This window comes from Schistocerca cancellata, chromosome 10, assembly GCF_023864275.1.
Source record: "Schistocerca cancellata isolate TAMUIC-IGC-003103 chromosome 10, iqSchCanc2.1, whole genome shotgun sequence".
NCBI classification, from domain to species: Eukaryota; Metazoa; Arthropoda; class Insecta; order Orthoptera; family Acrididae; genus Schistocerca; species Schistocerca cancellata.
Genome location: NC_064635.1, coordinates 32150331 through 32294509, shown reverse-complemented (window position 1 = coordinate 32294509; position 144179 = coordinate 32150331). Strand labels below are relative to the sequence as shown.

General features: G+C 44.9%; 1 protein-coding gene, 1 non-coding gene and 1 pseudogene across 2 annotated transcripts; all 3 read right to left on the bottom strand.

Moving 5' to 3' along the window:
- Positions 1-18481: 18481 nt before the first annotated feature.
- On the bottom strand, positions 18482-18556 carry Trnat-ugu (transfer RNA threonine (anticodon UGU)). The gene has a single exon. It is a non-coding gene; the product is annotated as a tRNA-Thr (tRNA).
- Positions 18557-28477: 9921 nt separating this feature from the next.
- Positions 28478-130760, bottom strand: LOC126106735 (luciferin sulfotransferase-like). Its single transcript, XM_049913111.1, has 6 exons — positions 130559-130760; positions 99125-99224; positions 93825-93966; positions 76870-76990; positions 52133-52227; positions 28478-28789 (listed from the first exon to the last, which is right to left on the bottom strand). The coding sequence occupies exons 1-6, from the start codon at positions 130758-130760 to the stop codon at positions 28478-28480; spliced, it is 972 nt and encodes a 323-aa protein (XP_049769068.1).
- LOC126107057 (5S ribosomal RNA) lies at positions 54602-54719 on the bottom strand (annotated as a pseudogene).
- Positions 130761-144179: the final 13419 nt, after the last annotated feature.

The following is a 144179-nucleotide window of genomic DNA, read 5'->3' as shown; positions in this document are numbered from 1 at the left end:
TAACTACTCACCCGAAATCTATGAAACTGGCGTTACTTCTCGACGTAATCGCCCTGCAGACGTACACATTTTTCACAACGCTGACGCCATGATTCCATGGCAGCGGCGAAGGCTTCTTTAGGAGTCTGTTTTGACCACTGGAAAATCGCTGAGGCAATAGCAGCACGGCTGGTGAATATGCGGCCACGGAGAGTGTCTTTCATTGTTGGAAAAAGCCAAAAGTCACTAGGAGCAAGGTCAGGTGAGTAGGGAGCATGAGGAATCACTTCAAAGTTGTTATCACGAAGAAACTGTTGCTTAACGTTAGCTCGATGTGCGGGTGCGATGTCTTGGTGTAACAGCACACGCACAGCCCTTCCCGGACGTTTTTGTTGCAGTGCAGGAAGGAATTTGTTCTTCAAAACATTTTCGTACGATGCACCTGTTACCGTAGTGCCCTTTGGAAAGCAATGGGTAAGGATTACGCCCTCGCTGTCCCAGAACATGGATACCATCATTTTTTCAGCACTGGCGGTTACCCGAAATTTTTTTGGTGGCGGTGAATCTGTGTTTTTCCATTGAGCTGACTGGCGCTTTGTTTCTGGATTGAAAAATGGCATCCACGTCTCATCCATTATCACAAATGACGAAAAGAAAGTCCCATTCATGCTGTTGTTGCGCGTCAACATTGCTTGGCAACATGCCACACGGGCAGCCATGTGGTCGTCTGTCAGCATTCGTGGCATCCACCTGGATGACACTTTTCGCATTTTCAGGTCGTCATGCAGGATTGTGTGCACAGAACCCACAGAAATGCCAACTCTGGAGGCGATCTGTTCAACAGTGATTCGGCGATCCCCCAAAACAATTCTCTCCACTTTCTCGATCATGTCGTCAGACCGGCTTGTGCGAGCCTGAGGTTGTTTCGATTTGTTGTCACACGATGTTCTGCCTTCATTAAACTGTCGCACCCACGAACGCACTTTCGACACATCCATAACTCCATCACCACATGTCTCCTTCAACTGTCGATGAATTTCAATTGGTTTCACACCACGCAAATTCAGAAAACGAATGATTGCACGCTGGTCAAGTAAGGAAAACGTCACCATTTTAAGTATTTAAAACAGTTCTCATTCTCGCCACTGGCAGTAAAATTCCATCTGCCGTACGGTGCTGCCATCTCTGGGACGTATTGACAATGAACGCGGCCTCATTTTAAACCAATATGCATGTTTCTATCTCTTTCCAGTCCGGAGAAAAAAAATCAGAGGCCTTAGAACTTGAATGCACCTCGTACACTGCCTGAGAAAAAGAGGCAAGCACCCAGAAGTTCCAGTTTTGATCACCAGGTGCGAATTTGTCGCCGTGAATGCAAGAAAGACATACAGAAATGTTTCCATACGTAATGGGTTCACCCCCATGAACCATGGACCTTGCCGCTGGTGTTGAGGCTTGCGTGCCTCAGCGATACAGATAGGTGCAACCACAACGGAGGGGTATCTGTTGAGAGGTCAGACAAACGTGTGGTTCCTGAAGAGGGGCAGCAGCCTTTTCAGTAGTTGCAGGGGAAACAGTCTGGATGATTGATTTGGCCTTGTAACACCAAACAAAACGGCCTTGCTGTGCTGGTACTGCGAACCGCTGAAAGCAAGGGGAAGCTACAGCCGTCATTTTTCCCGAGGGCATGCAGCTTTACTGTATGGTTAAATGATGATGGCGTTTTCTTGGGTAAAACATTCCGGAGGTAAAATAGCCCCCCATTCGGATCTCCGGGCGGGGACTACTCGAGAGGATGTCGTTATCAGAAGAAAGAAAACTGTCGTTCTATGGATTGGAGCGTGGAATGTCAGACCCCTTAATCGGGCAGGTAGGTTAGAAAATTTAAAAAGGGAAATGGATAGGTTAAAGTTAGATATAGTGGGAATTAGTGAAGATCGGTGGCGGGAGGAACAATACTTTTGGTCAGGTGAATACAGGGTTATAAACACAAAATCAAATAGGGGTAATGCAGGAGTAGGTTCAATAATGAATAGGACAATAGGAATGCGGATAAGCTACTACAAACAGCATAGTGAACGCATTATTGTGGCCAAGATAGATACGAAGCCCACGCCTACCACAGTAGTACAAGTTTATATGCCAACTAGCTCTGCAGATAATGAAGAAATTGAAGATATGTATGATGAAATAAAAGAAATTATTCAGATAGTGAAGGGAGATGAAAATTTAATAGTCATGGGTGACTGTAATTCGTCAGTAGGAATAGGGAGAGAAGGAAAAGTAGTAGGTGAACATGGATTGGGGGTAAGAAATGAAAGAGGAAGCCGCCTGGTAGAATTTTGCACAGAGCAAAACCTAATCATAGCTAACTCTTGGTTCAAGAATCATAAAAGATGATTGTATACATGGAAGAAGCCTGGAGATACTGACAGGTTTCAGATAGATTATATAATGGTAAGACAGAGATTTAGGAACCAGGTTTTAAATTGTAAGACATTTCCAGGGGCAGATGTAAAATCTGACCACAATCTATTGGTTATGAATTGTAGACTAAAACTGAAGAAACTGCAAAAAGGTGAGAATTTAAGGAGATGGGACCTGGATAAACTGAAAGAACCAGAGGTTGTACAGAGTTTCAGGGAGAGCATAAGGGAACAATTGACAAGAATGGGGGAAAGAAATACAGTAGAAGAAGAATGGGTAGCTTTGAGGGATGAAGCGGTGAAGGCAGCAGAGGATCAAGTAGGTAAAAAGACGAGGACTAGTAGAAATCCTTGGGTAACTGAAGAAATATTGAATTTAATTGATGATAGGAGAAAATATAAAAATGCACTAAATGAAGCAGGCAAAAAGGAATACAAATGTCTCAAAAATGAGATTTCCAGGAAGTGCAAAATGCCTAATCAGGGATGGCTACAGGACAAATGTAAGGATGTAGAGGCTTATCTCACTAGAGGTAAGATAGATACTGCCTACAGGAAAATTAAAGAGACCTTTGGAGAAAAGAGAACCACTTGTATGAATATCAAGAGCTCAGATGGAAAAACCAGTTCTAAGCAAAGAAGGGAAAGCAGAAAGGTGGAAGGAGTATATAGAGGGTCTATACAGGAGCGATGTTCTTGGGGACAATATTATGGAACTGGAGGAGGATGTAGATGAAGACGAAATGGGAGATATGATACTGCGTGAAGAGTTTGACAGAGCACTGAAAGACCTGGGTCGTAACAAAGCTCCGGGAGTAGACAACATTCCATTAGAACTACTGACAGCCTTGGGAGAAAAAAATGGTTTAAATGGCTCTGAGCACTATGGGACTCAACTTCTGAGGTCATTAGTCCCCTAGAACTTAGAACTAGTTAAACCTAACTAACCTAAGGACATCACACACATCCATGACCGAGGCAGGATTCGAACCTACGACCGTAGCGGTCCTGCGGTTCCAAACTGCAGCGCCCAGAACCGCTCGGCCACTTCGGCCGGCTCCTTGGGAGAGCCAGTCCTGACAAAACTCTACCATCTGGTGAGCAAGATGTATGAGACAGGCGAAATACCCCCATACTTGAAGAAGAATATAACAATTCCAAGCCCAAAGAAAGCAAGTGTTGATAGATGTGAAAATTACAGAACTATCAGTTTAATAAGTCACAACTCCAAAATACCAACGCGAATTCTTTACAGACGAATGGAAAAACTGGTAGAAGCCGACCTCGGGGATGATCAGTTTGGATTCCGTAGAAATATTGGAAGACGTGAGGCAATACTGACCTTACGACTTATCTTGGAAGAAAGATTAAGAAAAGGCAAACCTACGTTTCTAGCATTTGTAGACTTAGAGAAAGCTTTTGACAATGTTGGCAAGAATACTCTCTTTCAAATTCTGATGGTGGCAGGGTAAAATACAGGTAGCGAAAAGCTATTTACAATTTGTACAGAAACCAGATGGCAGTTACAAGAGTCAAGAGACATCAAAGGGAAGGAGTTGTTGGGAAGGGAGTGAGGCAGGGTTGTATCCTCTCCCCGATGTCATTCAATCTGTATATTGAGCAAGCAGTAAAGGAAACAAAAGAAAAATTCGGAGTAGGTATTAAAATCGATGGAGAAGAAATAAAAACTTTAAGGTTCGCCGACGACATTGTAATCAAAGGACTTGGAAGAGAAGTTGAGCGGAATGGACAGTGCCTTGAAAGGAGGATATAAGATGAACATCAACAAAAGCAAAACGAGGATAATGGAATGTAGTCGAATTAAGTTGGGTGGTGCTGAGGGAATTACATTAGGAAATGAGACACTTAAAGTAGTAAAGTAGTTTTACTATTTGGGGAGCAAAATAACTGATGATGGTAGAAGTAGAGAGGATATAAAATGTAGACTGGCAGAGGCAAGGAAAGCATTTCTAAAGAAGAAAAATTTGTTAACATCGAGTATAGGTTTAAGTGTCAGGAAGTCGTTTCTGAAAGTATTTGTATGGAGTGTGGCCATGTATGGAAGTGAAACATGGACGATAAATAGTTTGGACAAGAAGAGAATAGAAGCTTTCGAAATGTGGTGCTACAGAAGAATGCTGAAGATTGGATGGGTAGATCACATAACTAATGAGGAAGTACTGAATAGGATTGGGGAGAAGAGAAGTTCGTGGCACAACTTGACTAGAAGAAGGAATCGGTTGGTAGGACATGTTCTGAGGCATCAAGTGATCCCAGTTTAGTATTGGAGGGCAGCATGGAGGGTAAAAATCGTAGAGGGAGACCAACAGATGAATACATTAAGCAGATTCACTAGGATGTGGGTTGCAGTAGGTACTGGGAGATGAAGAAGCTTGCACGGGATAGAGTAGCATGGAGAGCTGCATCAAACCAGTCTCAGTACTGAAGACCACAACAACAACAACAACGTAATGGGTAATGAATGGGATGTAAGGCATTAGGAATTGGAAGGGAACAGAAAAGCTCAAACAAGTGACGAAGCCACAATGTTGTTTTTACGAGGGTAATCTCAAAAGTAAGGTCTCCTATTTTTTTATAAGTACATAGACTTGTTTATTTCTACAATGGCTTACATTAGTTTACAGCTTGAACATTTAGCTATTTTTCTACATAATCAACACTTCTGTCAATGCATTTTTGTAGACGCTGTGGCAGTTTTTGTAGGCCCATGTCATAACAACTCGCCGCAATGCTGTTCAGAAAGCTTTGAACCTCTTCTTTCACCTCGTCGTCGGAGCTGAATCGCTTTCCAGCGAAATGTTCTTTTAACCCAGGGAACAGGTGACAGTCACTGGGCGCCAAGACAGGACTATAGGGTGGGTAGGTGATTATGTTCCACTGAAACTGTTGCAGGAGACCAACTGTTTGCTGAGCGATGTGTGGGCGAGTGTTGTCATGGAGAATGTGTACGCCCTTGCTCAACATTCCTCCTCTCCGGTTCTGAATTGCCCGTTTGAGTTTTTTCGGAGTCTCACAGTACCTGTTAATTGTGGTCCCAGTGGGCATAAAGTCGATCAACCATACCCGTTTCCGATCCCAGAAAACAGTTGTCGTGACTTTACCGGCAGACTGTGTTTGTTTGAATTTCCGTGGCTTTGGCGAAGAAGGATGCCGCCACTGGCGTGATCCTTGCTTGGTCTCAGGTGTAAAGTGGTATTGCCAGGTTTCGTCACCCGTGTCCCAGAAAGTTGTCCTGTTCGGCTGCAAGGCGGTGAAGAAATGCGCGGGAAGCGTCAACTCGTTGCCGCATGTGGTCCTCAGTCAGCATGCGCACACCTTCCGGTAGTTCAATGTTCCCGTTAAAATTCTGTGAGCGGGTGCTTCTATCGGAGACAGATCTGTGGATCTTGCTGTCTACAGGAATACCTCAACATTTAGCGATTGTTCATAGAGACACGTTGAGCCATGGCGCTGAATGAGAGAGTTCGCTTTGAGTCAGCAAGAAGATCTTCGCTAGAATTAATTAAATAAAAACTTAGTTTCTACAGGGAATCATATAACGCTCTCGGAAAATGTGTTTCCGAGATTGATGTCTGAAATACTCCTCCGTGATACTGACAAGGGGGAGTTTGGGTCAATAATTAAATCACTGAAGACTAAGGAGGCTCATGGGTATGATGGCGTACTTAGCAGAATATTAAAGTACTGTGCTACACATGTTAGCCCTGTACTTAGCAATATTTCGAAACTTCCTTTAAGAATGGTCAGTTTCCTGCACGATTTAAGTATTCATTATTAAAGCCGCTTTATAAAAAGGGAGAAAGGGATAATGTAGACAATTTAGACCTATTTCTATGCTGAAGTTATTGGAAAGGCTATGTATGTAACGATAATTAATCATTTTATATCACAAAATTGCTATCAAATGTACTGTTTGGCTTTAGATGTAGTTTAATAACTGAAAATGCTATATTCTCTTTTGTCTGTGAGGTACTGGATGGATTAAACAAAAGGTTTCGAAGAGTAGGCATCTTTTTTTTTTATTTAAGTAAGGTATTTGATTGCATTGATCTCAAAATATTACTCCAGAAGTTGGACCGTTATGGAATACAGGAAGTAGCTCACAATTGATTCACCTCTTACTTTAACAACAGACAGCAAAAGATCATTATTAACAGAGTTGAGAATGGCTGTCATGTGGGATCTGCCCCAGGGATCAGTGTTGGGGCCACTGCTGTTCCTTATTTATATAAATGATATGTCCTCTAGTATTACAGGTAATTCTAAATTCTTTCTGTTTGCTTATGACACTAGCTTAGTAGTAAAGAGTGTCGGGTACAACATTGGCTCTCTTTCAAACAGAGCAGTTCATGAAATGAGTCCATAACTTGTAGATAATAAACTAGTGCTAAGTCACAGTGAGACTCAGTTGCCTGCCAGAGTGGCCGAGCGGTTCTAGGCGCTTCAGTCCGGAACCACGCGACCACTACGGTCGCAGGTTCGTATCCTCCCTCGGGCATGGATGTGTGTGATGTCCTTAGGTTAGTTAGGTTTAAGTAGTTCTAAGTTCTAGGGGACTGATGACCTCAGATGTTAAGTCCCATAGTGCACAAAGCCATTTGAACCATTTTTTTTTTGTGAGCTCAGTTTTTACAGTTTCTAACTCACAATTCAACAAAACCCGACGTTTTAATTTCACAGAATGGCCATATGATTAGTGAAACTGAACAGTTAAAATTTCTGGGTTTTCAGGTAGATAGTAAACTGTCGTGAAAACCCCACATTCAGGATCTTGTTCAAAGACTTAATGCTGCCATTTTTACTATTCCAACGGTATCTGAAGTAAGTACTCGTTCGACACGAAAAGTAGTCTACTTCGCTTGTTTTTATTCGCTTATGTGGCTTGGTAGTATATTTTGCGGTAATTCTTCACACTCTAAAAGGATATTTTTGGTTCAGAAACCGGTTGTCTGGGCAATTAGTAGAGTAAGTTCGCGAATATCCTGTCGACCCCTGTTCAACAGTCTCAGTATTCTGACATTAGCCTCTCAATATATATATATATATATATATATATATATATATATATATATATATATATATATATATATATTCTTTACTGTCGTTTCTTGATATCAGTATCAGCCTATTACCAAGAATTAGAAGCCTTTAGTCAGTTAATACTAGGCGGAAATCCAATCTGCATTTGGATCGCACTTCCTTGACTCTTGTGCAGAAAGGTGTGCAGTGTACTGCTGCATCCATTTTCGACAAGCTACCACAAGAATTCTAAAATCTTAGCAGTAATCCACGCGCTTTCAAATCGTAACTGAAGAGTTTCCTCATGGGTCACTCATTCTATTCTATCGAAGAGTTCCTTGAAAAATTAAGCTGATTCCTGTATTATATCGTTGATTGTCTTTACATAAACTTACAGCTTCTCTTCTTTGGGTTCACAAAGATTTTATTTTAGATGTTATTACTTGCATGTTGTAATTTAGTGTACTGACACGTTCCATGACCTTGGAGATTTGTTCGTCAATTTGGTCCTAAGGAACTAGACCTGTTGTTGTTGTTGTTGTTGTGGTCTTCAGTCCTAAGACTGGTTTGATGCAGCTCTCCGTGCTACTCTATCCTGTGCAAGCTTCTTCATCTCCCAGTAATTACTGCAACCTACATCCTTCCCAATCTGCTTAGTGTATTCATCTCTTGGTCTCCCTCTACGATTTTTACCCTCCACGCTGCCCCCAATGCTAAATTTGTGATCCCTTGATGCCTCAGAACATGTTCTACCAACCGCTCCCTTCGTCTTGTCAAGTTGTGCTACAAACTCCCCTTCTCCCGAATTCTATTCAATACGTCCTCATTAATTATGTGGTCTACCAATCTAATCTTCAGCATTCTTCTGTAGCACCACATTTCGAAAACTTCTATTCTCTTCTTGTCCAAATTATTTATCGTCCATGTTTCACTTCCGTACGTGGCTACACTCCATACAAATACACTACTGGCCATTAAAATTGCTACACCAAGAAGAAATGCAGATGATAAACGGCTATTCATTGGACAAATATATCATACTAGAACTGACATGTGATTGCATTTTCACGCAATTTGGATGCATATATCCTGAGAAATCAGTACCCGGAACAATCATCTCTGCCCGTAATAACGGCCTTGATACGCCTGGGCATTGAGTCAAACAGAGCTTGGATGGCGTGGACAGGTACAGCTGCCCATGCAGCTTCAACGCGATACCACAGTTCATCAAGAGTAGTGACTGGCGTATTGTGACGAGCAAGTTGTTCGGCCACCATTGACCAGACACTTTCAGTTGGTGAGAGATCTGGAGAAGGTGCTGGCCAGGGCAACAGACGAACATTTTCTGTATCCAGAAAGGCCCGTACAGGACTGGCAACATGCGGTCGTGCATTATCCTGCTGAAATGTAGAGTTTCGAAGGGATCGAATGAAGGGTAGTGCCACGGGTCGTAACACATCTGAAATGTAACGTCCACTGTTCAAAGTGCTGTCAATGCGAACAAGAGGTGGCCGAGACGTGTAACCAATGGCACCCCATACCATCATGCCGGGTGATACGCCAGTATGGCAAAGACGAATACACGCTTCCAATGTACGTTCACCGTGATGTCGCCAAACACGGATGCGACCATCATGATCCTGTAAACAGCACCTGGATTCATCCGAAAAAATTGCTCCGAAAAAATTGCTTTTTGCCTTTCGTGCACCCAGGTTCGTCGTTGAGTACACCATCGCAGACGCTCCTGTCTGTGATGCAGCTTCAAGGGTAACCGCAGCCATGGTCTCCGAGCTGAGAGTCCATGCTGCTGCAAACTTCATAGAACTGTTCGTGCAGATGGATGTTGAGTTGCAAACATCCCCGTTTGTGGAGTCAGGAATCGAGACGTGGCTGCACGATCCGTTACAGCCATGCGGATAAGATGCCTGTCATCTCGACTTCTAGTGATACGAGGCCGTTGGAATCCAGCACGGCGTTCCATATTACCCTCCTGAACCCACCGATTCCATATTCTGCTAACAGTCATTGGATCTCGACCAATACGAGCAGCAATGTCGCGATACGAAAAACAACAATCGCGATAGGCTACAATCCGACCATTTTCAAAGTCGGAAACGTGACGGTAAGCATTTCTCCTCCTTACACGAGGAATCACAACAACGTTTCACCAGGCAACGCCGGTCAACTGCTGTTTGTGTATGACAAAACGGTTGGAAACTTTCCTCATGTCAGCACGTTGTAGGTGTCGCCATCGGCGCCAACCTAGTGTGAATGCTCTGAAAAGCTAATCATTTGCATATCACAGCATCTTTTTCCTGTCGGTTAAATTTCGCGTCTGTAGCACGTCATCTTCCTGGTGTAACATTTTTAATGGCCAGTAGTGTACTTTCAGAAACGACTTCCTGGCACTTAATTCTATACTCGATGTTAACATATTTCTCTTCTTCTAAAACGCTTTCCTTGCCATTGCCAGTCTACATTTTATATCCTCTCTACTTCGACCATCATCAGTTATTTTACTCCCCAAATGGCAAAACTCCTTTAATACTTGAAGTGTCTCATTTCCTAATCTAATTCCCTCAGCATCACCCGACTTAATTCGACTCGTTTTGCTTTTGTTGATGTTCATCTTATATCCTCCTTTCAAGACACTGTCCATTCCGTTTAACTGTTCTTCCACGTCCTTTGCTGTCTCTGACTGACTTACAATGTTATCGGCGAACCTCAATGTTGTTATTTCTTCTCCATGGATTTTAATACCTACTCCGAATTTTTCTTTTGTTTTCTATACTGCTTGCTCAATATACAGATTGAATAACATTGGGGAGAGGCTACAAACCTGTCTCTCTCACTTCCCAACCACTGCTTCCTTATCATGCCCCTCAACTCTTATAACTGCCATTTGGTTTCTATACAAATTGTAAATAGCCTTTCGCTCCCTGTATCTTACCCCTGCCACCTTCAGAATTTGAAAGAGAGTATTCCTGCCATCATTGTCAAAAGCTTTCTCTAAGACTACAAATACTAGAAACGTAGGTTTGCCTTTCCTTAGTCTTTCATCTAAAATAGGTCGTAAGGTCAGTTTTGCCTCACGTCTTCCAACATTTCTACGGAATCCAAACTGATGTTCCCCGAGGTCGGCATCTACCAGTTTTTCCATTCGTCTGTAAAGAATTCGCGTTAGTATTTTGCAGCTGTGACTTATTAAACTGATAGTTCCGTAATTTTCACATGTAAACACCTGCTTTCTTTGGGATTGGAATTATTATATTCTTCTTGAAGTCTGAGGGTATTTCGCCTGTCTCATACATCTTGCTCACCAGATGGTAGATTTTTGTCAGGACTGGCTCTCCCAAGGCCGTCAGTAGTTCTAATGGAATGTTATCTACTCCGGGGGCCTTGTTTCGACTCAGGTCTTTCAGTGCTCTGTCAGACTCTTCACGCAGTATCGTATCTCTCATTTCATCTTCATCTACATCCTCTTCCATTTCCATAATATTGTCCTCAAGTACATCGCCCTTGTATGGACCCTCTATATACTCCTTCCACCTTTCTGCTTTCTCTTCTTTGCTTAGAACTGGTTTTTCCATCTGAGCTCTTGATATTCATACAAGTGGTTCTTTCCTCTCCAAAGGTCTCTTTAATTTTCCTGTAGGCAGTATCTATCTTGCCCCTAGTGAGATAAGCCTCTACATCCTTACATTTGTCCTGTAGCCATCCCTGCTTAGCCATTTTGCACTTCCTGTCGATCTCATTTTTGAGACGTATTCCTTTTTGCCTGCTTCATTTAGTGCATTTTTATATTTTCTCCTTTCATCAATTAAATTCAGTATTTTGTTCAGTTACCCAAGGATTTCTACTAGCCCTCGTCTTTTTATCTACTTGCTCCTCTGCTGCCTTCACCGCTTCATCCGTCAAAGCTACCCGTTCTTCTTCTACTGTATTTCTTTCCCCCGTTCCTGTCAATTGTTCCCTTATGCTCTCCCTGAAACTCTGTACAACCTCTGATTTAGCCAGTTTATCCAGGTCCCATCTCCTTAAATTCCCAGATTTTTGCAGTTTCTTCAGTTTTAATCTACAGTTCATAACCAATAGATTGTGATCAGAGTCCACATCTGCCCCTGGAAATATCTTACAATTTAAAACCTGGTTCCCAAATCTCTGTCTTACCATTATATAATCTATCTGATACCTTCTAGTATCTCCAGGATTCTTCCATGTATACAACCTTCTTTTATGATTCTTGAACCAAGTGATAGCAATGATTACGTTATGCTCTGTGCAAAATTCTACCAGACGGCTTCCTCTTTCATTTCTTACCCCCAATCCACATTCGTTTACTATGTTTGCTTCACTCCCTTTTCCTACTCTCGAATTCCAGTCACCCGTGACTATTAATAATAATAATATAATAATAATAATAGAATAATAACAGAATAAAAATAAATTTCGAGAGGTCCGGGGTGTGGCGCGAACGAGAAGCCGCCACCGGACGGCGGTTGCGAGAAGGAATTGAAAGGAGTGCTGTGTCGGGCCCACACGGGGTGCAGAGACCGACCCGCAGTCAACTGGCGGCTGCTGCCCTGGTCGGCTGCGACTGTCCTTCGCTGAAGTGGCCCGTGGAGCAGTGAAGTGGTCTCGACTCTATTGACACCATTGTGAAGGCTGCTCGATGGGACCAGTTCCTGCGACTGAAAACGGAAGACCTTGCCGCGATGGGACAAACCTGAGTGTAACGACTGTTTATAATGTGGCGAGTTGGATCTGACGAATCGAGCTTAATGCTTGGAACTGTCTAACAAGTAAAGTATGCTCAAGCATACGTTTACATGTGACTTTGTGGTACAGTTTGGTCAGCCGAATTGCATTATCTAGTCGGTTAGTATTCACAACTGCAAACGCTCCCTTGCCGTGTGGTACTTGCTGTGATTACCCATTACACACATTGAACCTCATTGATGGAGATTGGAAGTAACTTGGTACAGCGCGGAGTGGCTGCACGGTTTGAGGCGCCATGTCACGGATTGCGCCCCCCCCCCCCGCCCCTCTCCCCCCGCCAGAGGTTCGAGTCCTCCGTCAGGCATGGGTATCTCTGTTGTTCTTAGCATACGTTAGTTTAAGTCAGGGAACGATGACCTCAGCAGTTTGGTCCCTTAGGAATTCACAAACATTTGAATTGATTTTAAACTGGTACATTCATGTTTCATTCTGATCAGATAACGGAGTTTAACCTTGTGTCAATGCTCATATTCCAAGCGCCCCTTTAAGCAATATAAGCTTTGGGTGTGGACAACTATTGGTTTTAGTGTACTACACCTCGGGTCCTGTAATTGGCCGCGTTTCCCTCCACGTTGTTGGGCAAGCAATTCAAGTTGTTTATGGCGGTCCAAGTGCTCTGAGCCTATCAGTTGATGGAGGAAGGAAACTGCACAATGCACTAACTGTATCTGCAATATTGCTGTGACAAAGGAGAACGGGTTGGCGCCTTGGACTTGCTTTCTTATGCACTAAGTTATGTACATAACAGCTATGTTAAAGTTATTACACTCCTGGAAATTGAAATAAGAACACCGTGAATTCATTGTCCCAGGAAGGGGAAACTTTATTGACACATTCCTGGGGTCAGATACATCACATGATCACACTGACAGAACCACAGGCACATAGACACAGGCAACAGAGCATGCACAATGTCGGCACTAGTACAGTGTATATCCACCTTTCGCAGCAATGCAGGCTGCTATTCTCCCATGGAGCCGATCGTAGAGATGCTGGATGTAGTCCTGTGGAACGGCTTGCCATGCCATTTCCACCTGGCGCCTCAGTTGGACCAGCGTTCGTGCTGGACGTGCAGACCGCGTGAGACGACGCTTCATCCAGTCCCAAACATGCTCAATGGGGGACAGATCCGGAGATCTTGCTGGCCAGGGTAGTTGACTTACACCTTCTAGAGCACGTTGGGTGGCACGGGATACATGCGGACGTGCATTGTCCTGTTGGAACAGCAAGTTCCCTTGCCGGTCAAGGAATGGTAGAACGATGGGTTCGATGACGGTTTGGATGTACCGTGCACTATTCAGTGTCCCCTCGACGATCACCAGTGGTGTACGGCCAGTGTAGGAGACCGCTCCCCACACCATGATGCCGGGTGTTGGCCCTGTGTGCCTCGGTCGTATGCAGTCCTGATTGTGGCGCTCACCTGCACGGCGCCAAACACGCATACGACCATCATTGGCACCAAGGCAGAAGCGACTCTCATCGCTGACGACGACACGTCTCCATTCGTCCCTCCATTCACGCCTGTCGCGACACCACTGGAGGCGGGCTGCACGATGTTGGGGCGTGAGCGGAAGACGGCCTAACGGTGTGCGGGACCGTAGCCCAGCTTCATGGAGACGGTTGCGAATGGTCCTCGCCGATACCCCAGGGGCAACAGTGTCCCTAATTTGCTGGGAAGTGGCGGTGCGGTCCCCTACGGCACTGCGTAGGATCCTACGGTCTTGGCGTGCATCCGTGCGTCGCTGCGGTCCGGTCCCAGGTCGACGGGCACGTGCACCTTCCGCCGACCACTGGCGACAACATCGATGTACTGTGGAGACCTCACGCCCCACGTGTTGAGCAATTCGGCGGTACGTCCACCCGGCCTCCCGCATGCCCACTATACGCCCTCGCTCAAAGTCCGTCAACTGCACATACGGTTCACGTCCACGCTGCCGGGGCATGCTACCAGTGTTAAAGACTGCGATGGAGCTCCGTATGCCACGGCAAACTGGCTGACACTGACGGCGGCGGTGCACAAATGCTGCGCAGCTAGCGCCATTCGACTGCCAACACCGCGGTTCCTGGTGTGTCCGCTGTGCCGTGCGTGTGATCATTGCTTGTACAGCCCTCTCGCAGTGTCCGGAGCAAGTATGGTGGGTCTGACACACCGGTGTCAATGTGTTCTTTTTTCCATTTCCAGGAGTGTATGTTTAAAGGTTTGTTAAAGTGCCCCGCTTAATTTACTTGCCACATGGCAACTGAGCTGCGTAAGAGCGTGCCTAGCTGTATTTTCTTACATTCTCTGCGAGTGCACAAAATTCATTTAATCACTTTCTATTCTCTGTCAATTATTACTATCCAGTTACTGAATGTGGGTTTTACGATTTTAGCCACTTATGTCTCTTGAGAAGTGATTGTCTCTGAAATGGAGTGACTAATGGCCTTATTTGTGTTGGCATTCTTGGTGTTATAAATTTAATCAGTCATTTTCTTAAGGACAGTATTTGTAACCCTCAAGTTTTGGCACGAATTCGGGAACTTGCTAGTAGTTGCCTAAATAATGGCTAAATACATTATGTGATCAAAAGTACCCGGACACCTGGCTGAAAATAACTTACAAGTTCGTGGCGCCCGACCGACCCTTAGTCTTGAAGACAGCTTCCACTCTCGCAGGCATACGTTCAATCAGGTGCTGGAAGATTTCTTGGAGATTGGCAGCCCATTCTACATCTACATCTACATCTACATTTATACTCCGCAAGCCACCTGACGGTGTGTGGCGGAGGGCACTTTACGTGCCACTGTCCTTACCTCCCTTTCCTGTTCCAGTCGCGTATGGTTCGCGGGAGGAACGACTGTCTGAAAGCCTCCGTGCGCTCTCTGATCTCTCTAATTTTACATTCGTCATCTCCTCGGGAGGTATAAGTAGGGGGAAGCAATATATTCGATACCTCATCCAGAAACGCACCCTCTCGAAACCTGGCGAGCAAGCTACACCGCGATTCAGAGCGCCTCTCTTGCAGAGTCTGCCACTTGAGTTTGTTAAACATCTCCGTAACGCTATCACGGTTACCAAATAACCCTGTGACGAAACGCGCCGCTCTTCTTTGGATCTTCTCTATCTCCTCCGTCAACCCGATCTGGTGCGGATCCCACACTGATGAGCAATACTCAACTGTAGGTCGAACGAGTGTTTTGTAAGCCACCTCCTTTGTTGATGGACTACATTTTCTAAGGACTCTCCCAATGAATCTCAACCTGGTACCCGCCTTACCAACAATTATTTTTATATGATCATTCCACTTCAAATCGTTCCGCACGCATACTCCCAGATATTTTACAGAAGTAACTGCTACCAGTGTTTGTTCCGCTATCATACAATCATACAATAAAGGATCCTTCTTTCTATGTATTCGCAATACATTACATTTGTCTATGTTAAGGGTCAGTTGCCACTCCCTGCACCAAGTGCTTATCCGCTGCAGATCTTCCCGCATTTCGCTGCAATTTTCTAAAGCTGCAACTTCTCTGTATAATACAGCATCATCCGCGAAAAACCGCATGGAACTTCCGACACTATCTACTAGGTCATTTATATGCATTGTGAAAAGCAATGGTCCCATAACACTCCCCTGTGGCACGCCAGAGGTTACTTTAACGTCTGTAGACGTCTCTCCATTGATAACAACATGCTGTGTTCTGTTTGCTAAAAACTCTTCAATCCAGCCACACAGCCGGTCTGATATTCCGTAGGCTCTTACTTTGTTTATCAGGTGACAGTGAGGAACTATATCGAACGCCTTCCGGAAGTCAACAAAAATAGCATCTACCTGGGAGCCTGTATCTATTATTTTCTGGGTCTCATGAACAAATAAAGCGAGTTGGGTCTCACACGATCGCTGTTTCCGGAATCCATGTTGATTCCTACATTGTAGATTCTGGGTTTCCAAAAACGACATGATACTCGAGCAAAAAACATGTTCTAAAATTCTGCAACAGCACTGAGTGCTGCACTGGGAGAGGTATCGATGTCAGTCGGTGAGACCTGGCAATGAAGTCGGCGTTCCAAAACACCCCAGAGGTGTTCTGTAGGATTCAGGTCAGGACTCTGTGCAGGCCAGTCCATTACAGTCGTGTAACCACACCACCACAGCCCGTGTACTGTGAACAAGTGCTCGATTTTGTTGAAAGATGCAACCGCCATACCCGAATTGCTCTTCAACAGTGGGAAGCAAGAAGGTGCTTAAAACATCAGTGTAGGCCTGCGCTCTGATAGTGCCACGCAAAACAAGAAGAGGTGCAAGCCCCACACGACCACATCATAACACCACCGTCTCCCAATTTCATTGTTGGCACTACACACGCTGGCAGGTGATGTTCACCGGGCATTCGCCGTACCCACACTGTGCCATTATACGAGTGCCGTTCAATAAGTAATGCAACACATTTTTTTTCTCGGCCAATTTTGGTTGAAAAAACCGGATATTTCTCGTGGAATATTTTCAAACATTCCCCCTTCGTCTCGTATAGATTCATTGACTTCCGACAGGTGGCAGCGCTGCACGGAGCTGTTAAAATGGCGTCTGTAACGGATGTGCGTTGCAAACAACGGGCAGTGATCGAGTTTCTTTTGGCGGAAAACCAGGGCATCTCAGATATTCGTAGGCGCTTGCAGAATGTCTACGGTGATCTGGCAGTGGACAGAAGCACGGTGAGTCGTTGGGCAAAGCGTGTGTCATCATCGCCGCAAGGTCAAGCGAGACTGTCTGATCTCCCGCGTGCGGGCCGGCCGTGCACAGCTGTGACTCCTGCAATGGCGGAGCGTGCGAACACACTCGTTCGAGATGATCGACGGATCACCATCAAACAATTCAGTGCTCAACTTGACATCTCTGTTGGTAGTGCTGTCACAATTGTTCACCAGTTGGGATACTCAAAGGTTTGTTCCCGCTGGGTCCCTCGTTCTCTAACCGAACACCATAAAGAGCAAAGGAGAACTATCTGTGCGGAATTTCTTGCTCGTCATGTGGCTGAGGGTGACAATTTCTTGTCAAAGATTGTTACAGGCGATGAAACATGGGTTCATCACTTCGAACCTGAAACAAAACGGCAATGAATGGAGTGGCGCCACACCCACTCCCCTACCGAGAAAAAGTTTAAAGCCATACCCTCAGCCGGTAAAGTCATGGTTACAGTCTTCTGGGACGCTGAAGGGGCTATTCTGTTCGATGTCCTTCCCCATGGTCAAACGATCAACTCTGAAGTGTATTGTGCTACTCTTCAGAAATTGAAGAAACGACTTCAGCGTGTTCGTAGGCACAAAAATCTGAACGAACTTCTCCTTCTTCATGACAACGCAAGACCTCACACAAGTTTTGAATGGAGATTACGTTGAAAAATAGTGTTGTGTAGCTAAAAGATTGGGGAATAACCTGGTGTATTTCAATGTTGAATAAAACAACCCCTGTTTCAGAAAAAAATGTGTTGCATTACTTATTGAACTGCCCTCGTATCACTGCATTGTGTACCGTCATTCGTCGCTCCACACAATGTTTTTCCACTGTTCAATCGTCCAATGTTTGCGCTCTATACACCATGCGAAGCGTCTTTTGGCATTTACCGGCGTGATTTGTGGCTTACGAGCAGCCGCTCGACCACGAAATCCAACTTTATTCATCTCCCGCCTAACTGTCATAGTATAAGCAGTGGATCCTGATGCAGTTTGCAATTCCTTTGTGATGGTCTGGATATATGTCTGCCTATTACACATTACGACCCTCTTCAACTGTCGGCGGTCTCTGTCGGTCAGCAGACGAGGACGGCCTGTACGCTTTTGCGCTGTACGTGTTCTTTCACGTTTCCACTTTACTATCACACCGGAAACAGTGGACCTAGGGATATTTAGGAATGTGGAAATCTCGCGTACAGACGGGCGTATGACACAAGTCACATCCAATCACCTGACCACGTTCGAAGTCCGTGAGTTCCGCGGAGCGCCCCATTCTGCTCTCTCACTATGTCTAATGACCACTGAGGTCGCTGATATGCAGTACCTGGCAGTAGGTGGCAGCACAATGCACCTAATATGAGAAACGTATGTTTTTGGGGGTGTCCAGATACTTTTGATCACATACTGCATGTAAAGAAAACATGTTACTTAAAATACCATTTTCTTGGGATTTGTTAAAGTTTTTTATAATAAAATGATAATTACATTCACACCCTAGCTGCAAGCAGGCGTTGATACACTTCATTGGGGACATGTTGAAAATGTGTGCCCCGACCGGGACTCGAACCCGGGATCTCCTGCTTACATGGCAGACGCTCTATCCATCTGAGCCACCGCGGGCACAGAGGATAGTGCGTCTGCAGGGACTTATCCCTTGCACGCCCCCCGTGTTTTTAAGAAAATTTTTTTCTTTTTTCAAGAGATCAGTATTTTAAATATATCTGAGACTGTTGTAGCCTGGGACCTAAAAAAAAGTCCTTAAGATTTCATTATCATAAATTCATGCTACCTCAAATTAAGCTTGCCATTTGTTAAGTAAATTTTCTCTTAATTTTTTTTTTATGTTACTGTCGTTTCTATTGTTAGCCGTGGGCTCCTGTTCCACACGAGAGCCCTTGTACTGGCCTTTATCTTCCCCCTGGTAAAGTTACGTGAGGACAGAGGACATCCCTGACGTACCGTTGTTCTGTCAAGAGTTCCCTCACCCACTACTAGCCCCACACTATGACGCAAATTGGGCGAGAATCCCGAAAAAAGTGGCCATAATTTTAAAAAAGTTCGGAGTTAATAAGTTTCGTTTAGTAGATTGGCTAGAGTAATATTGGAACTATTGAATTCCGGTTTTAGAAGTGACCAGCTGTTACCTTTGATGGTTGAATTTCGTTTACATAAAATATTTTTGCTCAACGAAATCAGACCGAAATTCTTTTAAATGGGAGCTATTCCAGAAAGTATTTGCTTACTTACGAATACTTCTTTCATTATTAATCATTAATTAACAACCGGGTTTTGATAATTACCTTCTTACCGGAATGCAAGCAAAAAAATTGTGAAATGTGAGTGAAAGAAAGAGTTTTAGATTCCACGACATTCCGTTTCACGCCATTTGATTCCGCCCTCAAGTATGTACTATCATTGTCGCGAATCAGGCTTAATATCCAGATACTAGCGACAACTCCGACTTTGAGCCATCTTTAAGGCGAGAGTTGCAAAATACCGTTATTGAATCTGGGAAAACAGAATTAAAAATTTTACTAAAAGACGAATATAACACATATGCAAACATAATAACACAACTTTTATTTTTATAACATTGCTAATAAGCTAATGGAAAATAAAAATATAATTACTAACTGTATAAATATGTTTTAAATAGATTAAAAATATGTAAAGTACTCTTTGCAAAACAAGTTTATTGCTTTCGTATCCACAAGCTTTTCCTTGATAAATTTTACTATCACACACTTCTTCTTTGCGGTAATCATCTCCGAGGAAAGTGAAAACTTCGTCGACGGAAGCTGTCGCATGCCGGTACCTGCTGCAGAGGATTACAAGAATCAGATGCTGAGTATTATGAAGAGGATACAAATGTAGTTGAGGAAGAAGGAGAAAAGGAAATGAAGATTAAGAACAAGAGGCAAAAGAGGAAGAAGATTAAGAAGAGTTACACATCTGGCAGTTTTTGTTATTAAAATATATTTTCTGTAAAATAGACAGTAATCAGGGCGGTGTTGTGATAAAGTTCACCATTAAAATTGTAAACGTTCGCCGAAAACATTTTTGTTCACTTCATTAATTCTTTGCAGATTTCTTTCACCATACTGGGTCCGCCATTTTGAATTTTTCAGTTTTGACTTAATTCCCTCCAGTACTACTTTAGACATTAGTCGAGTCGATGCCATGTCGTGTTAACGGCACTTCTGCGTGCTCGCAGGGACCCTACACAATAATAGGTAGGTGTACCACTTTCTCTGGCTTTTCAGTGTGGTTTGCTACCGTTGATGAGGTTACACTTAAAAATTATCGAAAATGACCAATGTTATTGTTGTAGTCTTCAGTCCAGAGACTGGTATGATGCAGGTCTGTGCAAGCTTCTTCATCTCCAAGTACCTCCTGCAACCTACATCCTTCTGAATCTGCTTAGTGTATTCATCTCTTGGTCTCCTTCTGCGATTTTTACCGTCCACGCTGCCCTCAAATACTAAATTCGTGATCCCTTGATGCCTCAGAACATGTTCTACCAACCGATCCCTTCTTCAAGTTGTGCCACAAATTCCTATTCTCCCCAATTCTATTCAGTACCTCCTCATTAGTTACCCGATCCACCAAAGCAATCTTCAGCATTCTTGTGTAGCACCACATTTCGAAAGCTTCTATTTTCTTCTTGTCATAACTATTTATCGTTCAGATTTCACTTCCATACATGGCTACACTCCATACAAATACTTCCAGAAAGACTGCCTGACACTTAAATTCATACTTGATGTTAAAAAATTTCTCTTCTGCATAAACGCTTTCTTTGCCATAGCCAGTCTACATTTTATAGCCTCTCTACTTCGACCATCATCAGCTGTTTTGCTCCCCTAATAGCAAAACTCATCTACTACTTTGTCTCATTTCCTAATCTAATGCCCTCAGCATCACCTGATTTAATTCGGCTACATTCCATTATCCTCGTTTTGCTTTTGTTGACGTTCATCTTATATCCTCCTTTCAAGACACTGTCCATTCCGTTCAGCTGCTCTACCAGGTCCTTTCTGTCTCAGAGAAAATTACAGTGTCATCGGCAATCCTCAAAGTTTTTATTTCTTCTCCGTGGATTTTAATTCCTACTCAGAATTTTTCTTTTGTTTCCTTCACTGCTTGCACAATACACAGATTGAATAACATCGGGGATAAGCTTCTACTCTGTCTCACTCCCTTCACAATCACTGCTTCCCTTTCCTGCCCGTCGACTCTTATAACTCCATCTGGTTTCTGTACAATTTGTAAATAGCCTTTCGCGCCCTGTAATTGACCCCTGCCACCTTCAGAATTTGAAAGAAGGTATTCCAGTCAGCATTGTTAAAAAGCTTTCTCTAAGTTTACAAATACTACAAACGTAGGCTTGCCTTTCCTTAATCTATCTTCTAAGATAAGTTGTAGGGTCAATATTGCCTCACGTGTTCCAGCATTTCTACGGAATCCAAACTGATCTTCCCTGAGGTCGGCTTCTCCTAGTTTTTCCATTCGTCTGTAAAGAATTCGTGTTAGCAATTTGCAACCGTGGCTTATTAAACTGATATAATTTTCACACCTGAAAATACCTGCTTTCTTTGGGATTTGAATTATTATATTCTTCTTCAAGTCGGAGGGTAGTTCGTCTGTCTCATTCATCTTGCACCAGATGATAGAGCTTCGTCAGGGCTGTCTCCCCCAAGGCCATAAATAGTTCTAGTGGAAAGTTGTCTACTGCCAGGGGCTTGTTTCGATTTAGGTGTTTCAGTGTTCTGTCAATTTCTTCATGCAGTACCATAGCTCCCATTTCATCTTCATTTACGTCCTCTTCCATGTCCATAATATTGCCCTCAAGTACATCGTCCTTGTACAGACTTTCTATATCCTCCTTCCACCTTTCTGCCAGCCGTTCTGTGCCTAAAACTAATATTCATACAAGTGGTTCTCTTTTCTCCAAAGGTCTCTCTAACTTTCCTGTAAGCAGTATTTACCTTACCCCTACTGATATATGCCTCTAAATCCTTTCATTTGTCCTCTAGCCATCCCTGTTTAGCCATTTTGTACTTCCTGTCAATGTCGTTTTTGAGACTTTGCATTCTTTTCTGTCTGCTTCATTTACTGCATTTTTATATTTCCTCCTTTCATCAATTAAATTCAATTTCTCTTCTGTTACCCAAGGATTTCTATAAGCCCTCGTCTTTTTACCTACTTTATCCTCTGCTGCCTTCACTATTTCATCTCTCAGAGCTACCAATTCTTCTTCTACTGTATTTCTTTCCCCCGTTCTTGTCAGTCGTTCCCTAATGCTTTCCCTAAAACTCTCTACAACCTTTTATCCAGGTCCCATCTCCTTAAATTCCCACCTTTTTGCAGTTTCTTCAACTTTAATCTACAGTTCATAACCAATAGATTGCGATCAGAGTCCCCAACTGCCCCTGGAAATGTCTTACAGTAAAACCTGGTTCCGAAATCTCTGTCTTGCAATTATATAATCTATCTGAAACCTTCCAGTGTCTCCAGGCCTCTTCCACGTTTGATTCTTAAACCAAGTGTTAGCTATGATTAAGTTATGCTCTCTGCAAGATTCTACCAGGCGGCTTCCTCTTTGATTCCTTACTCCCACTCTATATTCACCTACAACTTTTCCTTCTCTTCCTTTTCCTATTATCGTATTCCAGTCCTTCATGACTATTAAATTTTCGTCTCCCTTCATTATCTGAAGAATTTCTTTTATCTCGTCATATATTTTTCAATCTCTTCGTCATCTGCGGAGCTGGTTGGCATATAAACTTGAACTACTGTAGTAGGCGTGGCCTTCGTGTCCGTCTTGGCTACCATAATGCGCTCACTAAGCTTACCCTCGCTCCTATTTATTTATTCAAATGGTTCAAATGGCTCTGAGCACTATGGGACTTAACTTCTGTGGTCATCAGCCCCCTAGAACTTAGAACTACTTAAACCTAACTAACCTAAGGACATCACACGCATCCATGCCCGAGGCAGGATTCGAACCTGCGAGCGTAGCAGTCTCGCGGTTCCGGACTGAGCGCCTTAACCGCGAGACCACCGCGGCCGGCATTTATTTATTCATTATTGAGCCTACTCCTGCATTACCCCTACCTGATATTTTATTTATAACCCTGTATTCACCTGACCAACAGTCTTGTTCTTCATGCCACCGAACTTTACTAATTCCCACTATATCTAACTTTAACCTATCCATTTCTCTTTTTAAATTTTCTAACCTACCTGCCCGATTAAGGGATCTGACATTCCACGCTCCGATCCGCAGAGCGCCAGTTTTGTTTCTCCGGATGACGACGTCCTCCAGAGTAGTCCCTGCATGGGGGACTATTTTACCCCCGGAATATTTTACCCAAGAGGACGCCATCATCATTTAACCATACAGTAAAGCTGCATGCCCTCAGGAAAAATTACGGCTGTAGTTTCCCCTTGCTTTCAGCCGTTCGCAGTACCAGCACAGCAAGGCCGTTTTGGTTAATGTTACAAGGCCAGATCAGTCAATCATCCAGACTGCTCCCCCAGCTACTACTGAAAAGGCTGCTGCCCCTCTTCAGGAACCACACGTTTGTCTGGCCTCTCAACAGATACCGCTCCGTTGTGGTTGCACCTACGGTACGGCTACCTGTATCGCTGAGGCACGCAAGCCTCCCCACCAACGGCAAGGTCCATGGTTCATGGGGGAAATGGCTAATATAACTATCTAACCCAAAGCTATGTCACTATTCTGATTCATATATTTTGGCAATATAGTCCACGGAGAGCAGCGACCTTATACTATATTTAAAAATGAACAGTCGAGATCGCAATAACATTTCCTTAGTGACCGGTTTCGGTTCACCCACAAGCCGTCTTCAGAATTTTTGGGCTCCCTGAGGCTGGTGCTGGCGGCTTCTCAGATTTTTCGTGATAGTTTTTTTATTACAGAGGTCAGCTAACCCTCTGACCAAGCACGCTGAGCTATCGTGCCGGAGACCACTGAGCCATCTGGGACAGAACGTTGTCGTAACTGAGCGGAGTATCTCGGCGCGCATCGAGGCACACCTACACTCCCACCGAGCGCCAGCTATCCTCAGTCATTATCCATTTCCTCCATCCTCGCTACTGTGAGATTCACGCAGGAGATGGGACATACTTGTGCATCCACACTGAAGAAGGTGGACCCACTGCCCATCTAGGTTCGTCAATTATCAGAATGTGTAGTGTCTGATCTTTTGGACTAACGATTGGAAATTTGGAAATTTGTGGTAAGTTCTATGGGACCAAACTGTTGAGGTAATCGGTCCCTAGGCTCACGCACTAATTATTATAACAACATAACTGACGCTAAGGACAACACACACACTCCCATGCCAAAGGGAGGGCTCGAACCTCCGACGGGGGAGCCGCACGAACCATGGCAAGGTGCCTCAGACCGCACGGCACTATCGATCGAATTTTATTCTAAAATGTAAATGTATTTGGCAAATGTCTCAGTTTTGTGCCCTTAATAATAAATCGTTTCTTACCTACTTGACGAAGTACACTCCTGGAAATGGAAAAAAGAACACATTGACACCGGTGTGTCAAACCCACCATACTTGCTCCGGACACTGCGAGAGGGCTGTACAAGCAATGATCACACGCACGGCACAGCGGACACACCAGCAACCGCGGTGTTGGCCGTCGAATGGCGCTAGCTGCGCAGCATTTGTGCACCGCCGCCGTCAGTGTCAGCCAGTTTGCCGTGGCATACGGAGCTCCATCGCAGTCTTTAACACTGGTAGCATGCCGCGACAGCGTGGACGTGAACCGTATGTGCAGTTGACGGACTTTGAGCGAGGGCGTATAGTGGGCATGCGGGAGGCCGGGTGGACGTACCGCCGAATTGCTCAACACGTGGGGCGTGAGGTCTCCACAGTACATCGATGTTGTCGCCAGTGGTCGGCGGAAGGTGCACGTGCCCGTCGACCTGGAACCGGACCGCAGCGACGCACGGATGCACGCCAAGACCGTAGGATCCTACGCAGTGCCGTAGGGGACCGCACCGCCACTTCCCAGCAAATTAGGGACACTGTTGCTCCTGGGGTATCGGCGAGGACCATTCGCAACCGTCTCCATGAAGCTGGGCTACGGTCCCGCACACCGTTGGGCCGTCTTCCGCTCACGTCCCAACATCGTGCAGCCCGCCTCCAGTGGTGTCGCGACAGGCGTGAATGGAGGGACGAATGGAGACGTGTCGTCTTCAGCGATGAGAGTCGCTTCTGCCTTGGTGCCAATGATGGTCGTATGCGTGTTTGGCGCCGTGCAGGTGAGCGCCACAATCAGGACTGACCGACCGAGGCACACAGGGCCAACACCCGGCATCATGGTGCGGGGAGCGATCTCCTACACTGGCCGTACACCACTGGTGATCGTCGAGGGGACACTGAATAGTGCACGGTACATCCAAACCGTCATCGAACCCATCGTTCTACCATTCCTAGACCGGCAAGGGAACTTGCTGTTCCAACAGGACAATGCACGTCCGCATGTATCCCGTGCCACACAACGTGCTCTAGAAGGTGTAAGTCAACTACCCTGGCCAGCAAGATCTCCGGATCTGTCCCCCATTGAGCATGTTTGGGAGTGGATGAAGCGTCGTCTCACGCGGTCTGCACGTCCAGCACGAACGCTGGTCCAACTGAGGCGCCAGGTGGAAATGGCATGGCAAGCCGTTCCACAGGACTACATCCAGCATCTGTAAGATCGTCTCCATGGGAGAATAGCAGCCTGCATTGCTGCGAAAGGTGGATATACACTGTACTAGTGCCGACATTGTGCATGCTCTGTTGCCTGTGTCTATGTGCCTGTGGTTCTGTCAGTGTGATCATGTGATGTATCTGACCCCAGGAATGTGTCAATAAAGTTTCCCCTTCCTGGGACAATGAATTCACGGTGTTTTTATTTCCAGGAGTGTATTTTCGAACCCATGCTCATATGAACTTTTTGCCGCGTTTTGGTGACAAAAATTCGAGGGTTGTCCAGAAAGTAAGTTTCGATCGGTCGCTAAATGGAAACCACAGTGAAAACCAGAAAGGGTTATTTGCAACAGTTAGGTACACCTTCCACGTACTTATCTACATAGTCACCGCTCAAACTTCGAGTTTTATCGCAGTGTTGTATCAACTCTCCAATATCCTCGTCATAGAAAGCAGCCGCCTGTGCTTTCGGCCAGTTATCTGCACTGGTCTGCAGCTCGTTGTCTGTGGAAAAATTTTGTCTTCATAGCCAGCGGTTCTCGTGAGCAGAGATGAGACTCAGGGGGAGCCAATTACGGACTGTGTTGTGGGTGACCAAACACTTCTCATCGGAAACACTGCAGGAGCGTCTTCATTGCCCCTGCAGTGTGGAGCCGAGAACTGGCATGAGGAAGGGACTGCTCGACAGTTGTGTTATGTGGGCTGCATGCCACAGGCGAAATCTCTGACCAGGCCCTCATACTTGGCGGGAGACGCTATTCAAAAAAATGGTTCAAATGGCTCTGAGCACTATGGGACTCAACTGCTGAGGTCATTAGTCCCCTAGAACGTAGAACCAGTTAAACCTAACTAACCTAAGGACATCACACACATCCATGCCCGAGGCAGGATTCGAACCTGCGACCGTAGCGGTCTCGCGGTTCCAGACTGCAGCGCCAGAACCGCGCGGCCACTTCGGCCGGCAGACGCTATTCCCTACACATCTTTACGTGCTCACTGTTCACTCAAAACTGTAAAGACCGACGCGACACGATCGACGGGCATACTACACACATGCTCATAAATTAAGGATAATGCTAATACACGGTGAAACAACGCACTGGTGGGCGGTTTGCGCGTTTAAATCACCTCGACGTATGATCGTGCGGCGCATTTGAGCTGCGGTCGTCGCACGGTGGCGCTAGCAGCAGTCCCACATACGTAGAGGTGTGTTGGTGCAAGTCAGAGTATGGTGCAGCGAGTAAGTGTGCAGTCGTTTTCAGATGTGCTAATGGTGACTGTGTGTTGAAATGGCTCAGAGAACACATACTGATGACGTTATGAGGGGTAGAATACTAGGGCGACTGGAGGCTGGTCAAACACAGCAGGTCGTAGCACGCGCCCTCCGTGTGCCACAAAGTGTGATCTCAAGATTATGGCAACGATTCCAGCAGCCAGGAAACGTGTCCAGGCGCTACAGTACGGGACGCCCACAGACTACAACACCACAAGGAGACCGATATCTCACCATCAGTGCCTGCAGAGGGCCACGGAGTACTGCAGGTAGCCTTGCTTGGGACATTACCTCTGCCACTGGAACAGTTGTCTCCAGACACACAGTCTACAATCGACTGAACAGACATGGTTTATTCGCCCGGAGCCCTGCAAGTTGCATTCCACTGAACTCACAGAAGATCCCGTAAAACCTTGTGTCGAGAACACAGTACATGCTCATTGGAACAGTGGTCCCAGGTTATGTTCACGGACGAGTCCAGGTATAGTCTGAACAGTGATTCTCGCCGGGTTTTCATCTGGCGTGAATCAGGAACCAGATACCAAGCCCTTAATCTCCTTGAAAGGGACCTGTATGATGTTCATGGTTTGATGGTATGGAGCGGGATTATGGTTGGTGCCCCTGCATGCCTTTGACAGAGGTACTGTAACAGGTCAGGTGTATCGGGACGTCGTTTTGCACCAGAATGTCCGTCTTTTCAGGGGTGAAGTGGTTCCCACTTTCCTCGTGATGTGTGATAACGCATTGTCCCACCAAGCTGCCATCGTAGAGGAGTACCTTGAAACAGAAGATATCAAGCGAATCGAGTGGCCAGCCTGTTCTCCAGACCTAAACCCCATCGAGCACGTCTGGGATGCTCTCGGTCGACGTATCGCTGCACGTCTTCAAACCCCTACGACACTGCAGGAACTCCGACAGGCACTGGTGCAAGACTGGGAAGCTGTACCCCAGCAGCTGCTCGACCACCTGATCCAGAGTATGGCAACCCGTTGTGATACCTGTGGACGTGTGCATGGTGATCATATCCCACATTTATGTCGGGGTAAATGCACCGGAAATAGTGGCGTTTTGTAGCCCATGTGTTTCGTGACGGTTTTCTCAACTTCTCACCAATACCGTGGACTTACAAATCTGTGTCGTGTATGTTCCCTGTGTGCCTATGCTATTAACGCCAGTTTTGTGTAGTGCCACGGTGTGTGGCACTACATTCTGCAATTGTCCTTAATTTATGAGTATGAGTAGATACACTGCCCAACACATTTGTGCAAAGCTTTACCGGATTTTCCCTGTGGTTTCCATTTCACGACCGATCGGAACTTACTTTCTGGACAACCCTTGTAAATCCCTATAGTTTCTGACATGACTTTATCCATCAGTAAATTCACTCAACACTAGCCTTTCTTTAGAAATTTTCTACAAAAGTGTGTTTAATAGCCAGCAGTGTGTATGCCCATCTACGTTGTACCGCTTAAATGGCGGAGTGCCCAGAGCTCCAGACGCTCCTGGAGAGAAGTGGGTGCCAGCCCAGCAGTCAGCGGGGCCCCGTGTAGCCACGGCCCTGGAGGCGCTGCTCGGTCCAGCGCTCCAGGCGTCGCTGGACGCCCTCGGAGAGCCGCTGCCCACCCTCGCCCACGACGCCGCGCCTCATGAAGGACCTTCCTGTGGAGGCAGCTGGCTCCAGCTGGTGCTCCTTGCGGATGTGCTCCACGGCGGAGCTGTTGTTGACGGCAGGGTTGTCTCGCATCCTGTCGAAGCTCAGATGGTCGACCAACTGGGCCACCATCTCTTCTGTGATCGGCTTCCCCAAAAAGGCAGCCGTTCTCCGAACCACCAATGCCAAGTCCTGTGGGCCAGACACACAGCTCAGTTACTCGTTTTTTATTCCAAGACTGTAGTTGTTTGCAGTGATGGTTCCTCCAAAATTTTACCAATGTGCTGCAATCCTATGGCCTGTCAAGAGTACAGGGCTATTACAAATGATTGAAGCGATTTGATAAATTCACTGTAGCTCCATTCATTGACATATGGTCACAACACACTACAGATACGTAGAAAAACTCATAAAGTTTTGTTCGGCTGAAACCGCACTTCAGGTTTCTGCCGTCAGAGCGCTCGAGAGCGCAGTGAGACAAAATGGCGACAGGAGCCGAGAAAGCGTATGTCGTGCTTGAAATGCACTCACATCAGTCAGTCATAACATTGCAACGACACTTCAGGACGAAGTTCAACAAAGATCCACCAACTGCTAACTCCATTCGGCGATGGTTCAAATGGCTCTGAGCACTATGGGACTCAACATCTTAGGTCATAAGTCCCCTAGAACTTAGAACTACTTAAACCTAACTAACCTAAGGACATCACACACACCCATGCCCGATGCAGGATTCGAACCTGCGACCGTAGCAATCCCGCGGTTCCGGAATGCAGCGCCAGAACCGCTAGACCACCGCGGCCGGCATTCGGCGATGGTATGCGCAGTTTAAAGCTTCTGGATGCCTCTGTAAGGGGATATCAACGGGTCGGCCTGCAGTGAGCGAAGAAACGGTTGAACGCGTGCGGGCAAGTTTCACGCGTAGCCCGCGGAAAACTGGCTCATGCCACAACTGGAGACCGACAGCGCCGACTTCATCTTTCAACAGGATGGTGCTCCACCGCACTTCCATCATGATGTTCGGCATTTCTTAAACAGGAGATTGGAAAACCGATGGATCTGTCGTGGTGGAGAACACGATCATCAATTCATGTCATGGCCTCCACGCTCTCCCGACTTAACCTCATGCGATTTCTTTCTGTGGGGTTATGTGAAAGATTCAGTGTTTAAACCTCCTGTACCAAGAAACGTGCCAGAACTGCGAGCTCGCATCAACGATGCTTTCGAACTCATTGATGGGGACATGCTGCGCCGAGTGTGGGAGGAACTTGATTATCGGCTTGATGTCTGCCGAATCACTAAAGGGGCACATATCGAACATTTGTGAATGCCTAAAAAAACTTTTTGAGCTTTTGTATGTGTGTGCAAAGCATTGTGAAAATATCTCAAATAATAAAGTTATTGTAGAGCTGTGAAATCGCTTCAATCATTTGTAATAACTCTGTAGTAATCGTAACTAAATTGAACATATTAATTTTGTGTATATGAACTGAACTAGTTTATTATATAAATTTCATAATCAGTCGTTTACCATTGCAAGGAATAAAACTCCGTCTGAACAGGCCTTGGAAGGCCCAACGGCTACCGACCGGCCGCCGTCTCATCCTCAGTCCACAGGCGTCACTGGATGCGGATATGGAGGGGCATGTGGTCATCACACCGCTCTCCCGGCCGTATGTCAGGTTACGAGACCGGAGCCAATAATTCTCAATCAAGTAGCTCCTCAGTTTGCCTCACAAGGGCTGAGTGCACCCCGCATGCTATTAGCGCTCGACAGACCGGATGGTAACCCATCCAAGTGCTAACCCAGCCCGACAGCGCTTAACTTCGGTGATCTGACGTTAATTGGTGTTACCACTGCGGCAACGCCGTTGGCCTACGAGGAATAACGAAAATTTTTTAAAAAATAAAAAAGCATGGTAGCAGCAGGAATCGAAGCCGTGCCGATGATTTGCCAGTCGGCGCACTGCATCACTGTGCTATCGAACCAGCCCATAAATTGCTGCTGAAAAGTCGGTCGTACTCTACGTATAAATCTTTAGAGAGCGATTTACCTTTTCCTATGGCCTATTCAGGCGAAATATTCTAGGAACTTGAAAGGCGTACCTACCTGCTTCTGCTCGTATAATCTGAGACAAATCTGTGAGCCTAGAGCGCCTCTGTTGTTTCGCTCGATTTGATATTGTTAGCTGGGATATCAATAACTACTCTCCTTCTCGTTGATGTACTATGCCTGGTAGCTGAAAAGATGGACTCTTTTGTGTTTTGATTTTCATGTTGCCCTCCCTTTTTCCTTCCCTCCGTATCGGTCCTGGTTTGTTGGAATGCATGAAGGTGAGTTTGGGGTAAAGATACCGAGATCAACACTGACGAGAGATAGTGACGGCAGAGTTTGTCGTAACTAAACACTCTGAGCGAATTCAGCAAAGCGAAGCTAGCGCCAAAGTTAAGGCAAGTTAGTGTGAGGTTGGTCACTACCAAGGAAAACCTAACCACTGAATTTGAACAGAGAGCTGTTGCCCATCTAGTTCCGCGATATTGAGGAGACTTTGGCTGGTTGGCGAACTATGTGGTCGTAGTTCGATGCAGCTCCTCACATTGTGGTAAAATGAAGGTATTAGAACGTATTGTTTCCTCGCGCACAACTCTAATAACGTTCCTTTCGCAGTCAACTTAGTCATAAAAACTTTAAGTGATGTTTTAATTATCATTAGTTTGGTGAGTTAGATGGCAAAACAAGAGAGTTCATATGCAGTTTGGACCATCAGCTCACTTTCTTATTTCGATTACAGGGTGTTTTCTAAATGTCTCGTTGGGTATAAAATTTCATTCCGTTGCTGGAACAGTGTATTACCGAGCGAGATGGCGCAGTGGTTAGCACACTGAACTCGCATTCCAGAGGACTACGGTTCAAACCCACGTCCGGCCATCCTTATTTAGGTTTTGTTGTGTCTAGACAAGACAGCCTAGACACAATGAGAGGAAGCCGAAAGGCACGCGCTTAGACTCACGAAGGCTGGCGTGAGGTCTGAAACAGGATACGTAATGAATGCTATAAAGAAAAGTACGTAGCTTCTGGAATACTTAACTTTAATCCACATTTGTAGAACATCGCTCTTGATGATCCATTAATAGAATCTCAATATCACTTGAATACGGCGCCTTGCTAGGTCGTAGCAAATGCAGCTGAAGGCTATGCTAACTATCGTCTCGGCAAATGAGAGCGTAATTCTCAGTGAACCGTGGCTAGCAACGTCGGCTGTACAACTGGGGCGAGTGCTAGTACGTCTCTCTAGACCTGCCGTGTGGTGGCGCTCGGTCTGCAATTACTGACAGTGGCGACACGCGGGTCCGTCGTATACTAGCGGACCGCGGCCGATTTAAAAGCTACCACCTAGCAAGTGTGGTGTCTGGCGGTGACACCACAGGTTTTCTGTGACTTTCCTAAATCGCTTCAGGTAAATGCTGGGATGGTCCCTTTGAAAGGGTACGGCCAAATTCCTTCTCCATCCTTCGATGGGATGGATGACCTCGCTTTTGGTCCCCTCTCCCAAATCAACCAACCAGCAGTGTATTTTTGTTTCATTACTTTAAGAATTTCAGGAAATTGGAAATATGTGGTAAGGACTGTTGGGCCAAACTGATTAGGTCATCGTTCCCTAGGCTTACACACTACTTTACTTAACTTAAACTAACTTACGCTAAAGACAACACATACACCCATGACTGAGGGAGGATTCGAACCTAGGATGGGGGGAGCCGCGCGAAGCGTGACAATTCGCCTAAGACATCACGGCTACCCCGCGCGGCAAGAATTTCAGGCTCATCTTTGTGTGTATTACTTGGCCATATTCTGGCGCCACTTGCAACTAACTTGCTTAGTTACGCTGAAATTTCAGTGTAGTGTGATTCCGATTGCGCCACAGTACATCTAGAAATGGTGTAAGTACAAAAGGACAAGAAAGTACCATTTCTAGATGTACTGGTCGCAAGGGATGGCGAAAACCTGGGACACAGCGTGTATCGAAAACCGACACACACGGACCGATACTTGCACAAACTGTCAAACCACCACCTGAGCCAGAAAAGAATCATGATTGATACGCTCGTAACGCGAGCAGGACGAATATGTGAGCCGCAGCACGTCAGACGCGAAATGAAACACCTGGAAATTGTTTTGAGGAGCAATGGGTACTCCACAAGTTACATTAGAAGTGTAACAGAGCCAAACACTCGGCAAAGCGACAAATCAGAAAGACAAATGTCGGGTACATCCTTTCTGCCATACATTCTGAGCTATGTGCGGCTCGCGTTCAGCTGTTTGTTCTTTGGCATTTTGTCACATCCAGTGGCGTCTTGTTTCTCCCTTACTTACTGGTGTAACGAAGTTGCTGGCTTGGCCTCCTCGAGTGGCAGCAGCAGCGCTTATCGATACCAGTACTGTCGTACTATCTTTGGTGTGAGCGCTAGCATTTCCGGGTGGTGGTGGTGTCAGTCGGTTGGGACAGAGCAGCGAGGAAGTCACCGCAGTGCAAGGCCAGGCCGGGACCGCTGGCGGCGAGCACGTGCTGTCGGATCGTGAGGCGCTAGCTGCGAGAGCGACAAAGTTCATTGCCCACCGAAGCTGGACGCTGAAGCTCACTGATCAGTTAAGGGGCTCCGGAAAGGCTCAAAATCATGAAAAGCTCAATTTTTACTTTTTTGCGTTTTCTGAATCTGCAGACTATTACCTTTTAGTAGATATATAATTTATTCAATTCCGAAGACTACAACTATTTTTAAATTTTTTTTGAAATGTGTTCTACATGGGCGTGACCCACTGTGGCGCTGTTAAACCGCTGTCAAATGGTGTTATTATTAACGTCCGTGTTCATCAGGTACCTTTTAGTGATGTGTGACAAAGTATGTGTTGTGGCTAACCTGTGATGGTTCAATATATATCGCTGGTGTGATTGTCGATTGTTTGATGTTTATTTACTCTGTCGTTATCTCGAAATTATTCGAATTTAAATCTGTTTCTTGAGTCTCTGTTTTGTTGAAGTATAATAATGACTAAAAGTAAAGTTGCTGTTGCGACTTTCAATGATGGCAACATTGTAAGGTGCAAGGTATTTAGAAATATGGGAATGAAGATAGGTTCTAACATGGTACGAGCGATGCTTGCTTTAGACTAGGAACGCCTTCGGGCTGCAGACAGGGCTGAAATAGTCTAGAAATACAAGCAAGAGTAAACAGGAGGAGGAACAAGAGGAAGCTGGAGGAGGAGTTTGCAGAGGATGAAGATAATCCATCCTATGGACCTGGAATGCACTAAAAAGTTAATCCAATCTTTGTCGCTCGATTCCCAAAACTTTTATTTTCTCATACTAATTACATGTTTTCTAAGCATCTTCCAAACATATTTGTTTCAAACTTTCAGTAAATGTTACACAGTACCTTCTGCATAATTTAACACAGCCTTTTTCCAAAAAACTGTATATTTTTGAATATATAAATAAAAAATTGCAAAAAATGTTGTGAATTTTCATTACAATTCAAAAAAATCATCTTTAATAACTGAAGTAAAATGTTGTAAAATCCCTGTCTTAAGTTGTAGCCCGTATTCCAATAAATAATCTGTAAAAAGTTCAACTTCCTACCTCAAATACTTTGTGAGGAAAGATGTAATTTATAAGCGTTATTTTAACATTGCAAGTATAGGGCGTTCCGGAGCCCCTTAACCTGTTATGAAATCTCAACTATTGTGACGTCTTTGTTCATTTGCAGGTTGTTGCTCCTGGGTCGTTCGGGCTAGCAGCAACATATGATGTGTTGGGGTCAGCAAAATCTTGCAGCCGTCTTGCTATATTGTGATTAATTATTAAATTGACTGTTACTTGCCAGTGAATTGCACCAGCGGTATGTTCTGCCCTGTGGCCTTTAACGCCCCAGTTACCTGCCCTGGTCGGTAGCGCAGTTTCCCGGTAGTGTGCCTTTCCTCGTCGTGCTGATGCCGTCTGGCATGGCGTGTAGTTCGACAGCATTTTAAGTTGTTTCGTTCATATTTTGTTTAGAGTGGTTATTGTTCCCTTGGCTGTTTTCAGACTCCAATTTCTGAAGACGTAGTGCTGTTTGTATCCTCGTCCTCGGACGACATTTTCCACCGTTGTGCCGTTGGTCGGACGGAAGGGAATTTGTTAAATTGTTGGTCCGTCCTTGGACTGTCCCTAGTTTGGGTTGCCATCCGATTACTTAACTTCAACTCTTTGTTGCCTGTCTCACCTCACCTTACGTTTGAGCTACCTTCTCAGGCCGACCCTTGGAACACTTCTGAGCACCACTTGTTCTGTTTGTTTTAGATTGTTTTAGATTTAGATTTAGTTTGAAGTATTGTGCGAGCCTTCGACCATGTATTAATTCAGTTCTTTTTAAATTTTACACAAAAGCCTTCAGCCATGTTAAATTAATTTTAATTAAAAAAAATATTTTTAGTAAAAAAAATATTTTTCCCTTAAAATTTGCTCTATCTGAAATAGTTCGTAATCCAGGCCCTAAGCCGTTAGTTGTTCGATCTGTTATGTGTGGCCTTCAGCCGAGGATTTACGTGAACCCCTTTTAATAATGCTTTCAGCCCTGTGTATTTTATAAAGGAGAATTTTTTATAAGAAGGGAGCGGTTTATTTTATTAAAAAACTAAAATCCCGCCTCGATTGCGAAAAAGCACCTAGTGTTAACCCAAGTTTCGGCGTAGATAACTACACCTTCTTCAGAACAACAATAAAACCCACAAGTGCCTAAGAAGACCTTTGTCAATGATTAACAGAACACCACAGCTATACATTTATAAACGAAAAAGAAAAGGAAAACACAAACAGTATATATGTACAAAGTCAAAGCAAAGAAATGGTTCAAATGGCTCTGAGCACTATGGGACTTAACTGCTGAGGTCATCAGTCCCCTATAACTTAGAACTACTTAAACCTAACTAACGTAAGGACATCACACACATCCATGCCCGAGGCAGGATTCGAACCTGCGACCGTAGCAGTCGCACGGTTCCGGACTGCGCGCCTAGAACCGCGAGTCCACCGCGGCCGGCAAAGTCAAAACCACTACTTAATGGTGTACGCTCCACCTCACACCGGCCTATGTTCGATGGGCCATGACCCACCATAAACTGCAGCTACAAACGGTCGCTCACTTATAAGCCCGACCCGCTACCTATGCACATGCGCGACAAAAGGGAAGTTACTTGAATGCGCATACGAATACGAGAAAGTTTATACATGGGTCAAGGCTAAATAGCCCATATATTCCCAACCGTGGATCAACGTATATCAAAAAATGGAATGGAAAGAATAAGTGACGAGCTAAATAGGAGATGAAACCTAAAAATATCCGCACACGGTTGCTTATGCTAGGAAAGAAACATATATGAAGCTACCTATGACAACGGGAAGAACTCTTAAAAACTATACCTAAAGCCAGTAGTTAGCCTGGGAGGGGGGGGGGGGGGGAGGGGGGCTGAGGGGACGTAATCTAAAGACTTCGTGATAATAAAGATGTAGGGATAAAACGTGAGGTGTGCAACGGGCTAAAATCACCTTCATCGTAAAAGGAAAATGAGGATAAAAAGAAAGAAGATGAACAGTTTGACCACCCGCGCTCGCCAATCAGCGCACGCACGTGAAAATCCCCAGATCATCAGATTTACAAGTATGAAGAACAAATTAAAAGTGCGAAACCTTCAAAAAATTTTCTGTTTCTTAGTAGGAGTTGGTCGTTAAGGATATTGTCTTTAGCATGTTGCAAATGCTTAAAGATCTGCATTTCTTCCAAAACATCCAGTTTTAAGCCCTTAACCTCGGCATGAAGTAACTCGATATTAACTGGAGGGCTCGGCGCATGAGCTGTTTGCACAAGGTGTTCCGCATAAGTAGAGCCCATAGTACCGCCACCACTTCTAGTAGGAATGTGCTCTTTATACCTGCGACCCAGAGCTCGTTGCGTTTGCCCGATGTAAAATTTTGGACAATCCCCGCATGTAATTTTATACACTCCTGATTGGGAAAGTTTATCGCTCTTATTCTGCAAGGAGTGGATTAATTCCTATGTAAACTATTATTAGTAGAATAGGCGACTCTGAAATTATGGGCTCTGAGTAAACGCCCCAATTTGTAACTTATATTGCCTATGTAAGGGATAGATATCGTTGCCACTTGTTTGTCATCTAACGCATCCCCTAGGGTGGAAGACTTAATATTATTTTTATTTGTTTTCTTGTTATACATCTGTCTGACCAACTGAGGCCTATAGCCATTATTTATAGCAATATTCTCAAGTGTGACCAGTTCAGTTTCTACCGCATCTGGTGCAAGAGGGATAGCTGTAACTCGGTTGGTCAAGCTGTTCGTCTTCTTTCTTTTTTATCCTCAGTTTCCTTTTACGATGAAGGTGATTTTAGTCCGTCGAACACCTCACGTTTTATCCCTACATCTTTATTATCACGAAGTCTTTAGATTACGTCCCCTCAGCCCCCCTACCCCCACCCCACCCCCAGGCTAACTACTGGCTTTAGGTATAGTTTTTAAGAGTTCCTCCCGTTGTCATAGGTAGCTTCATATATGTTTCTTTCCTAGCATAAGCAACCGTGTGCGGATATTTTTAGGTTTCATCTCCTATTTAGCTCGTCACTTATTCTTTCCATTCCATTTTTTGATATACGTTGATCCACGGTTGGGAATATATGGGCTATTTAGCCTTGACCCATGTATAAACTTTCTCGTATTCGTATGCGCATTCAAGTAACTTCCCTTTTGTCGCGCATGTGCATAGGTAGCGGGTCGGGCTTATAAGTGAGCGACCGTTTGTAGCTGCAGTTTATGGTGGGTCATGACCCATCGAACATAGGCCGGTGTGAGGTGGAGCGTACACCATTAAGTAGTGGTTTTGGCTTTGCCGGCCGCGGTGGACTCGCGGTTCTAGGCGCGCAGTCCGGAACCGTGCGACTGCTTCGGTCGCAGGTTCGAATCCTGCCTCGGGCATGGATGTGTGTGATGTCCTTACGTTAGTTAGGTTTAAGTAGTTCTAAGTTCTAGGGGACTGATGACCACAGCTGTTAAGTCCCATAGTGCTCAGAGCCATTTGAACCAGTTTTTTGTTTTGACTTTGTACATATATACTGTTTGTGTTTTCCTTTTCTTTTTCGTTTATAAATGTATATCTGTGGTGTTCTTTTAATCATTGACAAAGGTCTTCTTAGGCACTTGTGGGTTTTATTGTTGTGTCTGAAGAAGGTGTAGTTATCTACGCCGAAACCTGGGTTAACACTAGGTGCTTTTTTATATTTGATTAATTAGGCTGTTCAAAAAGGTTCAAATGGCTCTGAGCACTATGGGACTCAACTGCTGTGGTCATAAGTCCCCTAGAACTTAGAACTACTTAAACCTAACTAACCTAAGGACATCACACACATCCATGCCCGAGGCAGGATTCGAACCTGCGGCCGTAGCGGTCGTGTGGTTCCAGACTGTAGCGCCTTTAACCGCTCGGCCACTTCGGCCGGCAATTAGGCTGTGCTGTTGTAAGTTTAAAAAGAAATTTCTTGGTTAGAAAAAAAAATTGTTTATTAATGTTTTTAATTATAGTTATTCTTCAGACGTGTAGTGTAGGCCTTCAGCTGCTAATTGCTTTCAATTGCATTTTTTTTTATTTTATGCTCTAGTTTTAATTGCTTTTGATTTCTAAGCGAGGCCTTCGGCCGTTCTTGTTTTTCGTGTGGTTTTGTGCCTTCAGCACAGAAAGCAACTCAGGTTTACTTTAACGAGGCCTTCAGCCGTATTGTCTAATTGTGATCTTTTGAAGCAATGTGTAAATAAGTGGTTGTTAGAAAAATAAAGTTGTGTGTTTGATTGTGCAACTCACATTAACTGTTTACGGCCCCATCCACAATCGTAACTTTACCCTGTGAGCTCTCTGAGTGCCTACCAACCACGTTTCACATTCCCAGACTGACGGACAGAATCGGCCGTATATTGCGCAAACACGGCGTAAAGACGATTTTCAAACCGACAAAGAAGATCGAAGAGCGTCTTTGATCGGCAAAGCATAAGAGGGACCCACTTGCAATGTCGGGAATGTACCGAATACCATGCACACGCGGAAAAGTTTTTGTCGGAATGGCTGGATGATCAATCAACACCTGGATCGAAGAACATAAGCGACATTGCGGGCTGGGGCAGGAGTAGAAATCGGCCGTGGCAGAGCACGCACTGTGTGAGACCGAACACGTAATAAAATTCCCCGACACGGAAGTTCTGCCTGTATAGAAGCACTATCATACGCGGTTGTTCAAAATGGTTCAAATGGCTCTGAGCACTATGGGACTTAACTTCTGAGGTCATCAGTCCCCTAGAACTTAGAACTACTTAAACCTAACTAACCTAAGGACAGCACACACACCCATGCCCGAGGCTGGATGCGAACATGCGACCGTAGCGATCGCGCAGTTCCAGACTGTAGCGCCTAGAACCGCTCGGCCACCACGGCCGGCATACGCGGTTGTTCAGAGAAGCTGTAGAAATACAAAAACACGCGAACAGTTTCATCAAGAAAGAGGAAAGCCTCAAGGTAAACTTTTCCTGGCTTCCCGTAGTGCAGCGAAGAACGACCGTCGCAGGTAGCAAGAGGAGAACCGCACCCGAAATGACCGGGGAGAAGCCCTCGGACATTGGCGTCAGATGCATATAGTCTGCGGCCGCGAGCTCGGCTCCAGTTCACCACCAGCAATGGAGAGTGAAGCTTTGAGATTGCCAGCCACTCGTGCTGCAGTAAAATTATCAGACGAACGTCGGGAGAAGGACGCGAGACAGAAGCCAATAGGCAGTGTCAATTCACTCTGAGCGCACAAAACTGGTCACGGGCAGTGCTGTGCACGTGACCTGTCTTCTTACAAGGGAACCTCTTCATCGCACCCCCCTCAGGTTTAATTATAAGTTGGCACAGTGGGTAGGCCTTGAAAAACTGAACACAGCTCAATCGAGAAAACAGGAAGAAGTTGTGTGGAACTATGAAAAAAATAAACAAAATATACAAACTGAGTAGACCATGTGCAAGTTAGGCAACATCAGGGATAATCAGAGCTGAGGACTGCCGTGGTCCCGTGGTTAGCGTGAGCAGCTGCGAAACGAGAGGTCCGTGATTCAAGTCATCCCTCGAGTGAAAAGTTTATTTTTTTTTCAGACAATTATTATCTGTCCGTTCGTCCGTCCGATGGACATATGCAGGATTTGACGGTCTACACACGAAAAAATTTGAAAACGTTAAAAACATATGTTTTGACAGAGCACATGGAAAACTGTGCGACTGTGAAACTGTTGCATTCATTTGTTGCAGTTTAGGTGACAAACTCTTATGTTTTCATCACTTTTTTGGGAGTGATTATCACATCCACAAGAAAACCTAAATCGGGAAAGGTAGAAGAATCTTTTTACCCATTTGTCAAGTATACAAGTTAGGTGGGTCGACAACATATTCCTGTCATGTGACGCACATGCCGTCACCAGTGTCGTATAGAATATATCAGACGTGTTTTCCTGTGGAGGAATCGGTTGACCTGTGACCTTGCGATCAAATGTTTTCGGTTCCCATTGGAGAGGGACGTCCTTTCGTCTACTAATCGCACGGTTTTGCGGTGCGGTCGCAAAACACAGACACTAAACTTATTACAGTGAACAGAGACGCCAATGAACGAACGGATAGATCATAACTTTGCGAAAATAGAGAATGTAAATTTTTCACTTGAGGGAAGACTTGAACCAAGGACCTCTCGTCCCGCAGCTGGTCTCGCTAACCACGGAACCACAGCGCTCCTGACCTCACATTTTCATTGATGTTGCCTGTCTTGCACATGGACTACTCAGTTTGTATATTTTGCTTATTTTTTTCATAGTTCCGCACAACTTCTTCCTGTTTTCTCGATTGATCTGTGTTCAGTTTTCCAAGACCTATCCACTGTGCCAACTTATAACTAAATCTGAGGGGGGTGCAATGGGGAGGTTCCCCTGTTAGAACACAGCATCACCATTGGGGAACAAACATCGCACCATGGTATGGCCCTGACCAGCCAACATAATGCTTAGCAATAATGCGACCTTGCTTATAATGCGTTCATCATAGGAACAAACCTGATTTAAAGTAACACAAACTGATGTTACGCTATTGGAAGGAGGTTCTACTTATGTATTAGATATCTTATTACTAAGTTACATTAAATGAAACTTTAAGATATTCAAATGTGTTAACAGCCATCAACGATTTTCTTAATCACGCTTTATTTCATAAATCGTGTAGTCACAGCCTCTGCATCGTTGTGCTCTGATTGTCGCGCTGTTAATGATCAGTGTAAAAACGGCTGAGGCTTCTTTTTGTGCCGTAGTGAAACACTCGCGTGGAACACGGTTAAAAAGTGCCGAGAAATAGGCTGTTCTTAATGTTTTTTCATCAGTTTACAGAGATAATCGGCTTTGAGGTTTTCCCAGCGTTGCATATACTGAAACGTCCCCTTTGGAAAATTATGAATTACTGTGCTGGTAAAACTTCTACGTTATTTGATTTTCAAACAGGTGAGCAAAACTGAACGTACTCAGACATTTCTCTCTTTGCTTATTCTGAACATCACTAAACTGACACACAATATTTTTAGCGCAACGCAATCTGACTTTCAACAATCCTTACAAAAGAATGGCCCTGACTAACAATAACGAATCACTTACCTCACAAAAATCTATTTCACTCGAACTACTGCAATACAGCGAGCGCCAATACTACCTGCTAAATAAAAGATTCTAACTACTGAAGGCACGAGCTACTGATAGGCATAGTTAGCAAATGAAAGATTTTGATAGAGAACAAACAATGTATTTACCTTAATAGTGTTCAAAAGACATTATATATATATATATATATATATATATATATATATATATATATATATATATATATATATATACACTCCTGGAAATGGAAAAAAGAACACATTGACACCGGTGTGTCAGACCCACCATACTTGCTCCGGACACTGCGAGAGGGCTGTACAAGCAATGATCACACGCACGGCACAGCGGACACACCAGGAACCGCGGTGTTGGCCGTCGAATGGCGCTAGCTGCGCAGCATTTGTGCACCGCCGCCGTCAGTGTCAGCCAGTTTGCCGTGGCATACGGAGCTCCATCGCAGTCTTTAACACTGGTAGCATGCCGCGACAGGGTGGACGTGAACCGTATGTGCAGTTGACGGACTTTGAGCGAGGGCGTATAGTGGGCATGCGGGAGGCCGGGTGGACGTACCGCCCAATTGCTCAACACGTGGGGCGTGAGGTCTTCACAGTACATCGATGTTGTCGCCAGTGGTCGGCGGAAGTTGCACGTGCCCGTCGACCTGGGACCGGACCGCAGCGACGCACGGATGCACGCCAAGGCCGTAGGATCCTACGCAGTGCCGTAGGGGACCGCACCGCCACTTCCCAGCAAATTAGGGACACTGTTGCTCCTGGGGTATCGGCGAGGACCATTCGCAACCGTCTCCATGAAGCTGGGCTACGGTCCCGCACACCGTTAGGCCGTCTTCCGCTCACGCCCCAACATCGTGCAGCCCGCCTCCAGTGGTGCCGCGACAGGCGTGAATGGAGGGACGAATGGAGACGTGTCGTCTTCAGCGATGAGAGTCGCTTCTGCCTTGGTGCCAATGATGGTCGTATGCGTGTTTGGCGCCGTGCAGGTGAGCGCCACAATCAGGACTGCATACGACCGAGGCACACAGGGCCAACACCCGGCATCATGGTGTGGGGAGCGATCTCCTACACTGGCCGTACACCACTGGTGATCGACGAGGGGACACTGAATAGTGCACGGTACATCCAAACCGTCATCGAACCCATCGTTCTACCATTCCTAGACCGGCAAGGGAACTTGCTGTTCCAACAGGACAATGCACGTCCGCATGTATCCCGTGCCACCCAACGTGCTCTAGAAGGTGTAAGTCAACTACCCTGGCCAGCAAGATCTCCGGATCTGTCCCCCATTGAGCATGTTTGGGACTGGATGAAGCGTCGTCTCACGCGGTCTGCACGTCCAGCACGAACGCTGGTCCAACTGAGGCGCCAGGTGGAAATGGCATGGCAAGCCGTTCCACAGGACTACATCCAGCATCTCTACGACCGTCTCCATGGGAGAATAGCAGCCTGCATTGCTGCGGAAGGTGGATATACACTGTACTAGTGCCGACATTGTGCATGCTCTGTTGCCTGTGGCTATGTGCCTGTGGTTCTGTCAGTGTGATCATGTGATGTATCTGACCCCAGGAATGTGTCAATAAAGTTTTCCCTTCCTGGGACAATGAATTCATGGTGTTCTTATTTTAATTTCCAGGAGTATATATATATATATATATATATATATATATATATATATATATATATATATCAGTTCATGACATCCAGTCTAACACTTTTCCTTTTTCTGACGGACACATGTCCAGATCGTCCGCTCTCAAAACTCCGCCATCTCTCTCCCCACATCCACCACTGCTGGCGGCTCACCTCCAACTGCGCAACGCCACACGCTGTTCACATCCAACTGCCCAACACTACAATAGCGAAAATTGGAATAATGAGTCCAACCAGCCACAGACTTCACACAGTGCAGTCAGCGATTTTCATACAGAGCGCTACGTGGCGTTACCAACATAAAAACCTAAACAGCCCACTTACAACAATTCCGTTGATGAAGAAACACGCATTGAACATCTAGTGCAGTCGGTAGCGAAGTGGAATGTGGATCCAATGCTGTTATTCGTGAGTTGTTTCGAATCTTGCCAGCATCATTTTTTTCCTCGTGATTATAAAACTCGTCATCATTTTTTAATGAATAATGCACGTCTTCTTGTTTCTAATTATATACCGGACGGAAAATTCCTGTTTCCATTTCAAATATAAATTCTTGACTATCGATGTTTTATGAAAGACTGTTCATAAAAGTTGTTTACATAAAGAAAACATAACAGTTTAATTATTAAGGCAAAAATGAAAAACCTAATCCTCTTTATACCACAGTGGTAGATAAGTATCGGTGAAACATGAAAAACATTCATTTTCACTGCATTGAGCACATCATACAAATGCTGCATTTTTACATTTGCTACTGTACCATTGCAATATGAGCCAAAAAGAGCTGATCTGGAGTCAAGCTCCTGGATTTGGCCAGAGAAGTAAGAAGACTGTTAAGCTGCTATGCGTACTGGAACTAACGCACGCAGCTTTCTCACACGTCACCGCCGAAGGCTGGCGGGATATACACTCCTGTAAATGGAAAAAAGAACACATTGACACCGGTGTGTCAGACCCACCATACTTGCTCCGGACACTGCGAGAGGGCTGTACAAGCAATGATCACACGCACGGCACAGCGGACACACCAGGAACCGCGGTGTTGGCCGTCGAATGGCGCTAGCTGCGCAGCATTTGTGCGCCGCCGCCGTCAGTGTCAGCCAGTTTGCCGTGGCATACGGAGCTCCATCGCAGTCTTTAACACTGGTAGCATGCCGCGACAGCGTGGACGTTAACCGTATGTGCAGTTGACGGACTTTGAGCGAGGGCGTATAGTGGGCATGCGGGAGGCCGGGTGGACGTACCGCCGAATTGCTCAACACGTGGGGCGTGAGGTCTCCACAGTACATCGATGTTGTCGCCAGTGGTCGGCGGAAGGTGCACGTGCCCGTCGACCTGGGACCGGACCGCAGCGACGCACGGATGCACGCCAAGACCGTAGGATCCTACGCAGTGCCGTAGGGGACCGCACCGCCACTTCCCAGCAAATTAGGGACACTGTTGCTCCTGGGGTATCGGCGAGGACCATTCGCAACGGTCTCCATGAAGCTGGGCTACGGTCCCGCACACCGTTAGGCCGTCTTCCGCTCACGCCCCAACATCGTGCAGCCCGCCTCCAGTGGTGCCGCGACAGGCGTGAATGGAGGGACGAATGGAGACGTGTCGTCTTCAGCGATGAGAGTCGCTTCTGCCTTGGTGCCAATGATGGTCGTATGCGTGTTTGGCGCCGTGCAGGTGAGCGCCACAATCAGGACTGCATACGACCGAGGCACACAGGGCCAACACCCGGCATCATGGTGTGGGGAGCGATCTCCTACACTGGCCGTACACCACTGGTGATCGACGAGGGGACACTGAATAGTGCACGGTACATCCAAACCGTCATCGAACCCATCGTTCTACCATTCCTAGACCGGCAAGGGAACTTGCTGTTCCAACAGGACAATGCACGTCCGCATGTATCCCGTGCCACCCAACGTGCTCTAGAAGGTGTAAGTCAACTACCCTGGCCAGCAAGATCTCCGGATCTGTCCCCCATTGAGCATGTTTGGGACTGGATGAAGCGTCGTCTCACGCGGTCTGCACGTCCAGCACGAACGCTGGTCCAACTGAGGCGCCAGGTGGAAATGGCATGGCAAGCCGTTCCACAGGACTACATCCAGCATCTCTACGACCGTCTCCATGGGAGAATAGCAGCCTGCATTGCTGCGAAAGGTGGATATACACTGTACTAGTGCCGACATTGTGCATGCTCTGTTGCCTGTGTCTATGTGCCTGTGGTTCTGTCAGTGTGATCATGTGATGTATCTGACCCCAGGAATGTGTCAATAAAGTTTCCCCTTCCTGGGACAATGAATTCACGGTGTTCTTTTTTCAATTTCCAGGAGTGTAGAACGGCTCGTCATAAAAGAAGGGAAAATGCTGCGCCTGGTCGGCTTCGTGGATTCTGTTGTTGATAGGCTCGTTATCAACCTAGCAGGTGACACTTCCAGAACTGAAATGTATTTCTCTGATTAGGATAAGGAAAAAGCGAAGAGATTACCAGACGACTGACTGTAAGTAATGCCTTCAGTGGCTTCAATATTTAACTATACGGTGAAATCCTTCAGTACTCTCTTACGTTACACACAGCTTATGCAGAAAAATTACCCTGTGGTTAAATCAGCAATGTTCACCATTCTTGTTTGTAATTACAATAGTACGTTAGCTAAAAACGATAACACGTTGCCGTTTTCGCCTAGCAGTCTAAGGAGCGTATTGCGGGAGATTTGCAGTGTATTTTTCATTCTGCTTTAAAATTAAATGACGTTCGAAGCTGTATTGCTCCTCTGCTCGTCTCTTTTTACGAGTGAACTGCAGCTGGCCACGTCACTGCAGGCTAGCTGTACAGCTGACCGGCTGTCCAAGTTAAATGCGCTGGTAAAGCTGTTGTCCCGTATTGTCGCCAAGTCGATGTGCACGTAACGCACAGCACAAAACGTACCCGTATTATCGTAATTGACAGTACTCGAGGCAGCTTGGCTGCAGTCCCACGCGGAACGGAAATCCAACGAGATTCCAGCAAACGCGGAAGAATGCATAGTGCAATGTTTACATCACGTTTATTCTAATGATGAACGGATCACCGTGGCGCACATGGAACTTCACGATATGGCAGTTCATATTCTCACCGAATTCCCGTCATGTTTCACTCCTGGGACGTAAACGTTGCCAGAAGTTGGAAATACTGTGAAACAAGACTCATCCGACCAAATAACTTTCTTCCATTGCTCCATAGTACAGGTTTTATGGCTTCTGGACCACGTTTACCTCTTATGGGCATTTGAATCACTGATGATTGGCTCTGAAATTCCATCCCGCCCTGCAATTACTTGGTTATGGAGCTCCCTTCGTGTTGCTTTGGTGCTGACAGGATTCGCGAGTGCGACATTCAGTTACGCAGTGAGTTTTGCGGCGGTCGTCCTCTTAATTTTTCGTCGCAGTCCTCTTCAATGACCGTCTGTCATGATAATTCATGAAACACTTTCGTCCGCGCAGTTCAAATGGTTCAAATGGCTCTGACCACTATGGGACTTAACATCTGTGGTCATCAGTCCCCTAGAACTTAGAACTACTTAAACCTAACTAACCTAAGGACATCACACACACCCATGCCCGAGGCAGGATTCGAACCTGCGACCGTAGCGGTCGCGCGGTTCCAGACTGTAGCGCCTAGAACCGCTCGGCCACGAAGGCCCGTTCTGGCGTTGCAGTCCGGAACCGCGGGACTGCTACGGTCGCAGGTTCGAATCCTGCCTCGGGTATGGGTGTGTGTGATGTCCTTAGGTTACTTAGGTTTAAGTTGTTCTAAGTTCTAGGGGACTTATGACCTAAGATGTTGAGTCCCATAGTGCTCAGAGCCATTTTTGAACCACCACGGCCGGCGTCTGTGCAGTGTCTCTGCCGCTTTCTTTGTAAGCGGTATGAATCTTCGATGCCGTGCCTGTTGAAACACCAAACACTTCCACTACCCATCATACGAGCACGAACAATGTGTCCACGTTCGAATTCACTTACATCCGATATAATGCACTGACAGCCACACAGAACACTGTTCTCACACTGACAATGTACTGAGAACGTGTCACAGTTGCCGTTTGTGATCGAATACAACAGCACAACCAGCAGGCTCGGCCAACATCTGCATTTCTCGTTGTCTTCCCATATTTTTGTCCAAAACCTGTACCACTCATGCAGAAAGACCATGCAAAGAACGAGGAGTATGATATTCGCAGTAACTGGTGCCGCTGTTTATACTGATGCCAGTAAGAAATCCATAAAAAAGCTACTAATTGCTGATGGCAAGTAGTACGTTTCGCATCGAACTCCTGAGAGCATCGCGCTCCTGCTACAGTGGCAGGTTCGAATCCTGCCTCGGGCATGGATGTGTGTCATGTCCTTAGGTTAATTAGGTTTAAGTACACTACTGGCCATTAAAATTACTACACCAAGAAGAAATGCAGATGATAAACGGGTATTCATTGGACAAATATATTATACTAGAACTCACATGTGATTACATTTTCACGCAATTTGGGTGCATAGTTCCTGGGAAATCAGTACCCAGAACAACCACCTCTGGCCGTAATAACGGCCTTGATACGCCTGGACATTGAGTCAAACAGAGCTTGGATGGCGTGTACAGGTACAGCTGCCCATGCAGCGTCAACACGATACCACAGTTCATCCAGAGTAGTGACTGGCGTATTGTGACGAGCTAGTTGCTCGGCCACCATTTACCAGACGTTTTCAATTGGTGAGAGATCTGGAGAATGTGCTGGCCAGGGCAGCGGTCGAACATTTTCTGTATCCGTACAGGACCTGCAACATGCGGTCGTGCATTATCCTGCTGAAATGTAGGTTTTCGCAGGGATCGAATGAAGGGTAGATCCACGGGTCGTAACACATCTGAAATGTAACAAATGGTTCAAATGGCTCTGAGCACTATGGGACTCAACTGCTGTGGTCATCAGTCCCCTAGAACTTAGAACTACTTAAACCTAACGAACCTAAGGATATCACACACACCCATTCCCGAGGCAGGATTCGAACCTGCGACCGTAGAAGCAGCTCGGCTCCGGACTGGAGCGCCTAGAATCGCACAGCCACCGCGGCCGGCTTGAAATGTAACGTCCACGGTTCAAAGTGCCGTCAATGCGGACAAGAGGTGACGAGACGTGTAACCAATGGCACCCCATACCATCACGCCGGGTGATACGCCAGTATGGCGATGACGAATACACGCTTAAAATGTGCGTTCACTGCGATGTCACCAAACACGATGCTGTAAACAGAACCTGGATTCATCCGAAAAAATGACGTTTTGCCATTCGTGCACCCAGGTTCGTCGTTGAGTACACCATCGCAGGCGCACCTGTTTGTGATGCAGCGTCAAGGGTAAACGCAACCATGGTCTCCGAGCTGATAGTCCATGCTGCTTCAAACATCGTCGAACTGTTCGTGCAGATGGTTGTTATCTTGCAAACGTCCCCATCTGTTGACTCAGGAATCGAGACTTGGCTGCACGATCCGTAACAGCCATGCGGATAAGATGCCTGTCATCTCGACTGCTAGTGATACGAGGCCGTTGGGATCCAGCACGGCATTCCGTATTATCCTCCTGAACCCACCGTTTCCGTATTCTGCTAACAGTCATTGGATCTCGACCAACGCGAGCAGCAATGTCACGATACGATGAACGGCAATCGCGATAGGCTACAATCCGACCTTTATCAAAGTCGGAAACGTGATGGTACACATTTCTCCTCCTTGCACGAGGCATCACAACAACGTTTCACCAGGCAACGCCGGTCAACTGCTGTTTGTGTATGAGAAATCGGTTGGAAACTTTCTTCATGTCAGCACGTTGTAGGTGTCGCCACCGGCGCCAACCTTGTGTGAATGCTCTGAAAAGCTAATCATTTGCATATCACAGCATCTTCTTCCTGTCCGCAGATCGTGGTCGTGCGGTCGCGTTCTCGCTTCCCGCGCCCGGGTTCCCGGGTTCGATTCCCGGTGGGGTCAGGGATTTTCTCTGCCTCGTGATGACTGGGGGTTGTGTGCTGTCCTTAGGTTAGTTTGGTTTAAGTAGTTCTTCTAAGTTCTAGGGGACTGATGACCATAGATGTTAAGTCCTATAGTGCTCAGAGCCATTTGAACCATCTTCTTACTGTCCGTTTTATTTCGCGTCTGTAGCACGTCATCTTCGTGGTGTAGCAATTTTAATGGCTAGTAGTGTATAAAGTAGAACACTTACACAACAATTGTACGAACTATTCTTGACTACCGATAGAGTGTATGGGATACCTAACTGGTCGGATTATGGGTAGACATCGGAGGAATCCAGAATTAGCTCATTAGTCATTAGACATCGTGAGAGAGCAGAATGGGGCCGGTGTGCGGATTTCACGGACTTCGAACGTCCTCACGTGATTGTATGTCACTTGTGTCATACGTCTGTACGCAAGATTTCCACACTCCTAAACATCCATAGGTCCACTGTTCCCGATGTGATAGTGAAGTGGAAACGTGTAGGGGCACGTACAGCACAAAAGCGTACAGGTAAACTTGTCTATTGACTGACAGAGACCGCCGACAGTTGAAGAGGGTCGTAATGTGTAATAGGTAGGCATCTATCCAGACCATAACACAGAAATTCCAAACTGAGAAGTGAGAAACCTTGGATTTCATGTTCGAGCGGCAGTTCATAAGCCACACATCACGCCGGTAAATGCCAAACAACGCCTTGCTTGGTGTAAGGAGCGTAAACATTGGACGATTGAATAGAGGGAAAACGTTGTGTGGAGTCACAAATTGCGGCACACAACGTGGTGATCCGATGGCACGGTGTGGGTATGGCGCATGCCCGGTGAACGTCATCTGCCAGCGTGTGTAGTGCCGACAGTATAATTCGTAGGCGGTGGTGTTATGGTGTGGTCGTGTTCTTCATGGAGGGTGCTTGCAACCCTTGTTGTTTTGCGTTGCACTATCACAGGAAAGGCCTTCATTGATTTTTTAAGTACCTTCTTGCTTCCCACTCTTGAAGACCAATTCGGGTAGGGCCTTTGCATCTTTCAACACGATCGAGCACCTGTTCATAATGCACGGCCTGTGGCGGAGTGATTACACGACAGTGCATTACAGGGATACGACAGTAACATCCCTGTAATGGACTGTCGTGAGCAGAGTCCTGACCTGAATCCTATAGAACACCATTGGTATATTTTGGAACGCCGACTTCGTGCCAGGCCTCACCGACCGACATCGATACCTCTCCTCAGAGCATCACTCCGTGAAGAATGGGCAGCCATTCCCCAAGAAACCTTCCAGCACCTGACTGAACGTATGGCTGCGACACTGGAAGCTGTCATCAAGGCAAATGGTGGGCCAACACCGTATTGAATTCCAACATTACCGATTGAGGGCGCCATGAACTTGTAAGTCACTTTCAGCCAGTTGTCCGGATACTTTTGATCACACAGCGTCTGTCTGGAGTAGATTAATCGTTACAATTCATTGGTTTCTTTTCTATAGCTTCTACAACCAATAGTACAGGGTTATTACAAATGATTGAAGCGATTTCACAGCTCTACAATAACTTTATTATTTGAGATATTTTCACAATGCTTTGCACACACATATAAAAACTCAAAAAGTTTTTTTAGGCATTCACAAATGTTCGATATGTGCCCCTTTAGTGATTCGGCAGACATCAAGCCGATAATCTAGTTCCTCCCACACTCGGCGCAGCATGTCCCCATCAATGAGTTCGAAAGCATCGTTGATGCGAGCTCGCAGTTCTGGCACGTTTGTTGGTAGAGGAGGTTTAAACACTGAATCTTTCACATAACCCCACAGAAAGAAATCGCATGGTGTTAAGTCGGCAGAGCGTGGAGGCCATGACATGAATTGCTGATCATGATCTCCACCACGACCGATCCATCGGTTTTCCAATCTCCTGTTTAAGAAATGCCGAACATCATGATGGAAGTGCGTTGGAGCACCATCCTGTTGAAAGATGAAGTCGGCGCTGTCCGTCTCCAGTTGTGGCATGAGCCAATTTTCCAGCATATCTAGATACACGTGTCCTGTAACGTTTTCTTCGCAGAAGAAAAAGGGGCCGTAAACTTTAAACCGTGAGATTGCACAAAACACGTTAACTTTTGGTGAATTGTGAATTTGCTGCACGAATGCGTGAGGATTCTCTACCGCCCAGATTCGCACATTGTGTCTGTTCACTTCACCATTAAGAAAAAATGTTGCTTCATCACTGAAAACAGGTTTCGCACTGAACGCATCCTCTTCCATGAGCTGTTGCAACCGCGCCGAAAATTCAAAGCGTTTGACTTTGTCATCGAGTGTCAGGGCTTGTAGCAATTGTAAACGGTAAGGCTTCTGCTTTAACCTTTTCCGTAAAATTTTCCAAACCGTCGACTGTGGTACGTTTAGCTCCCTGCTTGCTTTATTCGTCGACTTCCGCGGGCAACGCGTGAAACTTGCCCGTACGCGTTCAACTGTTTCTTCGCTCACTGCAGGCCGACCCGTTGATTTCCCCTTACAGAGGCATCCAGAAGCTTTAAACTGCGCGTACCATCGCCGAATGGAGTTAGCAGTTGGTGGATCTTTGTTGAACTTCGTCCTGAAGTTTCGTTGCACTGTTATGACTGACTGATGTGAGTGCATTTCGAGCACGATATACGCTTTCTCGGCTCCTGTCGCTATTTTGTCTCACTGCGCTCTCGAGCGCTCTGGCGGCAGAAACCTGAAGTGCGTCTTCAGCCGAACAAAACTTTTATGAGTTTTTCTACGTATCTGTAGTGTGTCGTGACCGTATGTCAATGAATGGAGCTACAGTGAATTTATGAAATCGCTTCAATCATTTGTAATAGCCCTGTACTGCTTTTTCTCCCAAAATGTTTACTGCATTACCACTGAATATGCTTCTCTAAAACGTAAATTGCAACCGATGACAGGTTTTCCCTATTCGCAATAAGCTTAGCATGCAACAAGAAAAAGAAAGTATCGTGTTCGTATCCTTTATTTTTTTTATATATTACTTTTTAAGCACACTTCGTATCAAGCAGAGACGAAACTGTAAAGCATACACACAATTGTCTTGAGGAACGTATACATACCGCTTTCATTTCCTCGTAGCTGTAGAACAGAACATGTGGCTCCTGGCGCATGGTCCAGAAAGGAATCACGTGTTCCCAGTACGGAAGGTACATGGCTGGAAATATAATAATGTGCATAAATACAGGGTTACTAACTACGATTCTAAAGAGATTACACGAAAATAACTTGGTCTACTTTTAGCAGTAATTAAGGGGACGTCCCTTACTTACGTCAGCTCAAAATGGGGTGCGGGAGGGGTGCGGCAAAATCTCAGCGAATCTCATTCAAAGGGGGTCGGGCAATAAAAACCTCAAGTCAGCCTTTAATTAGGAGACTATACATTATTATAATGGATCAAGTTTCGTTCTATACAATTAATCCAGAGTATAGACAATACTACAGTGACCGGCAATCTTTATGGGCTCTCTGAAATGAACTGAAGAGCGGTGGCAAAATATAACTTTAATCATACAAATAACCAGGTACTGAGAAGTAGCAGTTACTGTAAAATCCGCTCATCTGTGCCTAGCGGCTATTTTGATGACTGCCAACAATGTGTAGCGCCACCCGTTTATCCTAGTGCGTACTATCTTAGATCTGACCACCGACAAATGAACAAAGCAGGGGGAACGAGCATCTACGATGTACTCTATAGCACATAGAAATAACTTCCAGACTGGGCGTCATTTGTTTATCAAAGTGTGTACTTTCGATTCACGCTATATAATTGTGTAGAGTGACCGTAAGTAATTCGTGCGACTATGAAAATAACCTCAGTATATGAGTAAGCCTATAAGTTTTTTTTTTTTGTGGCAGTTACTTTTAGCTCACAGTTATTTTTCTCTGGCAGTTACGGGATAACACTACGTTTAACTGCAAGCTTATAACTGTAGCCTGGACTCCTGTTTCTTTTTAGCTTGCAATGAAATGACATAAATAAGGTGACAGATGACTGCAGTCATAAATTACAGCATTCATAGAATAAGGAGTGATATTCAGTCTTTAGCAGTAGCACAATTTAGCACCTTCACTGTCACCTTCAACTGGTGGCAGTTCAGCATGCACATTTTCTTCTTCTGCAGCGTGAGGTTCCTCGTCATTTTCCAGACCCAAATTAATCATTCAGTAAATCCTTGATGTGTGTTCCTTCCAGGGTAAATTACGTGGACAGAAGTTCAGTCCCGAACAGCGATATCGCAAAGTCCTTCACTGCCTTGTTATTTTTTGTCAGTTTCAGCCTTCTAAACGCATCCTTAGCGAGTTCAAGTTCTTCCTTTAGAACAGACACCAGATGTTTGCCATTATATTCTTGTATCTGCTGTACTACTGATTTATCTTTCACGTGTGGCTTGAGGTTAGGGTCGGGAACGTGACCCAACTCATCCGCTCTCCACGGGGAATCGGCGTGTTCCTAACCTATACCCATTCTGTTGAAGACAATTCGGAGCATGTTACCATATTTCTTACTGTGATTCTGACACTTAACTGTTTTCTCGAATTCATTTTCCATATACATCTTGTATTTAATATGTTCATAGCTCCCAGTATTGTTAAAAATGTAACTTCTATGTTTGCCCATTAACCAAATCACGTTATTTTTTGCCTGAGGATAGTAAATTTCTTCTGGTCGGAAGAAAATGTTAGTTGGTACATTGTTTGCTGAAGTTCTTGTCATTTAAGCATTTTTCTCCCTGGTCCACCTCCAGTTGATAATCCTATCTCCACATGTGTACCGATGAGACACACTATCAACGAGGTTGCATTTGCTGCAGAGGTTATAGTGTCACTTAAACCGATGGCAAAGAGATGCTCATGATCTTACTGACTACCTTGTACCACGATGTTCACATGTCAGACGAAAGAACATCACTATTGATATTTTTCCAGACCACATTCCATGCTATTCCAGCATATTTATTTTCTATGTTATTTTTCCTTTCATTTTTCCGTCTTTCAGCTAAAATCGCCTTTGCTGTAAAGTTTTGGGAATTTAAAAGTTATTTGCTGTGATAGCTTAGTTCAAGATCAAACTCCCTAATATCTTTTAGTTTAAAACTTATTTTTTGTGTATTTCCAGAGAGGACAGATACTGGAGTGAAACAAGTATTTTTATACCTTCACGGAAGTAACCGCCGGCCGTCAGGGGGTTTTACTGAGTTCACAAATAACTGGATTGTTATTGTCCTTAATGCGATCTACTGCCCACCACTCTTGCAGTTGCCGTTAACCTGTATGCAGTAGCTGTTAGCCAGAATCAACTTGCATGGCTACCAAACCAAATAAAAAAGCACTCCGTCATCAGGCCACAAGTGGCCCATCGGGACCATCCGACCGCCGTGTCATCCTCAGTTGAGGATGCGGATAGGAGGGCCGTGTGGTCAGCACACCGGTCTCCTGGTCGTTACGATGGTTTTCTTTGACCGGAGCCGCTACTATCCGGTCGAGTAGCTCCTCAATTAGCATCACGAGGCTGAGTGCACCCCGAAAAATGGCAACAACACATGGCGGCCCGGATGGTGACCCATCCAAGTACCGGCCACGCCCGACAGCGCTTAACTTCGGTGATCTGACGGGAACCGGTGTATCCACTGCGGCAAGGCCGTTGCCTGCCAAACCAAATACAAACAGTTAAATATCTCAACGTTCGCAGATTTAGTTACAGTATCACAATAACAAAAAAAATTGAAAAATATTAAGTAACGAAAAAGTTCCGAAATGGGCTGTGATTTCACACACCAGGGTCGATGCGCTACGAGGCATTGCCAATTGGTTGCCTTAAGAGACCAGACTACCTAGAGATTTGTGAGCACGTGGGTGCTATTCTGTCATTCTGCGCAACGGATTAATCTGAGATGTACCCTTTACCCTGCGGCTTGTGCAAGATGCGATTCCCCCCCCCCCCCCCCACACACTACTACAGAAGTCAGACAGACGCTCCTAACGTTCTAAAGAGAAATGCCTGAAAAACTTTCAGCAATAAATATCTTCTGGAGTCGTCCGCTGTAAAGAAATGACAGAAAAATTCACTAAATTTCTTACGTAACTAGTGGGATACTTGGGTACTGGAGTAGTGCTAGTTAGTGTAAGAAAAACATGAAACTAAAATTATTATTTATTTTGCAAGAATTCTGAGAAATCACAATGGCACTTTTAGTTATGAACTGAACAATTTATTTCCGGGTTCTTTTCGGAATGTGAAGTTACCTCTTAAGGGTATGATTCGCCTTATGAAATTTCTATACTAAGTTTAAGATTGTTGTTGACTTGGCAGAATGGCTGAGAGCCGTGCCTACTCAACTTGAATGATTATCCGTTAGAATGTTGCTAGGTATGGTCGAGGTTGTCGCGTGTGAAATGCAGTGAAGTGTATTGTTGTGGAGGAAGTATGGGGCTCGCAAGAGCTGTAGCACACAATACCGTAAGCTGCGATGACTGCTGTCTGCGCCGCTCGCTGCTGACAAATAAGATAACTCTCGCTCTATCCGGATTGACCTTCGCCAATCAAACTCTCCCTACGCCTTGATGAAGTCCAGGACTCCCATCCGCCCCTAGTCTAACTATTGGCATGGTACACCGGTCAGATAACCAGTCCACCGCGATGCTATACGAAAATTCGCTCACAGGCGTTTAACTACAACTCTGTCCGTTCACATCGCATAATAAGTGTGGCGGCCAACACAGTGAACAACACTTAATCGCAAGGAATCAATATAGAGTCGCACTCTGATTTGCTCTCGACAGAGGTGCTGTCCCAGTGAAGTACTGAGGAGAGACTTGTTCCTCGCTCTTTGAGTACACATACGAGCGCACACGCTCTCGTTACGTGTTCTCGCTCCAGGAGCGACAGCAGAACGGCCCCTCTCCACACCAGACGTGAAGGGGTGTATCTTTCAGTCTTTTCCATTACTCCTTCAGCTCAAGGTGTCAGAAATATCGTCTGCCAATCAGCATTGCTCTTCTAAAACGGGAGAATGACGTTTCGTCTAAAGCGACCAATCCGGAAATCTGTAGCATCGGCGTTTGGCGTTTGCTGTCTCCCTGTGAAAACCTCTGAAACTGCATGCTATATTTGTAAAGAATGTGTACGCTGGGCGCTCCCACACAATGTAGCGGAATTTGCTTTTAAGTCAAACACGGGGTCGTTCTTCCTTTCACTCGGGCAAATGCTGTCTGCTCTATGGGCAGTCACCGGCCGACATAAATAGGCTGGCTCGTCCTCTGAAGGGACCAGCTTCTCAGCGTGTGGTCCGTCTCTACCGAACTAAATGCTCCTGAGACCATCATGTCTGGAATGTGTGAGTGTACACCAGCCTCGAATATTTCAATCTCGGTGCGCACTTGCGATTTATTTGTTATTTGCATATCGTTTACATGAATTCATACAACATTGACTTTATCTTATCGAGTTTGGGTGCGAATGAAGCGTCTTGAGGTGCAGAATATGATTGTGAGGGCGGAATATGTAAGCAATGAAGATCAGGAGACCACGACGTCTTACAGATAAACTGCGAAAGTCCCGGCCATAAGAAATACATTAAGGAAAAATTATTCTATTATTCTAAGCAGCAGTTAGCGGATATGCGAGGAAAATCTAACAGCTCGTGTTCCATGGGTGAAGGGAGTTAACTGTATCCCCATTTGGGGCTGCGGGACTTTTTTTAAAGGAAGATAGTTGTAAATGGCTATTAAAAGTAACTGCTATAAAAAAACAGCAGTAACCGCCATAACCGATACTCTGAAACAATCATTTGCCCCATCTCTAGAACTGAATGCTTTACACTTGTTCATGCCGGGGATTCCCCTATTTGAAACAGGTGTCAGATTTCATTTGGAGCGTTCCCTGCCACGCCGGTCTGAATCACTGTATGTTAGTCAGTGAGGCAGCCATGATGCTCTGCGACGCGTTTAAAGCCGATGTTACTGCGTGCAACATGAATTTGTATCAAAACTTTCACAATGTGCATGTTAAGCAGCATGTGGACAAGTGGAAAGACATGTGCGAGCAACAAGTTAATCGTTTGTGGAAGGAAGCTAAGCTGTAGTTGACCGACAAGAATTCTGTTTGTGCTAATATAAATCAAGCAGCCAACCTTGCTTGTAGATTCTAGAACCATTATTTTCGACAGTAACTGCTTTTGTATTCAAGAACTGATCTTCTCGGTAGTTACTGGCAGTGCATCTTGCCTGCAGATCAAGAACCGTTATTCTAGACCAGGGGAGGGCAGGAATCCTGCACGTGTGCGTTGCACTTGCACGCGTGCAGTTAACAGTCGTTCTGCGTGCACACAGGGGCAAGCTGGCCACCCGCCTATCTCCCCTCCCAACCATACCTTCTGTCCGCTCCTTCCCCTGCAATGCGTTTTGTTTCCTAGCTTGCTTTATTGAATGAAGGAATAAGATTAGTAGGAGTGCTTGAAAGATATCGTGGTTTGAAAGAGTACCTATTACCTACGATACGTTTTATTTAATTATCACAGGTGGAGTGGAACAAAATTTCTACATACAGACAAACGCAAACAGTTACTTAAATTTTCATCACTGATGTTTCCTCTTAACCGACACTTACTAATTCAGCAAATGGTTTTCCGGCTCTCGCTATATTAAGCGTAATCTTATAACTTGCACCTACCGCTGGGCTATTATTGTTGTCGTCCTGAAAAATTGAAAACAGTGCTCCATAAAATGTTAAATCAGTTAGATGAGAGTCATGACGAAAGGATGTCGCAGATCCCTCGTGACCACAGCAACTACGACAGATTCATCTAGTATCGTCAGATCGCTCTTCTTCAGCTCAGTCAATTTCCCCATCCGCTCAGAATCCGACAATAAATTGTACTCGTCCTTGTGAAATTCGTTATAATGGCCTTCAATACTAAACTTCCGCTGACCAGCGAGAATACTGCCACATATTAAACATTTAGAATTTTCATGTCTTTGCACAAAGAAAAAATCATTCTCCCATTACTTTTTAAAAGATAGCAAATCTCCGCTTCTCCGTTTCCTTGTTTCACTCTGCATTCTCCGGTTCTTGAAATACAACGTTCACTACGTGGTGGTCGCTATGCATCGACGTCCGCAGCTTAGCCTGGCACTACACTGCCGCAACCTGCCACCTGTCGCCACTGCCCCATTCGACGATTGCACGCGAGCAGCACACATGCAGCGTTGTGCGCTCATGAGCCGCGTGCAACGTTTGCCCGCCCCTGTTCTAGATAGTAACCAACAATGTACCTTGCTTGTAGATTTAAGAACCGTTGTTCTACGTAAAGACTGACAGTGTATTTTGCTTCATGACTCAAGAACTTTTCTCGGCAGAGGCCAACAATGTACACTCTTTGACATAAAACTCGACCGGCGGCCGGCCGCTGCAGAGGCCAAGTCCGCGCCGATCGCGACATGGGACAAATAAACTGGCCACCTCGCTAATTCTCTAAGTCCGGCTATCTGCACAATCTGGCAACACTGTAGACTGCGGCACTTCCTGGAGGGAGTCTTGTCCCATATAAGAGAACCCACACACTGTTTACGCCCGTGGTATAGCGGTACCGTGTGTTGTTTCTGCTACAATGTCTGTGGATCAAAACTAACTTGTGCAAAAATTTTTTATAGCTTCTTCCAAGTGAATGCTGAACACGTGAATGTAATGGTAATGCAGATTCAATCTATTTCAGGTTCTATCACACCGATAACAAACTTTTATCCAGTAGCCATTTTGCGGCAGATTTCTTGCGGAGTGTCCTCATCTGGACGCCGCATGCAGCAACGCTCCGGGATCCACTTGCTGGCTACCGGCAGCGGCCGTGGCGACAGCAGCCGCGCTTCACTCCCCCGTTCTTTATCGAAAGCGCCTGCTACCGCTCATCGCTTTTGATAATTTAAAACCCTTTTCAAAACCCTTTACTATTATTATTTAATGTTGCCCCATAGAAGATTTCTACGATTTCCATTCTCGTTCGAAAGCAACAGATACTGACGCCCTGATTAGTAGATGGGTACTGTATTACATTAGTCGGCAAGAGCTGCGTATGTTCCGAAATTAATTTTATAGACTTAGACGAAATTAAACCACCTCACTACATTCGATAAATTTATAAATGCTTCATACCTCTTTCTTTTACTTTCAAAGTCAATTATTTGTGCAACTTTTGGCCGATATTCGGATGTTTTCGTCAAGCCAGAGTGAGCGTCTGTGGTGTAAAGTGTATTATAGTTTTTGGTTCATTCCTTATGGTAAGTCTATGCGATAAACTGTGTGAATACCTTCCAATGCATGCTCTGCAGATGTGCAGGAACACTGCACATTTGGAGTTCCATGTATGGATTCATGAAGTATTTAACGTTGGTCGGAAGTGATAGTTAAGGTCATCAGATATAAACCGGAAAAAGTTATTGATTTGAGGTTTCATAGAATGGAAAGTAATTGCTAACGCCAGTGTCAGCAAACGTCTACAGTTAAATGCTATTGCAAAATTTACAACCTCCTGACATGTTAGACCCATATGACGAACAGAGCTCAAATTCGAATCGTTGACAGAAGGTTTGAATCTTTTCAGAAACTATTTTGCAGTGAAGCACCTTGGCATTCGCAAAGCAGACATCCATGATATTAACATAATTTACTAAGTCGAAATTGCAAGAGGATTTATGTGTAAAGGCGGTCTTCAGATTTAGCAGTTTGCAACCCCATTAGTTAAAATGGAAAATAAAACGTTTCGTTCTGCGGCCTTCACCGAGATTGGAACTGCCATTTCATATAGCACCAGCATCACAACGCGTAATGCAATCGCTGAGCTAAAGACACACTGGCGGCAACAGGCGGACTATAGTCTTTGCGATATTGCCTGAACCTCAAAACGCAACATTTAACACACAACACAGGTGTTACTTATGTGATGAATGCCGTTCTTGGAGTCCAGAAATTACGTATACTTTCTAAGTGTCTCATCTTACAGTGGGTTATATCGCATGAGCCTTCGATGTGAAAAACGAATTCCAAGTGAATTTAGCGACGTAATGCCGGGCTACACCCGGAAGTAAATGCACTATCACCGTGTTGACAAATACTTGCTACGACGCTGCCAATTCTCAGCTCTCTTACGAGGCATAGCGAAATGCTTGTCGTGATTGTCCGATGCGGTTCTTCAGAGGAAGACGCGCGCGCATGTTTGGTTTTTATGCGGCGTTCTCCCCTGATAGTTTCTGACGTCGCCTTGTGGGCTGTGTATACATTTGATGCATTCAATTATCATTAATCCAGAATGAATTAAGTTTCAGCTTCCGGCGTGGAAGAAGGCTGTTGACGCCGACATTATATCATTACAACGCAGGGAAAGCAAAACGGATGATTCAGTGTTTCTCATTCAGCATAAAGCATGTGAGATAATTCTCCGTAACGTTCATAATCATCTCAAAATACAAACGAAGTAAAAATACATCGAAAGCTTATTTTAATTTAATACAATGTAAGATATCAAACACTTTGCACCTCGATGTCGAATGTGACCACGTGCAATCTTTTGCAGCATACATGTATAATGTCATGATAACCACCAGAATGAATAAATGTGTTAGTATGGAATGGAAGCAAGAAGAGAAGCAATCAACGGATATTCGATTCCACATGGCATTCATTTAATTTGAGATTTAAGAAGAGGTAAAGCGGGATATTCCTGTCGCTAACACGAAAGATATGCCGCACATATGGACAACGAGGAGGTCTGTGTCTTCATACGTTTCCTCCTTGAAATGTGTATGCTCTATTGTATACTAAGTAGCCTGATCATGGTTTCCGTGATGTTATCCTCTTGTTTGGCCCCTAAACGATGAACAGATTCCAAATGCATGTCTCTGCATGAAAGTAGTTGTTCGAACCCTTCCTGAGTTATTTTTTGTGTATTTGCTTGGAATTCATGATGCAGACCGCTGTGCCTTCCCCCCCCCCCCCCCCCTCCCCTCGAGGGTTAGGTCTCCAACCTAAACCGTTTTTTATCCATTGGCATAATTTATTCAGACAGCATCAGCACAAAACTATCAAACAAAGCATTCGTCTAATGTCTTGCCTAATGACTGTTGTTTCTTTCTTAATAGTGATCCTTGACGAAGGATTTTAACGAAGTTTATATTTGTGTGTGACAGATTACTGAAAAAAAAAGATATTCTTTTATTTTGTCAGTTTTCGCTTCTCCACTGAGCCGTAAACGGTTCTCTTTATAAAACGCGTAGTAGCGTCACAAGCGCAACTGTCGCAATGCAGTCGCAGTGGAACAGAGAGAGTAGGGTGCGTGTGGTTGCTAGAGATGGGGGATCCGCTCTTGAACTAATTCATAGAGTTCAATCTTTCAAAGGAGTGAACAATCAGTGATTCAGAAAAAAAGAACGGTAGCTCCAAACGTTTCCCACGGCAGAGAGAGAGAGAGAGAGAGAAAGAGAGAGAGAGAGAGAGAGAGAGACGGAGCATATCAGCAGCGCCTCTGCTGGTCAGAGCACAGTGCACGCCACACAACACAGCCAGCGCCGGCCTCTGCCCTGCTTCTACCTTGGCTGCCTGCATTGTGCAGTGCCCCATTGGATTTTGTGTTTCACATATGCCGTGCCGTCTCTGTGCGTCGTCTGCCGCGTGCAGTGTCTGGCGCAGCTTAACTTCGCATCGCACTCTGTCGGCGATCGTTTCAGTCGCACGTCCTGCCCTCTGGGCAGTTGATGCGAGCAACAGGACAGAGAGCCACCTAGCGGATAACATAGGAACTACTTGCAACAACCTGCTCGCAAGGGAACGGACGATTTGTCTCGGAGCGGGTGAGTTCACCGCTCCCCCCCAACCTCTGAACTCGCCCGCTCAAAACTCACCCCACCATTCTCGACTCTAGCCAGAGCGTTGAGCAAAGCAACTCAGGTGTCACTCTGGTCTCTGCGGTCTTAGCTCACGCAGTAATACAGCTCGCAGCTCGACCTGCTCGACTCAGTGCTTCTGCATCGGAGTTCGTCTCTACTGGATATTGTTCTTCGTAGTAATACCGCTATGTATATTACATTATTATGTTATGTATACATCAATTGTTCTTATTTTATTTTTATTTGTTTAAACTGATTAGATTAGGTTCCTGATGACTCCTCTTACTATAGGATTTTTATTATGGACACTCGAATTTACGCTTTAATTACGAGCGAACCGATAAACGTATCACAAAATGTGATACACCAATATTTTCCTTGTTTCATTCTGCGTAAGGCTATATGCAGCACTTTCGTTTTACAGTCAAATTTATATATTTTTTTCTTATTCTGGTACGGATTTTGCGATTTTAGACGTCTTCGAAAGGAAACGTTCACTTTAAAAATATATGGCTTGCGATGTATTTGTATGAGGTTAATGAAATTTTAATACATTATAGCCAAATATATTGTTAATGTAAATCTCAAGTTACAACATTTTCCGATCACCCAAAAAACCACGATAGTGCAAAATAAATCAATAATCAAAAACTTTGTCATATCGTGGAAATTTCAATAAACAATACAAAATTCTTACTCATTATCTGTGTTACTTCAAAATAGGATCAAATAAGATCAAAATACAGGTATAGTACTGGAATAAACCAAGTTTAATGGGCAATATGCCTTCCATTTATTTTCTATTGTAAATGAGTGGTGAGTCATGAAAAAGAGCTAATTCATTTCAGGTAGTGAACAGTTCTGATCCAATCTCTGAAAAGAACAGTTTTGCCCATCTCTAGTGGTTGCACTGATTGAGCATGGCAGCTACTCAGAATCAGAACCTGGCGATAAGTGTGCAGTACCGGCAAGAACAGCTAGACGCTGGTGGAAAGGATACAAGGAAAGGGGCTATATAGGGCGGAAAAGAGGAAGTGGACGGCTCCGTGTGTCTGCCGCAGCAGGTGATCAACGTGTTTTGGCGAATATACGTGCTAATCCATTCCTCAGTAGCCGCGTCCTGAAAGAGCTATCTCAGTTTCCCGGAAGCGGTAAGACTGTTACGAGGAGACTGAAAGACGCAGGATTGTATTGTCGGAGAGCTGCTATAAAGCAGCAATTAACCGATTATCAGAGGGCTGACCGCATGGCTTTTTCAACAGAATATATCGACTTTGACTGGAATAGAGTAATCTTTCCGCATGATAAAATATTTTCTTCCTGTAGCGACGCCCCTGTTCAAGTGAGACACGAAATTTTCTCCATAAAGTTATCAGTTTATGCTGTTAGTGACTTTAGATTTGTAGTAGGCAAAAAATAATAAATATAAACAGTTTCCTATATCATGATTTTAATAGTTCATCCCTCATCTGATAAATAAATGTGACCCTTGAATTTGTGAATATTTGCACTAACACGCAAATGTTTTTAGCGTTTGGTATACCGCCCACGAGGACAATGCTTCCAGCCATTACATTGTCTCTTCTTAGGCTTCTCTCCACAGTTAATTCTTGTACGACTCTGCGACTTATTTCTATCTCCTTCTACCTTGTTTTGGTCATTTTCCGCTACATTCAGTATCCTGTGACCTGTAGGTGGACCATACTTTATTTTTTTCAGATCCCATCTTTCACTTCCAAAGAAAAGAGTACTCCACATCATCCATTTTGCAGTGTGTTTCTGTATTTCTATCACTTGTATGTTTACTTCAAAGAGTATTATTCGTAGACATAAATGGTTTGCTATCGCTGTTCTTCGCTTTACATTTGTTAAACATCTATTTCTCTCTCATTCTGGTCCTGAAGTGCTGTAATTTTAATGCCATGAGTTTTTATTGCTATGTTCATATTTTTATTACTTTTTCTCGTTGCCATTACCATTTGTTGTTGTTCTCACATTCCAGTGTGATTCTTTTCTCGATTTTCGGATAATACCTGCAAAATCTTGTTCATTCTGTTTCTAAATCTGGAACTATTAGGAAATTGTGATGCAGCGTATCTTTTCACAATTGAATTTTACTGTTAATGTTTCCTGCTCCGTTGCTTGTATTGCTTCTGTTTTATATATATATATATATATATATATATATATATATATATATATATATATATATATATGCTCAATGTTCTTAAGATATTGATTTCAGACTCATTTCTCTTGTTTAGTGGATATGTTTGTCTTGTTTCTGTCCATCCTATCAGCTCTCGAAATGTGGGTTACTTGTTTTTAATACCCTGTATCAGAAGCAGATATGTAGACAAAGGACGTCCATACTCATTTCTATACTTTATATTCCTATTTTATTCCATTTCTATTTGTTATTGGGCTCTAATGTATTCAAACATTGGAAAGAATCAACTCAGTCCAGGCCAGCTTTTTATAATAGTAAAATTATACCTTCCATTTCGAACCATTCCTATATCAATGAAGGAATTATTTCTCTGCCCGCATCTCGTGGTCGTGCGGTAGCGTTTTCGCTTCCCACGCCCGGGTTCCCGGGTTCGATTCCCGGCGGGGTCAGGGATTTTCTCTGCCTCGTGATGGCTGGGTGTTGTGTGCTGTCCTTAGGTTAGTTAGGTTTAAGTAGTTCTAAGTTGTAGGGGACTGATGACCATAGATGTTAAGTCCCATAGTGCTCAGAGCCATTTGAACCATTTTTTTTAAATTATTTCTTTATCGGTTCATTTCTTCTCTTTTACCTAGCAGCACATACAAACCGGTAACTGATTTAGTTATTCTTATTTTGTTCCCGAATAGGCCTGCGGCAACAAACCGATCTATATTTCCTTTTATTAAAATTCTACGATATTCATATGTTTCTTGGAGGCATGCTGTACTTTTCACTGTTGAATGCCTTGGTTGATTTTTCTTTTAAAGTTAAGCATAAGATAAAATATACTTTACAGTACTTTACTAACATTACAGTCGTGATCTATAACATATCCCCCAAGGTATACACTCTTTTTCTCCAGGTCACTTCTCGTAACTTAGAATATAATTGCGCAGTAATGTCCACATGTAAAATTAAAATGTGTTCAACGTTTCTCGCCTTGTGGCATGGGTGAATGATAACACATCTGTCAAACAGGAGAGGCGAGGTCTGTATCACCTAATCCCAGGGCGTTCTCGTTCGTTTATGCCAGCCACTTTGACATGGGAAGGGCCTGACGACGGGGCTTAGGAATCGGAGAGTGAACGTACTGGTGACGTAGTTTGTGGTTCCTGGTGTTTCAACCTAATGCCGTTCATCCTAGTGTGCTTTCTGTCAGGAAATATCGTCCTCGGAAAGTGGACAGGATGGTTTTCTCTTTCTTTGAAATTGTGAGATAGCCGCATCAGCACGTTTCCAAGATAGTACACAGTTGTTCACGAGATTTGTTTCTCGTAAATTTTTTTCTTTATTCCTCCTTTACATTCAATTTTGATATCAGCTGACAACTGCCTGCGTTGCCTTGATTAAAAATTATATGACAAAGAAACAAATTGTTTTCATGTTTCATATTCCGTAGGCGCATGCAAATATACAGGGTGTTTCAAAAATGACCGGTATATTTGAAACGGCAACAAAAACTAAACGAGCAGCGATAGAAATACACCGTTTGTTGCAATATGCTTGGGACAACAGTACATTTTCAGGCAGACAAACTTTCGAAATTACAGTAGTTACAATTTTCAACAACAGATGGCGCTGCAAGCGATGTGAATGATATAGAAGACAACGCAGTCTGTGGGTGCGCCATTCTGTACGTCGTCTTTCTGCTGTAAGCGTGTGCTGTTCACAATGTGCACGTGTGCTGTAGACAACATGGTTTATTCCTTAGAACAGAGGATTTTTCTGGTGTTGGAATTCCACCGCCTAGAACACAGTGTTGTTGCAACAAGACGAAGTTTTCAACGGAGGTTTAATGTAACCAAAGGACCGAAAAGCGATACAATAAAGGATCTGTTTGAAAAATTTCAACGGACTGGGAACGTGACGGATGAACGTGCTGGAAAGGTAGGGCGACCGCGTACGGCAACCACAGAGGGCAACGCGCAGCTAGTGCAGCAGGTGATCCGACAGCGGCCTCGGGTTTCCGTTCGCCGTGTTGCAGCTGCGGTCCAAATGACGCCAACGTCCACGTTTCGTCTCATGCGCCAGAGTTTACACCTCTATCCATACAAAATTCAAACGCGGCAACCCCTCAGCACCGCTACCGTTGCTGCACGAGAGACATTCGCTAACGATATAGTGCACAGGATTGATGACGGCGATATGCATGTGGGCAGCATTTGGTTTACTGACGAAGCTTATTTTTACCTGGACGGCTTCGTCAATAAACAGAACTGGCGCATATGGGGAACCGAAAAGCCCCATGTTGCAGTCCCATCGTCCCTGCATCCTCAAAAAGTACTGGTCTGGGCCGCCATTTCTTCCAAAGGAATCATTGGCCCATTCTTCAGATCCGAAACGATTACTGCATCTCGCTATCTGGACATTCTTCGTGAATTTGTGGCGGTACAAACTGCCTTAGACGACACTGCGAACACCTCGTGGTTTATGCAAGATGGTGCGCGGCCACATCGCACGGCCGACGTCTTTAATTTCCTGAATGAATATTTCGATGATCGTGTGATTGCTTTGGGCTATCCGAAACATACAGCAGGCGGCGTGGATTGGCCTCCCTATTCGCCAGACATGAACCCCTGTGACTTCTTTCTGTGGGGACACGTGAAAGACCAGGTGTACCGCCAGAATCCAGAAACAATTGAACAGCTGAAGCAGTACATCTCATCTGCATGTGAAGCCATTCCGCCAGTCACGTTGTCAAAGGTTTTGGGTAATTTCATTCAGAGACTACGCCATATTATTGCTACGCATGGTGGATATGTGGAAAATATCGTACTATAGAGTTTCCCAGACCGCAGCGCCATCTGTTGTTGACAATTGTAACTACTGTAATTTCGAAAGTTTGTCTGCCTGAAAATGTACTGTTGTCCCAAGCATATAGCAACAAACGGTGTATTTCTATCGCTGCTCGTTTAGTTTTTATTGCCGTTTCAAATATACCGGTCATTTTTGAAACACCCTGTATGAATTGGGTTACGATTTACAGATTTTATGATCTTAGTCATAACAGCAACGCTGCATACAATAATTGTTCTTGAGCAATGAGCATTACATAAAGATATGTACTAGTAGTGGTATTCAGTTCTCACTAATATGAAGGGGTGTCTTATTTCACTAACATTCATGAAAGCAGCTGTTTATCTCAACTGTAGGCGCTTACTCCGAGCGCGGGCCGCGTTGGCACGAGGTGTCAACAGGCGACGTCAGCGGCCGCGGTCTCCTCCAGTAAATGCCAACACATTGAGCGAACGAGCACGTGTAAAGTTCGTAGAGAATATCTCGCTATAAAACAGATTTCTTTCTTCTATATATCTTTGTCAGTGGAATGATAGAAAAAAGAATTGTATAGTGAAGGCTAGCAATCGTTTTGAATAAGCGAAGCAGATTAGCTTTACAACCATGCAACGGAGACCAACAGTTAAACAAACTGCTGCACTGCATTGAACAACTTACACCCCACCTCATCATTACCAAAGCATCAGGAGGACGGCATATTCTGAAATCAGTCCTACCTGCGTCTTATAACTGACGCCTTAAACTATATTCTGATCCCCGTCCCAGCACCCTCCCCTTGTCAATGTAGGTTTTTGTCAACAGCTATCAGCAAAGGATTTTTCAATGTGGAATCCTCCGAATAATTTATAAACCTGTAGCTTAGACTACAACACAGCTAATGCAGTTATCGAATTTTTTCACAGTATGGAAATTCATAGTATTAGTCAGAAGTATTTAATTTCTAAGCTAATGGATGATAATTTCTTTACAGGACCATAGCCCGATTCATAACAGCAGAGCCGTCCAGAACTGGTTCCAAGGTCAGCAGAGAATAAAACTTAACCCTTTCGTGCCAAAATCACCATACCTCAACGCCACTGAAAATATGTGGTTCAAAAATGGCTCTGAGCACTATGGGGCTTAACATCTGAGGTCATCAATCCCCTAGAACTTAGAACTACTTAAATCTAACTAACCTAAGGACATCACAAACATCCATGCCCGAGGCAGGATTCGAACCTGCGACCGTAGCGGTTGCGCGGTTCTAGACTGAAGCGCCTCGAACCGCTCGGCCACAACGGCCGGCGGAAATATGTGGGCGGAGGTTACGAGGTCGTTACCACCTGGGTCAAGGAATTCAGAAACTCTGTGGGAAAATATAGAGAATACATGGTGGGAGATAAATGATCATCACAATCACTCGATGAATTTAGCCTTATCATTTCCCCGACGCCTTCGAGCAATCATAGACAACGAGGGAGGATGGATAGAGTACTGAAAGAAAAATAAAAGTCAAACCATGTGTATTCTCATTAAATGTGTCACCGCGTGATTCTTACACATAGCAACTACTAACTACTATGTACGCGCAACGGATAAATGTTTAATTTTGTAGTATTAACCCCAAATTTGGTACACTGTTAACCAACAGATTGTGTTTAAAGAAAATACGTAAATAACAGGAATCGTAACTGGGCCTGATAATAACCCCTCCGTGCTGTAAGCTATTTCTTTTCATTCTGTCTTACTTTCATCTCTCAAAACATAATAACGGTATTACCAGTAACATACAGGATAAAATTTCCTAACAGCTGATCTTGTAACAGCACATATAAAGATATTTTACTGGCTATGGTTTCTCACCCACGGGAAGGAATGGAGGATAGCCCACAATGCTTGATTCATAACGTGACAGCAACACACTATCACTCTTATTACCATTGGGCAAAGCAATGATCGTATCTCCACGCGGACCAGTACTAGAAAAATTCTGACTTCTTCAATCACACCTCTCATTTATTGACGTGCCTCGATGTTAACTAAGTCTCGCGTGGCTGGAAAGTTCACGCGGTCGCGATTCCGAAATTTACGTTCCTCTCATATTCGTGCGCGGCACGTTATTTTAACTGAAAAAATGCCCTCCGCAAGTTACCTAGACTGATTTCCTAATTAAATGTCGGCAGCATTAAATAAAATACCATCCAAAGCCTCCCCTCCAAAAGATACATAAAAACACGCAATGAACTTTTCACAGTACTTACAGTTCGTGTATAGCGTGGATAACATGGCAACACGAATTACTATTATGCTGTATCCCCATTTTTTTAATTCAGGAAAGCTATCTCAGTGATTCCCACGTATCTTTCAAATCCCGTCGTTCTAAAAATCGGCTTCACACGTAAATTTCTGCTGACTCATTCCACAAAAGGTGACTTCTTATTCTTTCATATTAAATTAGCAACCTTGCATTTATCCATGAATTTCAGAAACTCGTCAAATTACAAATTAAAACACACACAAGCTACAAGTGGCTTGTTTGAAAACTAATTCTTTCAGATCAAAATTAAGAGCATTACTTTCTATCATGAGTTTCTGATAGCAGCTTGATTAGTTAAAGACACGAGATAATATTTTCCTACACTTCCAGATCAGATTTTGAAACAAACTAACCAGAATCATCAATTTAAATTGACCATTACTAAAAAGAATTATGGTAAATGAACACATTCCTACTTATAAACTAATGGGTCCTAGCACTCAGTCATCCACTCTTCATCATTTTCTTCATCAGCCCCATGTGGTGAGTGCCACGTCTTTACGCTATAATAGTTCATCACATGCATCCTATTTGTGTCGTACCTGCTTTACAATTGAATTCTAACACTTTACTGTTCACCGAATTACTCAATCGAAATATCAAAGATGGTTCAAATGGCTCTGAGCACTATGGAACTTAATATCTGAGGTCATCAGTCCCCTAGAACTTTTAAACCTAACTAACCTAAGGACATCACACACATCCATGCCCGAGGCAGGATTCGAACCTGCGACCGTTTAAAGGCGCTACAGTCTGGAACCGCACGACCGCTGCGGTCGCAGGTTCGAATCCTGCCTCGGTCATGGATGTGTGTGATGTCCTTAGGTTAGTTAGGTTTAAGTAGTTCTAAGTTCTAGGGGCCTTATGACCACAGCAGTTGAGTCCCATAGTGCTCAGAGCCATTTGAACCATTTTGAACCTGCAACCGTAGCAGTCGCGCGGTTCCGGACTGCGCGCCTAGAACCGCGAGACCACCGCGGCCGGCTCGAAATATCAAATTCCGTTAACTTTCAAGTTATTCTTCGCGGTCGCGACATAGCATTCTCACATTCGTCTATCTTTTACCTGTCTATAAACAATTGGGTTCCCTCAAAAATGTTATATTAAATTAAATATACTCTGAAAGAGAATGTTACCACGTAAGGTGGAACATTAGAGCCTTAGATAACTCATTTCCTTTCCCTTTGCGGAGAGCAGTTTGCTCCGCCACTTCCTCAGTCCATCCGGCTGCTTGAGTCGCCCCCAGGCAGCCACGCTACCGCTCACCCCCTGCCTACGGCGCGGGTGGTGCGCACCCTGGCCAAATCGAGGCTCCAGAATTTCAAGCATTTCAAACTCCTGGCTGTCTTCTCCCCAGCACACAATGACATCTGCCCGCGCTTAACGTAAGAATACAAACAAACCTAGCCCCCTTCTCTCCAATGTCAGACACAGACCTTTACCTCAGAAAACTCTCATGTCGCTGCATATCGATACATCATTGCCTTCCCACGATTCTAATAATTTCGTTTCAATATTCACTTCCATTCTATCCACAATCCATACTATTTTCCTTGCTCTCAACCCAATCGTGGACTATTTAGGATAAGATAAGTGGGAAAAGTGGGTTTTCATACATTATACGAAAATGAATAAACTCACCCAGTTGCTCTGATCAACTTCCTAAACACAGCAGGTTGGTTCAATAAAATCAGCAGCTCAGATCGAGCGTCTGACAACAGATACCTGATACCTGACGTAGCGAGATATTCTAGCAACTACATGTGGATAGTAATTCCCGTGCAGCTGATATTTTTGAAGTACAGCGCCTTTGTGCTATCAGGAAGTAAATTCGGAGGAATATGGCCAAATTCGTGGCGCTGCGTTGACGGTGCCCACGCTCGATATGATGAGCCTTCTGCTCTTACTGTTATTTTGTTTCTTTCGTTCTGAGGTGTACAACGAAATAAAGTTCTCATCCGCTAAACTATTTTCGCTTCTATTCGAAAAGCTCCTTGAGTAGTCCCACAGTGAACATTACCTAGAGATGCTGCTTGTAGTTTTTGAAGAAAAGGCATATGTTTAAGGATAACGAACTGTAGTCGAAGTTAAATCAGGTGATACTGAAGGAATTAGGTTATGACATGCGACAGCGAGAGTGGTAGCCATTGTTTGCTGTGTGGGAAGCAAGAAACCTGAGGCCTTCAGAAGTAAAATGTATGTAAAATTCAATAACAAGAAATCCTGTTTGATGGGGTAAGGATGCTAATGTCATATATATCTGACGCTCAGGAAACCTTATCTGAAAGTACATGACAGGCTTCCTGCTATTATGTTATGTCGCTTGCTTTCAGTAGACGTATAGATAATCCATGGTAGAGCTTTCTCGTCATCCGAATCACATAAATGAGAATAACAGTCAGAGGGTCACTACTAAATTGTAGGCACATGGCCACACCACATATCTAAAATTTGGAGACCAGACTCTCTCGCGATAGATTGGATGTCTGGATCCTATCATGAAAAGCTTAGGCTACGAAAACACATTCCTCTTGCTGTCAGCGTGGTCCAGACTGCAATGTTGTAGGAATCCTTTGGCAACCCTGTTGGCATAACAATGATTTGCAGCTGTGGGACTGATTTATCCTGCTAAATTCGCCTGGTATTTTCTTGTCATCTGTATGAAATACTGTGAATATTCCCTCTGATGATATCTTATTGAGTTAGTAATATTTTGTGAGTACAAGGTCATTTCATGCAGGATCTATCCCTTGTCTAATCCTTCACGTTGTGAGTTGTCAGTTATCTACTGCAGCCGCGATTATGGCAATGAGAGAGTTTATGCAGGAATTCCTTTGCATCATAGTTGTAAAGTAGTGACTTTATAAAACGGTAGTGGCCTCCGAAAGCAGTTCGAGGTTTGCTGCGAAAGATGTGTCTTATCGATTCCTTTCTGTAAGTTTTAAATCAGGTGCTACCTGTCATATGTGTGTCCTAGCAAACTAGCAGGAGTTGGCATGATCGTAGACCTCGCTAATCTTAAGTCACATCAAAATTACTGATACAATTACTGAACAGATTCGAAGCATCTATGAGAGTCACGAATTTTACTTTGTTCATCAACTCGTTCTGAAATAAGAGGGCAAAAAATTACAGGGACAATGACCAAGTTTGTTAGTATGCGTTATCTATAGTAGATCTGGAGGTGAAAACGTTCGAAAATGCACAACTGAACTTTTGCGAACTTGTGTTTTATTTTTTTGCATCAATATTGTTGTGAACCCACCATCTGGTATCAGCGCTTTACATTAGCATCCATGATATCTAATCATTTTGATAGTACACCTGATAATATAGATAAGTAGGACACAAGACAGAACGTAGATAATGTCCGTTTGACGTCAATAGTGTAACATTTTACTTTTTCTGAATAGGACAATCATTTGAGGTTTAGTTAAGATAAACTTACGCTGCAAGAGAATTCTCTTGTATTTTTCAATGTGTGCTCTGTTGTCGGTTTGAAGGCCTTCAGTTACATCAGCAACTTGGTGCAGCTCCACCGAGGGCTGTCTGGAATGGGGTGGAGATACCAATGTGAAAGTGGCGAGCTGTCGAAAACGATCTTCATATTATTAGTGTGATTGGGACTTCGTATATTCTTGACGGCGTTTAGCAACTTCGCGGTCAGTCACCCAATTTCAGAATTCATGTTAAGTAATACTGCTAAATTGTCATAATATTGTCTTTTTATACTGATGAGTCATCTGGGTAGTCGTCACGTTTAAGTGCCATCTACAATGCAAATTTAATATTACGATCCTAGAAACTAATCTGCAATATGTTCTGTATTTCATAATCAGAACTATCTACATTAACCGTCATCAGAACAGTGTCAGGGAGCGGAAAGCAGCAGTGCCTCGGTAGCTACTTGGGGACCTGCTTGAGTCGTGTTCTAAGGAAAGGGTAGTTGCTGGTTCACATTATATTACGCTAGCGAGAAGTGCCGAATTTTCCTTTTTCTCTGCAAACATCCAGAACCAAATTCAGTAACAAAATGCTAAGAAGATGTGCCAGCTCAACGATCAACCTATTTTTATAGATTTTTATTTTACAGCTATTCTCGTTCTGCATTGAAATAAACTTCATTCATTACTTGCTTGTTCTTGTTACTATTATTATTGTCAGTCTCTCACTCGCAAGAGTTTTCACATCCCTATTTGGTATCGATGCACATGGAGAGTGGCTATGAGAAAAGGGAATAATGAATGTTACGTGATGCAGGATACACTCATTTACTTCGACATCTCGTGGTCAACGCTTCAGGAGAAGTGAGATACGTGAAGATGTCAATAGGAGGTCAGATACGCTGGCACAACTCTGCAACTACTCCTGTTGATTTAACAGTGTTACCGGATAAACTGGTGCTGCGAAATCAAAAATGTAGTACAGACTATGCTATAGTAGCAGAGAGCTGCTAATTTCGGACCATGACCGTGAATTACCCTTGGGTCAGATGCTGGTTAGTTTGTTGCATCTGCAAATGGAAGGCTTTGTTTGATGTCTTGTGTTGATGCTGTCTGAATAAATTATGCCAGTGCATAAAAAACGGTTTAGTTTGGTGACCTAACCCTCGAGGGTGGGGGGGGGGGGGGGGAGGAGGCACAGCGGTCTGCATCATGAATTCCAAGCAAATACACAAAAAATAACTCGGGAAGGGTTCGAACAACTACTTTCATGCAGAGACATGCATTTGGAATCTGTTCATCGTTTAGGGGCCAAACAAGAGGATAACATCACGGAAACCATGATCAGGCTACTTAGTATACAATAGAGCATACACATTTCAAGGAGGAAACGTATGAAGACACAGACCTCCTCGTTGTCCATATGTGCGGCATATCTTTCGTGTTAGCGAAAGGAATATCCCGCTTTACCTCTTCTTAAATCTCAAATTAAATGAATGCCATGTGGAATCGAATATTTGTTGATGCTTCTCTTCTTGCTTCCATCCATACTAACATATTTCTTCATTCTGGTGGTAATCATGACATTATACATGTATGCTGCAAAAGACTGCACGTGGACACATTCGACATCGAGGTGCAAAGTGTTTGATATCTTACATTGTATTCAATTAAAATAAGCTTTCGATGTATTTTTACTTCGTTTGTATTTTGAGATGATTATGAACGCTACGGAGAATTATCTCACATGCTTTATGCTGAATGAGAAACACTGAATCATCCGTTTTGCTTTCCCTGCATTTAATGATATAATGTCGGCGTCAACAGCCTTCTTCCACGCCGGAAGCTGAAACTTAATTCATTCTGGATTAATGATAATTGAATGCCTCAGATGTATACATAGCCCACAAGGCGACGTCAGAAACTATCAGGGGAGAACGCCGCATAAAAACCAAACGTGCGCGCGCGTCTCCCCTCTGAAGAACCGTATCGGACAATCATGACAAGCATTTCGCTATAAGAGCTGTCTCGTAAGAGAGCTGAGAATTGGCAGCGTCTTAGCAAGTATTTGTCAACACTGTGAGAGTGCATTTACTTCCGGGTGTAGCCCGGCATTACGTCGCTAAATTCACTTGGAATTCGTTTTTCACATCGAAGGCTCATGCGATATAACCCACTGTAAGATGAGACACTTAGAAAGTATATGTAATTTCTGGACTCCAAGAACGGCATTCTTCACATAAGTAACACCTGTGTTGTGTGTTAAATGTTGCGTTTTGAGGCTCAGGCAACATCGCAATGACTATAGTCCGCCTCTTGCCGCCAGTGTGTCGTTAGCTCAGCGATTCCATTATGCGTTGCGATGCTGGTGCTATATGAAATGGCAGTTCCAACCTCGGTGAAGGCCGCAGAACGAAACGTTTTATTTTCCATTTTAACTAATGGGGTTGCAAACTTCTAAATCTGAAGAATGCCTTTACACATAAATCCTCTTGCAATGTCGACTTAGTAAATTATGTTAATATCATAGATGTCTGCTTTGCAAATGCCAAGGTGCTTCACTGCAAAATAGTTTCTGAAAAGATTCAAACCTTCTGTCAACGATTCGAATTTGAGCTCTGTTCGTCATATGGGTCTAACATGTCAGGAGGTTGTAAATTTTGCAATAGCATTTAACTGTAGGCATTTGCTGACACTGGCGTTAGCAATTCCTTTCCATTCTATGAAACCTCAAAATCGATAACTTTTTCCGGTTTATATCTGATGACCTTAACTATCACTCCCGACCAACGTTAAATACTTCATGGATCCATACATGGAACTCCAAATATGCAGTGTTCCTGCACATCTACAGAGCATGCATTCGAAGGTATTCACATAGTTTATCGCATAAACTTACCATAAGGAATGAAACAAAAACTATAATACACTTTACACCACAGACGCTCACTCTGGCTTGACGAAAACATCCGAATATCGGCCAAAAGTTGCACAAATAATTGACTTTGAAAGTAAAAGAAAGAGGTATGAAGCATTTATAAATTTATCGAATGTAGTGAGGTGGTTTAATTTCGTCTAAGTCTATAAAATTAATTTCGGACCATACGCAGCTCTTGTCGACTAATGTAATACAGTACCCATCTAGTAATCAGGGCGTCAGTATGTGTGGCTTTCGAACGGGAATGGAAATCGTAGAAATCTTCTATGGAGCAACATTTAATAATAATAAAGGGTCTTAAATTATCAAAAGCGATGAGTGGTAGCAGGCGCTTTCGATAAAGAACGGGGGAGTGCAGCGCCGCTGCTGTCGCCACGGCCGCTGCCGGTAGCCAGCAAGTGGATCCTGGAGCTTTGCCGCATGCGGCGTCCAGAGGAGGACACTCTGCAAGAAATCTGCCGCAAAATGGCTACTGGATAAAAGTTTGTTATCGGTGTGATAAAAAGTGAAACAGATTGAATCTGCATTACCATTACATTCACGTCTTCAGCATTCACTTGGAAGAGGCTATAAAAAATTTTTGCGCCAATTAGTTTCGATCCACAAACATTGTAGACAGGAACAACGCACGGTACCGCTATACCACGGGCGTAAACAGTGTGTGGGTTCTCTTATATGGGACAAGACTTCCTCCAGGAAGTGCCGCAGTCTACAGTGTTGCCAGATTGTGCAGATAGCCGGACTTAGAGAATTAGCGAGGTGGCCAGTTTATTTGTCCCACGTGGCGATCAGCGCGGACGTAGCCTCTGCAGCGGCCGGCCGCCGGTCGAGTTTTATGTCAAAGAGTGTACCTTGCTTGCAGATTCAGGAAACGTTATTTTCAAAAGTGGCAGACAGTGTTACTTCCCTGTAGATTCACGAACGCTTATCCTTGATAATGACCGACAGTGCACTTGCCTGTAGATTCGAGAACCATTATTCTCCATAATGGCTGACAGTGTTCGTCCCATGTAGATTCAAGGACTGTTACCTTGTTTCGGAGAACCTGTGTTAGATCAGGACTATCTTTACTCAGAAGCTGTTTCAGCTGCTAACATTGTTGTGTACTTTATCCGCAGTAATAAAGTTTCAATTGTTCCCGGCTACCTGGGCGCTTTTGTGCATCGTCCACAACGGGATTCTTCGATAACGAACCGAAACGATCGTACAGGTTGTCAGTTCACAATCGGAAGCTCGTCACTTACGTATGTCTTCCATGAAGCACTCAGCAAACTCGTCCAGGGCGAGGAGGCACTCACCCCACAGCTGGTAGTGGTGGTAGTAGGACACTATCATGTCCTTCAGGTTTCTCATCACGTACACTATCTGAAACATGCAGCGGACACAGTGTGTAAAACGTGGTGGGTCACAGGAACTGAGACTACGACTCAACAGATGTAAAACAAAGGGTTGGGCTAGGGACAGGAAGATGCTGCAAGAGAAGCATTTTCCTGCCACGGACAGTTCATTAAGAGGAAGTTTGCTATCTTTTCGTTTAAAAAAATCAGTTTTTTTTTAATTGCATATTTGGATTCATGAAAGTGTTCCGAATCCACCCCTGAAACGGTTTTTCCGAATACGGAAAGGAAATGTTTGCTATTCGCGGTTGAACAAAAAAATTGCACCGGCCTGAAATCGGCCTTTTTCACGCACCAGTTTTTTTTCTTTCGGAGGACAATTTGTTTTACCGGTGCTTGGGAGGAAACACACAAAATTCAAATGAGAGTTGGAACGCGTGTGTTTGTAAGTTAGCCCCCAAGCATTTGCATTCTGGTGCGAAGACTGTGGAGATTGCGACTTTCCTGGCAGTGAGCAGCTTCAACGAAGGGTATTCAGCAATTCTGAAGACCATGACAACAATGGACGTCACCCTGGGACTCTATTCGACGCAGTTCGCCAAGCATTCGGACGACCATCGGATTCAAGGGGCCGAGAACCGCTTGTCACCGGCCGTACGAACGGCTCTGGAGCAGCGCAGGATGGCCCAGATCGAGCAGAACGTCCTCTATAAGAAAGAGGAAGGACTAGTTTATGGATCCGGAATAGTAGATTCAACGTACGTTGCATAATATCGTATTTATGTGTAGTCAAAACTTCAAACGCGTTTTTCTCGACATTACTTTTTTTTTTGTCGCGCGGTATGGTAACCTCAAATCTACTGAACCGATTGGCGTGATTCTTTGTTTCCGACGAAGCTAACTAAACTGTCTAGGAGTTGTACCACTTTACCACGTTTTTTATTAGCGCGAAATATGGGAGAGAGTGTCACAGAAATGATACAGGATATGGGATGGACATCATTAAAAGAAAGGCGTTTTTCGTTGCGTCGGAATCTTCTCACGAAATTCGAATCACCAACTTCCTCTTCCGAATGCGAAAATATTTTATTGACACCGACTTACATAGGGAGGAACGATCACCAAAATATAATAAGGGAAATTAGAGCTCGTACGGAAAGATATAGGTGTTCATTCTTTCCGCGCGCTATACGAGATTGGAATAATAGAGAATTGTGAAGGTGGTTCGATGAACCCTCTTGCAGGCACTTAAATGTGATTTGCAGAGTATCCATGCAGATGTAGATGTATTCCGATCCATGAACTACGAATACTTTTTCTTGGCCATCGAAGTCGGAAAAGCGATGAAAAAAACCCTATTTTTTCAGATGGCCTCCATTTTGTTTCCTATGGTCCAAATAACTTAAGAGAGATAAAACTCCTAAAGAATCTTGTATACTTCGCTCACGGCAACTCAGTTTTGATTTCAGACGAGGCGGCTGACCTGTGACATACCGCGTGTGGAGGTCTACATCGAAATTTTGTTTCGTTCCGACGGCACTTCGGCCTTTGCTCTTCGACAATTCTGGTCGAAAAAATTCCAGTTTGTAGAGGAAATATCAATAAACATTTTGACCAAATTTTACATTGATTTCTATAATACATCGCGCAAAAAAATTGTCAAGGAACACGCTTTTTTCGGGTCAAAGATAGTAAACCTCCCCTTAAGCTATCAAGGACTACTGTAGCAGCATATTATTGAAGAATCTCTAACAAAACTCAAAGAAATTCTGGTCAAATGTAAAGACTGTTACTGGCACCAAAGTTGGTGCAAAGGCACTCATGCGTGTGTCGGAGACTGGAATTTCCGGCAGAAAAACAAAAACAGAAATGCTGAGCTCCGTTTTGAGGTGTCTGCTTAGGCTGCAACATTGCAAAGATGAACCATATGGATATCTGTGCCAGTGGTGTTGAGAAACAGCTGAAACTGCCAAGACTGAACAAAGCTCCATACTTGATTATATACTGCTTATGCGAATGAGTTATCCCCTCTCCTAATTACTATGTAACGTAGACAGCTGTAGGAAGAAACAGCGTCCAGTGTTCAGAAGAAAGCACAGGTCACAATAGTCTATAAGAACGGTACCAGAAGTGATGCACTAAACGATTCACCAACATCAATTTGAGGCAGAATCTTATAATACATTCTGAACTCAAACGTAAAGAGGTGTCTCAAATAGAATGACAAAAAAAATGGTTCAAATGGCTCTGAGCACTATGGGACTCAACATCTTAGGTCATAAGTCCCCTAGAACTTAGAACTACTTAACCCTAACTAACCTAAGGACATCACACACACCCATGCCCGAGGCAGGATTCGTACCTGCGACCGTAGCAGTCCCGCGGTTCCGGACTGCAGCGCCAGAACCGCTAGACCACCGCGGCCGGCGAGAATGACAACTCTCTTGCCAACAAACATATATTTCGAAAACATCGATTATGTGAAACCAAACTCACACGTGACATACCGAACGCCTTGGGTCAGGAATGTCGGGTAGATACAGTACTTCCCGATTTCAGAAAATCTTTTGACTATTACGTATGCGCTTATTATTAAAAGTACGACCGTACGGGATATCAAGTGCAGTTTGTGCCTGGATACAGCAATTTTTGGGGGGGAGGACTCAGCAAGTTATCTTGGATGAAGAGTCATCGTCAAGTGTGGAAGTAACATCAGGTGTGCCCCAGGAAAGCGCGCTGGGACACTTGCTGTTCATGTTCTATATTAATCATCTTGCAGACAATACAGTAGCCTCAAATTTTTCGGAGACGACACAGCTATCTATAAGTAGGTAAAGTCTGAAACAGGTTTCACAAATACTCAGTCCGATCTTGATATGACTTGAAAGTGGAGCAGAGATTGGATAATTGCTTTAAATGCTCAGAAATGTAAACTTTTGGGCTCAACAAGACGGAAACACGTATTGTCCTATAACTATAATATCACTGAGTCACAGTCGGAACAGTTCAACTCATACAAATGGAAAGATCATATAGGTTCGGTTGCGCATAAAGCAGGTGGCGGACACCGGTTTACTGATAGGACACTTAGGAAATGCAGTTAGACTAAGAAGAAGACTGCTTACAAATCACTTGCGCGACCCACTCTAGAATACGTGGTGGTTATAATTAAATTTTCGGTCCTTGAGTGAGAAACTATTTACCGTATGGGGACCCAAATTTGTAGAAATGATCCAGAATGAAGTTTTCACTCTGCAGCGGGGTGAGTGCCGAAACGAAACTTCCGTGGCCGGCCACGGTGTCCGAGCGGTTCTAGGCCCTTCAGTCCGGAACCACGCGGCTGCTACGGTCGCAGGTTCGAATCCTGCCTCTGGCATGGATGGGTGTGATGTCCTTAGGTTAGTTAGGTTTAAGTAGTTGTAAGTTCTAGGGGACTGATGACCTCAGATGTTAAGTCCCAGAGCCATTTGAACCATTTGAGCAGCAGTAACCGATCTAACAACTGCGCCAGACACTTGTTGTTTTATGTAAGCGTTGCCGACCGCAGCTCCGTATTCTGCCTGCTTACATATCTATGTATTTGAATACGCATGCCTATACCACTTTCTTTGGCGCTTCGGCGTAGTTTGCTTGTGATGTTAGTACACACTATTTAACCTTTTGGCCGTTTTCTGCACGAGTTAACTCGTCATTGTGCGCCGCTCCCAAAGTGCTGAATGTATCTTTAAATGCGGCCTCCAGGTTTTCCTTAAGCGCTATTGACGTGTTTACACGTCTCTTTCCACCGACCCTCTCACTGCTGCGGACGAGTTACTTCTATATCTCGGTGAATAAAAAAGTTCGAGTATTTATCATAGAGCACACTCACCTCTTTGGCGGATATAATTTGCAAAAAAGGTCCTTTCGATATTTTGAACCGTTTATGAAATACGACGATTGTTATGAACACAAGATTCCTGATGCACAGTGTCGGAAATGGGTACATCGCTCGAGACCATCCACCGGTTATCAAAACCAACAAATGGTTCAAACGGCTCTGAGCACTATGGGACTTAACTGCTGTGGTCATCCGTCCCCTAGAACTTAGAGCTACCTAAAATTAACTAACCTAAGGACATCACACACATCCATGCTCGAGGCAGGATTCGAACCTGCAACCGTAGCGGTCGCGCGGTTCCAGACTGTAGCGCCTAGAACCGCTTGACCATTCCGGCCGGCTCAAAACTAACTGCTCAAGAACGAAATGAGATATCGTTCTGCTCTCAGTTTTAAATAAAATTTCGATGTCTATCTATATTTCATTAGTGGAAACGCATGGGCTAAAATCAACTACATATAAGGTTTATGCACTGAATTTTTATCCCTGCATTCCCTTTACAATTTCTTGCAATGCTTTGTTTAATTTGATGCCGCTCAGGAACTGCGATGAGTAACGAAAAGAAATTCAGTCCTTTATCGAGCAGAGGTATCACACTGTAAGCTGTGCAAAAATCATACTCTTTCACTGAATAGTTTTCCTAAAATCAGGGGACGACTATTTCGTAGCGACCGGAAAGCCATCTCTCTGCACAGGCAGCAGCGTTAGGTGAGCAGTGAAGTCACAACAAAGCTGCTCTCAGCGCAGAATGGAGAGAGCGCGTCTGTAGCGGTCAAAGGCTTAACGCAGGGTGTTCGAGAAAGAATCAGCTTATTTCACGAAAAAACAAACACCGTCCAAACAGGCCTTCAAGGCCCAAGGGTACCGACCGGTCGCCATGTCATCCTCAGACCTTAGGCGTCACCGGATGCAGATACAGAGTGGCATGTGGTCAGCCCGCCACTCTTCCGACAGTTGTCAATTTTCGTGACCGGTTCCGCTACTTCTCAGTCAAGTGGCTCCTGAATTGGCTTCACAAGGGCTGAGTACAACCCACCTGCAAACAGTACTGAGCAGACCCGGACGGTGACCCATCCAAGTGTGAGTCAAGACGTACAGCTCTTTAACATCGGTAATCTGACGGGAACCAGTGTTACCACTGCGGCAAGCCCGTTGGCCATCCTACACTCCTGGAAATGGAAAAAAGAACACATTGACACCGGTGTGTCAGACCCACCATACTTGCTCCGGACACTGCGAGAGGGCTGTACAAGCAATGATCACACGCACGGCACAGCGGACACACCAGGAACCGCGGTGTTGGCCGTCGAATGGCGCTAGCTGCGCAGCATTTGTGCACCGCCGCCGTCAGTGTCAGCCAGTTTGCCGTGGCATACGGAGCTCCATCGCAGTCTTTAACACTGGTAGCATGCCGCGACAGCGTGGACGTGAACCGTATGTGCAGTTGATGGACTTTGAGCGAGGGCGTATAGTGGGCATGCGGGAGGCCGGGTGGACGTACCGCCGAATTGCTCAACACGTGGGACGTGAGGTCTCCACAGTACATCGATGTTGTCGCCAGTGGTCGGCGGAAGGTGCACGTGCCCGTCGACCTGGGACCGGACCGCAGCGACGCACGGATGCACGCCAAGACCGTAGGATCCTACGCAGTGTCGTAGGGGACCGCACCGCCACTTCCCAGCAAATTAGGGACACTGTTGCTCCTGGGGTATCGGCGAGGACCATTCGCAACCGTCTCCATGAAGCTGGGCTACGGTCCCGCACACCGTTAGGCCGTCATCCGCTCACGCCCCAACATCGTGCAGCCCGCCTCCAGTGGTGTCGCGACAGGCGTGAATGGAGGGACGAATGGAGACGTGTCGTCTTCAGCGATGAGAGTCGCTTCTGCCTTGGTGCCAATGATGGTCGTATGCGTGTTTGGCGCCGTGCAGGTGAGCGCCACAATCAGGACTGCATACGACCGAGGCACACAGGGCCAACACCCGGCATCATGGTGTGGGGAGCGATCTCCTACACTGGCCGTACACCACTGGTGATCGTCGAGGGGACACTGAATAGTGCACGGTACATCCAAACCGTCATCGAACCCATCGTTCTACCATTCCTAGACCGGCAAGGGAACTTGCTGTTCCAACAGGACAATGCACGTCCGCATGTATCCCGTGCCACCCAACGTGCTCTAGAAGGTGTAAGTCAACTACCCTGGCCAGCAAGATCTCCGGATCTGTCCCCCATTGAGCATGTTTGGGACTGGATGAAGCGTCGTCTCACGCGGTCTGCACGTCCAGCACGAACGCTGGTCCAACTGAGGCACCAGGTGGAAATGGCATGGCAAGCCGTTGCACAGGACTACATCCAGCATCTCTACGATCGTCTCCATGGGAGAATAGCAGCCTGCATTGCTGCGAAAGGTGGATATACACTGTACTAGTGCCGACATTGTGCATGCTCTGTTGCCTGTGTCTATGTGCCTGTGGTTCTGTCAGTGTGATCATGTGATGTATCTGACCCCAGGAATGTGTCAATAAAATTTCCCCTTCCTGGGACAATGAATTCACGGTGTTCTTATTTCAATTTCCAGGAGTGTATTTCACAAGACTGTAAACTGTACTATTTGAATCTAAATAGAAACTCTGGGTGAATTTCAACTTACACAGTGAAACTGTGTTTACTCGACACCAGTTGTAAGTAGGCGGCTCATGTGGTTGCCGGTAGGCACTCACCGGTGCATAACTTCAAAATGCGTTTACATGGGCAATATGCCAAGTGGGGTAGCCGCGTGGTCTAAGTGTGACGGTACGTCACATAAATATTGACATTTTTATCGGTTGTAAACATTGAACAATACTGTGAAGTGCTAAGGTTGACCTAAAAATTATTTGTAAAAAACTTAAATATTTTATTAACATAATTAGTATAAAAGATACAGTTGATGTTCTTGAAACAACTGATATGTAGCGATAATTTAAAAGTAGCATCTTTATTTAAAACATGTCTATGAGAATAAAAATGGCTCTGAGCACTATGCGACTTAACTTCTGAGGTCATCAGTCGCCTAGAACTTAGAACTAATTAAACCTAAATAACCTATGGACATCACACACATCCATACCCGAGGCAGGATTCGAACCTGCGACCGTAGCGGTAGCTCGGCTAAAGACTGTAGCGCCTAGAACCGCACGGCCACTCCGGCCGGCTATGAAAATAAAAAAGGATCGTAAAACAGACGCGATTGCACGCCCGAGGAGGAAGGACGTATTTTATGGTACTCACACTTTGTTTCGCGATGCGGAAGGCAGCCATTGAGCGGCTACACATATTTTATGTAAGTTATTCGGTATTCTGCTAAAATAAACTAATTATTGTTTCCACAAAATGAATTTGTTTGCAATAGTTGTCACCTCAAATGGTCACAGCGGCTAATTATTTTTAATAGGCATTTTTTTTTCAGTAATTTGCGCTGCGGGAAGCTCATCTTCCGATGCAGCCTCTGGTCGGCCATTACGCGCCGAAGTATTAATTTATTTTTCAAAGTCTTATCAGTAACTGTAAATGCGAGACATTTCGTTGTAAGAAGCTTTATAAACTGTAACAGATAATTAATTTACGTTAAAGTTCATTTTTTTTTAAATTAATCAGATTCCATGAGTTCAGTAAGTTTCATCTTGGCCGCTCCACGGCAACAATCGAAATTCTCTCGAGCCATGCTTTGCAATCAATAGATAGAAATTAACAAAATTACATTCAATGCAGTTAACGGCAACTATACTTTAGTTATCACGTTTAAAACCTAAAGTTGGTACATGAATAACAGCGGCCCTTCAAGAACCCGTTTCATATTTACTTATGCACGTAAGTAAAAGTGATAAGAAAAGATAATATCCCTGAGAGAAAGAATCATGCTCTAACAAAAGATAAATTCAAGTTGATAAAGTTTTATATATATATATATATATATATATATATATATATATATATATATATGACGTAACATGGGTGTGTGCGTGTTGTCCTTAGCGTAAATTTCTTTAAGTTAGATTAAGTAGTGTGTAATTGGGCTGGGTTGGTTGGGGGAAGAGACCAAACAGCGAGGTTATCGGTCTCATCGGATTAGGGAAGGAAGTCGGCCGTGCCCTTTCAAGGGAACCCTACCGGCATTTGCCTGGAGCGATTCAGGGAAATCACGGAAAACCTAAATCAGAATGGCTGGACGCGGGATTGAGCCGTCGTCCTCCCGCATGCGAGTCCAGTGTGCTAACCACTGCGGAACCTCGGTCGGTAGTGTGTAATTCTAGGGACCGAAAACCTCAGCAGTTTGGTCCCTTAGAAGCTTACCATAAATCTCAATTTTCATGGGTAATATTTTACGGCAATGTGTGGCCACAGTAGTGTTGCAGCCAACAATTCTGCAACACACGGTGAAACTGCGGTATGGCTCGGCAACATCGCTGATGGAGCATGTAGTCGCCGAAGTGTGGCCGAGATGTGGCCGAAATTGTCCATTAAGGGTGGAGTAGATTTCGTATGACTGAGCCACACCCACCTCTGCCCTGTGTAAACGCTTCTCTCCTAGTGTCAGTCCTGTTTCCGCTTTTCTTTCGCGCCGCAGTATTATTCCTGAAGCTAGCATCTTCACTGCATCACTGTCGGAGTACTTGAAATTAAGGAGGTCCTTCGATATGTAAGAAATCATTTCGAAGCAACCTTACCGTCATAGATTCGAGGAATGCACTGGAAAATCTAGAAAAGCAACAATGGAACTCCAATAGTAACTGCTACGTGCTCGGTGTAATTAAGTTACTTTATCATTGTGAAAGCCAACACAAACGTGTCCAGTTATTATGGATCAAGGGACACTCTGGTATCTCATGTAACGAACTGGCGGACCAGATGCCGAAACGAAGTGTGACTAATAGACAACCTTACTACACTTGCCTTCTACGTACAGATTTTTGTTGCTTGTGTAAAGAAACAAGTTCTTTAAGAATGGTCACGGACGTGGCAGACCTCACAACAATACAAAGGGCGACTTACGGCGCTATACAGCCGAAGAGAACGCCAACATGTCCTAATTCAGAACACCAGTATAACGAAATTACTTCCGTACCTGATGTCTTCTGCTTCCCAATAACAACAAATAATGGCGCAGAACAATTAGTAAAATCCTGTATTGCTGATAATCCACCGGAATAGCTCCAGGCTTATACAGACGTCTCCAAAACGTCAGATTATGGTAGAGCGGTCTGCGCTTTCCTGTGCCCAAGCACAAATCTCAAGGAATTGATATCGCTTCCTACTGAAACTTCTGGCGTTTGGGCAGAAGCTATAGCTATACTCGCAGCTTTAAGTTATTCGCAGACCCTCACAGCAAGAAGCATTTTATTTTTAACGAACTGCAGAAGGATGCTGCAAAACTTGTAGACACCGGCCATTCTCGAAAAAATCTAAACCACTGGTAATGGACACTGTGAAAGCTACCAACGAAAACGAATATATCGGAAAGAAGATAAAATTTATGTGGATCACAAGACGCTCTAGCTCTAACATGAAATGATCGATGACTTAGCGAAATCCGCTGTCCATCGCGGTACTTTCATAAATGATGATGATGATGTCCTCCTCGCCGTGTCCGGCGAAAGCGACTCCGTCAGTCTTCTCTGTCCTTGTTGTGGTAGGCTCGGATGTGGCTCGCGAATCCGAATTTCGCTTTGAATATCCTGTTGCGTGGAGCACAGTGAAGTTGACCAGCAGAGTTGTAAGTATACGTGTAGACAGGCTTGAGCTGAGATTTTCGGAGCTCTCTTTTAGCATCCAGGTCCATTAGACGCTTTTGCTCGAATTGTTCGATGCTCTTATGTACAGTTGATCGCCACTCCGATCGGCGCAATGCTAGCTCCTCCCAACGGTTGCTTGGGATGCCACAGGCTGTAAGGTGGCGTTTAATGGTGTCTTTATATCGCAGGTGTTGACCACCTTTCCTCCTCTTCCCGCACGAGAGCTGCGAGTAGAACACCGCTTTAGGTAGCCTACTGTCATCCGTGCGTACTATGTGACCACTCCATCTCAGTTGATGTTTCATTATTAAAGCTTCAATACCAGCCAGTTTCACGCGGCGCAAAATCTCCGTGTTTGGGACACGGTCTTCCCATTTGATGCGCAGAATTGATCTCAGACATCGAAGATGAAATTTATCTAGCTTCTTAATGTCAGCTTTGTAACAGCACCAGGTTTCCGAGGCACAGAGTAAGGTGGATAATACTACTGCTTTGTAGACTGCAATTTTTGTTTGTAGTTTGAGATCATGTGATTTCCATACTCGGCCATTAAGCTTACCGAAGTCTGAGGCTGCGCTGGCTATACGCGCTGCGATTTCCGTTGTCAGGCTGTTGTCACTTCTAATGTGGCTTGCCAGGTATTTGAAATTTGACACATTTTGCAAGGGTTTATTATTTATCTCAATACTGGAGTCATCTGCATTAAGACCTCTGAGTGGCTGTTTGAGAACTTGCGTCTTAGTGATGCTAATGGCTAAGCCAAATCTTCTGCAGGAGGCATTTAGCAGATTTTTGTAAGTCTGAAGAGTTTCGCAAGAATTAGCCATCATGCATACATCATCCGCGTAGAGAATCTCTAAGGTGGATAGTTTGGTTACGCGACTTTTTGTTCTGAGGTGAGAGATGTTGACACTTTTGTCTGTCCTTGTGTCGAGTCTAATTTGATTACTACAGGCTTTGGTCGCGCCTCTCATAACAACTGCGAAGTAAAGTGAGAAGAGTGTGGGAGCCAGAACACAGCCTTGTTTTACACCACATGTCACGGGAAACTGTTCTGAGAGCTTGTCCTCATGGCGGATTTTTGCCATCATGTTTTCATGAAACTGCCGAATCAAACTGACAATTTTGTCAGGGCACCCAGTTTTCTTCAGTATGATCCAGAGAGCTTCCCGTGGGACACGATCAAAAGCTTTTTCCAGGTCTACAAAGCACATGATCAAAGGCCGATGTTGCTCTAAGCTTTTCTCTTGCATTTGTTTGACAACAAATATGGCATCCACTGTGCCTCTGTTTGGGCGAAAGCCACACTGGGTCTCTGGTAGCAGTTTTTCTGCTAAGTGTGTTAACCGGGTGTTAATTATGTGGGCAAGGACTTTTCCCGCTGCTGAGAGAAGAGAAATGCCCCTGTGGGAGCTGCAGTCTGATATGTCACCCTTGCCTTTATAGATCTTGGGAATACAAGCATCATTCCAGTCTTGTGGAATCATTTCATACTCCCAAATTCTTAAGGTCAGAGCAAACAATGGTATTTCATTAATACCGTATTACCGTCGTCAGACATGAAGACTACGAGTACTTTATGTAGGAGAACAAAGCGACGATGGAATGACGAATATCAGGCCTCATTGTTCGTTAAAGGGGAACATTATCGTCAAATACAAGCGAACATTTCTTCATAGTCCTCTTTCTACGCAATTAAGGCTAACAAAAAATTTATAAACTCCATAATCCGAACGAGATATAATCATCGATCTTTCCCCTGCCATCTTCACCGATTACACGTCCAAGACAATCCTCATTGTGAATGTGATGGAAACACAAATGGTTCAAACGGCTCTGAGCACTATGGGACTTAACACCTGAGGGCATTAGTTCCCTAGAACTTAGAACTACTTAAACATAACTAACCTAAGGACATCACACACATCCATTCCCGAGGCAGGATTGGAACCTGCGACCGTAGCGGTCGCGAGGTGCCAGACTGCAGCGCCTAGAACCGCTCGGCCACTCCGGCCGGCGATGGAAACACAGATGGAATATTAATCACACATTTTTCGAAGGTAAACTATATGAAAACCAGCAAATTGAATTTGTTCGACAGTTAATCAGATGCCATCAGCCATTAACAACTTCCATACCAACTCTCCTGCTGCAACATAATATACTAATTCTAAAATTTATTTTGAAACTTTTAGATTAATCAACCTAACTTCGTAAACCCCAAAACACTGAAAGATGGCTGTATAGCTTTCAGGCCAGAATTCAAAATAAACAAATAAATTCCGCAAAAGAAAACTGCTTCTCTTAAATCAAGCCAGCTAGACGTCATTCCACTACCATAAAGCGGATCCGGCTGAGCCATGGCCTTCATATCTTCGTAGCATGAAAGTTCAGCCCTCTCTCTACTATGAAGTCCACCCATCTGAGATTGCAGACCTCAACCATGTGATAATACCTGAAAAATGCTCCTGCCATACCATTAAAAAGGCGATTATGCTCCTCTTTAAAAGATTCTGATTCTGACGAAAACTGAGGAACCAGCAGCCTCAATTCTCATCCCACCTCGCTCAACAAAAGATTTTGGTGTGCGACCATATTAGTGCTTTTTTTAATGCAGAACAGTCTAAATACTTTTACATAGACTCTCTTTGCAGTTTAACCTTCATACAAGTTGATCTTGCTCTTCTTCAGTGAGGCCTTGGATTTTGTCTATTTCTTCACAGCTGAAGGAATTTCGAATCCATCTGTAGTCACGGTCAGGTTCAGGAAAATACTCTCTAAAAGTGGTGGCTAGGCTGCGTAGATGCTCGGCTACATCGATCTTGATCTGATCAGGCAAACTCTCCTCTGATGACTCCAAGAATTGTTTTAAAGTAGAAAAGTTAGTTAGTGACTCGTTTTATATCCTTGACGCCCAGATCTGACACTTTTTGACCACAGCACTAACCTTATCCTCAACTTTGAACATGTCCACATTTTTTCCTTGTAAACCCAAGTTTAACACATTCAAGTGTTCAAACACATCAGCTAAGTACGCAACTGAGCACAGCGAAGAGAAGTTAGTGAGAAAATCCGCGTACTTTGTGTCAAGAAGGAAGACACGAACCTCGTCTCTAAGTTCAAAAAATCTTGACAAGATCCTACCTCGAGAAAGCCATCTTACTTCCGTATGAATAAGAAGTTGCTCATACTCACTGCCGATTACTTTACACAACAAACAAAATAATGTGGATTGCAGATGAGTTTTAATGCACTTGATGATTTGAACTACTTCGTTAAGTATCTTTTGCAGTTGGCCGCGGTGGTCTAACGGTTCTAGGCGCTCAGTCCGGAGCCGCGCGACTGCTACGGTCGCAGGTTCGAATCCTGCCTCGGGCATGGATGTGTGTGATGTCCTTAGGTTAGTTAGGTTTAAGTAGTTCTAAGTTCTAGGGGACTAATGACCATAGATGTTAAGTCCCATAGTGCTCAGAGCCATTTGAACCATTTTTTTATCTTTTGCAAAGGTTCAGGCAATCTTTCGGCTACTAAGGCTTCAGGCTACATAAGGCTGTCAGAGACAGCTAAGGACATCTAAGAGCAGTTGAACGGAATGGACAGTGTCTTGAAAGGAGGATATAAGATGAACATCAACAAAAGCAAACCGAGGATAATGGAATGTAGTCGAATTAAGTCAGGTGACGCTGAGGGAATTAGATTAGGAAATGAGACACTTAAAGTAGTAAAGGAGTTTTGCTATTTGGGGAGCAAAATAACTGATGATGGTCGAAGTAGAGAGGATATAAAACGTAGACTGGCAATGGCAAGGAAAGCGTTTCTGAAGAAGAGAAATTTGTTAACATCGAGTACTGATTTAAGTGTCAGGAAGTCGTTTCTGAAAGTATTTGTATGGAGTGTAGCCATGTATGGATGTGAAACATGGACGATAACTAGTTTGGACAAGAAGAGAATAGAAGCTTTTGAAATGTGGTGCTACAGAAGAATGCTGAATATTAGATGGGTAGATCACATAACTAATGAGGATGTATTGAATAGGATTGGGGAGAAGAGAAGTTTGTGGCACAACTTGACTAGAAGTAGGGATCGATTGGTAGGACATCTTCTGAGGCATCAAGGGATCACCAATTTAGTATTGGAGGACGGCGTGGAGGGTAAAAATCGAAGAGGGAGACCAAGAGATGAATACACTAAACAGATTCCGAAGGATGTAGGCTGCAGTACATACTGGGAGATGAAGAAGCCTGCACAGGAGAGGGTAGCATGGAGAGCTGCATCAGACCAGTCTCAGGACTGAAGACAACAACAACAACAACAAGGCTTCACGATGGATATAACAGTGAGTCCATTTCACCTCAGGGGCTACTGCTCTGTTACGAGCTAGAACTCCAGTTTCTTTGCCAGCCACTGACTTTGCTCCATCCGTCGACAAGCCTACATATTTTTTTCTAGGTGACATCGTGTTCATTGAGATAATTATTTTATGCAGTAAAAATATCTTCTGCTGTTGTATGCAGTAGTTCGCATGAAAAAAGAAAATCTTCGAACACTTGGTCCTCCCACAAGAATCGTGCAAAAACCAACATTATAGCGTTCTTTGATATGTCTGTGCTTTCATCCAATTGTACATGTCACTCATGCAAAGTCTAGCCAGCAATGTTTCTTCGATGTTAACTGCCATATCAGGAATTCGCCTTTGAACAGAATTATTTGAGAGCGGAACAGTTCCTATTACCTTAGCAGCTGCATCAGCTAACATTCTCTTGCAAAGTATCACTGCTGGTGGCAGTATAAGTTCCTCAGCAATTGTGTGGTTTTTCCGGCATTTAGCAACAAGCTGAACCACCTCGTAAAGCGCAAGGGTTGCATTTTCATTTACATTTGCACCACGGTGTTTTTCTGTTGTTTTACGAGATGTTTTCAACTCTCCTAATTTATTTTTGAAAAAATATAATGACTTACTTTTGTACTCTGGGTGCTTTGCTTTAAGATGGTGCCGGAGATTTGCTGGTTTCATACATTCATTCGAAAGGCTTTCATAGAAAATTACACATTGACGTTTAGGCTGTTGCTCACGTCCACTGAATGTAAAACCGATTTCGAAGTAATCAGAGTTATATTTTCTAATTTTTCGAGTAAGCTTAATACTGATCTTGGAAGGGTTAGGTTCAAGGAACGCCGACGATTTAGGTTCAATGGACCCTGACAACTTCGGTTCGAGAGTCACTGACTTACTTGCTTGAATATCAAATGCATTATCTTCCTCTTCATCTGTAGGCCTTTCTCGTTTTAACGAACCACTTTTTAACCAACTGTCCAATTTTAACTACGCGAACTGTAGCTTCCGCGAAAAACAACGCTTTACAGACACTATTGTTTCAATACAGAATATTGAATATGTAAACAACACGGTTTGTGAAAGCACTGGCAATAAATTAACAATGGCCGATTGTCGTCTCAAATGCGAGTTTCTGTGCAAAGTGACTGTCATTTCTCAGCTGCAAAGAGGCAACGCGCCCAGTCTAACGGCATACAGCAGAACTATTTGCCTCTATCTTAGTTTTGCGTTAGAATGTACTGGTGTCAACGGGCTCGAGGAAGTGAATAGACGCAGAAGTTAGCGTTCGCTAAAGCTCTGCTCATGCAGGAAGCGGCCAAAACAAAAAATCTGTTATCATACGAAATATATTTAATATAATATATTTTTTATTCTACGGGGGTCACTCCAAAAGAAATGCACATTATTTTTTTAAAAATCCATCTTTTATTCTACATGTCTGAAAGTTTTACAGTGTTAGATACATCCTTTAGGAACAATATTTTCATTTCTCCACATAATTTCCATCCCTCTCAACAGCCTTACGCCATCTTGGAACCAGCGCCTGTATACCCGCACGGTAAAATCCTGGACCAACCTGTTGGAGCCACTTTTTGGCAGCGTGCACAAGGGAGTCATCATCTTCAAACCTTGTTCCACGAAGAGAGTCCTTCAGTTTCCCAAAGAGATGATAGTCACATGGAGCCAGGTCGGGACTGTAAGGCGGGTGTTTCAGTGTTGTCCATCCGAGTTTTGTGATCGCTTCCACGGTTTTTTGACTGATATGTGGTCGTGCATTGTCGTGCAACAGCAAAACATGCTGCTTTTACCGATGTGGTCGAACACGTTTCAGTTGAGTTTGAAGTTTCTTCAGTGTCGCCACATATGCATCAGAATTTATAGTGGTTCCACTTGGCATGATGTCCACAAGCAAGAGTCCTTCGGAATCGGAAAACACCGTAGCCATAACTTTTTCAGCAGAAGGTGTGATTTTGAATTTTTTTTTCCTTGGGCGAATTTGCATGATGCTACTCTATTCATTGCCTCTTCGTCTCTGGTGATGAAGCCATGTTTCATCACCTGTCACAATTCTTCCAAGAAATTCATCTCCACCACTCTCGTACTGTTCCAAAAGTTCGATGCATACCGTTTTTCTTGTCTCTTTGTGAGCCACTGTCGACATCCTGGGAACCCACCTGGCACAAACCTTTCTTAACGCCAACACTTTCAGTATTCTGCAAGCACTTCCTTCCCCTATCCCAACGTAGCGTGACAATTCATTCACTGTGATGCGTCTGTCAGCAGTCACCCATTCCTTAACTCTCTGTACATTGTCTGGAATGTGTGCAGTACGAGGGCTGCCGCTGCGAGGACAATCCTCAATATTGCCGTGCCCGCTTTCATCACGTAACCTGCTTGCCCACCGACTAACTGTACTGCGATCGACTGCTGCATCTCTGTACACCTTTTTCAACCTCTTGTGGATGTTTCCCACTGTCTCGTTTTCACAGCACAGGAATTCTATGACAGCACGACTTGTGACGAACATCAAGTGTAGCAGCCATCTTGAAGACATGCTGTGACGGCACCACTGACGGGAACAGATTGAACTAAGATTAAAACAAGCGGTGAGGATGTATCTACACTGTAAAACTTTCACACATGCAGAATGAAAACTGTATTTTTACAAAAATAGTGTGCATTTGTTTTGGAGTGACCATCATAATAGCATCTTGCGGACCCCTCTGGCATAGCTCGCGGACGCCTGGGGGACCGCGGACCAGCTGTTGGGAACCACTGTACGAGCGGAATTAGAGTTGGTAGTACGAATTAGACCAGTTTAGAGACAGGAAAAAATTATTAAAAAAATGTTGAATGAGAAGAGCGTATTGCTTACCCTGGGCTTGACAGTTCTGATCTGCCTCGGCAGCAGTTCCAGTGGTAAGTGACTCTTGATCAGTCTCGGTGATCTCATATTTTGAACGTGGTCTATCGAGTGGGGCACTTTTACACTTAAGTTAGGCATAACAGATGTTATTCTGCAACAGAAAACATACAGGACTTACAGGGTGTTTCAAAAATGACCGGTATATTTGAAACGGCAATAAAAACTAAACGAGCAGCGATAGAAATACACCGTTTGTTGCAATATGCTTGGGACAACAGTACATTTTCAGGCAGACAAACTTTCGAAATTACAGTAGTTACAATTGTCAACAACAGATGGCGCTGCGGTCTGGGAAACTCTATAGTACGATATTTTCCACATATCCACCATGCGTAGCAATAATATGGCGTAGTCTCTGAATGAAATTACCCGAAACCTTTGACAACGTGTCTGGCGGAATGGTTTCACATGCAGATGAGATGTACTGCTTCAGCTGTTCAATTGTTTCTGGATTCTGGCGGTACACCTGGTCTTTCAAGTGTCCCCACAGAAAGAAGTCACAGGGGTTCATGTCTGGCGAATAGGGAGGCCAATCCACGCCGCCTCCTGTATGTTTCAGATAGCCCAAAGCAATCACAAGATCATCGAAATATTCATTCAGGAAATTAAAGACGTCGGCCGTGCGATGTGACCGGGCACCATCTTGCATAAACCACGAGGTGTTCGCAGTGTCGTCTAAGGCAGTTTGTACCGCCACAAATTCACGAAAAATGTCCAGATAGCGAGATGCAGTAATCGTTTCGGATCTGAAAAATGGGCCAATGATCCCTTTGGAAGAAATGGCGGCCCAGACCAGTACTTTTTGAGGATGCAGGGACGATGGGACTGCAACATGGGGCTTTTCGGTTCCCCATATGCGCCAGTTCTGTTTATTGACGAAGCCGTCCAGGTAAAAATAAGCTTCGTCAGTAAACCAAATGCTGCCCACATGCATATCGCCGTCATCAATCCTGTGCACTATATCGTTAGCGAATGTCGCTCGTGCAGCAATGGTAGCGGCGCTGAGGGGTTGCCGCGTTTGAATTTTGTATGGATAGAGGTGTAAACTCTGGCGCATGAGACGATACGTCGACGTTGGCGTCATTTGGACCGCAGCTGCAACACGGCGAACGGAAACCCGAGGCCGCTGTCGGATCACCTGCTGCACTAGCTGCGCGTTACCCTCTGTGGTTGCCGTACGCGGTCGCCCTACCTTTCCAGCACGTTCATCCGTCACGTTCCCAGTCCGTTGAAATTTTTCAAACAGATCCTTTATTGTATCGCTTTCCGGTCCTTTGGTTACATTAAACCTCCGTTGAAAACTTCGTCTTGTTGCAACAACACTGTGTTCTAGGCGGTGGAATTCCAACACCAGAAAAATCCTCTGTTCTAAGGAATAAACCATGTTGTCTGCAGCACACTTGCACGTTGTGAACAGCACACGCTTACAGCAGAAAGACGACGTACAGAATGGCGCACCCACAGACTGCGTTGTCTTCTATATCTTTCACATCACTTGCAGCGCCATCTGTTGTTGAAAATTGTAACTACTGTAATTTCGAAAGTTTGTCCGCCTGAAAATGTACTGTTGTCCCAAGCATATTGCAACAAACGGTGTATTTCTATCGCTGCTCGTTTAGTTTTTATTGCCGTTTCAAATACACCGGTCATTTTTGAAACACCCTGTATGTACCAATACGTAATGTAGGCAAGAAGGCACGTAGGCTTAAGTACGCACTGTGTTTCAGATAAGATGTTTTACTGTGTAACGCGCAAAATGCTAAATGAATAAATTATTTATTTACGAGGGGCATCCAATAAGTAATGCAACACATCTGCGCCTCTATGCCGGCCGGCGTGGCCGAGCCGTTCTAGGCGCTTCAGCCTGGAACCGCACGACCGCTACGGTCGCAGGTTCGAATCCTGCCTCGGGCGTGGATGTGTGTGATGTTCTTAGTTTAGTTAGGTTTAAGTAGTTCTAAGTTCTAGGGGACTCATGACCTCAGATGTTAAGTCCCATAGTGCTCGGAGCCATTTGGACCATTTTTTGCGCCTCTGTGCCCACACGGTACCACTCTAGTGGTCGAAGCCGGGGCCAACGTCTTGTATCAGTAACCTCCCCATGGTCCACGTACTGCTGCCCGCGGAGTGGATCCTTCATTGGGCCAAAGAGATGGAAATCGGATGGTGCGAGATTCAGGCTCTAGGGAGGATGAGTCAGAACAGTCCAACGAAGTACTGTGAGCTTCCCGTTGGGGCGCAGATCTGAGTGAGGCCTTGCCTCCTCATGGAGAAGGAGAAGTTCGTTTGCATTTTTGTGACGATGAATGGGCTGAAGTCGTTTCCTCAATTTCCTGGGGGTAGCACAATATACCTGACAGATGATCGTAGCACCATAAGGAAGAACATAAAACAGAATAATCCCATCAGAATCCCTGAAGGCCCTCACCATGACTTTACCAACTGAGGGTGTAGCTTCGAACTTGAAACGTCCCCTTTGAAAAATTATGAATGACAGTGCTGGAAAAAATCTTACTTTATTTGATTTTCAAACAGCTGAGCAAAACTGAACGTACTCAGACAGTTCTCTCTTCCCTTATTCTGATCATCACTAAACTGACACACAATATTTTTAGCGCAACGCAATCTTACTTTCAATAATCCCTACAAAAGAATGGCGCTGACTAACAATAACCTATACCTTTCATGAATCACTTTCCTCACAAAAATCTTCGTTACTCTACTGCAATACAGCGAGCGCCAATACTGACAGCTAAATAAAAGGTTCTAACTACAGAAGGCACTAACTACTGATAGACATAGTCAGCAAATGAAAGATTTGGATAGAGAACAAACGATGTATTTACCTTAATAGTGTTCAAAAGACGTAATATATATATATATCAGTTCATGACATCCAGTCTTACAAATTTCCTTTTTCTGACGGACACACGTCCAGATTGTCCGCTCTCAAAACTCTCGCATCTCTCTGCCCACATCCACCACTGCTGGCGGCTCACCTCAAAATGTGCAACGCTACGCGCTGTTCACATCCAACTGCCCAACACTACACAAGCGAATATTCCAATAATGAGTCCAACCAGCCACAGACTGCACGCAATGCAGTCAGCGATTCTCATACAGACCACTACGTGGCGTTACCAACATAAGAACCGAAACAGCCTACTTACAAACTTTTCCTTAGGAGGAGAGGTGGTATGGTGCCACTCCATGGATTGCCGTTTTGTTTCCGGTTTGAAGTTATAAACCCATGTTTCATCGCCTGTGACGATGTTCGACAAAAAATTATCGCGATCAACCTCGTAATGCGCAAGCAGTTTTGGACAGATAGTTCCTCGTTGGTCTTTATGATCTTTCGTTATGCGGCAAGAAACCCAGCGGGCAAATACCACTAACTACCCGGACCGGTGGTCGAGGGTGTCAGCACTGCCAACAGAGATGTCCAGTTGAGTATCACTGTGTTTGACTGTGATACACTGATCAACGCGAATGAGAGTGTCCGCACGTCCCAACATTCCAGGGGTGACAGAAGACCGTATGCTGCTGGCCGACCGGCATGCGGGATATTGGACAGGGGATGTCAAATTGATTCCATATTTTTAGATTTCCAGAGGGCTTCGACACCGTTCCTCACAAGCGTCTTCTAAACAAACTGCGTGCCTACGGAGTATCACCTCAGTTGTGCGACTGGATTCGTGATTTCCTGTCACAGAGGTCACAGTTCGTAGTAATTGCAGGAAAGTCATCGAGTAAACCAGAAGTAATATCCGGCGTTCTTGAAGGAAGTGTTATAAGCCCTCTATTGTTCCTGATCTATGTTAACGACATAGGAGACAATCTGAGTAGCCGTCTTGGATTGTTTGCAGATGATGCTGTCATTTACCGTCTTGTAATCAGATGATCAAAACAACTTGCAAAATGATTTAAATAAGATATGGTGTGAAAAGTGGCAATTGACCCTGAATAAGGAAAAGTGTGAAGTTATGTGAATAACTTCACACTTTTCCTTATTCAGGGTCAATTTTGCATTCACATGAGTACCAAAAGAAATCAGCTAAATTTCGACTACGCGATAAGTCACACAAAACTGAAGGCTGTAAATTCAACTAAATACTTAGGGATTACAATTACAAATAATGGAACCCACACATACATACAGTATTGTGGGTAGAGGAAACCAAAGACTACGATTCATTGGCAGAACACTTAGAAGGTGCAACAGGTCTACTAAAAAGACTGCTTACACCACGCTTGTCCGCCATATTCTAGAGTACTGCTGTGCGATGTGGGATCCGCATCAGGTGGGACTGACGGACGAGATGGAAAAAGTACAAAGAAGGGCAGCTCGTTTTGTATTATCGCGAAATAGGGGAGATAGTGTCACAGACATGATACGCGGAGTGGCAATCATTAAAACAAAGGCGTTTTTCGTTGCGACGAGATCTTCTCATGAAATTTCAATCACCAGTTTTCTCCTGCGATTGTGAAAACATTCTGTTGGCACCCACCTACATAGGGAGAAATGATCATCACGATAAAATAAGAGAAATCAGGGCTCACACAGAAAAATTTAAGCGCTCCTTTTTCCCGCGCGCCGTTCGAGTGTGGAACGGTAGAGAGACAGATTGAAGGTGGTTCATTGAACCCTCTGCCAGACACTTTATTGTGAATAGCAGAGTAATAACGTAGATGTAGATGCAGATGTAGATGCAGGTCTGCGCTACCTTGTCGCGATGATACAGATGCCACGCCCAACGACTCACCGTGCTTTTGCTCATTGCCAGTTCTCTGTAGACATTGTGCTCTGGTTGTGCGCCAAAAGAAACTTAAAAAAAGCTCTCTGCTTGGAACGCACCTGCGTCACAGACGCCATATTGAAGACTCCGTATAGCGCCCCCCCCCCCCCCATCTGTCTAAACTTTATGAAAGTACATGGGTTGAAGCGGGAATATCCCACGCTGTCCCGCAAAATTTTTCAATCGAAACTGGTCAGGAACAAAAGTGTATTGCATTACTTATTGAATACCCGTCGTACATCATCTATGCGATAGTAAATATAATGTCTATTTCACAAAATATAACTCGTTGCTGTAACGTGAGGAAAATAACTCAACAAGCCATGTTCATAGCTCTGCAAGTGTAACGTTACTTACACAAATCTATCTAAATAAACATTTCCTCCACTCACTATTTTGCAAGTTGCATTCAAAACCACCTTACCTGAAACACCCCGCACGTGTTGTACTTACTCTAGGAACGGAAATCTTTCACTAAGCGGTGTCTGCTTCGCCTTCTCCAAGTCGCAGTCATTCATGAGTAACCACACCATTTCCTGACTCCACGTAGTTCCTGTCGCAAAAAATACAGTATGGATAAGCACATCTATTTCGCAACAAACAAACGCAGTTCAAATGGTTCAAATGGCTCTGAGCACTATGAGACCTAACATCTGAGGTCATCAGCCCCCTAGACTTAGAACTACTTATCTCTAACTAACCTAAGGATATCACACACATCCATGCCCGAGGCAGGATTCGAACCTGCGACCGTAGCAGCAGCGCAGTTCCGGACTGAAGCGCCTAGAACCGCTCGGCCACCGGAGCGGGCCATTTGCCTTTCCATAAGTAAACACCATTAAACGAAGTGTTAACGACGATTAAATTACGCTCTGTGCTTAGCTCTGCCAGGAGGCTTCCCCTTTCATTCCTTTCCTCTAGTCCCTGTTCACCTACTATTTTTCTTTCTCTTCCTTTTCCTAGTATCGAATTCCAGGGAACTGATGACCTCAGATGTTAAGGGGCTCCGGAAAGGCTCAAAATCATGAAAAGTTCAATTTTTACTTTTTTGCGTTTTCTGAATCTGCAGACTATTACCTTTTAATAGATATATAATTTATTCAATTCTGAAGACTACAACTATTTTTTTTAAATGTGTTCTACATGGGAGTGACCCACTGTGGCGCTGTTAAACTTCTGTCAAATGGTGTTTTTATTAACGTCCGTGTTCATCAGGTACATTTTAGTGATGTGAGATAAAGTATGTGTTGTGGCTAACCTGTGATGGTTCAATATATATCGCTGGTGTGATTGTCGATTGTTTCATGTTTATTTACTCTGTCGTTATCTCGAAAATATTCGTAATTAATTCTATTTCTTGAGTCTCTGTTTTGTTGAAGTATAATAATGAGTAAAAGTAAAGTTATTAGAAATCCTCTGAAGGCTTTTAAGAAAAGGAGAAATGTTGGAAAGCCAAAGGTATGTGTTATTACTGTAAATAATAACGTTCTAACATGGTACGAGCGATGCTTGCTTTAGACAAGGAACGCCTTCAGGCTGCAGACAGGGCTGGAAAGAGTCTAGAAATACAAGCAAGAGTAAACAGGAGGAGGAACAAGAGGAAGCTGGAGGAGGAGTTTGCAGAGGATGAAGATAATCCATCCTATGGACCTGGAATGCACTAAAAAGTTAATCCAATCTTTGTCGCTCAATTCCCAAAATTTTTATTTTCTCATACTAATTATATGTTTTCTAAGGATCTTCCACACATATTTGTTTCAAACTTTCAGTAAATGTTACACAGTACCTTCTGCATAATTTAACACAGCCTTTTTCCAAAAAACTGTATATTTTTGAATATATAAATAAAAAATTGCAAAAAAATGTTGTGAATTTTCATTACAATTGAAAAAAAATCATCTTTAATAACTGAACTAAAATTTTGTAAAATCCCTGTGCTAAGTTGTAGCCCATATTCCAATAAATAATCTGTAAAAAGTTCAACTTCCTACCTCAAATACTTTGTGAGGAAAGATGTAATTTATAAGCGTTATTTTAACATTGCAAGTATAGGGCGTTCCGGAGCCCCTTCAGTCCCATAGTGCCTAGAGCCATTTGAACCATTTTTTGAAAGGCAAATGGCAACGGGCGGCGGGCAACTACGTTGTATCGGGAGACTCATCGCCGCCGACAACGACCAATAGCATTAAAAGTTTGCAACAGTGTTTCGCCGTTTATTTGAGACACGGTGGTTTCAGGAAGCAGGAAATCATGAAGGACGTACGCGAAATGTTCGGACACCAGACTTGGAGGAAAATATGATTGACACTGTGGAAAGCGACAGCAGTGTCAGCACCGGGCAGTTGGTCCTCCAGTACAGGGTAAGCCAGACGACCGTGTGGAACATTCCCCGTGACAATTGTTACTACCCTTATCACTTACTGCGTGTGGAGGGCTTACTAGCGCCACACTTCCCACATCTGGAGCAGTTTTGTCCCTGGGTTCTTCACTAGACAATCACGATTCCGGGATTTGAGCCATCCAACCTATTCACAGACGAGGCGACTTTTGCGCGGAGTTGTATCTTCAACTTTCATAACAGTTATCTGTGGGACAGCATACAGGACCCCCATGGTATGCTGACAGTGATTCATCAGCATCGATGCAGCCAGAATGTGCGGGCTGGGATAACTGGCGACCCAATTTTGGGGCCAGTCTTCCTGCCACGTCGCCTAACAGGCCGGAACTATCCGTGTTTCTTGCGGGCGACTTTGCCTCTCCTGCTAGAAGAAGTGCCACCGATGATTCGAAGGGTTACGTACTGCTACTTGACGGTGTTCCAGCCCATTTCGCCGTTAACGTCCGGTCGCATCTCAGTCGTGTCTTCCCTGGTCGATGGATCGGACGAGAGGGTCCAGCTGCATGGCCTGCTCGTTCACCGGATCTCAACCAGTGCGACTTCTGGTTATGGGGCCCTATCAAAAGTATCGTGTATGCAGAGCCCATTCCAATAGTGGAGACACTGTAGCAGCGTTATCATGCTGCCTTTGACACTGTTCGGTTGCAGCCTGTCCGATGTGAACGTGTGGGACAGAACACGCTACGCCGCGTACACACATGCACTGAGGCACATGGAAACCATTTTCATCACATACTGTGACTGTGGCTGCACGGCGCAGAGCGCGTTAGACAGCAGTTTCTGTAAGAATGTATGGTCTCTGGCATGGAAACCGTGCATTTTTAGACATAAGTTCATTAGAGCTTTCTTGTTCCGTATCCTCTCATGGATCGATCCCTACAGTTTGTAGACGGTGGAGAAAATCACCCTGTATATTACGGAAAAATACGTGGTTTAGTGAAGGGACATGCCTGGAGCGATTTTTTCATTTAAAACTCGCTATTGTTGAATTTATGGAGCGGAAATGAGTGCAGGAACGAAAATTAGAACATCCAGAATGATTTGCAGACCACGTATTTTATAAGTGGACTTGACCACACACTGTTCACCGTAAGACGTTGCAAGGTGAGAAACAACTTCGCTTTAATTCGACGGGGACGCATTTAAAAAGAAAACAGTGTTGTAGAAATGGGCTCTGAAAAACACAGTCCAGTTCTCATAGGTCACTGGCGTTAAAGAAAATAGGAAGTTTTGAGAATTCATTTTGGCATCGAAAGTATTGCACGGACAGTTTCTTAAACGTCTGAGGAGACTGCCAGTGTTACACCTATTTCGGACATGTTTTCGAGACCGTTAGCACTTTCAGTTGAAAGCGTTCCTGTCCATGAGCTGATTGATCCGCGGGATAATTTCCGTTTTAAAGGAAAATCACTTTAACGTTACAGCTCTCCAGGACGTCTACATTGCTTTCTCCAGGTAGTTTCTACGTCTCCATAATGAGGTTGCTAATGTGCTGCTATATTTCGACCCATAGCTGTGTGTCAAAGACATTTTTTTTTTCGACTATGAAAGTAAGGAAGTCACGATTACGCAGCAGCCTTACTGCGAAAATGTGTGAATTTTTTCTCTGCTTCTGTCCATATAACGACAAGTTGACCAGATAAAAATTCTATGTGTTTTGTGGACCAAAGTCCGCCTCCGGTAGCTGAGAGGTCAGCACGAAAGAATGTCAATCCTAAGGGCCCGGGTTCGATTCCCGGCTGGGTCGGAGATTTTCTCCGCTCACAGACTGGGTGTTGTGATGTCCTAATTATCATCATTTCATCCCCATCGACGCGCAGGTCGCCGAAGAGACATCTAATCGAAAGACTTGCACCAGGCGAACCCGACGGGAGGCCCCACTGGCAAGACACTTACATTTAATTTTAGTGGACCAAAAATGAATAACTGATACTGAAAATAGCAGTTGTTTGTGATATGTATTCTTGAGAAATGTGAAATATAAAAGCGAGTCGTACATGGTGCAACTGCTTTGCATTTAAATGGGATTGTGAAATCAGCAACTATTTTTACACTTTTACACACACCAGCAGCTTTAAACCATACATATGTAGACTCAGTCTCATTCGACTTGCCTACATTATGATACGTTACAACTAGAGGCATACTAGAACTAAAATAATATGTTCCAATGTCCCTGGCGAGCGGTATAGCCACGCGGTCTAGGGGGCCTTGCCGCGGTTCGTGTGGCTCCACCTGTCGGAGGTTCGAGTCCTCCCTCGGGCATGGATGTGCGTGTTGACCTTAACGTAAATTAGTTTAAGTTGGATTGAGGAGTGTGTAAGCCTAGGGACCGATGACCTCAGCAGTTTGGTCCCATAGGAACTTACCACAAATTTCCAAATTTTTCCAATTGACAAGAACAGGGGAAAGAATACAGTAGAAGAAGAATGGGCACCTTTGAGAGACGAAATAGTGAAGGTAGCAGAGAATCACGTTCAAATGGTTGAAATGGCTCTGAGCACTATGGGACTCAACATCTTAGGTCATAATTCCCCTAGAACTTAGAACTACTTAAACCTAACTAACCTAAGGACAGCATACACACCCATGCCCGAGGCAGGACTCGAACCTGCGACCGTAGCAGCCTCGCGGTTCCGGACTGCAGCGCCAGAACCGCACGGCCACCGCGGCCGGCAGAGAGTCAAGTAGGTAAAAACAAGAGGGCTAGTAAAATCCTTGGGTTGACCAGAAAAGCGGTAAGCAATGACGTCACATGTGCTGAAACATTCAGGGCCAAGCTTATCTTTAAAGACACCACAACGTACTATAGCAGCTGTTATCCACCCACAACCATGTTACGCAGCATCATTCTTCGTAGAATGAGATATTCACTCTGCAGCGGAGTGTGCGCTGATATGAAACTTCCTGGCAGATTAAAACTGTGTGCCGGGCCGAAACTCGAACTCGGGACCTTTGCCTTTCGCGGGCAACTGCTCTATCATCTGAGCTACCCAAGCACGACCGACGACCCGTCGTGCTTGGGTAGCTCAGATGGTAGAGAACCTGCCCGCGAAAGGCAAAGGTCGCGAGTGCTCTACCATCTGAGCTACCCAAGCACGACTCACGACCCGTCGTGCTTGGGTAGCTCAGATGGTAGAGCACCTGCCCGCGAAAGGCAAAGGTCCCGAGTTCGAGTCTCGGCCCGGCACACAGTTTTAATCTGTCAGGAAGTACCATTCTTCATAAATGTAAAGTTCACAACACCCCCAACAAATAGCGATGGGTGTGTGTGTGTGAGCTATTTCTGGGCATCTATGTGAGCCGCAGCTCATGACTTGCTGTGCAACACTGACAAGGGGAGGGAGGCGACGACGTTTGGAACGCGGATTTACTGCACACTTCGTACAATCGTAGTACTCCATGAGGACAACAAAATGTGTAAGCAATAGCGCGTACTTCTCAAGTGTTATTGCGGAAATCGCAAGATAATTTCGGTCGTCGAATATTTATCTGTGCGTGGCCATTTTAACCATGAAGCGGCTGCAGCCGAGTGCTGCCGGCACGGTAGCTCAGCGTGTTCGGTCAGCGGGCTAGCTGCCCTGTGTAATAAAAAAAAACTGAGTTAATGGATCAACAGCGATCTGAAACGGGTGTCTTTAGACGTCTGCCCGGAGCAGATACAACGAACGAAAACGTACAAAATGAGATTAACCCAGATAACCCTGACGTCCTTGTTGAAGTACGATGTCACTCACTGTTGAAATTATTTATTTTTGCGAATAAGGCATTGTTGCAACGGACTGTGACGCATTGTTATATGAAGTAGGCAGAGTCAGTTGCGCGCTGCGACAGTCAGTTTGACGGTGTCGTTCATAGTGAGTGACAAACTGTGTCTTGAAGATAGGGCCGATTTTACCATGGACGAACTGACTGACCTTGTCATCGATGGGTATGTATATTTTCTTTCATATTGCGTCAATAATTCTGAAACTTGTCATATAATATCTTAAAGAACTAACCTATATTATTTATGGGTTTATATTACGATTGAAAGTTTTCGTCAGTTCTAATTCAATAATGTTTTCAACCGTCCTTCCAGAAGGACGTCAGGGTAATATGTTGTCATTTTGTATTCACAGAAAACGATGTACACTGATGGAACTTTTGGACATGTTAGAATCAGAAGATGAGGAAAGACCTAATGCTGGTGTGAATGTAACATTACACCCGCCTCTAAATTCAACTGATGACGTAACAGATGAAGATTCTGGTGCTGAAGAAAATCCAAGTGTAGATAAATTACCAGCAAGTCAGCTCAATGCTACTGCGCTTTGTGATTTGGCCATTTTTACCAATGGTAATGCTGTGAATGCAACAAGGAAACAATCCTTCACCTCTGATGTTGTTCCAGGACCCTCCATCAGTACAAAAACAGCAACAATAACAACAACCACAAACAAACCAGCAAGGCTATCGAAGAATAAAGTTCTAAACCTCAAGAAATATAACTGGAAAAGTGGTGAAATTGTTAATCCTACACCTGTATGGCCTATAATGTTCACAGTTGGAATGAAGAAAGAGCGAACACCGCTTGAATATTTCCAACAGTTTTTTGATAACGAAGTGCTTCTAATGATGGTCACATACACAAACCAGTACGCAGCCAAGAGAAATAGACTAGGTGATTGTTCAGAAGATGAGATGTTGGTCTTTATTGCAATACTTCTTCTAAGTGGATATGTAACAGTGTCACGCAGAAAGATGTACTGCCAATCAGATAAAGACAGTCACAATGAACTCGTAACAAATGCCATGTCCAGAGATCGATTTGACTTCATCTTTTCCAATTTGCATGTATGCAACAGTGACAATTTAGATAAATCAGACCGTTTTGGGAAAATCCGCCCATTACTGTGTATGCTGAATGATAGATTCAAACAATTTGCGGCTCACGTGCGGCATCATTATGTCGATGAATCGATGGTCCCATACTTCGAAAGTCACGGGTGCAAACAATTCATAAAAGGGAAACCAATCCGATACAGATTCAAATTTTGGTGTGGAGGCACAAGTGGTGGATATATTACTTGGCTCGAACCCTACCAGGGAGCTGGCACGTGTAGTAAGGATTAGGAAACGAAAGGTATGGGTTACGGTGTGGTAATGACTTATGTTGACCAGTTACTTCCACATGTTCCATATCGAATATACTTTGATAACCTCTTCACCAGCGTTGAACTACATGACCTAAAAGAGAGGGGCGTCGAAGCAACAGGAACAATAAGAGGAAACAGAGTTAAGAATTGTACTCTACCACCTGTAGAAAAAACGATAAAAGAAAATAGAGGATCATATGAAGTTTGTTCTGACTCAGCATCCGGGATTTCCATTGTACGTTGGAATGATAACAATGTTGTTACTGTAGCCACCAACTTTGACAGAGTGCAACCACTACGCTCTGTAGCAAGATTTTCCAGGGAACGAAAGAAAAGGATTAGCGTGCCTCAACCTAACTTCACTCCTACAATACTCATATAGGAGGCATAGATCGAGCTGACCAAAATGTATCCCTATATAGATGCTCCATAAGAGGGAAAAAGTGGTATTTCCCGATCATTGCACATTTTATAGACATTGCAGAGCAAAATGCCTGGGATCTTTACAAGCACAACGAAGAACCCATAGATCATCTGACATTTCGTCGTCGAATTGTCACTGCAACTCTTGAAAGTCACAAAAGAGTCACTACCAGGAGAGAACGTCCTAGTAAGAGGGCAAAACTAGATTCTAGATTTGATGGAAGAGAACATTACGTTGCTGAATTACCAACGGATGAGGTAACAAAAAAGAAGCAGCAGCTGAAATGTCGAAGTTGCCACAAAAAAACTACTACTATGTGCATAAAATGTGACGAACCACTTCATGTTTGTTGCTTTTTGTCTTATCATACTACTGCATAAAATATGTGTATAGGTTAGTTTCTTTGTTTTTTGTATTTATTAGCTGTTTTAGCCTATAATTCAATTTATTTATGTTTATTTGAAAGTATAAAAACCGAAACAAGTTAATTGCGCAATGTCATATACTTTAAAAACATGTTCCCTTACTGTCCTGACGTCCTTCTGAAAGGACGCACATTTTTGGAAATACTACATAAAAATAAATACTCAAAATTGTTTTTAGTTTCTTCCTTACAACCTTGTGAATGAATGTAGATAAGATATAAATCAATTTTGAAAAATAAAAATCAGGACTATCTGGGTTAAAAAGAAAAAAAAGCGTGGTCAGTCTGACCGTTTATTACCCTTTAAAATAAAAGAACTGAGCGAACGAATCATTGAACTAACTGAACGGGTATCATCGGACGTCCGGCCTGAAGAAATTCAACGAACAAAATTTTTTTTTAAAGAGTTTAGCGTTCAAGCCGCTGGATCGTTGGATCGAGTTCCGTTAGTCAGTTTTTATTTTTATTTTGAACACAGTAATTGTCTTTATTATTTATATTACAATTGATATAATGGGAAAAATACGTGTAGTCGGGTGAAATTTTATTAAAGTTACAATGTTATTTGGCAGTCTACTAATTTTTATTATCACAAATAATGTAATAATCATAACTATCGACTGGTAAACGACCAAATGCATAAAGTCATATTGAAAATGTATACTTGTCCCTGATTTGAGAAATCCCTTATACATGGAAGGAGCCCGAAGCAACTTGTTACCTCCCAGTTTTGACCGGCATAGACGGCTTTCGAAAGATGTACAATTAATCGTCGCTTTCGACATTACGAGTTTTCGTAAAAACATGGAAAACATAAAGTTAAACAGCAACGCATACGCACAGAAAACGTCAAACCTTGTTAACATTGTCAATGGGTCAAATGGCTCTGAGCACTATGGGACTTAAGTTCTGAGGTCATCAGTCCCCTAGAACTTAGAACTACTTAAACCTAACTAACCTAAGGACATCACACACATCCATGCCCGAGGGAGGATTCGAACCTGCGACCGTAGCAGTCCCGCGGTTCCGGACTGAGCGCCTAGAACCGCTATACCACCGCGGCCGGCTATTGGTTATGCAGTATCGAGTGTATTTTAATAGGGTCTTCCGAGAAGCAATTTCTCGTTCTCTTTCGAATAAATACGAACAGTTTTGAAGACACGGACAAGCATACATTTTCAGTATCACTTTATGCGTTTGGTCGTTTACTAGTCGATAGTTGTGAATATTAAATTATTTGTGATAATAAAAATTAGTAGAGTGCCAAATAACACTGTAAATTTAATAAAAGTTACACGTATTTTTCCATTATATCAATTGTAATATAAATAGTATAGAAAATGACTGTGTTGAAAATAAAACAAACTGACGAACGGAACTCGATCCAGCGGCTTGAACGCCAAAAACTATTTTTTTAATACATTTTGTTCTATATTGTTCGTTGAACTTTTTCAGGGCGAAGACCGATGACACCCGTTCAGTTTGTTCGTTCATCCGTTTTCTCAGTTTTTTTTATTAGAAAGTGAAGCTAATGCGCTGACTGAACACGCTTTTTTTTTCTTCTGTTGATCTCATTTTGTTCTATATTGTTCGTTGTATTTGTTCGTGGCGGACGTCCAATGACACCTGTTCAGATTGTTTGTTGATCTGTTCACTCAGTTTTTTTTATTACAGAGGGTAGCGAAACCCTCTGACCGAACACGCTGAGCTACTTAGAACTGTGTGCCGGACCGAGTCTCGAACTCGGGACAACACGCTGAGCTACCGTGCCGACACCACTCGGCTGCAGCCGCTTCATGGTTAAAATGGCCACGCACAGCTATATATTTGACGTCCGAAATTATCTTGCGATTTTCTCGGCAACGCTTGAGAAGTACGCGCTACTGGTTACGCATTTTGTTGTCCTCGTGGAGTACTACGAGTGTGCGAAGATTACAGTAAATCCGCGTTCCAAACGTCGTGGTCTCTTCTTGTGAGCCATTTGAAATATGGCGGCAGTTCAAAATCTGCCTTTGGTAACGGCAGCGGTGCTCGTTTTACTCGACCGCTGCCGGAGGTTTCGTGCACTTCCGGTTGCACAAAGGCGCCGATAAGGCTGCTTGTAAGCTATAAATAGCAGTGCGTAATCAGTATTACCATCTGACTTGCGGAAAAGTATCATCCACACAATTCCGAAGACGGCAAGAGCTGACAAGTGCGAGAATTGTCGCACAATCAGCTTAACAGCTCATTCATCGAAGCTGCTTACAAGAATAATATACAGAAGAATGGAAAAGAAAATTGAGAATGCGCTAGGTGACGATCAGTTTGGCTTTAGGAAAAGTAAAGGGACGAGAGAGGCAATTCTGACGTTACGGCTAATAATGGAAGCAAGGCTAAAGAAAAATTAAGACACTTTCATAGGATTTGTCGACCTGGAAAAAGCGTTCGATAGTATAAAATGGTGCAAGATGTCCGAGATTCTGAAAAAAGTAGGGGTAAGCTATAGGGAGAGACGGGTCATATACAATATGTACAACAACCAAGAGGGAATAATAAGAGTGGACGATCAAGAACGAAGTGCTCGTATTAAGAAGAGTGTAAGACAAGGCTGTTGCCTTTCGCCCCTACTCTTCAATCTGTACATCGAGGAAGTAATGATGGAAATAAAAGAAAGGTTCTGGAGTGGAATTAAAATACAAGGTGAAAGGATATCAATGATACGATTCGCTGATGACATTTCTATCCTGAGTGAAAGTGAAGAAGAATTAAATGATCTGCTGAACGGAATGAACAGTCTAATGAGTACACAGTATGGTTTGAGAGTAAATCGGAGAAAGACGAAGGTAATGAGAAGTAGTAGAAATGAGAACAGCGAGAAACTTAACATCAGGATTGATGGTCACGAAGTCAATGAAGTTAAGGAATTCTGCTACCTAGGCAGTAAAATAACCAATGACGGACGGAGCAAGGAGGACATCAAAAGCAGACTCGCTATGGCAAAAAAGGCATTTCTGGCCAAGAGAAGTCTACTAATATCAAATACCGGCCTTAATTTGAGGAAGAAATTTCTGAGGATGTACGTCTGGAGTACAGCATTGTATGGTAGTGAAACATGGACTGTGGGAAAACCGGAACAGAAGAGAATCGAAGCATTTGAGATGTGGTTCTATAGACGAATGTTGAAAATTAGGTGGACTGATAAGGTAAGGAATGAGGAGGTTCTACGCAGAATCGGAGAGGAAAGGAATATGTGGAAAACACTAATAAGGAGAAGGGACAGGATGATAGGACATCTGCTAAGACATGAGGGAATGACTTCCATAGTACTAGAGGGAGCTGTAGAGGGCAAAAACTGTAGAGGAAGACAGAGATTGGAATACGTCAAGCAAATAATTGAGGACGTAGGTTGCAAGTGCTACTCTGAGATGAAGAGGTTAGCACAGGAAAGGAATTCGTTGCGGGCCGCATCAGACCAGTCAGTAGACTGATGACCAAAAAAAGAAAAATCAGTATTGGCACAGAGCTCGGCTGCTGCACACGCAGGTACATTTGATGACTCAAGGGATGCCGCATTGTTATAGGAGGAGAAGGCGCTCAGGAGCCATTGTTTACAAGTCACCTGACAATGTAACAATGCGTTCATAGTTACCCCTTCCCCTCCCTCAGACAGCGTCAGCCATTTCAAAAGATGACTAAAAAAAAAGTTTCGAACAGTGGAAGCACTGGTGGGACAAATGTATCAGTTGTAATGGAGAGGATTTTGAAGGAGACAAGGTTGTTTTGCAAACAATTTGAAAATATATAGCTTTTAAAAGATAATTCGGTTTTTTGTTTTGTTTTGGGGCGCCCCACGTACTCTATGTGGTCATAGGTTTCCGATATTTGCTGATTTCTGTCGACTGAGGACGTACGAGACGCAACAGTAGAGGAACCAAACAGAAAAGGCAGATGGGATATGTAATTTATTGTTCCTCCAGCCATTACTTTTGTGCCTATCAATTTTCTGTCGGTACTATCTGCTGTGTATACGAAAAAAAAAGAATAAGCCTTCTCCGTCTCAGTAATAATACACTACTGGCCATTAAAATTGCTGCACCACGAAGCCAGCTGCAGGTGGTGGCACATGTCGGCACTAATGACGTGTGTCGCTTTGGATCTGAGGAAATTCTCTCTGGATTCCAGCGGCTATCTGATTTGGTGAAGGCTGCCGGTCTTGCTTACGAGATGAAGGCAGAGCTCACCATCTACAGCATCGTTGACAGAACCGACTGCGGACCTTTGCTGCAGAGCCGGGTGGAGGGTCTGAATCAGAGGCTCAGACGGTTTTGCGATCGTGTTGGCTGCAGATTCCTTGACTTGCGCCATTGGGTGGTGGGGTTTCGGGTTCCGCTGAATAGGTCAGGAGTTCACTACACTCAGCTGGCGGCTACACTGGTAGCGGAGGCTGTGTGGCGTGGACTGGGCGGTTTTTTAGGTTATAAGGCCTCGGGAAAGTACGGGGTGAGCTGCAATCTCAAAGGGTGCATGGCAAATACACGAAGTGCTTGTATCAAGGAACAGTCGGAATTGTAGTTGTAAATTGTTGTAGTTGTGCTGGGAAAGTCCCTGAGCTTCAAGCGCTAATAGAAAGCACAGAAGCAGAAATCGTTATAGGTACAGAAAGCTGGCTAAAGCCTGAAATAAGTTCTACAGAAATTTTTACGAAGTCTCAGACGGTGTTCAGGAAAGATAGATTAGGCAGAATTGGTGGTGGAGTGTTTGTGTCTGTCAGTAGTGGTTTATCTTGTAGTGAAGTCGAAGTAGATACTCCGTGCGAATTGGTATGGGTGGAGGTTATACTTAACAGCCGAACTAAGTTAATAATTGGCTCCTTCTACCGACCCCCAGACTCCGATGATATAGTTGCTGAACAGTTCTGAGAAAATTTGAGTCTCGTAACAAATAAATACCCCACTCACACGGTTATAGTCGGTGGGGACTTCAACCTTCCCTCGATATGTTGGCAAAAATACTTGCTCAAAACCGGTGGTAGGCAGAAAAGATCTTCCGAGATTGTCCTAAATGCTTTCTCCAAAAATTATTTCGAGCAGTTAGTCCACGAACCCACGCGAATTGTAAATGGTTGCGAAAACACACTTGACCTCTTAGCCACAAGCCGGCTGAAGTGGTCGTGCGGTTCTAGGCGCTGCAGTCTGGAACCGCGAGACCGCTACGGTCGCAGGTTCGAATCCTGCCTCGGGCATGGATGTGTGTGATGTCCTTAGGTTAGTTAGGTTTAACTAGTTCTAAGTTCTAGGGGACTAATGACCTCAGAAGTTGAGTCCCATAGTGCTCAGAGCCATTTGAACCATTTGAATCTTAGCCACAAACAATCCAGAGCTAATAGAGAGCATCATGACTGATACAGGGATTAGTGATCACAAGTTCGTTGTAGCTAGGCTCAATACCCTTTCTTTCAGATCCACCAGAAACAAACGCAAAATAATGTTATTTAAAAAAGCGGATAAAGTGTCACTAGAAACATTTCTAAGAGACAATCTCCATTCCTTCCGAACTGACTATGCAAATGTAGACGAGATGTGGCTTAAATTCAAATATATAGTAGCAACATAAATTGAGAGATTCATACCTCATAAATTGGTAAGAGATGGAACTGATCCCCCATGGTTAACAAAACAGGTCCGAACGCTGTTGCAGAGGCAACGGAAAAAGCATGTGAAGTTCAGAAGAACGCAAAATCCCTAAGATTGGCTAAAATTTACAGACGCGCGAAATTTGACACGGACTTCAATGCGACATGCCTTTAATAGGTTCCACAACGAAACATCGTCTCGAAATTTGGTAGAAAATCCGAAGAAATTCTGGTCGTATGTAAAGTACACTAGCGGCAAGACGCAGTCAATACCTTCGCTGCGCAGTGCCGATGGTACTGTTACCGACGACTGTGCCGCTAAAGCGAAGTTATTGAACGCAGTTTTCTGAAATTCCTTCACCAGGGCAGACGAATGGAATATTCCAGAATTTGAAACACGAACAGCTGCTAGTATGAGTTTCTTAGAAGTAGATAGCTTAGGGGTTGCGAAGCAACTCAAATCGCTTGATACGGACAAGTCTTCAGGTCCAGATTGTATACCGATTAGGTTATTTTCAGATTACGCTGATACAATAGCTCCCTACTTGATAATCTTGTATAACTGCTCGCTCACCCATAGATCTGTACCTACAGATTGGAAAATTGCGCAGGTCGCACCAGTGTTAAAAAGGGTAGTAGGAGTAATCCATCGAACTACAGACTTATATCATTGACGTCGGTTTGCAGTACGGTTTTGGAGCATATACTGTATTCAAACATTATGAATCACCTCGAAGGGAACAATCTATTGATACGTAATCAGCATGGTTTCAGAAAACATCGTTCTTGTGCAAGAGCGCGAAATCCCGAAGATTGGCTAAAATTTACAGACGCGCGAAATTTGACACGGACTTCAATGCGAGATGCCTTTAATAGGTTCCACAACGAAACATCGTCTCGAAATTTGGTAGAAAATCGCACGAAGTAATGGCCGCTATCGACAGGGGGTCTCAAGTTGATTCCGTATTTCTAGATTTCCGGAAAGGTTTTGACACCGTTCCTCAAAGTGACTTCTAATCAAGCTGCGGGCCTACGGGGTATCGTCTCAGTTGTGCGACTGGATTCGTGATTTCCTGTCAGGAAGGTCGCAGTTCGTAGTAATAGACGGCAAATCATCGAGTAAAACTGAAGTGATATCAGGTGTTCTCCAGGGAAGCGTCCTGGGACCTCTGCTGTTCCTGATCTACACTCCTGGAAATGGAAAAAAGAACACATTGACGCCGGTGTGTCAGACCCACCATACTTGCTCCGGACACTGCGAGAGGGCTGTACAAGCAATGATCACACGCACGGCACAGCGGACACACCAGGAACCGTGGTGTTGGCCGTCGAATGGCGCTATCTGCGCAGCATTTGTGCACCGCCGCCGTCAGTGTCAGCCAGTTTGCCGTGGCATACGGAGCTCCATCGCAGTCTTTAACACTGGTAGCATGCCGCGACAGCGTGGACGTGAACCGTATGTGCAGTTGACGGACTTTGAGCGAGGGCGTATAGTGGGCATGCGGGAGGCCGGGTGGACGTACCGCCGAATTGCTCAACACGTGGGGCGTGAGGTCTCCACAGTACATCGATGTTGTCGCCAGTGGTCGGCGGGAGGTGCACGTGCCCGTCGACCTGGGACCGGACCGCAGCGACGCACGGATGCACGCCAAGACCGTAGGATCCTACGCAGTGCCGTAGGAGACCGCACCGCCACTTCCCAGCAAATTAGGAACACTGTTGCTCCTGGGGTATCGGCGAGGACCATTCGCAACCGTCTCCATGAAGCTGGGCTACGGTCCCGCACACCGTTAGGCCGCCTTCCGCTCACGCCCCAACATCGTGCAGCCAGCCTCCAGTGGTGTCGCGACAGGCGTGAATGGAGGGACGAATGGAGACGTGTCGTCTTCAGCGATGAGAGTCGCTTCTGCCTTGGTGCCAATGATGGTCGTATACGTGTTTGGCGCCGTGCAGGTGAGCGCCACAATCAGGACTGCATACGACCGAGGCACACAGGGCCAACACCCGGCATCATGGTGTGGGGAGCGATCTCCTACACTGGCCGTACACCACTGGTGATCGTCGAGGGGACACTGAATAGTGCACGGTACATCCAAACCGTCATCGAACCCATCGGTCTACCATTCCTAGACCGGCAAGGGAACTTGCTATTCCAGCAGGACAATGCACGTCCGCATGTATCCCGTGCCACCCAACGTGCTCTAGAAGGTGTAAGTCAACTACCCTGGCCAGCACGATCTCCGGATCTGTCCCCCATTGAGCATGTTTGGGACTGGATGAAGCGTCGTCTCACGCGGTCTGCACGTCCAGCACGAAAGCTGGTCCAACTGAGGCGCCAGGTGGAAATGGCATGGCAAGCCGTTCCACAGGACTACATCCAGCATCTCTACGATCGTCTCCATGGGAGAATAGCAGCCTGCATTGCTGCGAAAGGTGGATATACACTGTACTAGTGCCGACATTGTGCATGCTCTGTTGCCTGTGTCTATGTGCCTGTGGTTCTGTCAGTGTGATCATGTGATGTATCTGACCCCAGGAATGTGTCAATAAAGTTTCCCCTTCCTGGGACAATGAATTCACGGTGTTCTTATTTCAATTTCCAGGAGTGTAGCTTCTCCACGAGAAATGGCAGGAGGTGACGTCACACAACTCGTAGAGCACCACGCCCACGTTAACCAACTCGTCCTGCGTGCCGACGGTATAACACTGCAGTCGCTGACGTAATGCAGAAACTGAGCAATTTACCTGACGGCCAAAGCGCCATTGTCATTGGTTTTGGGTCAATGGCGGAAGCATTTCCGAAATGAATAAGTCTGTAAACTGTTCGCATGCCGCCGTGGTTAGACTATATCGTTCATGGCAAAGTGATGCTATCCAAAGCTGGCGTCGAGGCAGCTGTGATGCACCATGTGCCATTGTTGTGTACATAGATCCGCGTAGTCAGCGCGCACACAACTTTCCCACAACTAAGCACAACAGTGCAGGCGCAGCGCCTGTCTGTCTCTGCACTATGAGATGGCGCTGCCTTAGAGACGGACCAAATTCTGCTTCCGCTGATCTGCGTATTAATATGTAACGCAGCCACTGAGATTGCACATAACATAGAAGCTTTTCTCCTCGCGGATCACACTCGCGCAGTGATACCTGAACGCGTGAGGTGTTATAACAAATGTACAGACCTCTGATTAGTCAGTCTGCATTTGTCTGCACCAGTCTGTACCAGTCTGCTTTAGCCTGTAGTCAAGTTTCAGTCTGCACCGAAGAAGATATATTCCTGTACATAGCCATGAAGATAAATGTATAGACACTTTGTCAAGTATCAGAGATATGTGAGAATAGGATTAACGTACCAGGACCAAAGGAACTTCAGATTGTCAATTGTAAATAGCATCCAGAATCAAGTTACGTGATGTTTATGCTTGTTATTATTTTAATAAATGTGTGTGAAAATTAATCAAGCTCTGTTTAAAGTTGGTCACCGTCAATCTGCTACTCTAAGCGTGCAAGTGGCATTTCTATTGTCTGACCTAACGGCAGAAGATAAACACGCCACGATAAGACCACGAGACATATTGCTGACACTCGCCTACTTCGTTAGAGCGACAAGTCAAATAATCTGATGGTGTGTGTACGGAAGGTCTTACAGTACGCACACCACAGCCGTAGACGACACGGACGAACAACGCCTGCGGAGACGTGTACGGACGAAAGGACAAGTAAGTCTTGGGCAACTGACCGCCCAGATGATGTTCAGCGAATGTTTTAAACCCATGCTGACTGCTGTCCATCGGCGACGGGGGCTGGAATCTGCATGACGTATCACAACTGTACGACCACTGCGTGACAACAGGTGACCTTTTCAGATGAATCGAGTTCGTGCTACATCGGACAAATGACCTTTGGCGTGTGCGGGGAGAAACGTCTGAAAGCAATCACCCTGCAACAATAAGGGGTATGGCCCACGCCGGAGGAGGGAGCGGTATAGTGCGGAGGATGTTCTAGTAGCATTGTCTGGGTGACCTCGTCATTCTGGAAGCCACAACTGATGAACACTAGTATGGTTCAAATGGCTCTGAGCACTATGGGACTTAACTGCTGTGGTCATCAGTCCCCTATAACTTAGAACTACTTAAACCTATTTAACCTAAGGACATCGCACACAGCGCCTAGAACCGCTCTGACACCCCGGCCGGCAACATAGTATACATCAATCCTTGGGGACCTTGTCCAACCCTACATGGCAGAAAATCCACAGAGATTCTGGTCGTATGTGAACTATGTTAGTGGCTAGAAACAATCAATGCCTTCTCTCCGCGATAGCAATGGAGATGCTATCGAAAGTAACATGTGGTGTTTGGTAGAATTCGAATTTATACTTTTGTAATGCGAAAATATGCAACCTACATGTTGCTGCCTATCAAAGTTCTTTCCAAAACACCTATTTCTCCCCCTAAGTTTCGTTATCTAAAGTGCCGGGAAATTCTACACCCATGTATAAAAACATAACCATTCAAGGGATTGATAAGTTTTACAATTCCGACGGAAAATCTAATGTCATTTAACATGGAAGAAGTGTGTTTTCACCCAGGAGAAACTGTATTTTTAACCGGGAAATCTGGGAAAAATCCGGGAATTATTTTTTCCTTGTCCGTGTGTACACGCTGCTGCAGAATGGCATCTTTGAGTAGAGTAATGTGCCTGTAAGATCAATATGTTAGCTGTTTTCTTCTGCAATATGTTCATTTGAGAATAGTATTTCTCTCTACAGAGCAGAGACACAAATAATAAAACTGCTTTTTATTGCGAAATGGACGAGTAGAAGAGAGTACGGTAAGCGCTCGCAAGGCGGTAACTAACCGTTTATGTAAGGGCCGTAAGCGCTTGCAAGGCGGTAAACTGACCGTGTTTGTAAGTGCCGTAAGCGCTCGCAAGGCGGTAAACCGACTGCCTAACGTGTTCGGACCCATTTGAACTTGTCCTGTGAGGCACAGAGGTGCGACTTGGACGAACTTTGAGCAGCATCTGTCGGAAAAAGGTGCAACTAGAGAATACATGTCCCTCCCGCCGCCTCGTTACCTTTGTGGAGTAAGTATGGCACAATGGGTGAACACTAGTATGGTTCAAATGGCTCTGAGCACTATGGGACGTAACTTCTAAGGTCATCAGTCCGTTAGAACTTAGAACTACTTAAACCTAACTAACCTAAGGACATCGCACACATCCATGCCCGAGGCAGGATTCGAACCTGCGACCGTAGCGGTCGCGCGGTTCCAGACTGTAGCGTCTAGAACCGCTCGGACACCCCGGCCGGCAACACTAGTATACATCAATCCTTGGGTACCATGTCCATCCCTACATGGCAGAAAATCCACAGAGATTCTGGTCGTATGTGAACTACGTTAGCGACAAGAAACAATCACTGCCTTCTGTGCGCGATAGCAATGGAGATACTATCGAAGACAGTGCTGCCAAAGCAGAATTACTAAACACAGCCTTCCGAATTGCCTTCACAAAAGAAGACGAAGTAAATATTCCAGAGTTCGAATCGAGAACAGCTGCCAACATGAGTAACGTAGAAGTAAATATCCTCGGAGTAGTGAAGCAACTTAAATCACTTAATAAAAGCAATTCTTCTGGTCCAGACTGTATACCAGTTGGGTTGCTTTCAAAAAATTGGTTCAAATGGCTCTGAGCACTATGGGACTTAACAGCTGTGGTCATCAGTCCCCTAGAACTTAGAACTACTTAAACCTAACTAACCTAAGGACATCACACACATCCATGCCCGAGGCAGGATTCGAACCTGCGACCGTAGCAGTCGCGCGGTTCCGGACTGCGCGCCTAGAACCGCGAGACCACCGCGGCCGGCGGATTGCTTTCGGAGTATGCTGATGCCTTAGCTCCATACTTAACAATCATATACAACCATGCGCTCGACGAAAGATCCGTACCCAAAGACTGGAAAGTTGCACAGGTCACACCAATATTCAAGAAAGGTAGTAGGAGTAATCCACTAAATTACAGGCCCATATCGTTAACTTCGATATGGAGCAGGATTATGGAACATATATTGTGTTCGAACATTATGAAATACCTCGAAGAAAACTGACACACAGTCAACATGGGTTTAGAAAACATACACTCCTGGAAATTGAAATAAGAACACCGTGAATTCATTGTCCCAGGAAGGGGAAACTTTATTGACACATTCCTGGGGTCAGATACATCACATGATCACACTGACAGAACCACAGGCACATAGACACAGGCAACAGAGCATGCACAATGTCGGCACTAGTACAGTGTATATCCACCTTTCGCAGCAATGCAGGCTGCTATTCTCCCATGGAGACGATCGTAGAGATGCTGGATGTAGTCCTGTGGAACGGCTTGCCATGCCATTTCCACCTGGCGCCTCAGTTGGACCAGCGTTCGTGCTGGACGTGCAGACCGCGTGAGACGACGCTTCATCCAGTCCCAAACATGCTCAATGGGGGACAGATCCGGAGATGTTGCTAGCCAGGGTAGTTGACTTACACCTTCTAGAGCACGTTGGGTGGCACGGGATACATGCGGACGTGCATTGTCCTGTTGGAACAGCAAGTTCCCTTGCCGGTCTAGGAATGGGAGAACGATGGGTTCGATGACGGTTTGGATGTACCGTGCACTATTCAGTGTCCCCTCGACGATCACCAGTGGTGTACGGCCAGTGTAGGAGATCGCTCCCCACACCATGATGCCGGGTGTTGGCCCTGTGTGCCTCTGTCGTATGCAGTCCTCATTGTGGCGCTCACCTGCACGGCGCCAAACACGCATACGACCATCATTGGCACCAAGGCAGAAGCGACTCTCATCGCTGAAGACGACACGTCTCCATTCGTCCCTCGATTCACGCCTGTCGCGACACCACTGGAGGCGGGCTGCACGATGTTGGGGCGTGAGCGGAAGACGGCCTAACGGTGTGCGGGACCGTAGCCCAGCTTCATGGAGACGGTTGCGAATGGTCCTCGCCGATACCCGAGGAGCAACAGTGTCCCTAATTTGCTGGGAAGTGGCGGTGCGGTCCCCTACGGCACTGCGTAGGATCCTACAGTCTTGGCGTGCATTCGTGCGTCACTGCGGTCCGGTCCCAGGTCGACGGGGACGTGCACCTTCCGCCGACCACTGGCGACAACATCGATGTACTGTGGAGACCTCACGCCCCACGTGTTGAGCAATTCGGCGGTACGTCCACCCGGCCTCCCGCATGCCCACTATACGCCCTCGCTCAAAGTCCGTCAACTGCACATACGGTTCACGTCCACGCTGTCGCGGCATGCTACCAGTGTTAAAGACAGCGATGGAGCTCCGTATGCCACGGCAAACTGGCTGACACTGACGGCGGCGTTGCACAAATGCTGCGCAGCTAGCGCCATTCGACGGCCAACACCGCGGTTCCTGGTGTGTCCGCTGTGCCGTGCGTGTGATCATTGCTTGTACAGCCCTCTCGCAGTGTCCGGAGCAAGTATGGTGGGTCTGACACACCGGTGTCAATGTGTTCTTTTTTCCATTTCCAGGAGTGTAGTTGTTGTGAAACACAACTAGTTCTTTATTCGCATGAAGTGTTGAGTGCTACTGACAATAGGTTTCAGATCGATTCCGTGTTTCTAGATTTCCGGAAGGCTCTTGACACTGTACCACACAAGCGGCTTGTAGTGAAATTGCGTGCTTATGGAATATCGTCTCAGTTATGTGACTGGATTTGTGATTTCGCCGGCCACTGTGGTCGAGCGGTTCAAGGCGCTTCAGTCCGGAACCGCGGTGCTGTTACGGTCGTAGGTTCGAATCCTACCTCGGGCATAGATTTGTGTGATGGCCTTAGTTAGGTGTAAGTAGTTTTAAGTCTAGGTGACTGATGAACTCAGATGTTAAGTCCCATAGTGGTTAGAGCCATTAGAACCATTGTGATTTCCTGTCAGAGTGGTCACAGTTCGTAGTAATTGACAGAAAGTCATCGAGTAAAACAGAAGTGATTTCCGGCGTTCCTCAAGGTAGTGTTATAGGCCCTTTGCTGTCCCTTACGTACATAATCGATTTGGGAGACAATCTGAACAGCCGTCTTAGGTTGTTTGCAGATGACACTGTCGTTTATCGACTAATAAAGTCATGAGAAGATCGAAACAAATTGCAAAACGATTTAGAAAACATATGTGAATGATGCGAAAAGTGGCAGTTGACCCTAAATAACGAAAAGTGTGAGGTCATCCACATGAGTGCTAAAAGGAACTTGTTACACGATGTATCAGTCTAATCCAAAAGCAGTAAATTCAACTATATACCTAGATATTACAATTACGAACAACGTAAATTGGAAGGAACACATAGAAAATGTTGTGGGGAATGCTAACCAAAGACTGCGTTTTATTGGCAGGACAATTAGTAGATGTAACAGATCTATTAAGGAGACTGCCTACAGTACGCTTGTCCATCCTCTTTTAGAGTACTGCTGCGCGTTGTGGGATCCTTACCAGACATGACTAACGGAGTACAGCGAAAAATTTGAAAGAAACGCAGCACGTTTTGTATTATCGCGAAATATGGGATAGAGTGTCACAGAAATGATACAGGATTTGGGCTGGACATCGTTAAAAGAAAGGCGTTTTTTGTTGCGACGGAATCTTCTCACGAAATTCCAATCACCAACTTTCTCCTCCGAATGCGAAAATGTTTTGTTGACACCTACATAGGAAGGAACGATCACCGCGATAAAATAAGGGAAATCAGAGCTCGTACGGAAAGGTATACGTGTTCATTCTTTCCGCCAGCTATTCCTGATTGGAATAATAGAGAATTGTGAAGGTGGTTCGATGAACCCTCTGCCAGGCACTTAAATGTGATTTGCAGAGCATCCATGTAGATGTAGATGTACATGCAGTTGGCTTTTCCTCGGCAAGATGTCGTCTACCAGCTGGACAATGCAACGTTCCACATAGCTCGCAGTGTACACAAGCGGTACTAAGAACAGTAGGATGAGTTACCTTACTCCACTGGCCACAAATTCCCCGGATTTAATCCTAATCGAGAATGTGCGAGAGCATATCAATCGCACTATACGCTCTGTCGTCTCCTGACGTAGGTGGGAGAGGGGAAAAAAGGGGTTACTGGTCAGTCTGCGCTCCCGAGCGGTACAGAGCAGAAGGCAGAAGGACAATTCACGGTGAAGGCACATGATTGAATTCCTTTATCTGAGCCAACACAGGTACAGGCATTTACTAGGAAAGCAGGTGGCGAGACTCGGCAGGGAGCTCGTTGTGGAGACTCTTGGACAAACAGAGTTTTGAAATAGTTGTTTATTCCAGACAGGACTAACTAATACACTGGAGGCTAGTTATAGGGTTAGAAAAAGCACGAATAACACTGTTACAACAGAACCCAGTGCAGAAGTTCCAGGAGTGGATGCTAACCACAGTAGCAAACACTAGCAGCATATTAAGGATACAACTTAGTTGCAAAACAAAACATACTGAATGTGACAATGGTTCTAGGCGCTCAGTCAGGAAACGGGCGACTGCTATGGTCGCAGGTTCGAATCCTGCCTCGGGCATGGATGTGTGTTATGTCCTTAGGTTGGTTAGGTTTAAGTAGTTCTGAGTTCTAGGGGACTGATGACCACAGATGTTAAGTCCCATAGTGCTCAGAGCCATTTGAACCATTTGAATGTGACCGTGTTCACTCAGGCACTCCAAGTGAGTGGGCAGATCTACGGGGAGCTGGACCGAGGCTGGAGTCGACAGACGCGGATTCGGCTCCCAGATCGTCTGACCGAGAACTCTGCCAAAATGCGGAATCTAGGGGCACTGTTTCTCGCACTTAAAGCCACCCAGACAATCCCGCAGGTCTCTTGAAGGCGCCTGCCAATCACCGTTTAGTTAAGTCCCCTCTACTCTCCTAAGGTGGGGATGTTAATGCGGTTGCACTAACTATGACCTTATTTGGTATCAGCATTGTTCAGCTGAAAGGTAAACGTAACTGCTCTGCTAAATAAGGCTTGCAACATTATTGTTATACGTCATTTAGCCCCGCCCCTCGGGCTACCCGTAGTAGGGACTCCTACGTCAACAGTTTTTGGCGTTTCCGCTCTCTTTCTAAGCCTTGTCAGCCTACTGACGTTGCTGTTCTCAGGGCTGGTTCATACGCTAATACGTGCCTGTTGGTTACAAAGTTCTACGGTGGCAACCTACCACAGCGTCTGGACGACATATGAAGTTACATGTTAATTCCTTGAAGGGTAACTATAGTTCAATAATTTTTTCTTGGCGGTTCGCGCATCCCCGCCCAGACGCGGGAGATTACTGCGTTGCCAGTTGTACGCGCCAAGAGAAGCAGCACCATAGCATAATTCGCAAACTTACGTTTAGGGGGGAGCGCGCAGTTTATGAAGTAAAGTCACCATGGCCGCATGAACCCTTTCGCTGCTACAGAGACGTGCTCCCCGCATTCCGCGATGTGCGCGATTTTGTCATCACTGCACTGCTCGCCTGTGCAGACACATGGTGTTTTGACTGCTTTGACACACTTTATCATTCGATTTCACAAAAACTATTTGACCCAAAAATTTGATTTTTACACATCTTCTTGACTGATACATTCCCCCATAAATGACTTAATTTTATTTCGATGTTCAACGCAGTTATTTTGCAGCATTAGATGTAGTAAACCGTTGCACGAAATTTTGAAGAGTTTGCAGAGGTAAAAGTCCATAGCATATGCAGGCCTATTACAAATGATTGAAGCGATTTCATAAAATCACTGTAGCTCCATTCATTGACATATGGTCACGACACACTACACATACGTAGAAAAACTCATAAAGTTTTGTTCGACTGAAGCCGCACTTCAGGTTTCTGCCACCAGAGCGCTCGAGAGCGCAGTGAGACAAAATGGCGACAGGAGCCGAGAAAGCGTATGTCGTGCTTGAAATGCACTCACACCAGTCAGTCATAACAGTGCAACGACACTTCAGGACCAAGTTCAACAAAGGTCCACCAACTGCTAACTCCATTCGGCGATGGTACGCACAGTTTAAAGCTTCTGGATGCCTCTGTAAGGGGAAATCAACGAGTCGGCCTGCAGTGAGCGAAGAAACAGTTGAACGCGTGCGGGCAAGTTTCACGCGTTGCCCGCGGAAGTCGACGAATAAAGCAAGCAGAGAGCTAAACGTACCACAGCCGACGGTTTGGAAAATCTTACGGAAAAGGCTAAAGCAGAAGCCTTACCGTTTAAAATTGCTACAAGCCCTTACACCCGATGACAAAGTCAAAAGCTTTGAATTTTCGGCGCGGTTGCAACAGCTCATGGAAGAGGATGCGGTCAGTGCGAAACTTGTTTTCAGTGATGAAGCAACATTTTTTCTTAATGGTGAAGTGAACAGACACAATGTGTGAATCTGGGCGGTAGAGAATCCTCACGCATTCGTGCAGCAAATTCGCAATTCACCAAAAGTTTACGTGTTTTGTGCAATCTCACGTTTTAAAGTTTACGGCCCCTTTTTCTTCTGCAAAAAAAACGTCACAGGACGCGTGTATCTGGACATGCTGGAAAATTGGCTCATGCCACAACTGGAGACCGACAGCGCCGACTTCATCTTTCAACAGGATGGTGCTCCACCGCACTTCCATCATGATGTTCGGCATTTCTTAAACAGGAGATTGGAAAACCGATGGATCGGTCGTGGTGGAGATCACGATCAGCAATTCATGTCATGGCCTCCACGCTCTCCCGACTTAACGCCATGCGATTTCTTTCTGTGGGGTTATGTGAAAGATTCAGTGTTTAAATCTCCTCTACCAAGAAACGTGCCAGTACCACGAGCTCGCATCAACGATGCTTTCGAACTCATTGATGGGGACATGCTGCGCCGAGTGTGGGAGGAACTTGATTATCGGCTTGATGTCTGCCGAATCACTAAAGGGGCACATATCGAACATTTGTGAATGCCTAAAAAAACTTTTTGACTTTTTGTATGTGTGTGCAAAGCATTGTGAAAATATCTCAAATAATAAAGTTATTGTAGAGCTGCGAAATCGCTTCAATCATTTGTAATAACCCTGTACTTTCCGTATGGTCGATTCTGGTTGCCACTAGAAATTTCAAAAAATTACATGAAGTAAGACACTTCGATATTGTTTTTATATAAAGAAAATATTAAGAACCGATCAAGGGTTTTCTTTTTCTTTTTTTTCATTTTGTTCGTTGTTGATCGATTTGTTTGGTCGTTGCAGACGTCACATGACATCCGGTCAAGTTTGTTTTGTTGATCCTTCCACTCAGTTTTTTTTATTACACAGGCCAACCAGCTCTCTGACCGAACAGGCTGAGCTACCGTGGCGGCTAAGATTTGAACTCAGAACCTTTCGCTTAGCAGCCATACATTTTAACCATTACGCTAACGCAGCTCGTCATTCAATATATCTCCCAGAGGACTTTAAAATAGCACGCAAAATACCGACAAACACTGTTGGTATGATTATGAATGACTCACGTTTCGTCGAAGTACAATAGGAAATAAACAATTACCGCTGTTGTTTATTGCGAAAAAGCGGTTAGTGAGAATGATACAAACACCTTTCCTTGCTATAGCCTGAACTAGGAGGCTTGTTGCTTGTTTGGTTTAATTAATTAATAGAATATGAAGTAATTGGTATAAAGAATGCTTTTTCCAAACTTTCTATAAAAGAAATTCTGCTATCAAGACATTGCTTTTGTTAGATTACTTTATTTATGACTGAACGTTTCTGAAACTGAAAACACTCGTCCGTGCTCTGCACTGCAGTCGGGCTCTAGCAACGTCGTTCTCTGTTCATTGGCTGACTGTGTTTTGTGACGTCAGATGCGCAGAACGAACCTAAACTCGGCCGCCGTCGTATATGACACGCACTTTAACACTCCTGAAAGAAAGGACACTGCGGAGACATGGCTTAGCCACAGTCTGGGGGGGGGGGGGGGGGGGGGATGTTTCTAGAATGAAATTTTGACTCTACAGCGGCGTGTGCGCTGATGTGAAACTTCCTGGCAGATTAAAACTGTGTGCCGAGCCGAGACTCGAACTCGGGTCTCGGTCCGGCACACAGTTTTAATCTGCCAGGAAATTTCATGCTCAGTAATGTTCACGTCTGGGGAGTCGGGTGGTCAGCGAGTGTTCCTGGAACCACTCTGTAGCAATTCTGGAAGTGTGGGGTGTCTCATTGTCCAGCTGGAATTGTGAAGTGAATGTGTAGTCCATTGGAATGCACAATGGACGTGAGTGGATGCAGGTGATCAGACAGGTTGCTTATATACCTAGGACCTGTTAGAGTCGTATCTAGACATATCAGAGATCCCATATCACTCCAATTGCATAAGCCCCACACCATTACAGAGCCTCCACCAGCTTGAACAGTCCCTTGCTGACATGCATGATCCATGGATTCATGGGGTTGTCTCCATACCCGTACACGCCCATCGGCTCGATACGATTTGCAACGAGACTCGTCTGACTAGGCAACATGTTTCCAGTCATGTCGGTTCGACAGGCCCAGGCTTCGTGTCGTGTAGTCATCAAGGGTACACGAGTGGGTCTTCGGCCCCGAAATCCCATATCGATGATGATTCGTTGAATGGTTCCCACGCTGACACTTGTTGATGGTCCAGCACTGAAATCTACAGCAATTTGCGCGAGACTATGTTTTGTGACGTCAGGTGCGCAGAACGAACCTCAACTCGACCGCCGTCATAAATGACACACACTTTAGAGGCCGGAGACCGCGTCTTGGGGCGTCTGCATTTTCGCAAGGCTCTTCCCTCACAGTTTACTTGATGTAACAATACCTCTCCTTGTTTCGTCTGCCCTCAGCATCGTCTCTGCTTCCACGCCTTGGGACGCCTGCCCACCTTTCCCACAGCCTCAAGATTACAGTAGCAAGCGATAATTAATATATTACACCGCGGTGGATACTCGACTAAGAGACCGGGCGCAGCTGGCCACAGTGCTAGGGTCAGTATGACTCCACACTCCCCCCAGTACCTTCTAGAGCTTCACCGACTCTCTTCTTGCACATCTCACAGAGGCCCGCACTGTGAAACGTGGCTTGTAATCTTTCCTCCTATCTATGTAATTATGTAGTTATGTAGTTCTCAATTCGTTCGAGCAATCAATCATTCATAATAGGAAACACAATCATAACTCAGTCACTCAAAATGATTCAGAAATTTTACTTGTTAGAATGAAATCAGGCGATGATTCTTCTTCTCTGCCGGCTAGTGCTTTGCGGCAATCTGCTAATCTGTACAAATAAAATGCCTCGTATTTTTGGGAGCGTTGTATAATCAGTCGGGAAACCTCAGATCAAGCAGATATTTGGCTTTGATGAAGTTTAATCTTCCAAAGAAGTAATGGAGCTCTTGGATTATTAAATGCAGGTTCGTATCCAGTCTTTCGGAGGTTCCCTTCTGATTAACAACTACGCAGTATATCGATGAATATCATTAATTCTCAAATGTCATATACACACCTTTTGTATGAAGGAGCAATATATATACAGGGTGTTACAAAAAGGTATGGCCAAACTTTCAGGAAACATTCCTTATACACAAATAAAGAAAAGATGTTATGTGGACATGTGTCCGGAAACGCTTAATTTCCATGCTAGAGCTCATTTTAATTTCGTCAGTATGTACTGTACTTCTTCGATTCACCGCCAGTTGGCCCTATTGAAGGAAGGTAATGTTGACTTCGGTGCTTGTGTTGACATGCGACTAATTGCTAGCATCAAGCACATCAGTACGTAGCATCAACAGGTTAGTGTTCATCACGAATGTGCTTTTGCAGTCAGTGCAATGTTTACAAATGCGGAGTTGGCAGATGCCCATTTGATGTATGGATTAGCACGGGGCAATAGCCGTGCGTTTGTATCGAGACAGATTTCCAGAACGAAGGTGTCCCGACAGGAAGACGTTCGAAGCAATTGATCGGCGCCTTAGGAAGCACGGAACAATCCAACCTATGACTCGCGACTGGGAAAGACCTAGAACGACGAGGACACCTGCAATGGACGAGGCAATTCTTCGTGCAGTTGACGATAACCCTAATGTCAGCGTCAGAGAAGTTGCTGCTGTACAAGGTAACGTTGACCACGTCACTGTATGTAGAGTGCTACGGGAGAACCAGTTGTTTCCGTGCCATGTACAGCGTGTACACTTCTGCGAATGGTTCATCCAACAGTGTGTCAGTCCTCATTTCAATGCGAATGTTCTCTTTACGGATGAGGCTTCATTCCAACGTGATCAAATTGTAAATTTTCACAATCAACATGTGTTGGCTGACGAGAATCCGCGCGCAATTGTGCAATCACGTCATCAACACAGATTTTCTGTGAACGTTTGGGCAGGCATTGTTGTTGATGTCTTGATTGGGCCGCATGTTCTTTCACATACGCTCAATGGAGCACGTTATCATGGTTTCATACGGGATACTCTACCTGTGCTGCTAGAACATGTACCTGACACCACATGCGCTTCCTGCACATTTCAGTCGAAGTGTTCGTACGCTTCTCAATAACAGATTCGGTGACCGATGGATTGGTAGAGGCGGACCAATTCCATGGCCTCCACGCTCTCCTGACCTCAACCCTCTTGACTTTCGTTTATGGGGGCATTTGAAAGCTCTTGTCTACGCAACCCCGGTACCAAATGTAGAAACTCTTCGTGCTCATATTGTGGACGGCTGTCATACAATACGCCATTCTCCTGGGTTGCATCAGCGCATCAGGGATTCCATGCAACAGAGGGTGGATGCACGTATCCTCGATAACGGAGGACATTTTGAACATTTCCTGTAACAAAGTGTTTGAAGTCACGCTGGTACGTTCTGTTGCTGTGTATTTCCATTCCATGATTAATGTGATTTGAAGAAAAGTAATAAAATGAGCTCTAACATGGAAAGTAAGCGTTTCCGGACACATGCCCACATAACATATTTTCTTTCTTTGTGTGTGAGGAATGTTTGCTGAAAGTTTGGCCGTACCTTTTTGTAACACCCAGTATATTTCCCTTTTAAACGTAAAATTTCGCTTCAGTTATCTTTTATCATAAATCTCAATACTCAGATTACAATTCTTCAAACAATGCGCAGGCTAATCGGCACGAAGATAATCTCGGAAGCTTTTTCTTCTAACAACCACCAGAGGGAGTACTACAAAGAATAATTATGCGCTCATGGCATAGCTATTGTATGAAACTACTTTGCGCATGGATTCTGCGAGTACGAAGATAGAAAATTAGTAAACGTCATTCAAGGGTAGAATTGTATCAGAATAATTCATCGAATATAAAGAGATATTACAGGCTATTCAGGTTTTTGACGGGTGGTCACATTATCTGAGTGTACAGTGTACAAAGTGGTCTGTGGGAGGGCTGGTGTAGCACTGTGAAACAGCCTGCAGTTGCTCCTTGTGAAGTACGAGGTGCATTGAAGTTCTAAGGCCTCCGATTTTTTTTCTCCGGACTGGAAAGAGATAGAAACATGCGCATTGTTTTAAAATGAGGCCGTGTTCATTGTCAACACGTCCCAGAGATGGCAGCACCGTACGGCAGATGGAATTTTACCGCCAGCGGCGAGAATGATAACTGTTTTAAATATTTAAAATGGCGACGTTTTCCTTACTTGAACAGCGTGCAATCATTCGTTTTCTGAATTTGCGTGGTGTGAAACCAATTGAAATTCATCGACAGTTGAAGGAGACATGTGGTGATGGAGTTACGGATGTGCCGAAAGTGCGTTCGTGGGTGCGACAGTTTAATGAAGGCAGAACGTCGTGTGACAACAAACCGAAACAAGCTCGGGCTAGCACAAGCTGGTCTGACAACACGATCGAGAAAGTGGAGAGAATTGCTTTGGGGGATCGCCGAATGGCTGTCGAACAGACAGCCTCCAGAGTTGGCATTTCTGTGGGTTCTGTGCACACAATCCTGCACGACGACCTGAAAATGCGAAAAGTGCCATCCAGATGGGTGCCACGAATGCTGACGGACGACCACACGGCTGCCCGTGTGGCGTGTTGCCCAGCAATGTTGACGCGCAACGACAGCACGAATGGGACTTTCTTTTCGTCGGTTGTGACAATGGATGAGACGTGGATGCCATTTTTCAATCCAGAAACAAAGCGCCAGTCAGCTCAATGGAAGCACACAGATTCACCGCCACCAAAAAAATTTCGGGTAACCGCCAGTGCTGAAAAAATGATGGTGTTCGTGTTCTGGTACAGCGAGGGCGTAATCCTTACCCATTGCGTTCCAAAGGGCACTACGGTAACAGGTGCATCCTACGAAAATGTTTTGAAGAACAAATTCCTTCCTGCACTGCAACAAAAACGTCCGGGAAGGGCTGCGCGTGTGCTGTTTCACCAAGACAACGCACCCGCACATCGAGCTAACGTTACGCAACAGTTTCTTCGTGATAACAACTTTGAAGTGATTCCTCATGCTCCCTACTCACCTGACCTGGCTCCTAGTGACTTTTGGCTTTTTCCAACAATGAAAGACACTCTCCGTGGCCGCCATTCACCAGCCGTGCTGCTATTGCCTCAGCGATTTTCCAGTGGTCAAAACAGACTCCTAAAGAAGCCTTCGCCGCTGCCATGGAATCATGGCGTCAGCGTTGTGAAAAATGTGTACGTCTGCAGGGCGATTACGTCGAGAAGTAACGCCAGTTTCATCGATTTCGGGTGAGTAGTTAATTAGAAAAAAAACCGGAGGCCTTAGAACTGGAATGCACCTCGTAGTTGGGTAGAGAGAGAGTGAGGACTCACCTTCTCTCTCCTCACGTCACCAACAAAGTAGAGCGGCGCTGAAGAGAGCAGTGCTGTCGGCACTCACCGCACTTGGGCAGCGTGACGATCCAAACGTCGTCCGGCCGGACCTCCAGGTCGAGGATCCTCCGGGCGTCTCGCATGTACCTGGCAGGCATCGCGCAGCCCGGGGGACGGACGCGAACGTGATCGTCCCTCAGAGCCCCCCGTACACTCGACACGAACTTCACCGCCAGCGGCGAGCGCAGCTTCTCCGCTCTCAGGGACATTTTATACCCTCACCTGTAACATTGTGAGCGTGGGGTCGATCTGAGATGTACCCTTTAGCCTGTGGCTCCTGCAAGACGCAATTTTAAAGAAAACTCCTCATGTTATTAAGGGGCTCCGGAACGCCCTATACTTGCAATGTTAAAATAACGCTTATAAATTACATCTTTCCTCACAAAGTATTTGAGGTAGGAGGTTGAACTTTTTACAGATTATTTATTGGAATATGGACTACAACTTAACACAGGGATTTTACAAAATTTTAGTTCAGTTATTAAAGATGATTTTTTTTCAATTGTAATGAAAATTCACAACATTTTTTTTGCAATTTTTTATTTATATATTCAAAAATATACAGTTTTTTGGAAAAAAGCTGTGTTAAATTATGCAGAAGGTACTGTGTAACATTTACTGAAAGTTTGAAACAAATATGTTTGGAAGATCCTTAGAAAACATGTAATTAGTATGAGAAAATAAAAGTTTTGGGAATCGAGCGACAAAGATTGGATTAACTTTTTAGTGCATTCCAGGTCCATAGGATGGATTATCTTCATCCTCTGCAAACTCCTCCTCCAGCTTCCTCTTGTTCCTCCTCCTGTTTACTCTTGCTTGTATTTCTAGACTCTTTACAGCCCTGTCTGCAGCCCGAAGGCGTTCCTTGTCTAAAGCAAGCATCGCTCGTACCATGTTAGAACCTACCTTCATTCCCATATTTCTAAATACCTTGCACCTTACAATGTTGCCATCATTGAAAGTCGCAACAGCATCATACACACCAAAGTGAAGTGTTTCTATTCCAACAAATACAGTCTTGGGGATTATCGACCATATAACACTATTTACACTTTCATTGGGGTTTTGAGTTTTTCCGTGAATACACTTTTTCAACAGTTCAGGTGCTGCTAAGTCTCTGAAAATAGGTTAGCCACAACACATACTTTATCTCACATCACTAAAATGTACCTGATGAACACGGACGTTAATAATAACACCATTTGACAGCAGTTTAACAGCGCCACAGTGGGTCACGCCTATGTAGAACACATTTCAAAAAAAAAATTAAAAATAGTTGTAGTCTTCGGAATTGAATAAATTATATATCTATTAAAAGGTAACAGTCTGCAGATTCAGAAAACGCAAAAAAGTAAAAATTGAACTTTTCACGATTTTGAGCCTTTCCGGAGCCCCTTAATAGATGTTCTCTAACTTGAGACATATAGAGCAAGCCGCGAAAGAACTTGCCCCCCCCTTCTAACAGCAGTGTACCGCAAGTCTCTAGAGGAACGGAAGGTTCCAAATGATTGGAAAAGAGCACAGGTAGTCCCAGTCTTCAAGAAGGATCGTCGAGCGGATGCGCAAAACTATAGACCTATATCTCTGACGTCGATGAGTTGTAGAATTTTAGAACATGTTTTTTGCTCGAGTACAATGTCATTTTCGGAAACCCAGAATCTACTCTGTAGGAATCAACATGGATTCCGGAAACAGCGATCGTGTGAGACCCAACTCGCTTTATTTGTTCATGAGACCCAGAAAATATTAGCTACAGGCTCCCAGGTAGATGCCATTTTCTTTGACTTCCGGAAGACGTTAAATACAGTTCCGCACTTTCGCCTGATAAAGTAAGAGCCTACGGAATATCAGACCAGCTCTGTGGCTGGATTGAAGAGTTTTTAGCAAACAGAACACAGCATGTTGTTCTCAATGACATTAAAGTAACTTCTCGCGTGCTACAGAGGAGTGTTATGGGACCATTGCTTTTCACAATATATATAAATGACCTAATAGATAGTGTCGGAAGGTCCATGCGGCTTTTCGCGGATGATGCTGTAGTATACAGAGAAGTTGCAGCATTAGAAAATTGCAGCGAAATGCAGGAAGATCTGCAGCGGATAGGCACTTGGTGTAGTGAGTGGCAAATGACCTTTAACATAGACAAATGTAATGTTTTGCGAATACATAGAAAGAAGGATCCTTTATTGTATGATTACATGATAGCGGAACAAACACTGCTAGCAGTTACTTCTGTAAAATATCTGAGAGAATGGGTACGGAACGATTTGAAGTGGAATGATCATATAAAATTAATTGTTGGTAAGGCGGGTGCCAGGTTGAGATTCATTGGGACAGCCCTTAATAAATGTAGTCCATCAACAAAGGAGGTGGCTTACAAAGCACTCGTTCGACCTATACTTGACTATTGCTCATCAGTGTGGGATCCGTACCAGATCGGGTTGACGGAGGAGACAGAGAAGATCCAAACAAGAGTGGCGCGTTTCGTCACAGGGTTATTTGGTAAGCGTGATAGCGTTACGGAGATGTTTAGCTAACTCAAGTGGCAGACTCTGCAAGAGAGGCGCTCTGCATCGCGGTGTAGCTTGCTCGCCAGGTTTCGAGAGGGTGCGTTTCTGGATGAGGTATCGAATATATTGCTTCCCCCTACTTATACCTCCCGAGGAGATCACGAATGTAAAGTTAGAGAGATTCGAGCGCGCACGCAGGCTTTCAGACAGTCGTTCTTCCCGCGAACCATACGCGCCTGGAACAGAAAAGGGAGGTAATGACAGTGGCACGTAAAGTGCCCTCCGCCACACACCGTTGGGTGGCTTGCGGAGTATAAATGTAGATGTAGATGTAGAAGCCGCTTTCGTCAGCCCATTAAGGGATCTTGCGTATTGAGAAACCGCTCATTACACGCTCACTGACTGCGAATTGGAGGTAAAAAGCGATGCAGTCATGTCCAATCTGTAAGCAAACAATCGAAACGCAATATATAGCGCCCTTAAAACGCCAAGCAAGGCAGAGTTCGAAAGTTCAAAAGCGCGAGCAGCCTAAAATGACCAACAACCTACAGTAAATCCTGTGTAAGTCAGCATTGTCTTCTGTCAAGCTTGTACACAAAGGAAGTCTTACAAAGTTTGCGTCTACGTACCTCTCGCTAGGGTAATTGGTTTCCACTGTACATATGTTTACACATACCAATGTACACTTGTCAGAAAACAACACCTAGAACGACTAGAGACAGGACGTTCATATTCACAGGTCATGTACATTAGTATGTTCTGCAGAAATACACTCCTGGAAATTGAAATAAGAACACCGTGAATTCATTGTCCCAGGAAGGGGAAACTTTATTGACACATTCCTGGGGTCAGATACATCACATGATCACACTGACAGAACCACAGGCACATAGACACAGGCAACAGAGCATGCACATTGTCAGCACTAGTACAGTGTATATCCACCTTTCGCAGCAATGCAGGCTGCTATTCTCCCATGGAGACGATCGTAGAGATGCTGGATGTAGTCCTGTGGAACGGCTTGCCATGCCATTTCCACCTGGCGCCTCAGTTGGACCAGCGTTCGTGCTGGACGTGCAGACCGCGTGAGACGACGCTTCATCCAGTCCCAAACATGCTCAATGGGGGACAGATCCGGAGATCTTGCTGGCCAGGGTAGTTGACTTACACCTTCTAGAGCACGTTGGGTGGCACGGGATACATGCGGACGTGCATTGTCCTGTTGGAACAGCAAGTTCCCTTGCCGGTCTAGGAATGGTAGAACGATGGGTTCGATGACGGTTTGGATATACCGTGAACTATTCAGTGTCCCCTCGACGATCACCAGTGGTGTACGGCCAGTGTAGGAGATCGCTCCCCACACCATGATGCTGGGTGTTGGCCCTGTGTGCCTCGGTCGTATGCAGTCCTGATTGTGGCGCTCACCTGCACGGCGCCAAACACGCATACGACCATCATTGGCACCAAGGCAGAAGCGACTCTCATCGCTGAAGACGACACGTCTCCATTCGTCCCTCCATTCACGCCTGTCGCGACACCACTGGAGGCGGGCTGCACGATGTTGGGGCGTGAGCGGAAGACGGCCTAACGGTGTGCGGGACCGTAGCCCAGCTTCATGGAGACGGTTGCGAATGGTCCTCGCCGATACCCCAGGAGCAACAGTGTCCCTAATTTGCTGGGAAGTGGCGGTGCGGTCCCCTACGGCACTGCGTAGGATCCTACGGTCTTGGCGTGCATCCGTGCGTCGCTGCGGTCCGGTCGCAGGTCGATGGGCACGTGTACCTTCCGCCGACCACTGGCGACAACATCGATGTACTGTGGAGACCTCACGCCCCACGTGTTGAGCAATTCGGCGGTACGTCCAGCCGGCCTCCCGCATGCCCACTATACGCCCTCGCTCAAAGTCCGTCAACTGCACATACGGTTCACGTCCACGCTGTCGCGGCATGCTACCAGTGTTAAAGACTGCGATGGAGCTCCGTATGCCACGGCAAACTGGCTGACACTGACGGCGGCGGTGTACAAATGCTGCGCAGCTAGCGCCATTCGACGGCCAACACCGCGGTTCCTGGTGTGTCCGCTGTGCCGTGCGTGTGATCATTGCTTGTACAGCCCTCTCGCAGTGTCCGGAGCAAGTATGGTGGGTCTGACACACCGGTGTCAATGTGTTCTTTTTTCCATTTCCAGGAGTGTAATTAGCATTTTAATCATGTCGGGCCGCGGTATCAAGGTCAACATCGACATCGCTGCATAACATCATCTACCAGTAAAATGTGCCTGCGGCTATCGTTGTCGTTATAAACCGACGATAATGAATCCGCGTGATTTGAGAAGACGTGCAGGGTGCCTCGCAGACTGTACCGTCAAATCAGTGAGTATAAAAGAGGGCGCATTATTGGCCTGTGATGGATCCATCCAGGAAATTGCTGCTCGTGTGGGACGAAGAGTTTTGGCAGTGCAACGCGAGTGCGCAGATGGATCACGGAAGGCCGTCGGACACGATGAGATGGGTCACATCACACCACCTCGACCACCACACCAACCCCCACCCTTCACAACAAGATCGACACCTAATCCGAATGGCAATGCGGGACACATCTGCGTCCTCCTCGGCTCTGGTGCAATAGTAGGTTAGTGCAACACATCGTACACTATCAACGGTGACATCCGCCGCTGTTTCTTACAGCACGGCTTACGTGCTCCGCCTACCATTGACGAATGTGCAGAAAAATGCTAGACGGTAATGGTATGTGGAAGGATGTCACTGGGGAGAGGAATGGCATCAGACAGTGTTTACGGACGAATCGGGGTTCCGTTTGTTTGAAAATGATGACCGTATTTTGGTTCGCCAGACAGAGTGAGCGGAATCACAGTGACTGCGTTCGCACAAGCCATCAGCGCCAGCTCAAAGTCTTACGGTGTGGGTACAGCCGCAAATCATAGTTGGTGCGTGTCTGGGGCACTATGACCAGTGTGACCTACGTGAATGACGTCCTGCGACCCGCAGTCATAGCCTTTCGGCACAACGCCCCAGATGCCATTTTTCAGCAATACAATGCACGACCACATGTTGCTGCCTGAACACGTGCCTTCTTGGTGTCACAGGATGTCAGCCTTTTGCCCTGCCACGCAAGATCACCAGTGTGGTGTGTGGGGTTGATCTGCTATTCTGTTATTCTGCACAACGGATTAATCTGAGATGTACCCTTTACTCTGTGGCTCCTGCAAGATGCAATTTCCACCCCCACACTACTACAGATGTCAGACAGACGCTACTAACGCTCTAAAGAGAAACGCCTGAAAAACTTTCAGCAATAAATATCTTCTGGAGTCGTCTGCTGTGAGGAAATGACACAAAAACTCACAAAATTTCTTACGTAACCAGTGGGATACTTGGGTACTGGAGTAGTGCTAGTTAGTGTAAGAAAAACATGAAACTAACGAAAGTTATTATTTATTTTGCAAAAATTCTGAGAAATCACAATGACACTTTTAGTTGTGAATTGAACAAGTTATATCCTGGTTCTTTTCGGAATGTGAAGTTACCTCTCAAGGATAGGATTCGCTAATGAAATCTCTATACAAAGTTTAAGATGGTTGTTGACTTGGCAGAATGGCTGAGAGGCGCGCCTACTCAACTTGAATAATTATCCTTTAGAATGATGCTAGGTACAGTCGAGGCTGTCGCGTGTGGAATGCAGTGAAGTGTACCGTTGTGGAGGAAATATGGGGCTCGCAATAGCTTTAGCGCACGATACCGTAAGCTGCGATGACTGCTGTCTGTACCACTCACTGCTGACAAATAAGATAACTCTCGTTCTATCTGGATTGACCTTCGCCAATCAAACTCTCCCTACTCCTTGATGAAGTCAAGGACTCCTTTTCGCCCCTAGTCTAACTATTGGCGTGGTACACCGGTCAGATAACCAGTCCACCGCTATGCCCCTCAAAAATTCGCTCGCAGGCGTTTAACTACAACTCTGTCCGTTCACACCGCACAATAAGTGTGTTGGCCAACACAGTGAAGAATGCTTAATCACAAGGACTCAATATAGAGTCGCACTCTGATTCGCTCTCGACAGAGGTGCTGTCCCAGTGAAGTACTGAGGAGAGACTTGTTCCTCGCTCCAAGAGTGACAACAGGTCGGCCCCTCTCCACGCCAGACGTGAAGGGATATATCTTTCGGTCTCTTCCATTACTCCTTCAGCTCAAGGCGTCAGAAATACCGTCTGCTAATCAGCATTGCTCTTCTAAAACGGGAGAATTACGTTTCATTTAAGGCGACCAATCCGGAAATCTGTAGTATTGGCGTTTGGCGTTTGCTGTCTCCCTGTGAAAATCTCTGAAACTGCGTGCTATGTGTAAAGAATGCGTAGGCTGACCACTCCCACACAATGTCGCACAATCTGCTTTTAAGCCAAACACGGGGTCGTTCCTCTTTTCCCTCGGGCGAACGCTGTCCGCTCCATGGGCGGCCACCAACCGACGTAGATGGGTTGGCACTGGCCTCCTGGTGTGCAGTTGCCTCTCTCGAACTAAAAGCTCCTGTGACTGTCGTGTCTGGAATGTGTGTGTGTACGCCAGCCTTGAGTATTTCAACCACGGTGCGCACTTGCGATTTATTAGTTATGTGCATATCGTTTACATGAATTCGTACAACATCGACTTTATCTTATCGAGTTTGGGTTCGAATGAAGCGTCTTGATGTGCGGAATATGATTGTGAGCGCGGAATATGTAAGCAATGAAGGTCAGGAGACCACGACGTCTTACAACATGAAACGTACGCGATACTGATTCCCATCAGCTGTCTAATTCTTGTTGTTCCCTTGAGTCTGAACACTGGTTTCATCCAGCTCTTCACGTTATAATACCCAGCCTGTTAAACCTGTGTAACTAGGATGAGGAGATATTCAGACAAATGTACTTTGCGTATAACCAATAGATTTGACGGACTGTCAAAGTTTAGTGAAGAGGAGCCTCTGGTAGCTGTAGGTGTAGGAAATGTGCAGCAGTCCTCAGCAGCTAGCGAGCCTATGTCAGCTGCAAATTCTCACAGAAAGAAAGAGGTTCTGCTGATAGGTAGATCGCATGACAGAAGTGTTGGCTAGCAGTTGCAGGAAGTGTTGCTGAGTGAGTGACAGGTCACCAGCATTGTGAAGCCTGGTGCAGGGTTCCCTCAGGTGACTGTTAACATTGGAGATATACACTACTGGCCATTAAAATTGCTACACCAAGAAGAAATGCAGATGATAAACGGGTATTCATTGGACAAATATATTATACTAGAACTGAAATGTGATTACATTTTCACGCAATTTGGGTGTATAGGTCCTGACAAATCAGAACCCAGAACAACCACCTCTGCCCGTAATAACGGCCTTGATACGCCTGGACATTGAGTCAAACAGAGCTTGGATGGCGTGTACAGGTACAGCTACCCATGCAGCTTCAACACGATACCACAGTTCATCAAGAGTAGTGACTGGCGTATTGTGACGAGCCAGTTGCTCGGCCACCATTGACCAGACGTTTTCAATTGGTGAGAGATGTGGAGAATGTTCTGGCCGGGGCAGCAGTCGAACATTTTCTGTATCCAGAAAGGCCCGTACTGGACCTGCAATGCTGCTGTAAACGTCGTCGAACTGTTCGTGCAGATGGTTGTTGTCTTGCAAACGTCCTCATGTGTTGACTCAGGGATCGAGACGTGGCTGCACGATCCGTTACAGCCATGCGGATAAGATGCCTTCATCTCGACTACTAGTGATATGAGGCCGTTGGGATCCAGCACGGCGTTCCGTATTACCCTCCTGAATCCATTGATTTCGTATTCTGCGAACAGTCATTGGATGTCGACCAACGCGAGCAGCAATGTCGCGATACGATAAACCGAAATAGCGATAGGCTACAATCCGACCTTTATCGAACGTGATGGTACGCATTTCTTCTCCTTACACGAGGCATCACAACAACGTTTCACCAGGCAACGCCGGTCAACGAAGTAGTGCTGGAGGGAACTCACACCATGAATCCTGCACGGCTGTGTATGAGAAATCGGTTGGAAACTTTTCTCATGCAGCACGTTGTAGGTGACGCCACCGGCGCCAATCTTGTGTGAATGCTCTGAAAAGCTAACCATTTGCATATCACAGCATCTTCTTCCTGTCAGTTAAATTTCGCGTCTGTAGCACGTCATATTCGTGGTGTTGTAATTTTAATGGCCAGTAATGTAAAAATTTCTGGCCAAGAGAAGTGTACTGATATCAAATACCGGCCTTAATTTGAGGAAGAAATTTCTGAGGATGTACGTCTGGAGTACAGCATTGTATGGTAGTGAAACATGGACTGTGGGAAAACCGGAACAGAAGAGAATCGAAGTATTTGAGATGTGGTGCTATAGACGAATGTTTAAAATTAGGTGGACTGATAAGGTAAGGAATGAGGAGGTTCTACGCAGAAATGGAGAGGAGAGGAATATGTGGAAAACACTGATAAGGAGAAGGGACAGGATGATAGGACATCTGCTAAGACATGAGGGAATGACTTCCATGGTACTAGAGGGAGCTGTAGAGGGTAAAAACTGTAGAGGAAGACAGAGATTGGACTACGTCAAGCAAATAACTGAGGACGTAGGTCGCAAGTGCTACTCTGAGATGAAGAGGTTAGCACAGGAAAGGAATTCGTGGCGGGCCGCATCAAACCAGTCCGTAGACTGATGACCAAAAAAAAAAAAAAATGTAAAAACTGCATTGCTGGAAGTACTCAAGGATATATCAAAAAGTGCTTATGAGAAGTGCTTCGAGCATTGGAAGAAGAGTGGCACAGGTGTATTGTATCTGAGGGGGATTACTTTGAAGGGTGCAACACGAATATTGATGAATAAATAAACGTTTTTTCGTAAAAATGTGAAGTCACCTTACTTTTTGAACACACCTCGTAGATGTGGAACTGCTAGAGAAGGAACTAATTCTCTGTAAGTAGCTGATACTAATGTAACTGAATTGCACGGACTAGGACGGGCTACACAGACAATGCTTCGCGATTCGCACGAAGTCTGCGTTTCTACTTACGGTGCTGTTGTATTTGTTGTAGATGTCTGTTGTACTGCGCCAACACTTGAAGTGTAATCGAGCCAGCCTCACACAGCACTGGCCTTGCCTTCTTGTCGCTTGAATGGAATTCCTGATAACTCTGGCAAACAATGGCACGTGTATGCGAACTTTACGACTCTCCTACTCCGTTTCGCGTAAACATGTGTTTGTGATAAAGGCGATTGTCGCACGAATGGTCGAAATACGTCAACGGTGCTACATTTATCATGATTCCGCAAGACAGTACACATGGATTTTGCAGTTTATTTATGCAATTTCAGCATTTATGAGCAGCCACAAAATCCTGAATGTATGAGGAATCGAACTGAATATAAACTCTTTTCCTTTGCAGCAGCAGAAAACGACCCTCGGAGTGACTTCCAGTACGTTATTAATTTTTCGTTTACCTTTTGGGCCTGTTCTGAACTTTATTTTGACTTCCTCGTGGAAATCTTCCAAAGACATATGTTCACTAAAGTATACTCATATACACTAAAGAGCCAAAGAAACTGGTACACCTGCCTAATATCGTGTAGGTCCCCTGCGAGCACGCAGAACTGCCGCAACACGACGTGGTATGGACTCGACTAATGTCTGAAGTAGTGCTGGAGGGAACTGACACCTTGAATCCTGCACGGCTGTCCATAAATCTGTTAAGAGTACGAGGGGGTGGATCTGAACAGCATGTTGCAAGCTGTCCCAGACATGCTCAATAGTAGAATGAAATTTTTACTCTACAGCGGAGTGTGCGCTGATATGAAACTTCCTAGCAGATTAAAACCGTGTGCCAGACCGAGACTGGAACTCTGGACCTTTGCCTTTCGCAGGCAAGAGCTCTACTAACTGAGCTACGCAAGCACGACTCGCGTCCCGTCCTCACAGCTTTACTTCTGCCAGTACCTCGTCTCCCACCCTCCAAACTTCACAGAAGCTCTCCTGCGAAGCTTGCAGAACTATAGTTCAGTACTTTTATCTTGGCGGTTCGCGCATGCCAACCCAGACGCGGGAGATTGCTGCGTTGCCAACTGCACGCGCCAAGAGAAGCAGCGCCATAGTATAGTTCGCAAACTTGTGTTTAGGGGGGAGCGCGCAGTTTATTAAGTAAAGCCACCACGGCCGCATTAACCCTTTCGCTGCTATAGAGACGTGCTCCCCGCATTCCTCGCTAAGCGCGATTTTGTCATCACTGCACTGCTCGCCTGTGCAGACACATGGTGTTTCGACTGTTTTGACACACTTTATCATACGATTTCACAAAAACTATTTGGTATCTTGACTGATACCATCCCCCCATAAATGACTTAATTTTGTTTCGCTCTTGAACCCAGTTATTGTGCAGCATTAGATGTAAGACATTGCACAAAATTTTGGTGAGTTTGCAGAGGTAAAAGTCCATAGCGTATACTTTCCGTATGGTCGATTTTAGTTGCCACTAGAAATTTCAAAAAATTACATTCAAACGAATAAAATTTATGAAGTAAGACACTTCGATATTGTTTTTAAATAAACAAAATATCAAGCATCATACAAGATTTGAATTTAGTATCTTTTGCTTAGCAACCAAACACTTTAACCACTACGGTAAAACAGCTCGTCACTCAATATACCTCCCGGAGGACTTTATAATGTGCCGCAAAATATCGACATTGTTGGTATGACTATGAATTATTCACGTTTCGTCGAAGTACAATAGGAAATAAACAATTACCGCTGTTTTTTATTGCGAAAAAGCGGTTAGTGAGAATGATACAAACACCTTTCCTTGCTATCGCCTGAGTTAGGAGGCTTATTGCTTGTTTGGTTTAATTAATTAATAGAATATGAAGCAATTGGTATAAAGAATGCTTTTTCCAAACTTTCTATAAAAGAAAGTCTGCTATCAAGACATTGCTTTTGTTAGATTACTTTATCACTGAACGTTTCTAAAACTGAAAACACTCGTCCGTGCTCTGCGCTGCAGTCGTGCTCTGGCAACGTCGTTGTCTGTTCATTTGTTGACTGTGTTTTGTGACGTCAGATGCGCAGAACGAACCTAAACTCGGCCGCCGTCGTAAATGACGCGCACTTTAACACTCCTGAAAGAAAGGACACTGCGGAGACATGGCTTAGCCACAGCTGGGGGATGTTTCTAGAATGAAATTTTGACTCTACAGCGGAGTGTGCGCTGATGTGAAACTTCCTGGCAGATTAAAACTGTGTGCCGAGCCGAGACTCGAACTCGGGTCTCGGTCCGGCACACAGTTTTAATCTGCCAGGTAATTTCATGCTCAGTAATGTTCACGTCTGGGGAGTCGGGTGGTCAGCTAGTGTTCCTGGAGCCACTCTGTAGCAATTCTGGAAGTGTGGGGTGTCTCATTGTCCAACTGGAATTGTGAACTGAATGTGTAGTCCGTCGGAATGCACAATGGACGTGAGTGGATGCAGGTGATCAGACAGGTTGCTTACATACCTAGGACCTGTTAGAGTCGTATCTAGACATATCAGAGATCCCATATCACTCCAATTGCACACGCCCCACACCATTACAGAGCCTCCACCAGCTTGAACAGTCCCTTGCTGACATGCATGCTCCAAGAATTCGTGGGGTTGTCTACATACCCGTACACGTCCATCGGCTCGATACGATTTGCAACGAGACTCGTCTGACTAGGCAACATGTTTCCAGTCATGTCGGTTCGACTGGCCCAGGCTTTGTGTCTTGCAGTCATCAAGGGTACACGAGTGGGTCTTCGGCTCCGAAAGCCCATATCGATGATGATTCGTTGAATGGTTCCCACGCTGACGCTTGTTGATGGCCCAGCACTGAAATCTACAGTAATTTGCGCGAGACTTGCATTTCTGTCACGCTGAACGATTCTCTGTGCTCATCGATGGTCTCGTTCTTGCAGGATATTTTTCCGGCCTCAGCAATGTCGGAGATTTGATGTTTTACCGGATTCCTGATATTCACGGTACACTCGTGAAACAGTCGTACGGGAAAACGCCCGCTTCATCGCTGCTGTGTCCCATCACTCGCGCGCCGACTATAACACCACGTTCAAACTCACTTAAATCTTGATAGCCTGTCATTGTAGCAGCAGTAACCGATCCAACAACTGCGGCAGACACTTGTTGTCTTATGTTTGCGTTGCCGACCGCAGCGCCGTATTCTGCCTGTTTACATATCTCTGTATTTGAATACGCATGGCTGCACCAGTTTCTGCGGCGCTTCAGTGTGGTTCCTCCAGGAATCCTGATCAGTTAGAGTATTTGCGACCTGATACACCGCAAGGACTGGTCGGAATTTCCTCGGCTCTTCATATCTAATATCTTTTAGTTGGACTGTCTTTTCCTTTTATCTGCTTGTTTCCGTTTCTAAAAAAATGGTTCAAATGGCTCTGAGCACTATGGGACTTAACTGCTGAGGTCATCAGTCCCCTAGAACTTAGAACTACTTAAACCTAACTAACCTAAGGACATCACACACATCCATGCCCGAGGCAGGATTCGAACCTGCGACTGTAGCGGTCGGCGGTTCCAGACTGTAGCGCCTAGAACCGCTTGGCCACTGCGGCCGGCTCCGTTTCTAAAGATGACTCCGTTTGCTGCGTATCTCGTTGCTTTTATTTTTATTTTTTCTTGTCTGAGACTGATTGTTTTAGTGATTGTTTCACGTATGGTCTTGGCGTCTTTACTGTTTTTCAATTTGAAGAAGGGAACGCTCGACTGTTTTGATTTGGCTTGCTGTATGCGTTCTTCTACATTGCTCTTCGGATTTGAAGCTGAGCCGCCGGCCGCGGTGGTCTAACGGTTCTAGGCGCTCAGTCCGGAGCCGCGCGACTGCGACGGTCGCAGGTTCGAATCCTGCCTCGGACATGGATGTGTGTGATGTCCTTAGGTTAGTTAGGTTTAAGTAGTTCTAAGTTCTAGGGGACTGATGACCTCAGATGTTAAGTCCCATAGTGCTCAGAACCATTTGAACCATTTCTTTTCTTTTCTTGACTCCTCATTCTGCCCTTCTAATTTTGCTTGAGTGATGACGAGTACC

What these genes read in the sequence shown, in the direction of transcription:
- LOC126106735 (XM_049913111.1), bottom strand. Translation starts at nt 130,760, where the DNA reads ATGTCCCTGAGAGCGGAGAAGCTGCGCTCGCCGCTGGCGGTGAAGTTC. An exon ending in TCAGAACTGTCAAGCCCAGG is followed by an intron (nt 76,991 to 93,824) that starts GTAAGCAATACG and finishes TGCATGTTTCAG; the next exon opens with ATAGTGTACGTGATGAGAAA. An exon ending in GTGCTTCATGGAAGACATAC is followed by an intron (nt 52,228 to 76,869) that starts GTAAGTGACGAG and finishes TTATATTTCCAG; the next exon opens with CCATGTACCTTCCGTACTGG.